The following is a 144,179-nucleotide window of genomic DNA, read 5'->3' as shown; positions in this document are numbered from 1 at the left end:
CAACCACACCAAACACGGAGGCGGATCTGAAACGGAAAAGAAAGTTAGATACCACCACACAAACATTTATGTAAGCGCTAACAACAAGACTCATAACAGATGAGGGCGGACATAAGATCTAAATCTGTTGGACTCCCAACGACCGATGCGCCGCACCCCTTCATCATCCAACCCCCAGCGCCCTGCTTCTGTTGCTGCGCCAATCCTGAAGGAATGAGATGAATACGAGCCCGCCACGACACCGACCGCCGCCAAACATTTCTTAAATACAGCTCCAAATTGAAATCTGGACAAAAACGACCCGTCCTCGTGACGTAGCAATGGCCACTCTGGAGACCCCACATGTGGCTTAAAACCCCGCATGCACGCTACCGGGCACATAGCCGAACCAGGGAGGGCAAACAAAACTATCAGCTTCCCCTTCCCTAATTGGTCAGTTTTTGACCAACGCAACCATACCTCAAGCCGATCTGCATATAGGCTCACCTCCCCCAGTCTCAACCCCCCTGCCTGCTTGGTACTTGGCGACACCAACTCGCCAATTCTAAATGCCCCAAAGAACGCTAAAGAAAAAGCTAACCGAAACAACTCCATCTCTGCCGAAGAACGACAGACCGATGCTAATGAACCGCCCAAAGAGTTAAGCAGAGAAAACGACACAGGCCTTCTACGATCCGCCTCGACCCTACCTCGGCGCAAACCCCTTCAAAGCCTGTCCCACTAAAAATTCCTTAGATACATCCCGAAAGCCTCGCAACTTAAAACCAAACGCCACCGCAGACATGAACCGGTTAACCTTTGCCAATGAAAACCCCGCCTCCCAGGCGTCCCCTAACCAGTACAAAAGTGCTACCAACCTGTCTCTATCCGTGTTGACGTCACCCAACTCTCTTACCCACTCCTCCCACTGCCTCCAACAAGCAGCATAAGCACTCCACGTCGTGCGCGCCAAAGACCTTTCCACCAATCGTTCTACGGGACCGAGACCAGATCCCAAAGATGTTCCGGACAAGCCAAACCGAGACGTTCCGCTCCCGGTGCCAATTGCCGAAACCGGTAACACTGCGAGCGAGAAAGAGCATCAGCGATACAATTCCGTACCCCCGGCACATGCACCGCCACCACCCACGCGTTCAACGACAAGCACACCAACACCAAATGTCGCAACAACTGAACTACCGGAGGAGAGGACGCCGTGATGTTATTAATGGCCAGCACCACCCCCATGTTGTCGCAGTAAAAACGAACCTTCTTATCCCTGAGCCTGTCCCCACAGATGGTCGCCGCAACCACGATGGGGAACAGCTCGAGCAGGGCCAGATTCCGCGTGAGTCCACTGGACACCCAGCTAGCCGGCCATTGACCTGCGCACCACGAACCCCCCCCCCGTAAGCTCCAAAACCGCCCGCCCCAGCTGCATCCGTAAAAATATTTAAATCACTCGTATCCTGCGCTGGAGCCATGCATAGCGAGCGACCGTTATACTGGCCCAAGAAGTCATCCCATACCTGCAGATCAGCCCGATGCTCCTCCTTGAGCCACACAAAATGATGTGGTGCACGCACTCCCGCCGTTGCCGAAGCCAACCGTCTACCAAACACCCTCCCCATTGGCATAATCCGGCAAGCGAAATTCAACTTCCCCAGCAACGACTGAAGCTCACGCAGCGTAATTTTTTTTAACCTACAAGCCCGACGTACCTCCTGACTCAAAGCCCCCAACTTATCCGCAGGAAGCCGACACTCCATTGCCACCGAATCTATCTCAATTCCCAAAAAACAAATCGTCAATACCGGGCCCTCAGTCTTTTCTGGCGCCAAAGGGATCCCAAAATCCCTCGCAACCTTCTGCAGTGCATGAAGCAGATTACCGCAAACCGGCGAACCCCCCGGGCCGACGCACAAGAAATCGTCTAAATAATGTATCAACGAGTCGACCCCGGCTACTCCCTTCGTCACCCACTCCACGAAGCTACTAAATGCCTCGAAGTATGCGCAAGAAAGGGAACACCCCATCGGAAGGCACCGATCCACGTAAAAAGCCCCATTCCAAAAACAACCCAACAGCCGTTGGCTTTCTGGATGAACTGGCAACAACCTGAACGCTGCCTCGATGTCGGTCTTTGCTAGCAGCGCACCTGGACCCACAGCACGAACTAATCCCACCGCCTTATCGAATGAGGTATACACTACGGAGCACAACTCGTGATCAATCCCGTCATTTACAGACGAACCCTTGGGAAACGATAAATGCTGAATCAAACGAAATTTCCGGGGCTTGCGCTTTGGAACAATACCCAATGGGGACACCACTAAATCTTTTATTGGCGGATCAACAAAAGGCCCCGCCATGCGACCCAACGAAACTTCTTTAAACAATTTTTCCGACACAACCTCGGCATGCAAGTAGGCCGATTTAAGGTTCCTCCGCGTAACCGGGACCTCATAAGGAGGCGGAGGAATAATAAAACCAACACAAAACCCCTCGTAAAGTAACTTGGCCGCCGCCCTATCCGGATACTCATTTAGATAAGGGGCCATCCTTTCCACCCTCACCGGTGACAACCCCTTGACCAGCCGAGGAGGACTGGTTCCCTGACCTCTTTTTTCGCATACATTTTGCCGCCCCGTGGGATGCACCATTACACTCTGAACACACGTGCTTGAACTTGCACGTGGCCCCGAACTTACACTGGCCATCGATAAATTGCCAGCCGAATCCCAACTTTGCCCCGCCGCCTTGTCCGACCTGACTGGACTGGCCCCCCTGGCCGACGCTCCCGGGAAAGGACTGCCTAACCGGAGCCGTAACCCTTAACCAGAGAGCAATATCCTTCTGGTCCCACCGAATCGCCGTCCGAACCGCTTTACGCTGACAGAATTGCTCATCGTACCTTAGCCACGCCTGCCCCCCGTACGCCCTATGAGCCTCTCCAATGGCGTCAAAATAGCAAAACAACGCCGAACAATTTTCCGGCGCCTTTTCTCCTATTACACTGGCTAATATGGCGAACGCCTGCGACCAATTAACGAACGTCTGCGGGATAAGCCTATACCGCCGACGTTCCTCCTCGTCCTTCTTACTCTCGTCCCGCTTGCTCTTATCCAAATTGAAATTAGCAAGCGGCAAGAGAGAAAAAATCTCGACGTATTCGTCCTTCCAGATACGCTCACGCACCTCCGGTTTTAAGTGCGCCCCCAACGGGCCTTCGAAGCAAACATACACCTCCCCACGAGCACGATCATCAATACGCACCCGATCGCCTTCTTTTTGTGCCTCGGTCTGTACCGACACCGCGACCGCCTCCATAGCCGCCATCCTGGGCCGCGCCTGTAACGATCCCACTTCCCTGGGGCCTTCCCAAACTACCTCCGGGGACACCTCCGTAACTACCGGCGCCGCCGCCTTATCTAGACGCCCGACCAGCTCCCGCAAGCAACCCACTAAGTCCGCTAGACCCGCGCTGTCGCGCCCGCCCGCACCACTACCGGCCACCGATGCGACGCTAGCAGCCCCCCCACCGACACCCGACATAAAAATCGCTGGATACGACAAAGATGGAGTTATGCACTCACCGGGCTGCACAGGCGGTGTGTTCCCGACAGCCGGACCATCCTGACCTCGCTGATACACGTCCAGTTCACCTTCCTCCAGCTCCTCTCTTGCAGACGACTGGCCATCCCACCGACATCTCCGAAACGGGGATGATGACGCGCTGACAGATGGGCCGGCAACCTGCCGCCCGACCGCCGGGACCCAGACCTCCGACCGGACCTGTTGCCTCGACGTCGCTGCAGGTCTAGGCGTCCGTCTCGACGATCTCGATGAAGCCTGCCCCCCGGCCGGAACATCACCAGGTGGGGCGGCCGTAGCTTGTCCTCCAAATCTTGCATTTGATGGGGGAGGGGTGACAGGGAGCCCGGCCTGCGACTCCCTGATAACCGCCGGACCCCGTCGCGGCTGGGGATTCCTGCCAGGACGCAGGGCCTGGGAAGAGGCGGCCCTCCCAGCTGCCTGGCCTGCAGCGTCCATTGTAGGGCTCCCCCTGCGACGCCGTGTCCGCGGGACCACCTCAGGGCTGAAGCGTTCTGGAGGTCGGGACCGCCGGGAGCGACGGGTGGACCCGGCCTGAGTCACCGTCACCCCTGGCGACGCTCTCTGCCTCCTCTGAGCAGGAGCGGGTGTTGCTGACTCCCCCCCCCCGCCGCCATATTACTGCCAAGAAGGGGGCCGGGGGAGGGGAGCCTGTCCCCGACATCAACAGACCTCGTATGCCGAGCCTGACGTGGCGATTCGGCGTCAGGGATCACGATAAGTGCCACCACGGTCTCCTCCAGCCATCCGGGACCGTGGTGCACAGCAGCGGCGCGCAGCCGCGCAAGTATAACGGCCTCGGACATCACACACAGAGCGGGGCAGCGGGGAGCTTGCTCAAGTGTGTGTTACTCCTCCCGCTGCTTCCGGCTCAGTGCCGAAAACAGCGGGAAGCTCCGTAACGGCCCCTAACTCCTCCCTGTCCCTCCTCCACCTCCTCCTAACTCTCCCTCAATACTTAACCCTTTCCCTCCTAGGTCTGTCATGGAGGCTTCCCTCCTAAGCCCTGCAGGCTGCGTCCAGCCTCTTCTTTCTAAGGGTATGTGCACACGATAACTGTAAATTACGGAGCTGTTTTCTGAAAAACAGCCTCTGAATTTGAGGCGTATTTCAGAGCCTTTTCATGTTGAGGCGTATTTTGGAGCGTTTTTTCACACGTAAATGGGTTGGTATCCAAGCCGTTTAAGGCTGTGTTCACACGGAGTTTTTTGCAGGAGGAAAATTCCTCCTGCAAAAACTGCTCCAGACGGTTTTTGCACAGAGGTTTGACAAAAACTCGTCAAAACACTTGTCGAGGCGTTTTTTTCCACTTTCTGATTGATTGAAATGGGGTTTTGGAGGCGGAAACCGCCTCAAGATGGGTCATGACGCTTCTTTTTACCGCGACGCGTTTTTTTTTACTCGCGGTAAAAGAACTCGTCCAACTACCATTGAAATCAATGGGAGGCATTTTCGGGCGGTTTTTGAGGAGTTTTGCGGCGCGGTTTCCACGTCAAAAAACTCTTCAAAATACTCTGTGTGAACAGGGCCTTACAGACGTTTTTACAGACATTTTTCGAGGCATTAACAGGCGTCATTTGGGGCGTTAAGAGGCGTTTCAAGAACCAGCCCACTAGGGGCTGTCTTTCTGGCCCAGGAGTACAAAAAGCCTGGGCGAAACCTGCAATTTCCCTTTTGGAGATAGCACTAGTTACTGAGGCAATTCTTCATTGGAAATGAGTTCGGACAGTACAGCAGGCCCATCCCAGCAGGAGCAGCATGGACAACATGTGGTGCAAAGGTGCATAAAAGTTCGGCGACGCCACATGGCCGCCCTGATGCAAATCGTCCACAATGTCATTCGACGTAAAAGAATTTGTGAGGTAAGTGGCTACATTTATAGAGTATGTTGTCAATGTTTGTATTTGTTGCCATGATCCTTATAATGGACATTTGCTCCAACTTTATGTTTCACAGGCACATGAACGTGCCCGCGAGTATTGGGTGCACCCCATAAATGTTCTGCGAAATTAAAGGGGTCACATTGGCCACCTTTATCTTAAGATGGTGAGTTTTTGTGTGGATGCTTGAAGCTAATGTACCTTCGTGATATTTCCTCTAGTTTTAATGTGTACTTTAGCAGGTATTGTGGCAATTTCTCCCGCACTGTGTTGCATCTGCCTACAAATGTTGCATCACACAGTGTGTTTTAGTTTCTCCTGTGAAATGTGTAACAAATTAGCGTTAATTTGTTGACTTACAACTGTGTTGATTGTAACCTCTGGTTTTATGTGAGTAACCTAAATTTACACAATGCAACTTTACATTCTGAATACATATTGGCGTTAGAAATTGGGGTTGCATTGTGTTCATTTGGGAAGCATTCATGTATGTATGTTGCACATGCTATGTTTGTCCATGTGGCTTTGTCTCTACAGGTTTCCCCACAAATTTTATGATTTTTGTCGGATGAGAATACCTGCATTTGACGCTTTGGAGGAGATTCTATCGGTCCATCTCAGGAGGCAGGATACGGTTATGCGCATGGCCATTAGTCCTGTGGAGAGGCTGCTGATCACGTTGTGGTGAGTTCGGAATTATTTAAACGCTTTTGTAAAACATTTTCCAGTATGGTGGATGTAAATCTAATGCTAAGTCATTTATGGTTTTCCTATCTGAATGTCCAAGTTATGCTGGTGTTCCATTATGATTACTTGTTCCTAATCCTTGTTTTCTTTTCTTTACAGATTTCTTGCAACAGGGGAGAGTTATTCTTCCCTGCACCTGCAATTCCGGGTTGGGAAATCAACTATTTCTAGAATTGTCAGGTGCACATGCCAGGTGATCTGGCAGTATTTGCAGCCCATCTTGATGCCCAGTCCGACTTGGGAGATTTGGTTGCAGGTGGCAGCAGGCTTTCAATCTGTGGCCAATTTCCCAAATTGCATAGGCGCCGTCGATGGTAAGCACGTACGTGTGCAGCAGCCACCGCGGTCAGGATCACATTACTTCAACTACAAGAAGTATTTTTCTGTGGTCCTGATAGCCGTGGCTGATGCCTCGTACAAGTTTGTTGCTATTGACGTCGGCGCATATGGAAGCACTGGTGACTCCCAGGCGCTACTGACTTCGGTTTTAGGGAAGCAAACCCTGCTAGATCAGGTAACTCTACCTCCACCCCAACCTCTTCCGGGTACCACGCATGCAGTCCCCTTCGTGATGGTATCGGACGAGGCTTTTCCACTGATGCCCAACCTGCTGCGCCCATACCCACGGAGGAGACTAGATGCCCGGAGGAGGGTCTTCAATGAGAGGCTGAGTTGGGCACGACGCTTCGTGGAGTGCACCTTTGGAATCATGGTTAGTAAGTGGAGAGTGTTCACCTGTGCCCTTCAGTTGGATGCCTCCACAGTTGATGGGGTCATTAAAGCTGCCTGTGTTTTCCACAACTATGTTAGGGATCACGAGCGAGGTGAAGTTGAGGTGGAGACACAGACAGCTTTCAGTGACACCCACATCAACTGGGGCTTAGGAAGACCATCCAACCGTGGAGTACAGGTGAGAGATGCCTTCACAGACTACTTCATGAGTCCCGAAGGTGCCGTGCCCCGGCAGGATTCCAGCCACAGTGTTCAGCAGCCGATCCCGGACTAGGCCCAAGTCTAATTTTTGTTTGCCGTATCAAATTGTGGCTATGAAGCCAAATGTACATCCTTCCTCCCTTTGTGTGCACTATGTGTGTTATATACTTTGACATGTCTTGTGTTGGTGTGGAAAAAAAAAGTGTTTTTTCTCGTCACTTTGTACAGTTCGACCACAAACTAAAAATAACATTCACACCCCAAAATGTATGTTTTGTCTCAATTGTTCCTTGGACGTTACTCTCTAGTGTTTCTTCTTGGGTCCCTTTTTTGATAACAAAACACATGTGACATGTTTCATACGGTAAAATAGTTTTACTCTGTACTTCACATAAAGTAAATGCCAAATAAGAAAGGTAACACTTTACCACAGACACCATCTCCTTTTTGAAATGCAGGGATGTTCAGTGTCAATATCAAAAACAGTCTTCAAACACATAGTAACATAACCTCCACCCAGAGAAAAGGACTATCACATGAGGGTAAATCGGGGAGGAGAATCATAGGTTGAGGCAGGGGGAAAAGTTGGGGGGTAACTTTGCTGATAAGCAGTTGTGGTGTATTGGGAGGGTGGGTAAGTGTAGAAGGATTGGGCAAAGTGTGAACCAGCAGAGGAAATGGAAAGGGAGGGCGGGGGGTTTGGGGGCTCGGTCTGGGTGGAGGCATTTTGCCATCTTGGGCTGTGGGGCATATGTGAGCGCCCCTCCCCACGGCCTGCGGACCTATTGAGGTTCCCAATTAATTCCACAACCTGGGGCATGTTGACAGCAAACTCGAAGACTGCCACCGCCGCCTGAAAATAGGTGATTACGTCCTGGGCTACTTCGGGTGGCAGCCGACGGCAACGAGAGGCTATGCCATAGCCCAAAAAAATCAAACTCATCGTCGACCCTCCGGATAAAGGACATGGCGTCTGACTCGACCTCGAGTTGCCTGTCCATTGTCTGGAGGGTTCTTCGAGTTCGCTGTCGGGTGGAAGGTGTCCGGGTGGGGGGAGCCGGACATGTTGCGGTTGCCACTCGCAAAGGGGCAGCAGCAGGTGTTTCCAATGTGTCGTCGGACCCCTCTGCTGCTGTGCCCACCCATGAAGGACCAGCCTCATCCTCTGAGTGCCCCTCCGCTTCTCCAGTTGGCTGATGGGAGGTAGATAGAGTGGGTTCCCTCTCCCTCTACTGCTGTTCCTCGTGTTCAGCAGGGTGCCCTTCCATTGGACCTGCTACGTTTCCAGCGAATCTAGGGTAAAGCAAAAAAAAGTATAATGGCTGTTGTGACCGCAACTAACATGTGTATTTGCGTGGGAACTATTTGCCAACAACATATACAAAAATCACAAATTGGACATGAAACACATTCCTTAAACAAACACCAAGGGGAGAAGTACCTGCTAATTCTACTTTGCTAGCATGACAACTTGCATGACGCATGTAGTGGTCCAAGAAATATTGGCAATGCTTAGCAACCCGAAATCCTCCGCTCCTTCATGACACTGCCAGGGTTGTGGTACAATGTAAAAACAGGGGGAACCGGTGTTTTTTGGAATCACGTCAATGCGTAGGTTACAGTGAGCATGCCATTTAGGGGTTTAGGGGGACATGAACATGTATGCTCTCTAAAATGTAGCAACATATCTGGACATCTCCACACACACCCACATTGCATGTTAGGAAGACGCAGTTCCAACGTCCCCATCATGAAGAAACCATAAAATGACAAACAACAGTTGTCTTTATGATTAGAAAGTCCACATTCCAAAATGGGCTGGGATGAATTAACATGACCAAAATTACAACAATATGTATTCTGTAAAGGCATGCCTACAAATGACCAGCATGCCTTGTTAGTGAATTGTCAGCCCTTCCTAAGGAAATGTACACAAACTTACTGGCGTAGTGCCCTGTTGGGCAGGAGGAACAGCAGCTGCTGATGGTATGGACACTGAGAGCCTTGTGAGGGAGAGGACCCACTCCTCTCAGCCTTGCGAATCTGCCTCTGGAACCGGTCCCGGACACTCTTCCACCGATTCTGAAGGTCTTTTACTGTGAAATAATATAAAAACAAACAGTCAATACCAAAACATGATAGTATACCTTTCTGGAAGTGGCACTTGATTTGGGTATTTGTGTGGAAACACAAATGTGCCTGAAAAACTATACTGCTAAGATGCGTCTGTATGCATGTACATTTTGGTTGCTCCTCAGAGGCGTCCCAGACTGTCATCACTAAAACATTGTTCCGTACATACACACCATATGCCGTTCAAACGCCACAACCTCATTAATGTCTAATAACCTATGTGTAGATATTATGAACACTCACCAATAACCCCCTGCTCGTTGTTTGTGCGAGCCTTCCAGTCCGGGTACAGCGCTCGACAAATTTTCTCCCAGGAATCATGTCGGAGGCCTCTGTTGCTGTACCCGGAAGAGCTTTTGTCCCATATATTGGGTCGCACCTGCACCTTTAAGAAAAAAGCAGAGATAAATTAGCAGAACTATTAGCAAACTAATTTAGTAATCACAAACAAGTGTAAGCAAAGGCCCGTTTTGCCTCCTCAGGTTTTCTTGACTGTACTTACAGAAACCCCAAACACAAACATGCTAAGCTAGTGATTTTGAATCCTTACACCACAAACACTTTAAGAACATGTACCTACTAAGGTTAGTTCGTGTTGTAAAGTGCGTAATGGTATCCGCGAGGGTTGGACATGCAAGGAATGAGCAATTGTGTGGGGTTTACATGATGCTGTGCTCCAAACACAGAACAAACGAATGCACGTCCTCACTTTAAATAATCACAACCAGAGAGTGGACATTTGTGACACACTTTAACACACCATAAAGTAGTCCCAAATATGCAGGCAAAAGTCCATGTACAATTTACATACACAGTTAACAAAAGGCAATACAGGTATAGAGTGTTTAAATACATACAATCACCACATGAAAACACACAGTGTCAGGTTAATAACTGCTGCACATACGCCGTGAACAGTGGCGGATTATCATTAGGGCGGTTCAGGCGGCCGCCCGGGGCCCGAGGCTCCCAGGAGGCCCATAGCCACCCGAACCCCCTCATGCCCAGTGGCGTCGCTAGCACCGGAGGGAGCCCCGGTGCCAGGACTGCACCTGTCATGACTCATGAGACGAGGGGAGCTTCGCTCCTACTTAGCAGCCGTGGTTTCTGCTGCTTTAGAAGCTCCCCCTCCAGCCCCCCTTCCCTGCTCTAAACTTCTCTCCTCCTGTTGCTAGCTGTCGGGACATGGGGGAGGGGAGACTGTCGGCGGGCTTTGTGTCGGGCTGTGAGCAGGAGAAGAGCTGCAGTGAAGACTCACAAATATCCTACATAAAAGGTAAGTGCATGTGTGTTTACAATGTGTACTTTATATGCGTATAATGTGCATACACGTGTGTGTACTTTATATGTGTATAATGTCCATACTTGTGTGTGTCTGTGATGTGTATAATGTGCATACTCGTGTGTGTACTTCATATGTGTATAATGTGCATACTCGTGTGTGTACTTTATATGTGTATAATGTGCATACTCGTGTGTGTACCTTATATGTGTATAATGTGCATACTCGTGTGTGTCTGTGATGTGTATAATGTGCATACTCGTGTGTGTATGTATATAAATATATATATATATATATATATATATGTATATATATATATATATATAGTGTGTATGTATGTGTGTGTATATATATACATAGTGTGTATGTATGTGTATATATATATATATATATATATATATATATATATATATAGTGTGTATGTATGTATGTGTGTATATATATAGTGTGTGTGTGTGTGTGTGTGTATATATAGAGTTCGTGTTTGTATATATAGTGTGTGTGTATGTGTGTATATAGTGTGTGTGTGTGTGTGTGTGTGTGTATATATAGTGTGTGTGTGTGTATGTATATATATATATATATATATATATATATATATATATTTCTGCAGCAATTCCGCAGAAACTAGCAGAAATTTTGCTGCAGAAAAAAAGCACCAATGCCTGCATTTTTGCTGCAGAAAATGGTGCGTATTTTGCTGCGTTTTTCTCAATGTTGGGAGATGGTGACGTCTCCTCTGAAAAAAATGCAGCAATTCTGTCCACTTTCCGCAGCAGGAATTGAAATGCTGCAGTACGAGAAATACGCACCGCAGGACAAAATGTCTGGTCGGAAATTTTACTCAGCGTCTGGATGAGATTTGGTAAATCTCACTCACTTTGCCACTACTGTATTCTGGGTATTTTCCGGGCGGAAAATACGCAGCAATTCCGTTAAGTGTGGACAAGCCCTAATACAGAAGCAGCAGAGTAGATTAGATGTGAACAATTCTCATCTACACGCTGCGTAAATGATAAGTCGGGGAAAAACAAAGTTCAGAAATTGACCTGCGGTGCGTTTTTTTATTCCACAGCATGTCAATTGTATTTGCGTAAACGCTGCTTATTTGTTTCGGGTTTTCCCCATTTAATTCAATAGGGAGGTAAAACCCACAACAAATAGCAGATGTTATGTAAAAATGCAATTTAGAAAAAAATAAAATCTTATATTTGCCCAGAGTTCGGTTTCTTCGTCCGGGCCGGCCTCCTGGGATGACGTTTCACCCCATGTGACTGCTGCAGCCAAACACAGGCCAATCACAGGCTGCAGCAGTTATATGGGATAAAATGTCATCCCAGGGCTGCAGTGTAGCGACGCTGTGTAGCACTATATACAAGGGGGGAGCGCTGAGTGGCACTATATATAAGGGGGAGTGCTGTGTGATGCTATCTACAGGGGGTGTGTGTGTGGCTCTATCTACAGGGGGGTGTGTGTGTGGCTCTATCTACAGGGGGGTGTGTGTCGCACGGACCTATGCAAGTCTATGGGGCAGTGCAGTGTGTCCGTGATTTTTGCGCAGCGTGAGTCCGCTGCGTAAAACTCATGACAGGTTCTATATTTCTGCGTTTTTCACGCATCATGCACCCATTGAAGTCAATGGGTGCGTGAAAATCATGCGCGCCACACGGAAGCACTTCCATGGGACGCGCGTTATTCGCGCAACAACAGTAAAAGAATGAATCTAAACAGAAAAGCACCACATGCTACAAACATCCAAACGGAGTGTCATAATGATGGCGGCTGCGTGAAAAGCACGCAGCCGCGCACCATATGAACATGACACACGGAGCTGTAAAGTGCCTTTTGCGCACGTAAAACACAGCGTTTTTTGCGTGCGCAAAACGCACACGCTCGTTTAAATCCGCCCTTACGGCGCGGCAGGGTAGCGGTGGAGAAGGGGGGCCCAAGTTTGGGTAACAGCCCAGGGCCCATGGTCTTCTTAATTCGCCACTGGCCGTGAGGTGTGAGTGTGCAAAATGGCATCTGTAGATATTGCAAACACCATGCATGCTTCCAAAGCGTAGCAAATATTGGATACATTGCATAGTGGCAGGTAAATTGCAATAACATATGGGAATACACGCACATGTAAGGAACACATTACCTAACATTAATAAAACTGTCTAGACACATGTTTGCTCTGGCATACTGTCTGCAGCTTTACCCAAACCGTTTTAGCCCTAAAAACATGGATACCCAAAAACAAACATCATTTTTGCTTTCATCTGGTCCTTACCTCGCTTATCAGGGCATCCACATCGATGTGCATCCTGTTGTAGGCTCTGGGTGGCATGTTGAACGTCCTGCTTCTTCCTTTTTTAAATACCTTGCTTCAACCATAAACTCGCCTTTCAAAATGGCCGGTTAGGCAACACCCCTTGGGGGAGTGTTGCCCATGTTTCATGCGTATTTCGAAGCGTATTTTGAGGCGTAAACGCCTCAAAATACGCTCCAAATGCGTGTCAAACGCCTGGACACTGTTTTTTCAAACTTCCATTGACTTCAATGGGCTTGCGCTCCGTCAAGTACGCCTGAAGAAGTGCCCTGCACTTCTTTTTACGAGGCGTAATTTTACGTGCCGTAATTGAAGAACGACGCGTAAAATTACGCCTCGTGGGAACAGTACAGCGTAAAACCCATTGAAACTAATGGGCAGATGTTTGCCGACATATTGGAGGCTTTTTTTCAGACGTATTTAGAGGCGTAAAACGCCTCCAATAAGTCTGAAAATAGGTTGTGTGAACCCAGCCTAATGAAAATATTGGAAGTCCCTCCGGTCAAGGGACCAGGATGTTGACCAGGGGGAAGCTCTCGTCTCCACCTCTAGGGGGCCTTGGGCCTTCAAAGTGGATGAAGCTTTGGAAAAAAGATATGGTGGCAGAAGAGTAAATATCCTGAATATGGTCCATGTTTCCTATGGATGAGCTACACTTAAACAGTGAGGTCCTCCTCCAAGATTATATGGCTATTGCCAAGGCTGTCCAGGCTTACTATTGTACCTACTAAGTTCAGGTCAAATCTCCAAGTGTGTGCCTGAAGGGCCTACTCCGCTGAGCAGCGCCAGTGGTGCAATTTATTATGGACCGCAGAAGTGCACAGTAACCTTTGGCACTCCAGCTGTTGTGAAACTACAACTTCCAGCATTTCCTGATAGCCAAGGACTTTATTTTTATTTTTTTAATATAAAATAAAAAAGACCTTATCCTACAGCTAAGCTAAATATGGCAGGCTAGGCTGTAGGTGTCTGCTCTCATCAGATCACAGAAGTTACTCAGCTTGAATCCTCGCAAGTACCAGCGTGGGGGAGCTGGCTTGGAATCTATGCCTAGTTCCATTGACTTCTGGAAATCTCCAAGGCTCACCAAAAATGGATTCTAACAGATCCAAGGTAATAGATGCCGAGTTACATGTGATGATATCATCAATTTGACCCCTGACTACCTGGGTGATACTATCCCAATAGGTAAGACTGCCAGACAGGACTATGGCCCTATCTACCACTGGTAGACACTCTCTGTAGCTTAAACTCTGAGTCACAGATTATGCTTCCAAGTGCAGCCTGTGAGAGTTAAAGTATGAGTTAAAAGACTATTTGGATCCAAGCTGATTAAAAGTATAAAGAGCTTCTCTAACAAGAAGGGATAATCATTACCGTAGTCATTTGAGGTACTTCAACGTGGAAACTTCCTCTGACGTTACAGAAGTCAATACCGAGGCAGACCAAGGTTCCCTAGAAGGGGATTAAGAGGCTCCATAGCCCTTAACAAAGTCAATCAGGATGACCGAGCTGTCTAGGGCTCTGCGCTAAGTCGCAGTTCCCCCTGGAGGCTGTGATTCTGATTCCATTTCTAACACCAGAAGTACTAAACTCTGACACCAGCTCCCTTTCTGTAGGGGGCGCCTCCAATCTGTTTTCTGAAGCTGGCAAAGTATAAACTTTCCTACTGTTGAAGATCATGCAGTACGGCTATTCAATAGATTTTAATTCTATTCCTCTGGAAAGATTTCCGGTACTGCTCCTTTACATCAGGTCATCCTGGATGTCTCCTTTCCACAGTTCCTAGGAAGGAACATCCTAGAGGAGGTCCCTACTTCTGGGAGAGGAACTGGAGTGTATTCTCCTAAGCCTTTGGGCAAATGAAGGAAAGGTACCGACCACCGATTATTCAGGAAGAAGAAAAATCAAATAGCAGACAATCACATACATGGAAATGAGATTTCATGGCCTCCATGGTCCTGAAAGATGCATACCTTTATATTGCCATTTTTTTCTGCCTCTTCAGAAAATATCTAAGAACAGCTGTGTAAATAAGAGGTAGTGTCAAGCACCCTGCAATTCACAGCTCATCTGTCCAGGATTTCTTCGGCTCATCATACCTTTTCTAAGGTAGTGATCACTATAGCTGCCTGTAAGAACACAGGGAATACCTGTGGTACCATACCTGGACGATTCATCTGATACTCCATCTTCAAACTACTGTCCAGTAATTCCAACGCTGTTTGTTAATAAATTGAGAAAGTCACATAGTTCCAGCAAGTACAAACTTGTTCTTAGGCTGTGTCATAAATTCCCTGGAGATATTCTCTCCCTTCCTCCTGCCTAGCAGGTAAGAATCTTGGCAGAAGAAGGTTTTATGTTCATGTCAGTAGCTGCAAAAGCAGTTCTTTGGGCCTTAGGGCACTTGCGACCCCGCCAGAGAGAGATCCAGTACCTAAGATATGCAACCCGGTGTGGTTGAATAATAGGGGCACCCTGTCATTTCAAACTCATGAATCCGTCAGATGTGGAAACATCTTAGAAACGGGAGGTCCCTGATCCAGGATTTGGATCCTGTTGACTACAGATGCATCTCAACTATGTTGGTGGTACACCTGCAGTGGTATAGAGTCCAGGCCTCAGAGTCCCCTCTAGAGCTCTATGTCCTTGATACTAAAGGAACTCAAAGCCATATTATATACTCTGCAAGTCCAGTGGGAAGCAGTCCGTGTAAAGTCGGACATCATAACATGAGGCAGGGTGGCACCCGATCAGAACCCCTTCTCAGGGAGGTGGGAAAGATCTTGAAATTCTGAAAAATGCTATTTTTAATAAATGATCTCTAAATTTTGCATTTTTTAACTAATAAACACTGAATATATCGTCCAAATTTCACCACTAACATAAAGCCCATTATCTCACGAGAGAACAATCTCAGAACCGCTTGGATAGGTTTAAGCATTCCGACGTTATTACTACATAAAGTGTAATGTTAGATTTGAAAAATGGGCTCTGAGCCTTAAGGCCAAAACTAGGCTGCGTCCTTAAGGGGTTAAAGAGGCTCTGTCACCACATTATAAGTGCCCTATATCCTACATAAGGAGATGGGCGCTATAATGTAGGTATTCTATAGGTTAAACAAGATGTTGGGGAGGGTGTAATTTCTGGGGTGTGGATGGGGAATTGAGTGCGATGTTTTGAATGTAGAAATTGTGTCATTAGTCAGAAAAAAGTAGATCAAATCTTTAAGTCCTGGGGCAACCAAGTACCTGTGGGCAATCAGAGCTCTATGGGAAATGGTGGCTCCTGTAGGTGAAAGCAACGGATGTGTGTAAATTACTATATTCAATAGAGCGCAGCATCTGATGGGTTTTAATCTGACCGGCAACCTGAAGCCAAATAATGGCGTCCGAGTCTGCCTTGTACGGAGCCTGCGGCGTGTCCTCATAGGCTTGCTGTCAGTGAATAACTAACAGCGCTAATACACTGCACTACGTATGTAGTGCAGTGTATTAGAATAGCGATCGGGGCATGAGGCCCTCATGTCCCCTAGTGGGACAAGTCAAAAAAGTTAAAAAAAGTTAATAAAAATGTCGTAAAACATAAAAAACACAAGTTTCAAGTTAAAAAAAAAAGCTAAACTGCCTTTTTTCCCATAGTAAGTCTTTTATTATGGGAAAAAAAGTTAAAAATTAAAAAAAAACTACAAGGTGGCGTTTGTAACGACCCAAACTACAAAACTTGTATGTAAATTATCCCGCACGGTGAACGGCGTAAAAAAAAAACCATGAAAAACAACGCCAGAATCTTTGTTTTTAGGTCACATCTCCTCCCAAAAAATGCTATAAAAAATGATCAAAAAGTCACATTTACTCCAAAATAGTACCAATAAAAAAGACAATCCGTGCCGCAAAAAATAATCCCTGACACAACTTTGTCTACGCAAAAATAAAAAAGTTATGGGTCTTAGAATATGGCGACACAGAAAACAAATTATTTTATAAAAAAGGTGATTTTATTGTGCAAAAGCTGCAATACATAAAAAAAACTATATAAATTTGGTATCGCCGTAATCGTATCGACCCGCAGAATAAAGCTAACTTGTAACTTAGGGTGCACTGTGGATGCAAAAAAAAAAAACAATAAAAAACTATTCCAGAATTGCTTGTTTTTGATCATTTCCTTTACCCAAAAATGAAATAAAAAGTGATCAAAAAGTCGTATGTGTTCTAAAATGGTACCAATAAAATCTACAGCCCGTCTCGCAAAAAACAAGCCCGCACACCGCTCAATCAACTGAAAAATAAAAAAGTAATGGCACTAGTAATACGGTGATGAAAAAACATCTCAATGCGCAGGCCATAGGCGAACATTCCTTCAGTTTCAGGGCCCTAGTATTTAGGAACTAGGAAAGGGAAGGGACATAGCACATCCGTTGGAAGCAAGGGCGCCCGTATTATACCAGCGCAAAACTTTCCCAGCAATATTTCCCAAACTACGAAGGAGAAAAAGTCCCCAAAAGGTGCAGAGTGTTATAAAAGGGGGATAAGAAAGAAAACCGTTTATCAGTGTGACACCGGCCTGCGCATAACGGATCGCTTCACATCGTAACACACACTATTATACCCTCTTATTATGCCCCGATGCACTCCGCACAGATTACATATGCCACCACATTATAAAATAAAATACCAGCAAAACTCAAACAAAACTACCACGCAAAATCCATGCTCAAAATGGCGGTCTTTCCCTTCTTAGCCCTACAGTGTGCCCAAACAGCAATTTATGGCCACAAGTAAGGCATTACCGTACCCGGGAGAACCCGCTTAACAATTTATAAGGGTAAGATTCTCTAGGGGCACAAAATATTGTGCGTTGAATAGGCAGATCAGTGAAAAAATTGCACTTTTCACTTTGCACCATCCACTGCGTATTCATTTCTGAAAAACACCTGTGGAGTCTAAATTCTCACTACACCCCTTGATAAATGCCTTTAGGGGTGTAGTTTCTAAAACGGGGTCACTTTTGTTTGGTACCCCAGTGGTTTTGCAAATGCAACATGGCGTCTGCAAACCATTCCAGCAAAATCTACGCTCCAAAAGATAAATACCGCTCCTTTTCTTCTGAATGCTCCCATATATGTAAACAGCTGATTATAACCACATATGGGGTGTTACCGTACTCGGGAGAAATTTCTTTACAAATGTTGGCGTGCTTTTTCTTCTCTATTCCTTGTAAAAATGAAAAATGTTGATCTAAAACTACATCTTGTTGGAAAAAATTTTTTTTTTTCATTTTCATGGCTTAATTCTAATTAATTCAGCAAAAAACCTTTGGGATCCAAATTTTCACTATACCCCTAGATGATTCCTCAGGGGGTGCAGTTTCCCAAATGTAGTCACTTTTGGGGTGTTTACACTGTATTAGTACTAAAGGGGCTTAGCAAATGTGACATGGCGCCCAGAAACCATTCCAAAATCCAAATGGTGCTTCTTCCATTCTGAGCCCTACCGTGTGTCCAAACAGCCATCTATTACCACATGTGGGGTATTGTTTTACTCGGGAGAAAAAAAATAATGAACTTTGTAAATTTCACCTCTACTTTGCCTTAATTCCTGCGCAATGTCTAAAGGGTTAAGAAACGTTCTAAATGCTGTTTTGAATACTTTGAGGGGTTCAGTTTTTAAAATGGGGTGACTTATTGGGGGTTTTTAATATCTAAGGACCTCAAAGCCACTTCACAACTGAACTGCCCCCTGTAAAAATAGCATTTTTAAATTTTCTTGAAAATGTGAGAAATTGCTGCTAAAGTTTTAAGCCTTGTAACCAGGGGTGAACCTAGCCCCTCTGCTGCCTGAGGCGAACTATAAAAAGGCGACACCCCCCCCCCCCCAATCTATCAGAGTTTTCTCATTACTGGCTTTACACATCAAACACGCAATATATACTTTTTTTTAAAATAGGAAAACATTTGTTGTTTATTTGTAAAGTGCTGTTTAATGTATAGAAAAGATTTAAAGAACTCAATTTACTATATTACTTTAGTATCATAGATCAGCAACGCAGCATTAACACTGAAAATGGTTTAACATCTTCTATGCCCCCTTTTTATTACCTAATTGACTTATGATTTTTAACCAAGTTCAGTAGCCCGGCGTGGACGGCATGATGCAGTGACATCATCGTGCCGGGCAGTTGACGTTATAAGCATGCTCCCGATCTCTTGTAGGCCTCAGGCCTAAACCAGGCTGTGGCCTACAAGAGCAAACGGCGGAGCAGGGGTTTCTATTGTGGCAAATTATTATTTTTTTTACATTTTATATTGCTAACTTTTTTTTGGTGGGTTCCGCTGGACCGTTTGGACTACATCGTAGATTCATTGAACTACTTCAATGATCTACTTTAAAAAAAAAAAAATTGTGAAAGAGGATTGCATGGGGGATTTTTGATTTCAATAAAAAAAAATTCTTATGTCTGTTTTTTTTAAATACTTTATTATGACCTTAGTAATGGCAGCTGTCTGATTGACAGCGTTCAATTACTAAGGCTGGGGCTTAGCATTAGCCAGTAAAAAGGCTATCACTAACCCCTATTATTACCCCGGTTCCCACTGCCGCCAGGGATACCGGGAAGAGTCGAGTACGATTCAGTACCTGGCCATCTGAAACAACGGTTAGGCCGCAGGCTGGTATTATCAGGCCTTTCCCACCCTGGGGATGCTAGGCTGCAGCTGCTTTATTGTATCTGGCTGGTTATGAAAAATTGGGGAAACCCTCGTCATTTTTTTTAAAAAAATTGAAAAAAAAATTACGTGAGATCCCCTCCATTTTTCATAGCCAGCCAGATACAATAAAGCAGCAGCAGCAGCCGAGCATCACCTTATGGCCTTATTACTGGCTAACACTAAGCCCCTTCTTAGTAATGGACGCTCTCAATCAGACAGCAGCCATTACTAAGGCGGTAATGAAGTATTAAAAAACAGAGACATAAAGAAATTTATTTTATTGAAATGACAACTCTTCCACACAATCCACTTTAACCATTTTATTTAAAAAAAAAGAAGAAAAAAAGCTTACATCAGCGAAGTAGTCCACCGAATCTACAACGTAGTCCAAATGGTCCAGCGGAACCTGCAAAACAAAAATTAGCAGTATGAAAAAAAAAAATAAAGTTGGCTGCCCCCACAGACATATGAATAAATAGCTACCTTCGGGAACATATTAAAATAATTACAAAAATTAGGCCCATAAAATAAAACATATCAAATAAAAAAAATAAAATTATAAGACCTTTCTTTTAAAGAGAACCTTTCACCTCCCCATACATGTACAGCTGAGTGCAGCATGTAATGGGGAGGGCCGCACAAACTCTGGGGCACTTTACATTTTTTTCCTAGCCTCCTTCGTTATTTAGATATCGGTGCTGTAATATTTGGCGCCCGATATTTAAATAACCCCCTGAACTGTCAATGGGGAGGTAATTGGCAAGGGGGCGTGTAACATCGCTGTGACACTGTGCAATCACTACAGACAGTTTCAGAGCAAGAGCTGGACAGAGAGCGCGTGCGCGCGAGCGTGCAGCTCCGCCACCACTAAGGAACAGAAGAAGAGTGTGAATTCTTCTTCTTCTGTTTCATGGCATCGGAGCTGTGCGAGCACGCATGCTCTCACTCTTTAGCTCTCGGCAGACAAGGACGACAAGACTGATCTCTCACCTGAGATCACAGTCTTGTACTTGCCTGCCGAGAGCTGAAGAGTGAGAGCGTGTGCACGCGCACATGCTCTCCTCTCTCCAGCTCTTGCTGTTGACATTGTCCGTAGCTGATTGGACAGTGTGACAGCGATGTTACACGCCCCCTTGCCAATTACCGCCCCATTGGCAGTTCATGGGATTATTTAAATATCGGTGCCAAACATTACGGCACCGATATCTAAGTAAGGAAAGAGGGTAGGAAAAAAAATGTAAAGTGCCCCAGAGTTTGTGCAGCCCTCCCCATTACATGCTGCACTCAAATGCAAATCTGTGGGCAGGTGAAAGATTCTCTTTAAAGTGTAACAACTTTTTTAAAAACTTTTGACATGTCAGAAGTTTTGATCAGTGGGGTCCGAACACTGAGACCCCCCACTAGTCGCTAAAACGAAGCAGCAGAAGTGCTCGGGTGAGCGGTGTGCCGCTTCAATTCTGTTTGGCTTTCCTTGGAGCAGTGTACGGGCTCAATAGAAAGTCTAGGAGTCCGTACACCTCTCACTCGGCTGAAAGTCGATCATAAATGAAGCGGCACAGCGCTCACCCGAGCACTTCTGCTGCTTCGTTTTAGCGATCTGTGGGGGCCTCAGTGCTCGGTCCCCCACCGATGAAAACTTTGGACATGTCACTATGATATATAAAGATATCTATTAATGCGAATGGTGCAAGTTTTAATTACTTTTTATTGAAAATGATTTGTACTTTTTGAGATACAGCTGCTTTGTATCCTGTATACAGAGCAGCTGTATATAGCGCTGAGACCTGAATGCATTAGGTCGCCTATTACCGATCACATCTAAGTTATGAACTTAGATGTGATTGGTAACAGCTCGATCCTGCAGGACCCGCTGACCTGACGGATACAGGATACAGCGCTACATACATTATATAATATATTTATTTTAATTAGCGGGGGCAGGTTTATGTGGAAGGATTAGGGCCTGTTCACATCAGCGTTGGCTTTCCGTTTCGGGGTTCCATGTGAGGTTTCCGTCATGTGAACCCCGCAACGGAAAGTCAAACTGAAACTACAGCTTCCGTTTCAGTCACCATTGAAATCAATGGTGACGGAAACTTTGATAATGGTTTCCGTTCGTCACCATTCCGGCAGGTTTCCGTTTTTGTGACGGAATCAATAGCGCAGTCGACTGCGCTAATGGTGACGGAAACGGAAGCTGTGGTTTCAGTTTGACTTTCCGTTGCGGGGTTACCTCCGACGGAACCCCAGAACGGAAAGCCAACGCTGATGTGAACAGGCCCTAAGGCTTCTTTCACACTAGCATTAATATACGTTTGCTGCTCTTCCGTCAGAGGAAGAGAGGATCAATACGTTAAACGGAAAGCAACGGCTCCATTAGAATTACCATTGCTTTCAATGGTAATTCTTTTGTATCAGTTGCTTTCCGTTTGTCTCCGTTCGCTAAGTTTCCATTTTTTTTAAAAGAAACAAAAGTGAAGTCTGCAGAACTTTTATTTCCGTTCAAAAGAACGGAAACCTAGCGAACGGAGACAAAAGGAAAGCAACTGATACAAAAGAATTACCATTGAAAGCAATGGTAATTCTAATGGAGCCGTTGCTTTCCGTTTAACGTATCGTTCCTCTCTTCCTCTGACATAAGAGAGGTAAACGTATATTAATGCTAGTGTGAACAAAGCCCAATACAAGTAAGATGTTAATAAATAAAAAATAAAAAAACCCAGCTGGGCTTTGAACCAGCAACCTCCATATGTAAGGCAGACAAGCTAACCACTACACTATAGAAAGCTTCATAGTCAATGCCTGTGAAACTGTACTAGTTGAGGGTTTATTCAACGACAGGCACTATTAGTCTCTCCTGTCTGCTGCGTGTGGGTGGTGACTGGTAAGAGACTCACAGTCAGACTGGCTGCCGCAGCTGCCGCATGCAGTGTGCACTGGGAGTGACTGTGAGGCTCACCAGTCACAGCTCTGCTTGTAGCTTTCCCACGCTAATTAAGCACAGGAAAGCTACAAAGCCAGGAGTATACTGCAAAGGGGGGGGGGGATCTGGGCGTTTTACTGACAGCAGAGGCCTCTATAGGGGGGAATTATCCCCCCACCATAGAGCCCTGACTAGTTACTATACTGAAAGGTTAGGGGGGTCTGAGCATCTGACTGACTGCTCTAAAGGGGGGGGCAGAATCCCCCCCTCTAGAGCTCTCTGCAGTAAGTCAGACGCTCAGACCCTCCCCCACCCACACTAATCCTTCCATTATAGTGATGTGAGGGCTCTATGGGGTGGATTATTCCAGCCCCATAGAGCCCTCTGCTGTCGGTAAAATGCCCAGATTCCCCCTTGCAGTATACTCACGTCACGGGTCCCGGTCCCAGCAAGGCAGGAACTTACCTCGTGCTGCTCGTCGCTCCTCCTGCAGACTTGCTCCTCTCTGGCTGCATACAGCGTCAGAGAGGAGGAGGAGTGTTTCAGACGTTCAGCACGTCTGCTATCTATGTGCGTCTGCATTCCCCCCTCCCCCGGTCCAGTCCGTCCCGGGCTGAAAATGCCGCCCCCCCCCCCGTTTGGGTAGGTGGTGCCGCCTGAGGCCGTTGGCTCACCTGGCCTCATGGCAGGTGCGGCACTGCTTGTAACGTCCTAGAAAAATAAAAGGATGTTCAAAAAACGATGCCAAACTAAAGTAGACATATGGGGGATGTTAATTAGCAACAATTTTGTGTGGTATAACTGCCTGTCTTACAAGCAGATACATTTAATTTGAGAAAAATGCAAATTTTAAAATTTTTCGCTCAATTTTAGTATTTTTCACAATCAAATACTGAATGTATCGGGCAAATTTTGCCAGTAACAAAGTCCAATGTGTCACGAGAAAACAATCTCAGAATCGATTGGATAGGTAAAAGCATTCCGGAGTTATTACCACATGAATTGAAACATGTCAGATTTGAAAAATGAGGCTCTGTCAGGTAAGATCAAAAGTGGCCACAGCGGGAAGGGGTTAATAGAGGAAGAGATATGTAGCATGGGGAGATCATTGTAAGTGCGGATATTTTATAATATAGGAAATGTAGGAATAAATATTATGTTTGATATGACAAAATATTGATTAACAAATATTCTATAGGTTGAACATGATGTTGCGGATGGTGTCGTTTCTAGTGGTATGGATGGGGAATTGTATGTGATGTTTTGAGTGTAAAAATTGTGTCATTAGTCAAAAAAAAGTACATCAAATCTTTAAGTCCTGAGGGCAACCAAGTACCTGTGGGTAATCAGAGCTATATGGAAAATGGTGGCTCCCGTAGGTGAAAACGTTGGTCGTATGTATCTTCCTAGTTTTTTCTGACCACTGACTGTTATTAGGTGGGTTTTTTTTAGTGTTTTTTTTATGAAAGGTTATTAACAGAGGAAGAGATATGTAGCATGGGGAGATCATTGTAAATGGGGATATTTTGTAATATAGGAAATATAAGAATACATATTATGATTGATAGGACAAAATATAAATGAACAGATATTCTACAGGTTAAAATGATATTGGGGAGTGCGTTGCACCTGATTATAGAGATTTTGTTGGCTTATCAGGTAAAGCTGTGAAAAACAGTGAAGATTTAGCAGCCCTATTCAGAGGCTAACAGCTACCTAAAAAGGCAGCCATTATAAAAGTCCAGGCGCATACAATGAAACAGTCACCTGAGGTCGTAGGTAACCGAATGGCAGATGAGGTGGCCAGAAGGCTTCAGATTATCTAGGTTGTAACATGCCATAATCAAAAGACTGTTAGGGCAGGTATGTGCAGCATCCAGTTTGAGATGGGTGCCAAAATTCACGAAAGGAGAAAATACCACCTGTACCCAAAGTAGGCCCTGCCAAATAGTAGGCCCTGCCTGCTGCCATTATATAGAACCCTCTGGACAGTTGGAGGTCAAGTGTGATATCAAGGCGAAGAGGGTTAAGGAAGAGTTCAGGAAAGTTAACTCTCAGGGTGACTGGAATTTCAAATTGCCAGATTGGCTTAGTTGGTTAAAACTAGCTAACTGGTTTTACGGAATATTACATGTAGCTTTGCAGGTATTTATTGTAAGAATACTGATTTATCTGATTGTCAAACACATTTTTATACTGATGACAAAGTCTTGTAATTGTTAGAAAAACCCAACACAGATTACAGTTCTATGTGTAGAAAAAGGAGTAACATTGGGACATGAAATAACTTCTACATCCTTGCTCCCAGTAGCAGTTCCCATGCCTCGATGGATATGCATCTACTGTGATGAATGGAACCCCTCTCAAGTTGACATATGCGTCCATTGTGGTTGTCAGGAAGGAATAAGATAATTAGGGATAGATTTGTGTGGCCAGGAACACCCCACTCTTAGGTAAATGTTTTATAGATGATCTGTGGGAAAGGATCTCAAGGCAAGTTTGATGATCCCACTGTTTATATGGCTACCCGTATAATCCGTGATATACCACAGTTTCGGCTGTAACTCATGATAGGTAGATTCCCCAATCTAATGGCCACTATACTAGTTTAGGAAGGGATAGGAGGATCCAAGTTTTCACCTTCAGAGGATATCGGGTCCCATAGGGATAGAATTTGTTGGATGCTATTAGAGTAATTTGTATAAATTGTATAAAGTATCAAAATAACTACATTATATTGAATTAGATATGTATGAGATATGTATGATATGTTTTAAGAGTTCCATTCCCCATCATTTGAATACATGGAATTAAGATGACGTCACCTGGCAATCCAAACTAATAAACACCTGATGTTTTTGAAAGGATTCTAGGAAGAAAGTCATTACCTTATATAGAAGTATTTTTGAATGCATGCATTTGTATACTTGGCATTGGTTAATGTGTGTTAAGTGAAAGCGTGAACCTATAAATAAAGGCTCCGTTCACAGCCATTTTAGATTTCTGTACATCAAACCATTGTATGTGCAATCTCTCCCGATCTGTCATTTTTGTGAATTTAATTGAATCCTGGACAAATTCTGTTATCTAGAAAAGGAACTTAAGATTGATGGAGATCACTCTAACAACTTCCTATATCTTCTGACCACTGACTGTTTTTAACTGGTTCCCGACCGCTGACTGTGTTTTTACGGCCAGCTGTCAGGGTCCTTAAAACGCGCGCCATAGACTTTTTATGGCCCGGGTTTTATCTTGCTGCCCGAGCGATCGGGCAGCTGTAAGTCGGGTCTCTGTCAGTCAGTGACTGCCGGGGACCCTGAGGAGAGGATAGAAGCAGCTTTCCCTGCTTTTGTCTTCTCTAATCACTTGTACACAGCGCTCAATGAACACTGTGTATTGGAATAGAGGCAGCGGCCGCGCCGCTGTCTCTATTGATCCCGGTGTTTATGTGACTGGTCACATGATTGCCGGTTGCCGTTAGTGGCAGACTACTACTGGGTCTAATTAGACCAATCACAGCTCCATTAGTTACAATAGTTACTATGAGAGGGCTGATTTCCCCTGTAACTAGGGCTACTGTGCAGCCCCAGTTACAGTAGAAAAAGATGGTGTAAAAGAAAGAAAAAAAATATACAAAGTTCCCCAAAGGTCTTTTTTGACCTTTGAGTGACAGACCATAGTAATAAAAAAATAAAAGTAAAGTAAAGTGCAAAAAAATTATAAATAAATAAATACACATAAAATACCCACCCCCAAACAAACGTTCCCCCCGCCAATCATTGTCGTAACGCTAGCCTGGACCCAATTATAGACATGTAATATATTCAAATTTACGGTAGACATTAACGATCACAAATAAGAGGTCTATTTTAGGGTAAAACTATGTTATTACCAAAAAAAAAAAAATTGCTGAAATTTAAAAATGCTTATTTTTTACTATTATTTTCAAACTTTAAGCCTAAAAATTCTAAAATAGCAAAAAGGATGTTTATAAAAATGATTAAAAAAGAAACCTGCATTGTCTACGGAAAAAATATTGCAAAAATCACGTCGCTAGCGCAGCAAATAAAAAAGTTATAGCCATTTAACTACCGCGTGCTAAAAATGGCTAAACAGTGTCTGGTCCTGAAGGCTCAAAATAGCCCGGTCCTGAACTGGTTATTGCTTTCATTTGTATAGGGGTGTTATGTTTAATAGGACAAATTTGGATGTGAGAAATATTCTATAGATTATGAGTAATGATGTGGAGGGTGTAATTTCTGGGGGGATGGGAATTGTGGGTTATGTTTTGAATGTAGAAATTGTGCCATTAGACAGAAGAAAGTAGATAAAATCTTTAAGTCCTGGGGGCAACCAAGTACCTGTGGGCAATCAGAGCTCTATGAGAAATGGTGACTCCTATAGGTGAAAACGACAGACATGTGTATCTTCCTATTTTTCTGACCACTGACTGTTATTATGTTTTTTTAGAGGGCTTCTTTATGAAAGGTTATTAATAGAGGAAGAGATATGTAGCGTGAGGAGATCATGGTAAGAGCAGATATTTTGCAATATAGGAAATATGGGAATAAATACTATGTTTGATAGGACAAAATATGGACTAACAAATATTATATCGGCTAAACATGATGTTATAAAGGGTGTAATTTCTGGGGGGGGGTGGATGGGGAATTGTGTGTGTTGTTTTGAATGTAGAAATTGTGTAGGTAGTCAGAAAAAAGTACCGTATTTTTCGGACTATAAGACGCACCTGACCATAAGACGCACCCAGGTTTTAGACAACAGAAAATACGAAAAAAATAATTTGTTAAAAAATTATTTGTTAAAAAATTATTTATTCTATTTTACCACATTCTGAGAGCCAACATTTTTTTTATATTTGTTTCATCGATTGAGCGGTGGGAGTGCTTATTTTTTGCGGGACGAGCTATCGTTTTATTGGCACCATTTTTTGGTGCATACGATTTTTTTGATCACTTTTTTTCTTCATTTCATGTTTTAAGCACTAAGGTGACAAAAAAACTATTTTGATATTTTACATTTTAAAACTCACCGTGCGAGTTAAATAATGGTATATTGTAATAGATCAGACTTTTACGGACACAGCGATACCAAATTATTTTATTTTTTACATTGTGCTTGGGGAAAATGGGAAAAGGTTTTTTTTTTAACTTTTAATATTTATTTATTTTTAAACTCCTGAAAATGTATGTAATATTTTTTTATTTTTTTTACACATTTTATTAGTTCCCCTAGGGGACTTGAACCAGCGGCTACTTGGTTACATGTGGAGTCACTGACACAGTGTACGCTGTTTCCCTAACTCCCATAGTAGTGAATGGCAGTTACGGAAGCAGCGTAGCATGCGAGCTACGCTGTTTCCGTAACTACTGTTCACTTCTATGGGAGTTACGGAAACAGCGTAGCTCAGCGAGTTACGCTGTTTCAGTAACTCCACATGTAATCAAGTGGCCGGAAGAGCACAGAAAGCTAGAACGGGGTTTAGGGGGTCCGGTTCTAGAGATAGGTGCGGGTCCTGCATCTATCTGACATTTATGACATATCCTGTGAATATGTCATAAATGTCCTTCATAGAAAAACCCCTATAAATGCTGCGGTCGCTATTGACCACGGCATTTAACTATTTAAAGGGGTTTGCCATAAAACACATGTATCCCCTATCCACAGGATAGGGGCTACATGTGAGATCGCTGGGGGTCTGACCGCTGGGACCCCCAGCAATAAGGAGAACAGGGGAGCGAAAGTCACCCAAAGCACTACATGAGAAGCCTGGACTTCCGGATTCTGTGTCCGGCTTATCTGTTCCGCAGCTCCATAGAGATCAATGGAGAGCCGCTCATGCATGCGCAGAAGAATCAAATTGATCTTTATGAAGCTGCCGGACACAGAACGCGGAAGTCACAGCTTCTCGTGCAGCGGTCTTGGTAACTTTCGATCCCCGTTTTACTTATCGATCACACATGTATCCCCTATCCTGTGGATAGGGAGGATACATGTGTTTTATGGCATAAGCCCTTTAAACTGCCAGGAACAGTGAAATTGCTGTTCCTGGCCGTTATAGCAGCATGTCAAAAGCTGACACCTGCAGTGTATGGAGCGGGCTTAGCGCGTGAGCCCGCTCCATACATCACCCCCCTCCAGATCCATGATGTGCCGACACGTCATGGGTGAAGAAGGGGTTAAGCAAGGAAGCGGTCATGGCGCCCGGCGATGCCGGGTCCCTTGACTGCGGACTATAAGACGCAGGGACTTTACGGTATATATTGGGGGGGGGCAAAATATCAAAATATAATTCTTGGGGCTATTGCAGTTTTTGAAATTAAGTAATTTGTTGGGGTTTCTAATATTTACACTGCTCAAGGACACTTCAGACCTGATTTAGGCCCCATGCACACGACCGTAGACTTCGTCCGTAATTTAGGACCCATTCATTTCTATGGCCGATAGAAACCTTCCCATATATTTACGGGAAGGTGTCCGTGCCGTAGAAAGACTCTGCAAAAGATAAGACATGTCCTATTTTTTTCTTTTTACAGACTGTGCTCCCATACATTATATGGGAGCACTGGTGTCTGTCCGTGGCCATCAGCAGCCGGCCGTGTGCATGGGGCATTAGTCTTTAAAAAAAAAAAATGGTTTTGGAAATTGTCTTGAAAATGTGAAAATTGCTGCTAAACTTATAGAATTCTAACGTTCTAAAAAAATAAAAGGATATTTAGAAAATGATGCCAACATAAAGTAGACAAATGAGAAATGATAATTATTAAGTATTTTGGTGGTATCATTATCTGTGTTACAAGCAGAGAAATGCAAATTTTCTTCCACATTTTCAATAGATTTTGGTGTTTTTTTAAATAAAATTAGAATGCATCAACAAAAATTTAGCCCTAACATAAAGTACAAACTGTCATGAAAACACAACCCCAGAATCGCTTGGATAAGTAAAAGCATTACAATGTTATTACCACATAAAGGGACACATGTCAGATTTTAAAAATGTGGGCTGTGTCAGAAAGGTAAAAACTGGCTGCGGTGGTTAGGGGTTAAAATTCCAAGCAGTGATCTGATTGGTTGCTGTGGTTGACTATGACATTTATTGCCTCAATGTTTAAGCCACGCCCCTTTTTAATCAGCAGTTCTACTGTCAGTTCCACAGATTGTCCGACATACATCACATGAAGATGACTGCCACTGTCTGTCACAAGGATGAAAACTGTTTGGACTAGCAGATACATGGAGAGCAAAGCGCTGACAATGTGAAGGTAAGGAGGATCAATGTGACTCTGTTGCCCGAGGGCATAGTTGTAAGGCACCTAGCATCTGGAGCACATAACCTACAAGCCCCCCTAGCTCTGCCCCTTCATAGGGGTACAAGGGTACATATAAATTTAATGCCAGCCTTGCTCCCAAATGGTCTGGATCCAATGGGACAGTCAGAGGGACAGTTTAGGTATTTTTTAGAACAGCGCAGCCACTGTTACACTGATTGCCATGGTAGCAGCAGCCATTTTGCTAGAGTCAGTTAGAGGGAGTGAGCATGCAGCTACTAGACATGAATGTAGACAGAGCGCTAATAACAAGGTCAAGTTCACAACATGGAAAATTATTGCCGCCCCTCGCCCTGGAAAGAGCTTGGAAATAGTAAAATCTAATGGCCCCCTACATACAACTTGTATAGCTACAAAGTGTAAGTCCTACCAATCAGAATACAGTTTTCCTAGTGCTAGTTTAACATTTAAGGTAGTGATCTGTTTGGTTGCTGCGGTCAACATTGACACTTATTAAGGGAGATTTTTTTAAATTGTCTTAAAGAAAAACTGGACTTGTTGACCATAGCAACCAATCAGAGTTCAATGAAAGCTGCACTATGATTGGTTGCTATGGGCAACAAGAACAGCTTTTCTTTTAGGCCTGGATCACACAGAGGATTTTGCAGGCAGAAAAAAATCTGCCTCAAAATGTAATTTTCCCGTGGCCATTGAGCGTCGTGGGGAAAAAACGCAGTGAAAAACGCTTTTTCTGCCACCTATTAATTTCAATAGAAGGTCAGAGGTGGAAGTGCGACAAGAAAGGACATGCCGCTTTATTTTCCCGTGTGAGGCTAAAAGCCACCTCGGAAAGAAAATGCCTCCCATTGAAATCAATGAGAGGCGGTTTTGGACGTTTTTGGGGCTGTTTCCGTGTCAAAATCAGCGCCAAAAAAACTCTGTGAACTGGGCCATAGACAATTTCGATAAATGGGGCCAATTGTATCTAAACATAAGCCCCGCTCACATGTTATATATTAGCAGTTACATAGCATGATATATCATTTCCAACTGACATTTCTTCCAGTCTTTTCCAGAGGAACAGTTTAGGTATTGTTTAGAATAATGGGGCCAGTGTTGCACTGGTTGCCATGGTAGCAGTAGCCATTTTGCAAGAGTCAGAGGAAGTGAACATGCGGCTACTAGACCTAAATGCAGACAGTGCGCTGATAACAGGGTAAGGATCACAATATGGAAAATGAAAGATCTGACAGCGAGAGAGTTTATTTATTTATTTATTTATTTATTTATTTTATTTGAGAAAACAATTACTAAAAATTCAATATGAACTTTCGGAATAAGAATATAAATGTACAGCGGATCATAGAATGATTATTATCCATAAATTATACAGCAACAACATATTATGCAGTGCTGTACATTGTAGGATAGAGAGGTACAAAAACAGACCCCAATGCAAAACATTAGAAGTATAAAGGCATGACCAGACGTGGTGGAATTGCTCTGGAATTCCGCAGCGGACAGTCCGCTGTGGAAATCCGCAGTATACACGTTTCTTTATTGCTTTCCACAGCTTTTTAGTTAGGTTAGTTTACACGCTGCGTAGCATAGGCTGCGGTGCGGAATTTGGTGTCCGCAGCATACTCTGACTGTTGCGGACGTGTAGCGGACTTGTTGCGGACGCATTGCGGAATTTCTCCTTTGACTTCAATGGAGAGTCAAAATTCCGCAATGAAATCCACCGATGTTATGTGTGCTGCGCAGCGTATTGGTTTTACGAACATGATAGTTCTTCATTCGTGGCTGGACCTATGTATTTCTAGGTCTACAGCCAGACTGAGGAAGTCAATGGGGATCCCGTAAATTCGGGTGACTACGTCTGTGCACCCGTAATTACGGGAGCATTGCTAGGCGACGTCAGTAAATAGTCACTGTCCAGGGTGCTGAAAGAGTTAAACGATCGGCAGTAACTGTTTCAGCACCCTGGACAGTGACTTCCGATCACAATATACATCAACCTGTAAAAAAAATAGACGTTCATACTTACCGAGAACTCCCTGCTTCTTCCTCCAGTCCGGCCTCCCGGGATGACGTTTCAGTCCAAGTGACGGCTGCAGCCAATCACAGGCTGCAGCGGTCACATGGACTGTTGCGTCATCCAGGGAGGTCGGGCTGGATGTCAAGAGAGGGACGCGTCACCAAGGCAACGGCCAGGTAAGTGAGAATTTCTTTTACTTTTACTAGGGAAAGTGCTGTCCCAACTCTCTATCCTGCACTGATAGTGAGAAGGGAAATACTTTCACCTCAATACGCAACAGCTTGTCCGCATCAATTTAACCCGTTAGTGACCGGCCCATCGTGTTTCTACGTCGGTCACTAACGGGCCTTATTCCGATGCCATAGACTTTTTACGTCGAGCAGGGAGCTGTCAGATCTCCCTGCTCTCAGCTGCTAGAGGCAGCTGAGGGCTGGGAGCGTCCCTGCTCTGCCGTGTGAGATCGATATTAGTATCGATCTCACATGTTTAACCCCTCAGATGCGGTGCTCAATAGCGAGCACCGCATCTGAGTGGTTTTGGAGAGAAGGAGGGAACTCCCTCTCTCCCCCACCGACACCCGGCGATACGATCGCTGAGTATCTGTGTCTCCCATGGCAGCCGGGGGTCTAATAAAGGCCCCCAGGCTGCCTGGAGTGAATGCCTGCTAGATCATGCCGCAGGTATGACCTAGCAGATGCCTGTCCGTGTTAAACAGACAGGCAGTAATACACTGCAATACAAAAGTATGGCAGTGTATTATAAATGCGATCGCAGAATCGCATATTATAGTCCCCTAATGGGACTAGTAAAAAAGTGAAAAAAAAGTTTAATAAAGTTAATTTAAAAAAAAATGTGAAAAAAAAATGAAAAACCCAGCTTTTCCCCTTACAAAATGCTTTACTATTAAAAAAACAAAATAAAGTTAAAAAGTTACACATATTTGGTATCGCCGCGTCCGTAACGACCCTGACTATAAATCTATTACATTATTTAACCCGCACGGTGAACGCCGTAAAAAAAAATAATAAAAAACTATGGAAAAATTGCTGTTTTCTGTGAATACTGACTTAAAAAAAATTTAATAAAAAGTGATCAAAAAGTCGCATCTACTCCAAAATGGTACCAATAAAAACTACAAGTCGTCCCGCAAAAAAAAAGCCCTCATACAACTGCATCGGCGAAAAAATAAAACCGTTACGGCTCTTCAAATATGGAATCACAAAAACAAATAATTTTGAAAAAAAAGGGTTTTTACTGTGTAAAAGTAGTAAAACATACAAAAACGATACAAATTTGGTATCGTTGCAATCGTAACAACCCGCTGAATAAAGTTATTGTGTTATTTATACCACACGGTAAACGGCGTAGATTTAGGACGCAAAAAAGGGTGGCGAAATTTCAGATTTTTTTCTATTCCCCCCAAAAAAAAGTTAATGAAAGTTAATCAATAAATAATATGTACCTAAAAATGGTGCTATTAAAAAATACAACTTGTCCCGCAAAAAAACAAGACCTTATACAGCTATGTCGACGCAAAAATAAGAAGGTTATAGCTCTTGGAATACGACGATTGAAAAACGTAAAAAATAGCTTGGTCATTAAGGTCCAAAATAGGCTGGTCATTAAGGGGTTAATGCCCATTTTAGGCAGAGCCGCAACAGAATCTGCAACGCAGATTATGTGCGGCATTGATGCGGACAGTGGCGGAAAAAATACGCCACGTCTGGTCATGACCTAAAACAAGAGAAGAGAGCCCTTCCCAAAAGAGGAAAGTAAATCGAAGTTGTGGGTCAGGAGTGGCGGGATTATTATTATTCTCTGAAAAACTAAATGTATATTTTAATAGAGACTTTTTCTCATATTTCTCTTTTGTCTTATAGGACGTCTTACATTTGCTAGAAAATATACAACACTTCAAAGCTACAAAGTATCAGTTGTCACATGGAGCTCTATGGGAGAAGAAATGGCTATAGAAGAGGATGAAGACGTAAGTATCCGACCTCTGTAATCTAGACGTGGGAACGATTCACAAGAAAACCAATTAATATCTAGATTACACACAATATGTCCTAGGAGAATAATTGTAGAATATTTATCGAGTAACAAAAAAAATGGATAATATTTCAGCTGTACTAGAAAAAGCCTCATGGAGGAAAGGGAGGGAATTTATAACAGGGATGGATGTTCAACAAGAGGAGAATGACAGGAAATGTGGGAGCAAATATTATGTGTAATAGAACAAATTCTATAGGTTAAAAGTAATGTTGTAGAGAAAGTGTCATTTCTGGGGGGATAAATGAGGGAATGTGTATAATGTTTTGAATGTGAAAATTGTGTCATTAGTCAGAAAAAAGTATGTCAAGTCCTATGGCAACCAAGTACCTGTGGGCAATCAGAGCTCTATGGGAAATGGTGGCTCCTATAGGTGAAAACCACGGACGTGTGTATCTTCCTATTTTTTCTGACCACTGACTTTTAATAATGTTTACAAACCACGTGTGTATCTTCCTATTTTTTCTGACCACTGACTTTTAATAATGTTTTTATTTGTATAGCAATCTTATGTTTAACCCGTTAGTGACCGCCAATACGCCTTTTAACGGCGGCCACTAACGGGCTTTATTCTGATGCATATGCCTTTTTACGGCACTGCATCAGGATAAAGTAAACAGAGCAGGGAGCGTCAAATCTAGAGGCAGGTGAGGGCTGGGAGCGTCCCTGTTCTGCCGGGTGAGATCGATATTAGTATCGATCTCACCTGTTTAACCCTTCAGATGCGTTGCGCAATAGCGTGCACCGCATCTGAGTGGTTTTGGAGAGAGGGAGGGAGCTCCCTCTCTCCCCACCAACACCCGGCGATAAGATCGCCGAGTGTCTGTGTCTCTAATGGCAGCCGGGGGCCTAATAAAGGCCCCCAGGTCTGCCTGGAGCGAATGCCTGCTAGATCATGCCTCTGGCATGACCTAGCAGATGCTTGCCCGTTTTAAACGGACAGGCAGTAATACACTGCAATACAAAAGTTTTGCAGTGTATTACAATAGCGATCGGAGAATTGCATATTATAGTCCCCTAGTGGGACTAGTAAAAAAGTGAAAAAAAAGTTTAATAAAGTCAATTAAAAAAAAAAATGTGAAAAAAATGAAAAACCCAGCTTTTCCCCATACATAATGCTTTACTATTAAAAATACAAAATAAAGTAAAAAAGTTACACATATTTGGTATCGCCGCGTCCGTAACGACCCCGACTATAAATCTATTACATTATTTAACCCGCACGGTGAACGCCGTAAAAAATTTAATAAAAAACTATGGAAAAATTGCTGTTTTCTGTGAATCCTGACAAAAAAAATTTGATAAAATGAGATCAAAAAGTCGCATCTACTCCAAAATGGTACCAATAAAAACTACAAGTCTTGCCGCAAAAAAAAAGCCCTCATACGACCGCATCGGCGAAAAAATAAAAACGTTACGGCTCTTCAAATATGTGAAAAAGTAGTAAAACATACAAAAACTATACAAATTTGGTATCGTTGCAATCGTAACAACCCGCTGAATAAAGTTATTGTGTTATTTATATCACACGGTAAACGCCGTTGATTTAAGACGCGAAAAAGAGTGGCGAATTTTCAGTCTTTTTCTATTCCCCCCCAAAAAAAAGTTAATAAAAGTTAATCAATAAATAATATGTCCCCCAAAATGGTGCTGTTAAACAGTACAACTTGTCCCGTAAAAAACAAGACCTTATACGGCTATGTCGACGCAAAAATAAAAAGGTTATAGCTCTTGGAATGCGACGATGGAAAAACGTAAAAAATGGCTTGGTCATTAAGGTCTAAAATAGGCTGGTCATTAAGGGGTTAATAGGAAAAATTAGGATGTGACAAATATTCTATAGGTTATGAGTAATAATGAAGAGGGCCTCATTTCTGGGGGGATGGATTGGGAATTGTGGGTTTTGTGTTGAATGTGGTAACTGTGTGTCATTGGTCAGAAAAAAGTCAAAACCTTTAAGTCCTGGGGGCAACCAAGTACCTGTGGGCAATCAGAGCTCTATGGGAAATGTTGGCTCCTATAGGTGAAAACAACGGACAAGTGTATCTTCCTATTTTTTTTGACCACTGACTGTTATTTGTTTTTTTTAGAGGATTTATTCATGAAAGGTTATTAACCCCTTCCCGCATGTACGTGATGGAGATCGTGCGGGCACAGAAGCAGTGCCCGCACTATAGCCGCGGGAGCCCGGCTATGACTGACAGCTAGGCTCCCGCTGCAACTGCCGAGATTGAAGAAACCTTAAATCTCAGCCGTTTAACCCATTAAAAGCCACAGTCAATAGTGACCGCAGCATTTAAAACTATAGACAGAGGGAGGGAGCTCCCTCTGTCACCCATCGGCGGCCCGCAAATGCGATCTCCGGCCGCCAACAGGTTTCCATGGCAGCCGGGTGTCTAACAAAGACCCCCAGGCCTGCCCTGGCTGTATGCCTATTAGGCCATGCCAGAGGCATGGCCTAATAGATTGCCTGTCAATTTTACACTGACAGGCAATAATGCTTTGGTATGTTAAGTATACGAAAGTATTACATCTGTGATCAGTGGGACTTAAAAAAATAATTAAAAACAGTCAAATAAAGTTTTTAACAATATTAAAAAAAAATGTGAACAGTAAAAATAAAATAAAACTATTTTTTCCATAAAAGGTGGTTTTATTTAATAAAAGTGTAAAATCAAACATGAAGAGTACACATATATGGTATTGCTGCGATCGTAACAGCAAAAAGAATAGAGTTAACACATTAATTCAACTGTATAGTAAACGCCGTACAAAAAAAACAGCTAAAAACATCATCAAAATCGCTTTTTTTCGGCATTCCCCCACTAAAAAAATATAATAAAAGTTAATCAATAAGTCCCACGCACCCCAAAATAGTAACACTGAAAACTACACCTTGTCCCACAAAAACCAAGCCCTCATATTGCGATATCAATGGAAAAATAATACAGTTATGGCTCTTGGAATACGGTTATGCAAAAATGTATTATTTTTATTTAGTAGGTTTTTTATTGTGCAAACGTAATAAAACATAAAAAACCTAACATATGTGGTATCATCGTAATCGTACCAACCCATAAAATAAAGGTAACATGGTATTTATGCCGCATGGTGAACGGCATACATTTCAAACGCGAAAAGCAATGCAGGAATAGCGTTCCTTTCAATTCCGTTCCCCCAAAAAAGTTAATAAAAGTTAATCAATATAATATATGCACCAAAAAAATATGCCATTAAAAAAAACAACTCCTCCAACAAAAAACAAGCCCTCATACGCCTATGTTGACGGAAAAATAAAAGAGTTATAACTCTTGGAATGTGAAAATAAAAAAGGATGCTTGGTCATTAAGGCCAAAATAGGCCTGGTCGTTAAGGGGTTAATAGAGGAAGAGATATGTAGCATGGGGAGTTCATTGTAAGTGTGGATATATTGCAATATAGGAAATATGGGAATAAATATTATGTTTGATAGGACAAAATATGGATTAACAGATATTCTATAGCTTAAACATGATGTTGGGGAGGGTGTCATTTCTGGGTGGGGGGGGGTGGATGGGGAATTGTGTGTGATGTTTTGAATGCAGAAATTTTGTCACTGGTCAGAAAAAAGTAGATCAAATCTTTAAGTCCTGTGGACAACCAAGTACCTGTGGGCAATCAGAGCTCTATGGGAAATGGTGGCTCCTATAGGTGAAAACGACGGACGTGAGTATCTTCCTATTTTTTTATGACCACTGACTGTTATTACTTTTTATTATAGTTTTCATTTTTTATGAAAGGTTATTAATAGAGGAAGAGATATGTTTCATGGGGAGATCATTGTGAATGGGAATATTTTGTAATATAGGAAATACGGAATAAATATTTTGTTTGATAGGAAAAAATATGGATTAACATATATTCTATAGGTTAAATTGATTGAAGTTGGTGAGGGCCTCATTTCTGGGGGATGGATGGGGAATTGTGTGTGATAGTTTGAATGTAGAAATTGTTTCATTATTTAGAAAAAAGTAGATCAAATCTTTAAAGGCAATGTGTTGCCATAAAAACATGTTTTGTTTTTTTTAATTAAACATTTAGTGTGTGGGTGATTAAACATTGTTCAAATTTTTTTTATTTTTTTCACGAGATGGGAAATATTATAAATTAATTCTAATTTATAGTATTTCCCATTTCTGGTCACTAGATGGAGCTATTCCCAAAATTGCAGCATTGCAACATTGGGTGAAAAGCCCTCGCTCTAGTGAGCTCTCAGCATCCCCCCCTCCTTTATCCTGGCTAGTGCCGGGATAAATGAGGGGTTTGAACGGTGTAACCTCCTACACTGTGTGTCGCCATTTTTTGAGCTAACACACAGTGTAGTAGGTTTACATACAGTAGTAAACACACACAAACACGGAACATACATTGAAATCTCTTACCTGCTCCTGCCACCGCGGCTCCCTCCGGCCCGTCCGCTCCGTCTGCTGCCGCTGGTCCAAGTGCACAAGTCCGGAAGCCGCGACCGGAAGTAGTAATATTACTGTCCGGCTGCGACTTCCGGTCCACAGGAAAATGGCGCCGGACGGCGCCAATTTCAAATTGGACTGTGTGGGAGCGGCGCATGCGCAGTTCCCACACAGACGCCGTACACACAAGTGAATGGGACGGGAGCCGTTCGCAGTCCCTATGGGACTGTGGCTGCCGTATTCCATGTCTGTATGTGTCGTTAATCGACACATACAGAAATGGAACAAAAAATGGCAGCCCCCATAGGGAAGAAAAAGTGTAAAAATAAGAAAAAGTAAAACACAAACACACAAATAAATATAAACGTTTTTAATAAAGCACTAACATCTTTAACATATAAAAAAATAATTTGTGATGAAACTGTTCCTTTAAGTCCTGGGGGCAACCAAGTATCTGTGGGCAATCAGAGCTCTATGGAAAAAGGTGGCTCCTATAGGTGAAAACAATGGACGTGTGTATCTTCCTATTTTTCCATATTAGAGGAAGAGATATGTTTCATTGGGGGATCATTGTAAATGGGGATATTTTGCAATATAGGAAATATATGAATACATATAATGATTGATAGGACAAAATATAAATTAACAGATAGGTTAAAATGATGTTGGGGAGGGCGTTACACATGATTATGGCCCAATTTGGAGGAGCAGAGATTTTTTTTGGCTTATCAAATAAACCTGTGAAAAATAGTGAAGCTTTAGCAGCCCTATTCAGAGCCTAACAGCTACCTAAAAAGACAGCCATTATAAAAGTCCAGGCATATACAAGGAAACAGTCACCTGAGGTCACAGGTAACATAATGGCAGATGAGGTGGACAGAAGGCTTTAGATTATCTGGGCTGTAACATGCCATAATCAAAAGACTGTTTGGGCCGGTATTTGCATGATCCAGTTGGAGATAGGCGTCAAATTTCACGAAAGGAGAAAATACCACCTGTACCCAAAGGGGAGCAATTCCTAATCTTGGGGATAATTATAATCAAAGTGATCCTTCTATATACAGACAGGAAATATATCATTGCCCCATGGGTAACAAGACTAGTGAACCATGGTGCCTTTTCAATAATTCCCCAAGGTTTGGGGAACTAGCAGATATGATGAAACATCATATGAGTGGCGCCTTTATGCTTCCAAATGATATCTATATATTCTGTGGTCATAATGCCTATCAATGGATACCCATAGGAGTAGAAGGAACCTGTACATTAGCTAGACTCCAGCTACCCACATGGGTATGCGAAAATAATGATTTTCCTTAGAGTAACATACCAAATCATATGTTGTTTAAGAGGGAAGCCAACCCAAGTAAGGCTAAATCCCTAGTACATGTTTCCTGGCAAGAAAAGTTAGGCCGATCACTTACACTAGTAGGCACATAATATTGAAAAGCTTGCTGACATATTGCAGAATATGTTTATGATGTTTTAAATATAACTAGCACACTTACCAGTCAGCTTATCTTAGTAACTAATCAGCATGCTTTGGTCCTGGACTATCGGATAACATCCCTAGGCGGTACGTGTCAGATAGTAGGCCCTGCCTGCTGCCATTATATAGAACCCTCTGGACTGTTGCAAGTCAAGTGTGATATCAAGGCGAAGAGGGTTAAGGAAGAGTTCAGGAAAGTTAACTCTCAGGGTGACTGTAATTTCAAATTGCCAGATTGGCTTAGTTGGCTAACAGCTAACTGGTTTAAGGGAATAGGTGCTTGGTTTTACGGAATATTACATGTAGCTTTGCAGGTATTTATTATAAGAATACTGATTTATCTGACTGTCAATCTAATTTTTATACTGATGACGAAGTCTTGTAATTGTTACAAAAACCCAACACAGATTAAAGTTCCATGTGTAGAAAAAGGAGTAACATTGGGACATGAAATAACTTCTACATCCTTGCTCCCAGTAGCAGTTCCCATGCCTCGATGGATATGCGTCTACTGTGATGAATGGAACCCCTCTCAAGTTGACATATGCGTCCATTGTGGTTGTCAGGAAGGAATAAGATAATTAGGGATCTGTTTTTTTTTGGCAGGAACACCCCACTCTTAGGTAAATGATTTATAGATGATCTGTGGGAAAGGATCTCAAGGCAAGTTTGATGATCCCACTGTTTATATGGCTACCCGTATAATCCGTGATATACCACAGTTTCGGCTGTAACTCATGATAGGTAGATTCCCCAATCTAATGGCCACTATACTAGTTTAGGAAGGGATAGGAGGATCCAAGTTTTCACCTTCAGAGGATATCGGGTCCCATAGGGATAGAATCGTTGGATGCTATTAGAGTAATTTGTATAAATTGTATAAATTATCAAAAAAACGGCATTATATTCAATTAGATATGTATGAGATATGTATAAGATATGTTTTAAGATTTCCATTCCCTTTCCCCATCATTTGAATACATGGAATTAAGATGACGTCATCTAGCAATCCAAACTAATAAATAGTTGATGTGTTTGAAAGGATTCTAGGAAGAAAGTCATTACCTTATATAGAAGTATTTTTGAATGCATGCATTTGTATACATGGCATTGGTTAATGTGTGTTAAGTGAAAGCGTGAACCTATAAATAAAGGCTCCGTTCACAGCCATTTTAGATTTCTGTACATCAAACCATTGTATGTGAAATCTCTGCCGATCTGTCATTTTTGTGAATTTGATTGAATCCTGGACAAATTCTGTTATCAACAAAAGGAACTTAAGGTTGATGGAGATCACTCTAACACTTCCGTTTTCTTCTGTCCACTGACTGTTTTTAATGTTTACAATTGTACAGGGGTGTTATGTTTAATAGGACAAATTAGGATGTGACAAATATTCTATAGATTATGAGTAATGATCTGGATGGTGTAATTTCTGGGGGGATGGGAATTGTGGGCTATGTTTTGAATGTAGAAGCCAGAAGAAAGTAGATCATATCTTTATGTCTTTGGGGCAACCAAGTACCTGTGGGCAATCAGAGCTCTATGGGAAATGGTGGCTGATATAGGTGAAAACGACAGACATGTGTATCTTCCTATTTTTTCTAACCACTGACTGTTTTTAAAGTTTTTATTTGTACAGGGGGTGTTATGTTTAATAGGACAAATTAGGATGAGAAAAATATTCTATAGGTTATGAGTAATGATGTGGAGGGTGTAATTTCTGGGGGGATGGATTGGGAATAGTGGGTTCTGTTAGGAATGTAGAAATTGTGTCATTAGTCAGAAAAAAGTACATCAAATCTTTAAGTCTTGGGGAAACCAAGTACCTGTGGGCAATCAGAGCTCTATGGGAAATGGTGGCTCCTATAGGTGAAAGCAACAGATGTGTGTATCTTCCTACTCTTTCTGACCACTGACTGTCTCTAATGTTTTTATTTGTACAGGGGGTGTTATGTTTCATAGGACAAATTAGGATGAGACAAATATTCTGTAGGTTATGTGTAATGATGTGGAGGGTGTAATTTCTGGGGGGATGGATTGGGAATAGTGGGTTATCTTATGAATTTAGAAATTGTGTCATTAGTCCGAAAAAAGTAGATCAAATCTTTAAGTCCTGGGGGCAACCAGTAGCAGTTCCCATGCCTCGATGGATATGCGTCTACTGTGATGAATGGAACCCCTCTCAAGTTGACATATGCGTCCATTGTGGTTGTCAGGAAGGAATAAGATAATTAGGGATCTGTTTTTTTTTGGCAGGAACACCCCACTCTTAGGTAAATGATTTATAGATGATCTGTGGGAAAGGATCTCAAGGCAAGTTTGATGATCCCACTGTTTATATGGCTACCCGTATAATCCGTGATATACCACAGTTTCGGCTGTAACTCATGATAGGTAGATTCCCCAATCTAATGGCCACTATACTAGTTTAGGAAGGGATAGGAGGATCCAAGTTTTCACCTTCAGAGGATATCGGGTCCCATAGGGCTAGAATCGTTGGATGCTATTAGAGTAATTTGGATAAATTGTATAAATTATCAAAAAAACGGCATTATATTCAATTAGATATGTATGAGATATGTATAAGATATGTTTTAAGATTTCCATTCCCTTTCCCCATCATTTGAATACATGGAATTAAGATGACGTCATCTAGCAATCCAAACTAATAAATAGTTGATGTGTTTGAAAGGATTCTAGGAAGAAAGTCATTACCTTATATAGAAGTATTTTTGAATGCATGCATTTGTATACATGGCATTGGTTAATGTGTGTTAAGTGAAAGCGTGAACCTATAAATAAAGGCTCCGTTCACAGCCATTTTAGATTTCTGTACATCAAAGCATTGTATGTGAAATCTCTGCCGATCTGTCATTTTTGTGAATTTGATTGAATCCTGGACAAATTCTGTTATCAACAAAAGGAACTTAAGGTTGATGGAGATCACTCTAACACTTCCGTTTTCTTCTGTCCACTGACTGTTTTTAATGTTTACAATTGTACAGGGGTGTTATGTTTAATAGGACAAATTAGGATGTGACAAATATTCTATAGATTATGAGTAATGATCTGGATGGTGTAATTTCTGGGGGGATGGGAATTGTGGGCTATGTTTTGAATGTAGAAGCCAGAAGAAAGTAGATCATATCTTTATGTCTTTGGGGCAACCAAGTACCTGTGGGCAATCAGAGCTCTATGGGAAATGGTGGCTGAGATAGGTGAAAACGACAGACATGTGTATCTTCCTATTTTTTCTAACCACTGACTGTTTTTAAAGTTTTTATTTGTACAGGGGGTGTTATGTTTAATAGGACAAATTAGGATGAGAAAAATATTCTATAGGTTATGAGTAATGATGTGGAGGGTGTAATTTCTGGGGGGATGGATTGGGAATAGTGGGTTATGTTAGGAATGTAGAAATTGTGTCATTAGTCAGAAAAAAGTAGATCAAATCTTTAAGTCCTGGGGGCAACCAAGTACTTGTGCACAATCAGAGTTCTATGGAAAATGGTGGCCCCTATAGGTGAAAACAACGGAATTGAGTATACTCCTATTTTTTCTGACCACTGACTGTTGTTATGTTTTTTTAAAGGGCTTCCTTATGAAAGGTTATTAATAGAGGAAGAGATATGTAGCGTTGGGAGATCATTGTAAGTGCGGATATTTTGCAATATAGGAAATATGGGAATAAATACTATGTTTGATAGGACAAAATATGGACTAACAAATATTATATCGGCTAAACATGATGTTATAAAGGGTGTCATTTCTGTGGGGCTTGGATGGGGAATGGTGTGTGTTGTTTTGAATGTAGAAATTGTGTCATTAGTCAGAAAAAAGTACATCAAATCTTTAAGTCTTGGGGAAACCAAGTACCTGTGTGCAATCAGAGCTCTATGGGAAATGGTGGCTCCTATAGGTGAAAGCAACAGATGTGTGTATCTTCCTACTCTTTCTGACCACTGACTGTCTCTAATGTTTTTATTTGTACAGGGGGTGTTATGTTTCATAGGACAAATTAGGATGATACAAATATTCTGTAGGTTATGTGTAATGATGTGGAGGGTGTAATTTCTGGGGGGATGGATTGGGAATAGTGGGTTATCTTATGAATTTAGAAATTGTGTCATTAGTCCGAAAAAAGTAGATCAAATCTTTAAGTCCTGGGGGCAACCAGTAGCAGTTCCCATGCCTCGATGGATATGCGTCTACTGTGATGAATGGAACCCCTCTCAAGTTGACATATGCGTCCATTGTGGTTGTCAGGAAGGAATAAGATAATTAGGGATCTGTTTTTTTTTGGCAGGAACACCCCACTCTTAGGTAAATGATTTATAGATGATCTGTGGGAAAGGATCTCAAGGCAAGTTTGATGATCCCACTGTTTATATGGCTACCCGTATAATCCGTGATATACCACAGTTTCGGCTGTAACTCATGATAGGTAGATTCCCCAATCTAATGGCCACTATACTAGTTTAGGAAGGGATAGGAGGATCCAAGTTTTCACCTTCAGAGGATATCGGGTCCCATAGGGCTAGAATCGTTGGATGCTATTAGAGTAATTTGGAAAAATTGTATAAATTATCAAAAAAACGGCATTATATTCAATTAGATATGTATGAGATATGTATAAGATATGTTTTAAGATTTCCATTCCCTTTCCCTATCATTTGAATACATGGAATTAAGATGACGTCATCTAGCAATCCAAACTAATAAATAGTTGATGTGTTTGAAAGGATTCTAGGAAGAAAGTCATTACCTTATATAGAAGTATTTTTGAATGCATGCATTTGTATACATGGCATTGGTTAATGTGTGTTAAGTGAAAGCGTGAACCTATAAATAAAGGCTCCGTTCACAGCCATTTTAGATTTCTGTACATCAAACCATTGTATGTGAAATCTCTGCCGATCTGTCATTTTTGTGAATTTGATTGAATCCTGGACAAATTCTGTTATCAACAAAAGGAACTTAAGGTTGATGGAGATCACTCTAACACTTCCGTTTTCTTCTGTCCACTGACTGTTTTTAATGTTTACATTTGTACAGGGGTGTTATGTTTAATAGGACAAATTAGGATGTGACAAATATTCTATAGATTGTGAGTAATGATCTGGATGGTGTAATTTCTGGGGGGATGGGAATTGTGGGCTATGTTTTGAATGTAGAAGCCAGAAGAAAGTAGATCATATCTTTATGTCTTTGGGGCAACCAAGTACCTGTGGGCAATCAGAGCTCTATGGGAAATGGTGGCTGATATAGGTGAAAACGACAGACATGTGTATCTTCCTATTTTTTCTAACCACTGACTGTTTTTAAAGTTTTTATTTGTACAGGGGGTGTTATGTTTAATAGGACAAATTAGGATGAGAAAAATATTCTATAGGTTATGAGTAATGATGTGGAGGGTGTAATTTCTGGGGGGATGGATTGGGAATAGTGGGTTATGTTAGGAATGTAGAAATTGTGTCATTAGTCAGAAAAAGTAGATCAAATTTTTAAGTCCTGGGGGCAACCAAGTACTTGTGCACAATCAGAGTTCTATGGAAAATGGTGGCCCCTATAGGTGAAAACAACAGAATTGAGTATACTCCTATTTTTTCTGACCACTGACTGTTATTATGTTTTTTTAAAGGGCTTCCTTATGAAAGGTTATTAATAGAGGAAGAGATATGTAGCGTTGGGAGATCATTGTAAGTGCGGATATTTTGCAATATAGGAAATATGGGAATAAATACTATGTTTGATAGGACAAAATATGGACTAACAAATATTATATCGGCTAAACATGATGTTATAAAGGGTGTCATTTCTGTGGGGCTTGGATGGGGAATGGTGTGTGTTGTTTTGAATGTAGAAATTGTGTCATTAGTCAGAAAAAAGTACATCAAATCTTTAAGTCTTGGGGAAACCAAGTACCTGTGGGCAATCAGAGCTCTATGGGAAATGGTGGCTCCTATAGGTGAAAGCAACAGATGTGTGTATCTTCCTACTCTTTCTGACCACTGACTGTCTCTAATGTTTTTTTTTGTACAGGGGGTGTTATGTTTCATAGGACAAATTAGGATGAGACAAATATTCTATAGGTTATGTGTAATGATGTGGAGGGTGTAATTTCTGGGGGGATGGATTGGGAATAGTGGGTTATTTTAGGAATTTAGAAATTGTGTCATTAGTCAGAAAAAAGTAGATCAAATCTTTAAGTCCTGGGGGCAACCAGTAGCAGTTCCCATGCCTCGATCGATATGCGTCTATTGTGATGAATGGAACCCCTCTCAAGTTGACATATGCGTCCATTGTGGTTGTCAGGAAGGAATAAGATAATTAGGGATCTGGTTTTTTTTTGGCAGGAACACCCCACTCTTAGGTAAATGATTTATAGATGATCTGTGGGAAAGGATCTCAAGGCAAGTTTGATGATCCCACTGTTTATATGGCTACCCGTATAATCCGTGATATACCACAGTTTCGGCTGTAACTCATGATAGGTAGATTCCCCAATCTAATGGCCACTATACTTGTTTAGGAAGGAATAGGAGGATCCAAGTTTTCACCTTCAGAGGATATCGGGTCCCATAGGGCTAGAATCGTTGGATGCTATTAGAGTAATTTGGATAAATTGTATAAATTATCAAAAAAACGGCATTATATTCAATTAGATATGTATGAGATATGTATAAGATATGTTTTAAGATTTCCATTCCCTTTCCCCATCATTTGAATACATGGAATTAAGATGACGTCATCTAGCAATCCAAACTAATAAATAGTTGATGTGTTTGAAAGGATTCTAGGAAGAAAGTCATTACCTTATATAGAAGTATTTTTGAATGCATGCATTTGTATACATGGCATTGGTTAATGTGTGTTAAGTGAAAGCGTGAACCTATAAATAAAGGCTCCGTTCACAGCCATTTTAGATTTCTGTACATCAAACCATTGTATGTGAAATCTCTGCCGATCTGTCATTTTTGTGAATTTGATTGAATCCTGGACAAATTCTGTTATCAACAAAAGGAACTTAACCCCTTCCCGACATTTGACGTACATGTACGTCATGGAAAGTACTGACTTCCCGCATCTTGCCGTACATGTACGTCAAACGTTTGGCACCGGCTCAGAAGCTGAGCCGGTCCCATCATCACCGGATCTCAGCTGTATCTTACAGCTGACATCCGACTGTAACGGCGGGGACCGAAATTAGCTTCGATCCCCGCCATTAACCCCTTAAGTGCAGCGCTCAAACGCGATCGCTGCACTTAAGGTGTTTGCAGCTCATCGGAACCCCAGTAATGAAATTGCCGGGGTTCCGGTGGCTGCAATCGCAACCGGAGGCCTAATACTGGCCTCCCGGTCTGCCTAGCACCGAAGCCGGTCAAGATCCGCCCGGCGGCGGAGCCTGATCGGCTTCCGTAGCTGCCGGCAAGATGGCGCCGGGTCAGGAGCTGATCCGGCGTCATCAGCGGTGGAAGTCAGCTGTACTGTACAGCTGACATCCACCTGTAACGGCAGGAACCGGAGCTAGCTCCGATCCCTGCCATTAACCCCTTCGATGCAGCAATCGAAAGCGATTGCTGCATCGTAGCGGTTACAAGCAGATCGCCAGCCCTGACAGGCAATCGGGACTGGCGACTGCTGTTATGGCAACAGGAGACACAATGGTCTCCTGCTCTGCCATTACGGAAGCCGATTTAGGCCCCGCCGGGAGGCGAAGCCTAAACGGCTTGCTGTCAGTGAATGACTGACAGATCTAATACATTGCACTACATAGGTAGTGCAATGTATTAGAAAAAAAAAAATCTGACCGTTGGACCTTCAAGTCCCCTAGTGGGACTTGAGAAAAAGTGTAAAAAAAGTATAAAAAAGTGTAAAAAAAAGTGCAAAAAATAAAAGTTTGAAAACAATAAAAGTTTCAAGTAATCAAATAACACACAATCCCCCTTTTACTCTTATCAAGTCCTTTATTATTGAAAAATAATAATAAACCATATGTATTTGGTATCGCCACGACCGTAACGACCGGAGGTATCAAAATATTATATTATTTATTGCACGCGGTGAACAGCGTAAAAAAAACCCGTAAAAAACGTTACCAGAGTTTCTGTTTTTTAGTCACTTTGCCCTACAAATATTACAATAAAAAGTGATCAAAAAGTCGCACGTATCCAAAAATGGTACCTATAAAAACTATAGCTCGTCCCGCAAAAAACAAGCCCTCATACAACTCCGTCGACAAAAAAATTAAAACGTTATGGTTCTCACAACTTGGCGACAGAAAAAATACATTCTTTTTACAAAAGTAATTTTATTGTGCAAAAAGTTGTAAAACATAAAAAAGTTCTATAAATGAGGTATCGCCGGAATCGTACTGACCCGCAGAATAAAGGTAACATGTAGTTTATAATGCGTGGTGAACTCTGTATAAAAAAAAACCAAAAAAAGCTGTGCCAGAATTGCGTTTTTTGGTTTACCTGGCATCCCAAAAAATAGGATAAAAGGTGATCAAAAAGTCACATGTACCCCAAAATGGTACCAATAATAACTACAGCTCGTCCCGCAACAAACCAGCCCTCATACCGCTACGTCTATGAAAAATAAAATTAGTTATGGCTCCAATAAGTCAGGAAATAAAAAAATATGCAGTTGTGCCCGAGGAGAACATTTCTTCTGTTTCAAGAGGCGATTTATCAAGGACCTAAAATTAGGGAACCAGGAAGGGAGGGCCCAATCATATCCGATGGAAGCGACGGTGCCCGTATTATACCAGGATAATACTTTCCCAGCAAAATTCCCCAAACTACAAAGGCGCGGAGTGTGGACCAAAAGGGGGATAAGAAATGACACCATTTATCAGTGCGACACCGGCCTGTGCAGAAAGGATTGCTTCACAGCGTAACACACATCTATGGATTATTTTTATTTTTTTATACCACCTGACTATGCCCCTTATATACTCCGCCCCGCTTACATGTACCCCCACATTATAAAACACCAGCAATACTCAAACAAATATAGTACCAAGCAAAATCCGCTCTCCAAAAGCCAAATGGTGCTCCCTCGGCCCTGAACCCTACAGCGTGCCCAAACAGCAGTTTCCTTCAACATATATGGCACCGTCATACCCGTGAGAACCCTTTTAACAATTTTTGTGGTGTGTGTCTCCAGCGTCATAAGCTGGGCATGACATATTTGCCACTGAATGGCATATCTAGGGAAAAATATAAATTTTTAATTTGCACCATCCGCAGCGCATTCATTTATGGAAAAGACCTGTGGGGTGAAAATGCTCACTACACCCCTTAATAAATGCCTTGAGGGGTGCAGTTTCCATAGGGGGGGTCACTTATCAGGGGTTTCTTTTTATTATTTCACATCTGAGCCTCTGCAGTTGTGAACCAATACTTTGTAAATCGCCAAATTAGGCCTCCACTCCGCATGGTACTCTTCACTTCTGAGCCCTGTCATATGTCCAGACAAAAGATTAGGGCCACATGTAGGGTGTTTCTAAAACCGGGAAACACCGCATAATAATTAGAGAGCTGTCTTGTTATGGTGGCACAAGCCGGGCACCACATATTGGCATATCTATGGAAAAAAATCCCATTTTCACTCTGCAACATTGAGCGCACACTAATTTCTACAAAACACCTGCAGGGTTAAAATGCTTACTACACCCCTTGGTAAATGCATTGAGGGGTGTAGTTTACAAAATGGGGTCACTTCTGGGGGGTTTCCACTGTTTTGGGCCCACAGGTGCCCAGAAACCAATCCAGCAACATCTGCACTCCAAATGGCGGTCCTTCCCTTCTGAGCCCTGCCGTTTGCCCAAACAGCAGTTTATGACCACATATGGGGTATTGCCGTACTCGGGAGAAATAGCTTTACAAATGTTGGGTTCTTTTTTTCCTTTATTTGTTGAGAAAATGAAAAAATTTGCGCTAAAGCTACGTCTTATTGAAGAAAAAGGACTGTTTTTATTTTCACTGCCTAATTCTAATAAATTCTATGAAACATCTGTGGGGTCAAAATGCTCACTACACCCCTAGATGCATTCTTCAAGAGGTGTAGTTTCCTAAATGGAGTCCCTTTTTGGGCGTTTTCATTGTTTTGTCCCCTCAGGGGCTTTGCAAATGTGACCTGGCCTCCGCAAATCATTCCTGCTAAATGTGATCTCAAAAAGTCAAATAGTGCTCTTTCCCTTCTAAGCCCTGCCGTGTGTCCAAACAGCCGTTTATTACCACATGTGGGGTATTGTTTTACTCGGGAGAAATTGCTTTACAAATTTTGTGGTGCTTTTTCTCCTTTAGTCCTTCTGGAAATGAGAAAAAATTAGCTAAACCTACATTTTCTTTGAAAAAATGTAGATTATTATTTTCAGGGCCTACTTCCAATAATTTCTGCAAAAAAACTGTGGTGTCAAATCGCTCACTATACCCCTAGATAATTTCCTCAATGGGTGTTGTTTCCAAAATGGGGTCACTTGTGGGGGGTTTCCACTGTTTTGTCCCCTCAGGGGCTTTGTAAATGTAACATGGCCTCCGCAAACCATTCCTGCTAAATTTGAGTTCCAAAAGCCAAATGGCGCTCTTTCCCTTCTCAGCCTCGCCGTGTGTCCAAACAGCCGTTTATTACCACATGTGGGGTACTGTTTTACTCGGGAGAAATTTCTTTACAAATTTTATGGTGATTTTTCTCCTTTAGTCCTTGTGGAAATGAAAAAAAATTAGCTAAACCTACATTTTATTTGAAAAAATGTAGATTTTCATTTTCACAGCCTACTTGCAAAAATTTCTGCAAAAAACCTGTGGGGTCAAAATGCTCACTATACCCCTAGATAATTTCCTCAAGGGGTATAGTTTCCAAAATGGGGTCACTTGTTTGGGGTTTTCACTGTTTTGTCCCCTCAGGGGCTTTGTAAATGTGACATGGCCTCCGCAAACCATTCCTGCTAAATGTGAACTCCAAAAGCCAAATGGCGCTCTTTCCCTTCTCAGCCACGCCGTGTCTCCAAACAACCGTTTATTACCACATGTGAGGTATTGTTTTACTCGGGAGAAATTGCTTTACAAATTTTGCGGTGCTTTTTCTCCTTTAGTCCTTGTGGAAATGAGAAAAAAAATCGCTAAACCTACATTTTCTTTGAAGAAATGTTGATTTTAATTTTCACGGCCTACTTCCAATAATTTCTGTAAAAAACCTGTGCGGTGAAAATGCTCACTACACCCCTAGATAATTTCCTTGAGGTGTCTAGTTTCCCAGATGGGGTCACTTTTGGGGGATTTTGACTGTTTTGGCACCGCAAGAGCCCTTCAAACCTGACATGGTGCCTAAAATATATTCTAACAAAAATAAGGCCCCAAAATCCACTAGGTGCTCCTTTGCTTCTGAGGCCGGTGTTTCAGTCCAGTAGCACGCTACGGCCACATGTGGGATATTTCCTAAAACTGCAAAAACTGGGCAACAAATATTGAGTTGCATTTCTCTGGTAAAACCTTCTGTGTTATAAAAAAAATTGTATTAAAAATGTATTTCTGCAGAAAAATATGAAATTTGTAAATTTCACCTCTACTTTGCTTTAATTCCTGTGAAATGTTTAAAGGGTTAAGACATTTTCTAAATGCTGTTTTGAATACTTTGAGGGGTGAAGTTTTTAAAATGGGGTGACTTTTTTGGGGTTTCTAATATATAAGGCCCACAAAACCACTTCACAACTGAACTGGCCCCTGTAAAAATAGCCTTTTGAAATTTTCTTGAAAATGTGAGAAATTGCTGCTAAAGTTCTAAGCCTTGTGAGGTCATAGAAAAATAAAAGGATGTTCAAAAAACGATGCCAATCTAAAGTAGACATATGGGGGATGTTAATTAGCAACAATTTTGTGTATTATAACTGCCTGTCTTACAAGCAGATACATTTAAATTGAGAAAAATGCTAATTTTTGCAATTTTTCGCTAAATTTTGGTGTTTTTCACAATTAAATACTGAACATATCGAGCAAATTTTGCCAGTAACATAAAGTCCAATGTGTCACGAGAAAACAATCTCAGAATCGCTTGGATAGGTGAAAGCATTCCGGAGTTATTACCACATAAAGTGACACATGTCAGATTTGAAAAATGAGGCTCTGTCAGGAAGGTCAAAAGTGGCTAAAGAGGGAAGGGGTTAAGGTTGATGGAGATCACTCTAACACTTCCGTTTTCTTCTGTCCACTGACTGTTTTTAATGTTTACATTTGTACAGGGGTGTTATGTTTAATAGGACAAATTAGGATGTGACAAATATTCTATAGATTATGAGTAATGATCTGGATGGTGTAATTTCTGGGGGGATGGGAATTGTGGGCTATGTTTTGAATGTAGAAGCCAGAAGAAAGTAGATCATATCTTTATGTCTTTGGGGCAACCAAGTACCTGTGGGCAATCAGAGCTCTATGGAAAATGGTGGCTGATATAGGTGAAAACGACAGACATGTGTATCTTCCTATTTTTTCTAACCACTGACTGTTTTTAAAGTTTTTATTTGTACAGGGGGTGTTATGTTTAATAGGACAAATTAGGATGAGAAAAATATTCTATAGGTTATGAGTAATGATGTGGAGGGTGTAATTTCTGGGGGGATGGATTGGGAATAGTGGGTTATGTTAGGAATGTAGAAATTGTGTCATTAGTCAGAAAAAAAGTAGATCAAATCTTTAAGTCCTGGGGGCAACAAAGTACTTGTGCACAATCAGAGTTCTATGGAAAATGGTGGCCCCTATAGGTGAAAACAACGGAATTGAGTATACTCCTATTTTTTCTGACCACTGACTGTTATGTTTTTTTAAAGGGCTTCCTTATGAAAGGTTATTAATAGAGGAAGAGATATGTAGCGTTGGGAGATCATTGTAAGTGCGGATATTTTGCAATATAGGAAATATGGGAATAAATACTATGTTTGATAGGACAAAATATGGACTAACAAATATTATATCGGCTAAACATGATGTTATAAAGGGTGTCATTTCTGTGGGGCTTGGATGGGGAATGGTGTGTGTTGTTTTGAATGTAGAAATTGTGTCATTAGTCAGAAAAAAGTACATCAAATCTTTAAGTCTTGGGGAAACCAAGTACCTGTGGGCAATCAGAGCTCTATGGGAAATGGTGGCTCCTATAGGTGAAAGCAACAGATGTGTGTATCTTCCTACTCTTTCTGACCACTGACTGTCTCTAATGTTTTTTTTTGTACAGGGGGTGTTATGTTTCATAGGACAAATTAGGATGAGACAAATATTCTATAGGTTATGTGTAATGATGTGGAGGGTGTAATTTCTGGGGGGATGGATTGGGAATAGTGGGTTATTTTAGGAATTTAGAAATTGTGTCATTAGTCAGAAAAAAGTAGATCAAATCTTTAAGTCCTGGGGGCAACCAGTAGCAGTTCCCATGCCTCGATGGATATGCGTCTATTGTGATGAATGGAACCCCTCTCAAGTTGACATATGCGTCCATTGTGGTTGTCAGGAAGGAATAAGATAATTAGGGATCTGGGTTTTTTTGGGCAGGAACACCCCACTCTTAGGTAAATGATTTATAGATGATCTGTGGGAAAGGATCTCAAGGCAAGTTTGATGATCCCACTGTTTATATGGCTACCCGTATAATCCGTGATATACCACAGTTTCGGCTGTAACTCATGATAGGTAGATTCCCCAATCTAATGGCCACTATACTAGTTTAGGAAGGGATAGGAGGATCCAAGTTTTCACCTTCAGAGGATATCGGGTCCCATAGGGCTAGAATCGTTGGATGCTATTAGAGTAATTTGGATAAATTGTATAAATTATCAAAAAAACGGCATTATATTCAATTAGATATGTATGAGATATGTATAAGATATGTTTTAAGATTTCCATTCCCTTTCCCCATCATTTGAATACATGGAATTAAGATGACGTCATCTAGCAATCCAAACTAATAAATAGTTGATGTGTTTGAAAGGATTCTAGGAAGAAAGTCATTACCTTATATAGAAGTATTTTTGAATGCATGCATTTGTATACATGGCATTGGTTAATGTGTGTTAAGTGAAAGCGTGAACCTATAAATAAAGGCTCCGTTCACAGCCATTTTAGATTTCTGTACATCAAACCATTGTATGTGAAATCTCTGCCGATCTGTCATTTTTGTGAATTTGATTGAATCCTGGACAAATTCTGTTATCAACAAAAGGAACTTAAGGTTGATGGAGATCACTCTAACACTTCCGTTTTCTTCTGTCCACTGACTGTTTTTAATGTTTACATTTGTACAGGGGTGTTATGTTTAATAGGACAAATTAGGATGTGACAAATATTCTATAGATTATGAGTAATGATCTGGATGGTGTAATTTCTGGGGGGATGGGAATTGTGGGCTATGTTTTGAATGTAGAAGCCAGAAGAAAGTAGATCATATCTTTATGTCTTTGGGGCAACCAAGTACCTGTGGGCAATCAGAGCTCTATGGGAAATGGTGGCTGATATAGGTGAAAACGACAGACATGTGTATCTTCCTATTTTTTCTAACCACTGACTGTTTTTAAAGTTTTTATTTGTACAGGGGGTGTTATGTTTAATAGGACAAATTAGGATGAGAAAAATATTCTATAGGTTATGAGTAATGATGTGGAGGGTGTAATTTCTGGGGGGATGGATTGGGAATAGTGGGTTATGTTAGGAATGTAGAAATTGTGTCATTAGTCAGAAAAAAGTAGATCAAATCTTTAAGTCCTGGGGGCAACCAAGTACTTGTGCACAATCAGAGTTCTATGGAAAATGGTGGCCCCTATAGGTGAAAACAACGGAATTGAGTATACTCCTATTTTTTCTGACCACTGACTGTTATTATGTTTTTTTAAAGGGCTTCCTTATGAAAGGTTATTAATAGAGGAAGAGATATGTAGCGTTGGGAGATCATTGTAAGTGCGGATATTTTGCAATATAGGAAATATGGGAATAAATACTATGTTTGATAGGACAAAATATGGACTAACAAATATTATATCGGCTAAACATGATGTTATAAAGGGTGTCATTTCTGTGGGGCTTGGATGGGGAATGGTGTGTGTTGTTTTGAATGTAGAAATTGTGTCATTAGTCAGAAAAAAGTACATCAAATCTTTAAGTCTTGGGGAAACCAAGTACCTGTGGGCAATCAGAGCTCTATGGGAAATGGTGGCTCCTATAGGTGAAAGCAACAGATGTGTGTATCTTCCTACTCTTTCTGACCACTGACTGTCTCTAATGTTTTTTTTTGTACAGGGGGTGTTATGTTTCATAGGACAAATTAGGATGAGACAAATATTCTATAGGTTATGTGTAATGATGTGGAGGGTGTAATTTCTGGGGGGATGGATTGGGAATAGTGGGTTATTTTAGGAATTTAGAAATTGTGTCATTAGTCAGAAAAAAGTAGATCAAATCTTTAAGTCCTGGGGGCAACCAGTAGCAGTTCCCATGCCTCGATGGATATGCGTCTATTGTGATGAATGGAACCCCTCTCAAGTTGACATATGCGTCCATTGTGGTTGTCAGGAAGGAATAAGATAATTAGGGATCTGTTTTTTTTTGGCAGGAACACCCCACTCTTAGGTAAATGATTTATAGATGATCTGTGGGAAAGGATCTCAAGGCAAGTTTGATGATCCCACTGTTTATATGGCTACCCGTATAATCCGTGATATACCACAGTTTCGGCTGTAACTCATGATAGGTAGATTCCCCAATCTAATGGCCACTATACTAGTTTAGGAAGGGATAGGAGGATCCAAGTTTTCACCTTCAGAGGATATCGGGTCCCATAGGGCTAGAATCGTTGGATGCTATTAGAGTAATTTGGATAAATTGTATAAATTATCAAAAAAACGGCATAATATTCAATTAGATATGTATGAGATATGTATAAGATATGTTTTAAGATTTCCATTCCCTTTCCCCATCATTTGAATACATGGAATTAAGATGACGTCATCTAGCAATCCAAACTAATAAATAGTTGATGTGTTTGAAAGGATTCTAGGAAGAAAGTCATTACCTTATATAGAAGTATTTTTGAATGCATGCATTTGTATACATGGCATTGGTTAATGTGTGTTAAGTGAAAGCGTGAACCTATAAATAAAGGCTCCGTTCACAGCCATTTTAGATTTCTGTACATCAAACCATTGTATGTGAAATCTCTGCCGATCTGTCATTTTTGTGAATTTGATTGAATCCTGGACAAATTCTGTTATCAACAAAAGGAACTTAAGGTTGATGGAGATCACTCTAACACGTCCGTTTTCTTCTGTCCACTGACTGTTTTTAATGTTTACATTTGTACAGGGGTGTTATGTTTAATAGGACAAATTAGGATGTGACAAATATTCTATAGATTATGAGTAATGATCTGGATGGTGTAATTTCTGGGGGGATGGGAATTGTGGGCTATGTTTTGAATGTAGAAGCCAGAAGAAAGTAGATCATATCTTTATGTCTTTGGGGCAACCAAGTACCTGTGGGCAATCAGAGCTCTATGGGAAATGGTGGCTGATATAGGTGAAAACGACAAACATGTGTATCTTCCTATTTTTTCTAACCACTGACTGTTTTTAAAGTTTTTATTTGTACAGGGGGTGTTATGTTTAATAGGACAAATTAGGATGAGAAAAATATTCTATAGGTTATGAGTAATGATGTGGAGGGTGTAATTTCTGGGGGGATGGATTGGGAATAGTGGGTTATGTTAGGAATGTAGAAATTGTGTCATTAGTCAGAAAAAAGTACATCAAATCTTTAAGTCTTGGGGAAACCAAGTACCTGTGGGCAATCAGAGCTCTATGGGAAATGGTGGCTCCTATAGGTGAAAGCAACAGCTGTGTGTATCTTCCTACTCTTTCTGACCACTGACTGTCTCTAATGTTTTTATTTGTACAGGGGGTGTTATGTTTCATAGGACAAATTAGGATGAGACAAATATTCTGTAGGTTATGTGTAATGATGTGGAGGGTGTAATTTCTGGGGGGATGGATTGGGAATAGTGGGTTATCTTATGAATTTAGAAATTGTGTCATTAGTCCGAAAAAAGTAGATCAAATCTTTAAGTCCTGGGGGCAACCAGTAGCAGTTCCCATGCCTCGATGGATATGCGTCTACTGTGATGAATGGAACCCCTCTCAAGTTGACATATGTGTCCATTGTGGTTGTCAGGAAGGAATAAGATAATTAGGGATCTGTTTTTTTTTGGCAGGAACACCCCACTCTTAGGTAAATGATTTATAGATGATCTGTGGGAAAGGATCTCAAGGCAAGTTTGATGATCCCACTGTTTATATGGCTACCCGTATAATCCGTGATATACCACAGTTTCGGCTGTAACTCATGATAGGTAGATTCCCCAATCTAATGGCCACTATACTAGTTTAGGAAGGGATAGGAGGATCCAAGTTTTCACCTTCAGAGGATATCGGGTCCCATAGGGCTAGAATCGTTGGATGCTATTAGAGTAATTTGGATAAATTGTATAAATTATCAAAAAAACGGCATTATATTCAATTAGATATGTATGAGATATGTATAAGATATGTTTTAAGATTTCCATTCCCTTTCCCCATCATTTGAATACATGGAATTAAGATGACGTCATCTAGCAATCCAAACTAATAAATAGTTGATGTGTTTGAAAGGATTCTAGGAAGAAAGTCATTACCTTATATAGAAGTATTTTTGAATGCATGCATTTGTATACATGGCATTGGTTAATGTGTGTTAAGTGAAAGCGTGAACCTATAAATAAAGGCTCCGTTCACAGCCATTTTAGATTTCTGTACATCAAACCATTGTATGTGAAATCTCTGCCGATCTGTCATTTTTGTGAATTTGATTGAATCCTGGACAAATTCTGTTATCAACAAAAGGAACTTAAGGTTGATGGAGATCACTCTAACACTTCCGTTTTCTTCTGTCCACTGACTGTTTTTAATGTTTACATTTGTACAGGGGTGTTATGTTTAATAGGACAAATTAGGATGTGACAAATATTCTATAGATTGTGAGTAATGATCTGGATGGTGTAATTTCTGGGGGGATGGGAATTGTGGCCTATGTTTTGAATGTAGAAGCCAGAAGAAAGTAGATCATATCTTTATGTCTTTGGGGCAACCAAGTACCTGTGGGCAATCAGAGCTCTATGGGAAATGGTGGCTGATATAGGTGAAAACGACAGACATGTGTATCTTCCTATTTTTTCTAACCACTGACTGTTTTTAAAGTTTTTATTTGTACAGGGGGTGTTATGTTTAATAGGACAAATTAGGATGAGAAAAATATTCTATAGGTTATGAGTAATGATGTGGAGGGTGTAATTTCTGGGGGGATGGATTGGGAATAGTGGGTTATGTTAGGAATGTAGAAATTGTGTCATTAGTCAGAAAAAAGTAGATCAAATCTTTAAGTCCTGGGGGCAACCAAGTACTTGTGCACAATCAGAGTTCTATGGAAAATGGTGGCCCCTATAGGTGAAAACAACGGAATTGAGTATACTCCTATTTTTTCTGACCACTGACTGTTATTATGTTTTTTTAAAGGGCTTCCTTATGAAAGGTTATTAATAGAGGAAGAGATATGTAGCGTTGGGAGATCATTGTAAGTGTGGATATTTTGCAATATAGGAAATATGGGAATAAATACTATGTTTGATAGGACAAAATATGGACTAACAAATATTATATCGGCTAAACATGATGTTATAAAGGGTGTCATTTCTGTGGGGCTTGGATGGGGAATGGTGTGTGTTGTTTTGAATGTAGAAATTGTGTCATTAGTCAGAAAAAAGTACATCAAATCTTTAAGTCTTGGGGAAACCAAGTTCCTGTGGGCAATCAGAGCTCTATGGGAAATGGTGGCTCCTATAGGTGAAAGCAACAGATGTGTGTATCTTCCTACTCTTTCTGACCACTGACTGTCTCGAATGTTTTTTTTTTGTACAGGGGGTGTTATGTTTCATAGGACAAATTAGGATGAGACAAATATTCTATAGGTTATGTGTAATGATGTGGAGGGTGTAATTTCTGGGGGGATGGATTGGGAATAGTGGGTTATTTTAGGAATTTAGAAATTGTGTCATTAGTCAGAAAAAAGTAGATCAAATCTTTAAGTCCTGGGGGCAACCAGTAGCAGTTCCCATGCCTCGATGGATATGCGTCTATTGTGATGAATGGAACCCCTCTCAAGTTGACATATGCGTCCATTGTGGTTGTCAGGAAGGAATAAGATAATTAGGGATCTGTTTTTTTTTTGGCAGGAACACCCCACTCTTAGGTAAATGATTTATAGATGATCTGTGGGAAAGGATCTCAAGGCAAGTTTGATGATCCCACTGTTTATATGGCTACCCGTATAATCCGTGATATACCACAGTTTCGGCTGTAACTCATGATAGGTAGATTCCCCAATCTAATGGCCACTATACTAGTTTAGGAAGGGATAGGAGGATCCAAGTTTTCACCTTCAGAGGATATCGGGTCCCATAGGGCTAGAATCGTTGGATGCTATTAGAGTAATTTGGATAAATTGTATAAATTATCAAAAAAACGGCATTATATTCAATTAGATATGTATGAGATATGTATAAGATATGTTTTAAGATTTCCATTCCCTTTCCCCATCATTTGAATACATGGAATTAAGATGACGTCATCTAACAATCCAAACTAATAAATAGTTGATGTGTTTGAAAGGATTCTAGGAAGAAAGTCATTACCTTATATAGAAGTATTTTTGAATGAATGCATTTGTATACATGGCATTGGTTAATGTGTGTTAAGTGAAAGCGTGAACCTATAAATAAAGGCTCCGTTCACAGCCATTTTAGATTTCTGTACATCAAACCATTGTATGTGAAATCTCTGCCGATCTGTCATTTTTGTGAATTTGATTGAATCCTGGACAAATTCTGTTATCAACAAAAGGAACTTAAGGTTGATGGAGATCACTCTAACACTTCCGTTTTCTTCTGTCCACTGACTGTTTTTAATGTTTACATTTGTACAGGGGTGTTAGGGCAAATTAGGATGTGACAAATATTCTATAGATTGTGAGTAATGATCTGGATGGTGTAATTTCTGGGGGGATGGGAATTGTGGGCTATGTTTTGAATGTAGAAGCCAGAAGAAAGTAGATCATATCTTTATGTCTTTGGGGCAACCAAGTACCTGTGGGCAATCAGAGCTCTATGGGAAATGGTGGCTGATATAGGTGAAAACGACAGACATGTGTATCTTCCTATTTTTTCTAACCACTGACTGTTTTTAAAGTTTTTATTTGTACAGGGGGTGTTATGTTTAATAGGACAAATTAGGATGAGAAAAATATTCTATAGGTTATGAGTAATGATGTGGAGGGTGTAATTTTTGGGGGGATGGATTGGGAATAGTGGGTTATGTTAGGAATGTAGAAATTGTGTCATTAGTCAGAAAAAAGTAGATCAAATCTTTAAGTCCTGGGGGCAACCAAGTACTTGTGCACAATCAGAGTTCTATGGAAAATGGTGGCCCCTATAGGTGAAAACAACGGAATTGAGTATACTCCTATTTTTTCTGACCACTGACTGTTATTATGTTTTTTTAAAGGGCTTCCTTATGAAAGGTTATTAATAGGGGAAGAGATATGTAGCGTTGGGAGATCATTGTAAGTGCGGATATTTTGCAATATAGGAAATATGGGAATAAATACTATGTTTGATAGGACAAAATATGGACTAACAAATATTATATCGGCTAAACATGATGTTATAAAGGGTGTCATTTCTGTGGGGCTTGGATGGGGAATGGTGTGTGTTGTTTTGAATGTAGAAATTGTGTCATTAGTCAGAAAAAAGTACATCAAATCTTTAAGTCTTGGGGAAACCAAGTACCTGTGGGCAATCAGAGCTCTATGGGAAATGGTGGCTCCTATAGGTGAAAGCAACAGATGTGTGTATCTTCCTACTCTTTCTGACCACTGACTGTCTCTAATGTTTTTATTTGTACAGGGGGTGTTATGTTTCATAGGACAAATTAGGATGAGACAAATATTCTATAGGTTATGTGTAATGATGTGGAGGGTGTAATTTCTGGGGGGATGGATTGGGAATAGTGGGTTATGTTAGGAATTTAGAAATTGTGTCATTAGTCAGAAAAAAGTAGATCAAATCTTTAAGTCCTGGGGCAACCAGTAGCAGTTCCCATGCCTCGATGGATATGCGTCTACTGTGATGAATGGAACCCCTCTCAAGTTGACATATGCGTCCATTGTGGTTGTCAGGAAGGAATAAGATAATTAGGGATCTGTTTTTTTTTGGCAGGAACACCCCACTCTTAGGTAAATGATTTATAGATGATCTGTGGGAAAGGATCTCAAGGCAAGTTTGATGATCCCACTGTTTATATGGCTACCCGTATAATCCGTGTTATACCACAGTTTCGGCTGTAACTCATGATAGGTAGATTCCCCAATCTAATGGCCACTATACTAGTTTAGGAAGGGATAGGAGGATCCAAGTTTTCACCTTCAGAGGATATCGGGTCCCATAGGGATAGAATCGTTGGATGCTATTAGAGTAATTTGGATAAATTGTATAAATTATCAAAAAAACGGCATTATATTCAATTAGATATGTATGAGATATGTATAAGATATGTTTTAAGATTTCCATTCCCTTTCCCCATCATTTGAATACATGGAATTAAGATGACGTCATCTAGCAATCCAAACTAATAAATAGTTGATGTGTTTGAAAGGATTCTAGGAAGAAAGTCATTACCTTATATAGAAGTATTTTTGAATGCATGCATTTGTATACATGGCATTGGTTAATGTGTGTTAAGTGAAAGCGTGAACCTATAAATAAAGGCTCCGTTCACAGCCATTTTAGATTTCTGTACATCAAACCATTGTATGTGAAATCTCTGCCGATCTGTCATTTTTGTGAATTTGATTGAATCCTGGACAAATTCTGTTATCAACAAAAGGAACTTAAGGTTGATGGAGATCACTCTAACACTTCCGTTTTCTTCTGTCCACTGACTGTTTTTAATGTTTACATTTGTACAGGGGTGTTATGTTTAATAGGACAAATTAGGATGTGACAAATATTCTATAGATTATGAGTAATGATCTGGATGGCGTAATTTCTGGGGGGATGGGAATTGTGGGCTATATTTTGAATGTAGAAGCCAGAAGAAAGTAGATCATATCTTTATGTCTTTGGGGCAACCAAGTACCTGTGGGCAATCAGAGCTCTATGGGAAATGGTGGCTGATATAGGTGAAAACGACAGACATGTGTATCTTCCTATTTTTTCTAACCACTGACTGTTTTTAAAGTTTTTATTTGTACAGGGGGTGTTATGTTTAATAGGACAAATTAGGATGAGAAAAATATTCTATAGGTTATGAGTAATGATGTGGAGGGTGTAATTTCTGGGGGGATGGATTGGGAATAGTGGGTTATGTTAGGAATGTAGAAATTGTGTCATTAGTCAGAAAAAAGTAGATCAAATCTTTAAGTCCTGGGGGCAACCAAGTACTTGTGCACAATCAGAGTTCTATGGAAAATGGTGGCCCCTATAGGTGAAAACAACGGAATTGAGTATACTCCTATTTTTTCTGACCACTGACTGTTATTATGTTTTTTTAAAGGGCTTCCTTATGAAAGGTTATTAATAGAGGAAGAGATATGTAGCGTTGGGAGATCATTGTAAGTGCGGATATTTTGCAATATAGGAAATATGGGAATAAATACTATGTTTGATAGGACAAAATATGGACTAACAAATATTATATCGGCTAAACATGATGTTATAAAGGGTGTCATTTCTGTGGGGCTTGGATGGGGAATGGTGTGTGTTGTTTTGAATGTAGAAATTGTGTCATTAGTCAGAAAAAAGTACATCAAATCTTTAAGTCTTGGGGAAACCAAGTACCTGTGGGCAATCAGAGCTCTATGGGAAATGGTGGCTGCTATAGGTGAAAGCAACAGATGTGTGTATCTTCCTACTCTTTCTGACCACTGACTGTCTCTAATGTTTTTATTTGTACAGGGGGTGTTATGTTTCATAGGACAAATTAGGATGAGACAAATATTCTATAGGTTATGTGTAATGATGTGGAGGGTGTAATTTCTGGGGGGATGGATTGGGAATAGTGGGTTATCTTAGGAATTTAGAAATTGTGTCATTAGTCCGAAAAAAGTAGATCAAATCTTTAAGTCCTGGGGGCAACCAGTAGCAGTTCGCATGCCTCGATGGATATGCGTCTACTGTGATGAATGGAACCCCTCTCAAGTTGACATATGCGTCCATTGTGGTTGTCAGGAAGGAATAAGATAATTAGGGATCTGTTTTTTTTTTGGCAGGAACACCCCACTCTTAGGTAAATGATTTATAGATGATCTGTGGGAAAGGATCTCAAGGCAAGTTTGATGATCCCACTGTTTATATGGCTACCCGTATAATCCGTGATATACCACAGTTTCGGCTGTAACTCATGATAGGTAGATTCCCCAATCTAATGGCCACTATACTAGTTTAGGAAGGGATAGGAGGATCCAAGTTTTCACCTTCAGAGGATATCGGGTCCCATAGGGCTAGAATCGTTGGATGCTATTAGAGTAATTTGGATAAATTGTATAAATTATCAAAAAAACGGCATTATATTCAATTAGATATGTATGAGATATGTATAAGATATGTTTTAAGATTTCCATTCCCTTTCCCCATCATTTGAATACATGGAATTAAGATGACGTCATCTAGCAATCCAAACTAATAAATAGTTGATGTGTTTGAAAGGATTCTAGGAAGAAAGTCATTACCTTATATAGAAGTATTTTTGAATGCATGCATTTGTATACATGGCATTGGTTAATGTGTGTTAAGTGAAAGCGTGAACCTATAAATAAAGGCTCCGTTCACAGCCATTTTAGATTTCTGTACATCAAACCATTGTATGTGAAATCTCTGCCGATCTGTCATTTTTGTGAATTTGATTGAATCCTGGACAAATTCTGTTATCAACAAAAGGAACTTAAGGTTGATGGAGATCACTCTAACACTTCCGTTTTCTTCTGTCCACTGACTGTTTTTAATGTTTACATTTGTACAGGGGTGTTAGGACAAATTAGGATGTGACAAATATTCTATAGATTGTGAGTAATGATCTGGATGGTGTAATTTCTGGGGGGATGGGAATTGTGGGCTATGTTTTGAATGTAGAAGCCAGAAGAAAGTAGATCATATCTTTATGTCTTTGGGGCAACCAAGTACCTGTGGGCAATCAGAGCTCAATGGGAAATGGTGGCTGATATAGGTGAAAACGACAGACATGTGTATCTTCCTATTTTTTCTAACCACTGACTGTTTTTAAAGTTTTTATTTGTACAGGGGGTGTTATGTTTAATAGGACAAATTAGGATGAGAAAAATATTCTATAGGTTATGAGTAATGATGTGGAGGGTGTAATTTCTGGGGGGATGGATTGGGAATAGTGGGTTATGTTAGGAATGTAGAAATTGTGTCATTAGTCAGAAAAAAGTAGATCAAATCTTTAAGTCCTGGGGGCAACCAAGTACTTGTGCACAATCAGAGTTCTATGGAAAATGGTGGCCCCTATAGGTGAAAACAACGGAATTGAGTATACTCCTATTTTTTCTGACCACTGACTGTTATTATGTTTTTTTAAAGGGCTTCCTTATGAAAGGTTATTAATAGAGGAAGAGATATGTAGCGTTGGGAGATCATTGTAAGTGCGGATATTTTGCAATATAGGAAATATGGGAATAAATACTATGTTTGATAGGACAAAATATGGACTAACAAATATTATATCGGCTAAACATGATGTTATAAAGGGTGTCATTTCTGTGGGGCTTGGATGGGGAATGGTGTGTGTTGTTTTGAATGTAGAAATTGTGTCATTAGTCAGAAAAAAGTACATCAAATCTTTAAGTCTTGGGGAAACCAAGTACCTGTGGGCAATCAGAGCTCTATGGGAAATGGTGGCTCCTATAGGTGAAAGCAACAGATGTGTGTATCTTCCTACTCTTTCTGACCACTGACTGTCTCTAATGTTTTTATTTGTACAGGGGGTGTTATGTTTCATAGGACAAATTAGGATGAGACAAATATTCTATAGGTTATGTGTAATGATGTGGAGGGTGTAATTTCTGGGGGGATGGATTGGGAATAGTGGGTTATGTTAGGAATTTAGAAATTGTGTCATTAGTCAGAAAAAAGTAGATCAAATCTTTAAGTCCTGGGGGCAACCAGTAGCAGTTCCCATGCCTCGATGGATATGCGTCTACTGTGATGAATGGAACCCCTCTCAAGTTGACATATGCGTCCATTGTGGTTGTCAGGAAGGAATAAGATAATTAGGGATCTGTTTTTTTTTTGGCAGGAACACCCCACTCTTAGGTAAATGATTTATAGATGATCTGTGGGAAAGGATCTCAAGGCAAGTTTGATGATCCCACTGTTTATATGGCTACACGTATAATCCGTGATATACCACAGTTTCGGCTGTAACTCATGATAGGTAGATTCCCCAATCTAATGGCCACTATACTAGTTTAGGAAGGGATAGGAGGATCCAAGTTTTCACCTTCAGAGGATATCGGGTCCCATAGGGATAGAATCGTTGGATGCTATTAGAGTAATTTGGATAAATTGTATAAATTATCAAAAAAACGGCATTATATTCAATTAGATATGTATGAGATATGTATAAGATATGTTTTAAGATTTCCATTCCCTTTCCCCATCATTTGAATACATGGAATTAAGATGACGTCATCTAGCAATCCAAACTAATAAATAGTTGATGTGTTTGAAAGGATTCTAGGAAGAAAGTCATTACCTTATATAGAAGTATTTTTGAATGCATGCATTTGTATACATGGCATTGGTTAATGTGTGTTAAGTGAAAGCGTGAACCTATAAATAAAGGCTCCGTTCACAGCCATTTTAGATTTCTGTACATCAAACCATTGTATGTGAAATCTCTGCCGATCTGTCATTTTTGTGAATTTGATTGAATCCTGGACAAATTCTGTTATCAACAAAAGGAACTTAAGGTTGATGGAGATCACTCTAACACTTCCGTTTTCTTCTGTCCACTGACTGTTTTTAATGTTTACATTTGTACAGGGGTGTTATGTTTAATAGGACAAATTAGGATGTGACAAATATTCTATAGATTGTGAGTAATGATCTGGATGGTGTAATTTCTGGGGGGATGGGAATTGTGGGCTATGTTTTGAATGTAGAAGCCAGAAGAAAGTAGATCATATCTTTATGTCTTTGGGGCAACCAAGTACCTGTGGGCAATCAGAGCTCTATGGGAAATGGTGGCTGATATAGGTGAAAACGACAGACATGTGTATCTTCCTATTTTTTCTAACCACTGACTGTTTTTAAAGTTTTTATTTGTACAGGGGGTGTTATGTTTAATAGGACAAATTAGGATGAGAAAAATATTCTATAGGTTATGAGTAATGATGTGGAGGGTGTAATTTCTGGGGGGATGGATTGGGAATAGTGGGTTATGTTAGGAATGTAGAAATTGTGTCATTAGTCAGAAAAAAGTAGATCAAATCTTTAAGTCCTGGGGGCAACCAAGTACTTGTGCACAATCAGAGTTCTATGGAAAATGGTGGCCCCTATAGGTGAAAACAACGGAATTGAGTATACTCCTATTTTTTCTGACCACTGACTGTTATTATGTTTTTTTAAAGGGCTTCCTTATGAAAGGTTATTAATAGAGGAAGAGATATGTAGCGTTGGGAGATCATTGTAAGTGCGGATATTTTGCAATATAGGAAATATGGGAATAAATACTATGTTTGATAGGACAAAATATGGACTAACAAATATTATATCGGCTAAACATGATGTTATAAAGGGTGTCATTTCTGTGGGGCTTGGATGGGGAATGGTGTGTGTTGTTTTGAATGTAGAAATTGTGTCATTAGTCAGAAAAAAGTACATCAAATCTTTAAGTCTTGGGGAAACCAAGTACCTGTGGGCAATCAGAGCTCTATGGGAAATGGTGGCTCCTATAGGTGAAAGCAACAGATGTGTGTATCTTCCTACTCTTTCTGACCACTGACTGTCTCTAATGTTTTTTTTTTGTACAGGGGGTGTTATGTTTCATAGGACAAATTAGGATGAGACAAATATTCTATAGGTTATGTGTAATGATGTGGAGGGTGTAATTTCTGGGGGGATGGATTGGGAATAGTGGGTTATTTTAGGAACTTAGAAATTGTGTCATTAGTCAGAAAAAAGTAGATCAAATCTTTAAGTCCTGGGGGCAACCAGTAGCAGTTCCCATGCCTCGATGGATATGCGTCTATTGTGATGAATGGAACCCCTCTCAAGTTGACATATGCGTCCATTGTGGTTGTCAGGAAGGAATAAGATAATTAGGGATCTGTTTTTTTTTGGCAGGAACACCCCACTCTTAGGTAAATGATTTATAGATGATCTGTGGGAAAGGATCTCAAGGCAAGTTTGATGATCCCACTGTTTATATGGCTACCCGTATAATCCGTGATATACCACAGTTTCGGCTGTAACTCATGATAGGTAGATTCCCCAATCTAATGGCCACTATACTAGTTTAGGAAGGGATAGGAGGATCCAAGTTTTCTCCTTCAGAGGATATCGGGTCCCATAGGGCTAGAATCGTTGGATGCTATTAGAGTAATTTGGATAAATTGTATAAATTATCAAAAAAACGGCATTATATTCAATTAGATATGTATGAGATATGTATAAGATATGTTTTAAGATTTCCATTCCCTTTCCCCATCATTTGAATACATGGAATTAAGATGACGTCATCTAGCAATCCAAACTAATAAATAGTTGATGTGTTTGAAAGGATTCTAGGAAGAAAGTCATTACCTTATATAGAAGTATTTTTGAATGCATGCATTTGTATACATGGCATTGGTTAATGTGTGTTAAGTGAAAGCGTGAACCTATAAATAAAGGCTCCGTTCACAGCCATTTTAGATTTCTGTACATCAAACCATTGTATGTGAAATCTCTGCCGATCTGTCATTTTTGTGAATTTGATTGAATCCTGGACAAATTCTGTTATCAACAAAAGGAACTTAAGGTTGATGGAGATCACTCTAACACTTCCGTTTTCTTCTGTCCACTGACTGTTTTTAATGTTTACATTTGTACAGGGGTGTTAGGACAAATTAGGATGTGACAAATATTCTATAGATTGTGAGTAATGATCTGGATGGTGTAATTTCTGGGGGGATGGGAATTGTGGGCTATGTTTTGAATGTAGAAGCCAGAAGAAAGTAGATCATATCTTTATGTCTTTGGGGCAACCAAGTACCTGTGGGCAATCAGAGCTCTATGGGAAATGGTGGCTGATATAGGTGAAAACGACAGACATGTGTATCTTCCTATTTTTTCTAACCACTGACTGTTTTTAAAGTTTTTATTTGTACAGGGGGTGTTATGTTTAATAGGACAAATTAGGATGAGAAAAATATTCTATAGGTTATGAGTAATGATGTGGAGGGTGTAATTTCTGGGGGGATGGATTGGGAATAGTGGGTTATGTTAGGAATGTAGAAATTGTGTCATTAGTCAGAAAAAAGTAGATCAAATCTTTAAGTCCTGGGGGCAACCAAGTACTTGTGCACAATCAGAGTTCTATGGAAAATGGTGGCCCCTATAGGTGAAAACAACGGAATTGAGTATACTCCTATTTTTTCTGACCACTGACTGTTATTATGTTTTTTTAAAGGGCTTCCTTATGAAAGGTTATTAATAGAGGAAGAGATATGTAGCGTTGGGAGATCATTGTAAGTGCGGATATTTTGCAATATAGGAAATATGGGAATAAATACTATGTTTGATAGGACAAAATATGGACTAACAAATATTATATCGGCTAAACATGATGTTATAAAGGGTGTGATTTCTGTGGGGCTTGGATGGGGAATGGTGTGTGTTGTTTTGAATGTAGAAATTGTGTCATTAGTCAGAAAAAAGTACATCAAATCTTTAAGTCTTGGGGAAACCAAGTACCTGTGGGCAATCAGAGCTCTATGGGAAATGGTGGCTCCTATAGGTGAAAGCAACAGATGTGTGTATCTTCCTACTCTTTCTGACCACTGACTGTCTCTAATGTTTTTTTTTTGTACAGGGGGAGTTATGTTTCATAGGACAAATTAGGATGAGACAAATATTCTATAGGTTATGTGTAATGATGTGGAGGGTGTAATTTCTGGGGGGATGGATTGGGAATAGTGGGTTATTTTAGGAACTTAGAAATTGTGTCATTAGTCAGAAAAAAGTAGATCAAATCTTTAAGTCCTGGGGGCAACCAGTAGCAGTTCCCATGCCTCGATGGATATGCGTCTATTGTGATGAATGGAACCCCTCTCAAGTTGACATATGCGTCCATTGTGGTTGTCAGGAAGGAATAAGATAATTAGGGATCTGTTTTTTTTTGGCAGGAACACCCCACTCTTAGGTAAATGATTTATAGATGATCTGTGGGAAAGGATCTCAAGGCAAGTTTGATGATCCCACTGTTTATATGGCTACCCGTATAATCCGTGATATACCACAGTTTCGGCTGTAACTCATGATAGGTAGATTCCCCAATCTAATGGCCACTATACTAGTTTAGGAAGGGATAGGAGGATCCAAGTTTTCTCCTTCAGAGGATATCGGGTCCCATAGGGCTAGAATCGTTGGATGCTATTAGAGTAATTTGGATAAATTGTATAAATTATCAAAAAAACGGCATTATATTCAATTAGATATGTATGAGATATGTATAAGATATGTTTTAAGATTTCCATTCCCTTTCCCCATCATTTGAATACATGGAATTAAGATGACGTCATCTAGCAATCCAAACTAATAAATAGTTGATGTGTTTGAAAGGATTCTAGGAAGAAAGTCATTACCTTATATAGAAGTATTTTTGAATGCATGCATTTGTATACATGGCATTGGTTAATGTGTGTTAAGTGAAAGCGTGAACCTATAAATAAAGGCTCCGTTCACAGCCATTTTAGATTTCTGTACATCAAACCATTGTATGTGAAATCTCTGCCGATCTGTCATTTTTGTGAATTTGATTGAATCCTGGACAAATTCTGTTATCAACAAAAGGAACTTAAGGTTGATGGAGATCACTCTAACACTTCCGTTTTCTTCTGTCCACTGACTGTTTTTAATGTTTACATTTGTACAGGGGTGTTAGGACAAATTAGGATGTGACAAATATTCTATAGATTGTGAGTAATGATCTGGATGGTGTAATTTCTGGGGGGATGGGAATTGTGGGCTATGTTTTGAATGTAGAAGCCAGAAGAAAGTAGATCATATCTTTATGTCTTTGGGGCAACCAAGTACCTGTGGGCAATCAGAGCTCTATGGGAAATGGTGGCTGATATAGGTGAAAACGACAGACATGTGTATCTTCCTATTTTTTCTAACCACTGACTGTTTTTAAAGTTTTTATTTGTACAGGGGGTGTTATGTTTAATAGGACAAATTAGGATGAGAAAAATATTCTATAGGTTATGAGTAATGATGTGGAGGGTGTAATTTCTGGGGGGATGGATTGGGAATAGTGGGTTATGTTAGGAATGTAGAAATTGTGTCATTAGTCAGAAAAAAGTAGATCAAATCTTTAAGTCCTGGGGGCAACCAAGTACTTGTGCACAATCAGAGTTCTATGGAAAATGGTGGCCCCTATAGGTGAAAACAACGGAATTGAGTATACTCCTATTTTTTCTGACCACTGACTGTTATTATGTTTTTTTAAAGGGCTTCCTTATGAAAGGTTATTAATAGAGGAAGAGATATGTAGCGTTGGGAGATCATTGTAAGTGCGGATATTTTGCAATATAGGAAATATGGGAATAAATACTATGTTTGATAGGACAAAATATGGACTAACAAATATTATATCGGCTAAACATGATGTTATAAAGGGTGTCATTTCTGTGGGGCTTGGATGGGGAATGGTGTGTGTTGTTTTGAATGTAGAAATTGTGTCATTAGTCAGAAAAAAGTACATCAAATCTTTAAGTCTTGGGGAAACCAAGTACCTGTGGGCAATCAGAGCTCTATGGGAAATGGTGGCTCCTATAGGTGAAAGCAACAGATGTGTGTATCTTCCTACTCTTTCTGACCACTGACTGTCTATAATGTTTTTTTTTTGTACAGGGGGTGTTATGTTTCATAGGACAAATTAGGATGAGACAAATATTCTATAGGTTATGTGTAATGATGTGGAGGGTGTAATTTCTGGGGGGATGGATTGGGAATAGTGGGTTATTTTAGGAACTTAGAAATTGTGTCATTAGTCAGAAAAAAGTAGATCAAATCTTTAAGTCCTGGGGGCAACCAGTAGCAGTTCCCATGCCTCGATGGATATGCGTCTATTGTGATGAATGGAACCCCTCTCAAGTTGACATATGCGTCCATTGTGGTTGTCAGGAAGGAATAAGATAATTAGGGATCTGTTTTTTTTTGGCAGGAACACCCCACTCTTAGGTAAATGATTTATAGATGATCTGTGGGAAAGGATCTCAAGGCAAGTTTGATGATCCCACTGTTTATATGGCTACCCGTATAATCCGTGATATACCACAGTTTCGGCTGTAACTCATGATAGGTAGATTCCCCAATCTAATGGCCACTATACTAGTTTAGGAAGGGATAGGAGGATCCAAGTTTTCTCCTTCAGAGGATATCGGGTCCCATAGGGCTAGAATCGTTGGATGCTATTAGAGTAATTTGGATAAATTGTATAAATTATCAAAAAAACGGCATTATATTCAATTAGATATGTATGAGATATGTATAAGATATGTTTTAAGATTTCCATTCCCTTTCCCCATCATTTGAATACATGGAATTAAGATGACGTCATCTAGCAATCCAAACTAATAAATAGTTGATGTGTTTGAAAGGATTCTAGGAAGAAAGTCATTACCTTATATAGAAGTATTTTTGAATGCATGCATTTGTATACATGGCATTGGTTAATGTGTGTTAAGTGAAAGCGTGAACCTATAAATAAAGGCTCCGTTCACAGCCATTTTAGATTTCTGTACATCAAACCATTGTATGTGAAATCTCTGCCGATCTGTCATTTTTGTGAATTTGATTGAATCCTGGACAAATTCTGTTATCAACAAAAGGAACTTAAGGTTGATGGAGATCACTCTAACACTTCCGTTTTCTTCTGTCCACTGACTGTTTTTAATGTTTACATTTGTACAGGGGTGTTAGGACAAATTAGGATGTGACAAATATTCTATAGATTGTGAGTAATGATCTGGATGGTGTAATTTCTGGGGGGATGGGAATTGTGGGCTATGTTTTGAATGTAGAAGCCAGAAGAAAGTAGATCATATCTTTATGTCTTTGGGGCAACCAAGTACCTGTGGGCAATCAGAGCTCTATGGGAAATGGTGGCTGATATAGGTGAAAACGACAGACATGTGTATCTTCCTATTTTTTCTAACCACTGACTGTTTTTAAAGTTTTTATTTGTACAGGGGGTGTTATGTTTAATAGGACAAATTAGGATGAGAAAAATATTCTATAGGTTATGAGTAATGATGTGGAGGGTGTAATTTCTGGGGGGATGGATTGGGAATAGTGGGTTATGTTAGGAATGTAGAAATGTGTCATTAGTCAGAAAAAAGTAGATCAAATCTTTAAGTCCTGGGGGCAACCAAGTACTTGTGCACAATCAGAGTTCTATGGAAAATGGTGGCCCCTATAGGTGAAAACAACGGAATTGAGTATACTCCTATTTTTTCTGACCACTGACTGTTATTATGTTTTTTTAAAGGGCTTCCTTATGAAAGGTTATTAATAGAGGAAGAGATATGTAGCGTTGGGAGATCATTGTAAGTGCGGATATTTTGCAATATAGGAAATATGGGAATAAATACTATGTTTGATAGGACAAAATATGGACTAACAAATATTATATCGGCTAAACATGATGTTATAAAGGGTGTCATTTCTGTGGGGCTTGGATGGGGAATGGTGTGTGTTGTTTTGAATGTAGAAATTGTGTCATTAGTCAGAAAAAAGTACATCAAATCTTTAAGTCTTGGGGAAACCAAGTACCTGTGGGCAATCAGAGCTCTATGGGAAATGGTGGCTCCTATAGGTGAAAGCAACAGATGTGTGTATCTTCCTACTCTTTCTGACCACTGACTGTCTCTAATGTTTTTTTTTGTACAGGGGGTGTTATGTTTCATAGGACAAATTAGGATGAGACAAATATTCTATAGGTTATGTGTAATGATGTGGAGGGTGTAATTTCTGGGGGGATGGATTGGGAATATTGGGTTATTTTAGGAACTTAGAAATTGTGTCATTAGTCAGAAAAAAGTAGATCAAATCTTTAAGTCCTGGGGGCAACCAGTAGCAGTTCCCATGCCTCGATGGATATGCGTCTATTGTGATGAATGGAACCCCTCTCAAGTTGACATATGCGTCCATTGTGGTTGTCAGGAAGGAATAAGATAATTAGGGATCTATTTTTTTTTGGCAGGAACACCCCACTCTTAGGTAAATGATTTATAGATGATCTGTGGGAAAGGATCTCAAGGCAAGTTTGATGATCCCACTGTTTATATGGCTACCCGTATAATCCGTGATATACCACAGTTTCGGCTGTAACTCATGATAGGTAGATTCCCCAATCTAATGGCCACTATACTAGTTTAGGAAGGGATAGGAGGATCCAAGTTTTCTCCTTCAGAGGATATCGGGTCCCATAGGGCTAGAATCGTTGGATGCTATTAGAGTAATTTGGATAAATTGTATAAATTATCAAAAAAACGGCATTATATTCAATTAGATATGTATGAGATATGTATAAGATATGTTTTAAGATTTCCATTCCCTTTCCCCATCATTTGAATACATGGAATTAAGATGACGTCATCTAGCAATCCAAACTAATAAATAGTTGATGTGTTTGAAAGGATTCTAGGAAGAAAGTCATTACCTTATATAGAAGTATTTTTGAATGCATGCATTTGTATACAAGGCATTGGTTAACCCCTTCCCTCTTTAGCCACTTTTGACCTTCCTGACCGAGCCTCATTTTTCAAATCTGACATGTGTCACTTTATGTGGTAATAACTCTGGAATGCTTTTACCTATCCAAGCGATTCTGAGATTGTTTTCTCGTGACACATTGGACTTTATGTTACTGGCAAAATTTGCTCGATATGTTCAGTATTTAATTGTGAAAAACACCAAAATTTAGCGAAAAATTGCAAAAATTACCATTTTTCTCAATTTAAATGTATCTGCTTGTAAGACAGGCAGTTATACCACCCAAACTTGTTGCTAATTAACATCACCCATATGTCTACTTTAGATTGGCATCGTTTTTTGAACATCCTTTTATTTTTCTATGACCTCACAAGGCTTAGAACTTTAGCAGCAATTTCTCACATTTTCAAGAAAATTTCAAAAGGCCATTTTTACAGGGGCCAGTTCAGTTGTGAAGTGGCTTTGAGGGCCTTATATATTAGAAACCCCAAAAAAGTCACCCCATTTTAAAAACTTCACCCCTCAAAGTATTCAAAACAGCATTTAGAAAATGTCTTAACCCTTTACACATTTCACAGGAATTAAAGCAAAGTAGAGGTGAAATTTACAAATTTCATATTTTTTTTCAGAAATAAATTTTTAGTACAATTTTTTTTATAACACAGAAGGTTTTACCAGAGAAATGCAACTCAATATTTGTTGCCCAGTTTCTGCAGTTTTAGGAAATATCCCACATGTGGCCGTAGCGTGCTACTGGACTGAAGCACCGGCCTCAGAAGCAAAGGAGCACCTGGTGGATTTTCGGGCCTTATTTTTGTTAGAATAAATTTTAGGCACCATGTCAGGTTTGAAGGGCTCTTGCGGTGCCAAAACAGTCAAAATCCCCCAAAAGTGACCCCATCTGGGAAACTACACACCTCAAGGAAATTATCTAGGGGTACAGTGAGCATTTTGACCGCACAGCTTTTTTACAGAAATTATTAGAAGTAGGCCGTGAAAATTAAAATCAACATTTCTTCAAAGAAAATGTAGGTTTAGCGATTTTTTTTCTCATTTTCACAAAGACTAAAGGAGAAAAAGCACCGTAAAATTTGTAAAGCAATTTCTCCCGAGTAAAACAATACCCCACATGTGGTAATAAACGGTTGTTTGGAGACACGGCGAGGCTGAGAAGGGAAAGAGCGCTATTTGGCTTTTGGAGCTCAAGTTTAGCAGGAATGGTTTGCGGAGGCCATGTCACATTTACAAAGCCCCTGAGGGGACAAAACAGTGGAAACCCCCCACAGGTGACCCCATTTTGGAAACTACGCCCATTGAGGAAATTATCTAGGGGTATAGTGAGCGTTTTGACCCAACAGGTTTTTTGCATAAATTATTGGAAATAGGCCCTGAAAATGACAATCTAAATTTTTTCAAAGAAAATGTAGGTTTAGCTAATTTTTTCTCATTTCCACAAGGACTGAAGGAGAAAAAGCACCGTAAAATTTGTAAACCAATCTCTCCCGAGTAAAACACTACCCCACATGTGGTAATAAACGGCTGTTTGGAGACATGGCAGGGCTGAGAAGGGAAAAGAGCGCTATTTGGCTTTTGGGGCTCAAGTTTAGCAGGAATGGTTTGCGGAGGCCATGTCACATTTACGAAGTCCCTGTGGAGACAAAACAGTGGAAACCCCCCACAAGTGACCCCATTTTGGAGACTACACCCATTGAGGAAATTATCTAGGGGTATAGTGAGCTCTTTGACCCCACAGGTTTTTTGCAGAAATTATTGGAAGTAGGCCCTGAAAATAAAAATCAACATTTTTTCAAAGAAAATGTAGGTTTAGCTTATTTTTACTCATTTCCACAAGGACTGAAGGAGAAAAAGCACCACAAAATTTGTAAAGCAATTTCTCCCGAGTAAAACAATGCCCCACATGTGGTAATAAACGGCTGTTTGGAGACACGGCTTGGCTTAGAAGGCAAAGAGCGCTATTTGGCTTTTGGAGATCACATTGAGCAGGAATGGTTTGCGGCGGCCATGTCACATTTGCAAAGCCCCTGAGGGGAAAAAACAATGAAAACGCCCAAAAAGTGACACCATTTAGGAAACTACACCTCTTGAGGAATTCATCTAGGGGCGTAGTGAGCATTTTGACCCCACAGATGTTTCATAGAATTTATTAGAATTGGGCAGTGAAAATAAAAACAATCCTTTTTCTTCAATAAGACGTAGCTTTAGCGCAAATTTTTTCATTTTCGCAACAAATAAAGGAAAAAAAGAACCCAACATTTGTAAAGCAATTTCTCCCGAGTACGGCAATACCCCATATGTGGTCATAAACTGCTGTTTGGGCACACGGCAGGGCTCAGAAGGGAAGGACCGCCATTTGGAGTGCAGATGTTGCTGGATTGGTTTCTGGGCACCTGTGGGCCCAAAACAGTGGAAACCCCCCAGAAGTGACCCCATTTTGGAAACTACACCCCTCAATGCATTTACCTACGGGTGTAGTGAGCATGTTAACCCTGCAGGTGTTTTGTAGAAATTAGTGTGAACTCGATGTTGCAGAGTGAAAATGGGATTTTTTCCACAGATATGTGGACAATATGTGGTGCCCAGCTTGTGCCACCATAACGAGACAGCTCTCTAATTATTATGCTGGGTTTCCTGGTTTTAGAAACACCCTACATGTGGCCCTAATCTCTTGCCTGGACAGTCGACCAGGCTCAGGAGTGAAAGGGTACCATGTAAAATTGAGGCCTAATTTGTCGATTTACAAAGTATTGGTTCACAACTGCAGAGGCTCAGATGTGAAATAATAAAAATAAACCCCTGGGAAGTGACCCCACTATGGAAACTGCACCCCTCAAGGCATTTATTAAGGGGTGTAGTGAGCATTTTCACCCCACAGGTCTTTTCCATTAATAAATGCGCTGTGGATGGTGCAAATTAAAAATTTATATTTTTCCCTAGATATGCCATTCAGTGGCAAATATGTCGTGCCCAGCTTATGCCACTGGAGACACACACCCCAAAAATTGCTAAAAGGGTTCTCCCGGGTATGACGATGCCATATATGTGGAAGGAAACTGCTGTTTGGGCACGCTGTAGGGTTCAGATGGGAGGAAATGCCATTTGGCTTTTGGAGCGTGGATTTTGCTTGGTAGTAGTTTTGTTTGGAGTCTTACTGGTGTTTCCGTTTATAATGTAGGGCATATGTAAGCCGGGCGGAGTATATAAGGGGCATAGTCAGGTGGTATAATAACGGGGTAAAAAAAACCAATAAAATGATCCATAGATGTGTGTTACGCTGTGAAGCAATCCTTTCCGCACAGGCCGGTGTCGCACTGATAAATGGTGTCATTTCTTATCCCCCTTTTGGTCCACACTCCGCGCCTTTGTAGTTTGGGGAATTTTGCTGTGAAGTGTTGTCCTGGTATAATACGGGCACCCTCGCTTCCAGCGGATATGTTTGGGCCCTCCCTTTCCTGGTTCCCTAATTTTAAGTCCTTGATAAATCGCCTCTTCAAACAGAAGAAATGTTCCCCTCGGGCACAACTGCATATTTTTTTATTTCCTGACTTATTGGAGTCATAACTAATTTTATATTTCATATACGTAGCGGTTTGAGGGCTGGTTTGTTGCGGGACTAGCTGTAGTTATTATTGGTACCATTTTGGGGTACATGCAACTTTTTGATCACCTTTTATCCTATTTTTTGGGATGCCAGGTAAACAAAAAAACGCAATTCTGGCACAGCTTTTTTCGTTTTTTTTTTATACAGCGTTCACCATGCGTTATAAATTACATGTTAACTTTATTCTGTGGGTCAGTACGATTCCGGCGATACCTAATTTATAGAACTTTTTTATGTTTTACAACTTTTTGCACAATAAAATTACTTTTGTAAAAAGAATGTATTTTTTCTGTCGCCAAGTTGTGAGAACCATAACTTTTTAATTTTTTTGTCGACGGAGGTGTATGAGGGCTTGTTTTTTGCGGGACGAGCTATAGTTTTTATAGGTACCATTTTTGGATACGTGCGACTTTTTGATCACTTTTTATTCTAATATTTGTAGGGCAAAGTGACCAAAAAACAGAAACTGGTAACGTTTTTTACGGTTTTTTTTACGCTGTTCACCACGTGCAATAAATAATATAATATTTTGATACTTCCGGTCGTTACGGTCGTGGCTATACCAAATACATATTATTTATTATTATTTTTCAATAATAAAGGACTTGATAAGAGTAAAAGGGGGATTGTGTTTTATTTGATTACTTGAAACTTTTATTGTTTTCAAACTTTTATTTTTTGCACTTTTTTATACTTTTTTTACACTTTTTCTCAAGTCCCACTAGGGGACTTGAAGTTACAACGGTCAGATTTTTTTTTTTCTAATACATTGCACTACCTATGTAGTGCAATGTATTAGATCTGTCAGTCATTCACTGACAGCAAGCCGATTAGGCTTCGCCTCCCGGCGGGGCCTAAATCGGCCGTTTCCGTAATGGCAGAGCAGGAGACCATTGTGTCTCCTGTTGCCATAACAGCAGTCGCCAGTCCTGATTGCCTGTCAGGGCTCGCGATCTGCTAGTAACCGCTTCGATGCAGCAATCGCTTTCGATTGCTGCATCGAAGGGGTTAATGGCAGGGATCGGAGCTAGCTCCGGTTCCTGCCGTTACAGGTGGATGTCAGCTGTACAGTACAGCTGACTTCCACCACTGATGACGCCGGATCAGCTCCTGACCCGGCGCCATCTTGCCGGCAGCTACGGAAGCCGATCAGGCTCCGCCGCCGGGCGGATCTTGACCGGCTTCGGTGCTAGGCAGATCGGGAGGCCAGTATTAGGCCTCCGGTTGCCATTGCAGCCACCGGAACCCCGGCAATTTCATTACTGGGGTTCCGATGAGCTGCAAACACCTTAAGTGCAGTGATCGCGTTTGAGCGCTGCACTTAAGGGGTTAATGGCGGGGATCGAAGCTAATTTCGGTCCCCGCCGTTACAGCCGGATGTCAGCTATAAGATACAGCTGAGATCCGGTGATGATGGCACCGGCTCAGCTTCTGAGCCGGTCCCAAACATTTGGCGTACATGTACGGCAAGATGCGGGAAGTCAGTACTTTCCATGACGTACATGTACGGCAAATGTCGGGAAGGGGTTAATGTGTGTTAAGTGAAAGCGTGAACCTATAAATAAAGGCTCCGTTCACAGCCATTTTAGATTTCTGTACATCAAACCATTGTATGTGAAATCTCTGCCGATCTGTAATTTTTGTGAATTTGATTAAATCCTGGACAAATTCTGTTATCAACAAAAGGAACTTAAGGTTGATGGAGATCACTCTAAGGGCGGGTTCACACATAGCGGAATTTCACTTAAATTCCGCTGCGGACACTCCGCAGCGTTAATCCGCAGCGGAGCCGTTTCTCCATTGACTTTCACTTTAATTTAGCAGTGTTCGTTTACACGATGCGTACAATTCCGCTGCGGAGCATAGGCTGCGGAGCGGAATTTGGTGTCCGCAGCATGCTCTGTCTGTTGCGGAGCAGTGGCGGACTGGTTGCGGACTCATGGCGGAATTTCTCCATTGACTTCAATGGAGAGTCAAAATTCCGCAATGAAGTCCGCAGATCTTATGTGTGCTGCGGAGCGTATTGTTTTTACTACCATGACATTTCTTCATTCTGGCTGGACCTATGTATTTCTAGGTCTACAGCCAGACTGAGGAAGTCAATGGGGCTCCCGTAATGACGGGAGCGTTGCTAGGAGACATAGTTACATAGTTACATAGTTACATAGTTAGTACGGCTGAAAAAAGACACATGTCCATCAAGTTCAACCAAGGGAAGGGAAAAGGGAAGGAAAAATTTCTACACATAGGAGCTAATATTTTTTTGTTCTAGGAAATTATCTAACCCTTTTTTAAAGCCATCTACTGTCCCTGCTGTGACCAGCTCCTGCGGTAGGCTATTCCATAAATTCACAGTTCTCACTGTAAAGAAGCCTTGTCGCCTCTGCAGCTTGAACCTTTTTTTCTCCAGACGGAGGGAGTGCCCCCTTGTTTTTTGAGGGGGTTTTACAAGGAACAGGATTTCACCATATTTTTTGTATGTGCCATTAATATATTTATATAAGTTAATCATGTCCCCCCTTAGTCTTCTTTTTTCAAGGCTAAATAGGTTTAATTCTTTCAATCTTTCCTCATAACTTAAATTCTCCATGCCCCTTATTAGCTTCGTTGCTCTTCTTTGTATTTTTTCCAACTCCAGGGCATCCTTTCTATGAACTGGAGCCCAGAACTGAACTGCATATTCTAGATGAGGCCTCACTAATGCTTTGTAAAGTGGCATTATTACATCCCTGTCCCGCGAGTCCATGCCTCTTTTAATACACGACAATATCCTGCTGGCCTTTGAAGCAGCTGATTGACACTGCATGCTGTTATTGAGTTTATGATTTACAAGTACACCCAGATCCTTCTCAACAAGTGAATCCGCCAGTGTAGCGCCCCCTAGGACATATGATGCATGCAGGTTGTTGGTACCAAGATGCATAACTTTACATTTATCTACATTAAACTTCATTTGCCAAGTGGACGCCCAAACACTTAGTTTGTTTAAATCTGCCTGTAATTCATGAACATCTTCCATAGTCTGAACTATATTACATAGCTTGGTGTCATCTGCAAAAATAGAAATAGTGCTATTAATCCCTTCCTCTATATCATTAATAAATAAGTTGAATAATAGTGGTCCCAGCACTGAACCCTGGGGTACACCACTTATAACCGGGGACCATTCAGAGAAGGAATCATTGACCACAACCCTCTGGATACGGTCCTTGAGCCAATTCTCAATCCAATTACAAACTATATTTTCTAAACCTATAGTCCTTAATTTACCCATTAGGCGTCTATGGGGGACAGTGTCAAATGCCTTTGCAAAGTCTAAAAACACTAAATCCACAGAGGCCCCTCTGTCTAGACTTCTGCTCACCTCTTCATAAAAACAGATTAGGTTAGTTTGACAACTTCTGTCCTTAGTAAAACCGTGCTGGCTGTCACTTATAATGCTATTTATTGTCACATAATCCTGTATATAGTCCCTCAATAGCCCCTCAAACATTTTCCCCACGATGGATGTTAAGCTTACTGGTCTATAATTACCCGGGGAAGACCTAGAGCCCTTTTTGAAAATAGGCACCACATTTGCCCTGCGCCAGTCCCTTGGCACTATACCAGTCACTAGAGATTCTCTGAATATTATGAAAAGGGGGACAGAAATAACTGAACTAAGCTCTTTAAGAATTCTAGGGTGTAACCCATCTGGTCCCGGAGCCTTGTGCACATTTATTTTATTTAATTTAGCTTGGACCATCTCTACATTCATCCAATTCAGTATATCAACTGATATATTAACAGCACTGGCACCGGCTACATCAGCTGCTCTTTCTTCTGTTGTATATACAGAGCTAAAGAACCCATTTAGTAACTCTGCCTTCTCTTGATCCCCTGTGATCAACTCCCCATTACCATTATCTAGGGGTCCTACATGTTCAGACCTTGGCTTTTTTGCATTTATATGCTTGAAGAATTTTTTAGGATTTGTTTTACTATCCTTGGCCACCTGCCTTTCATTTTGTATTTTTGCTAATTTTATTACATTTTTACAGATTTTATTAAGCTCTTTATATTTTACAAAGGCTACAGCTGTACCCTCAGATTTGTATTTTTTAAATGCCCTTTTTTTGTCATGTATTGCCCCTTTCACAGAAGGTGTAAGCCATGTGGGGTTTAATTTGAGTCGTTTATACTTATTACCTGTAGGAATAAATTTTGCACTATAATAACTCAAAGTAGATTTGAAAATCTCCCATTTATCATTTGTTCCATTATTTGACATTAGTTCTTCCCAGTCTATATCCTGAATTGCAGCCCTCATCCTGGGGAAATTGGCTTTCTTAAAATTAAATGTTTTTGCCCTCCCAGCCTGCGTTTGTTTTTTACAGTATAGGTAAAATGTAACTATATTATGATCACTGTTACCGAGGTTTTCACGAACATTGACATTCCCAACAAGATCTGCATTATTAGAAATGACCAGATCCAACAGAGCTTCACCTCTAGTCGGGTCTTCCACAAACTGGCCCATAAAATTTTCCTGCAACAGGTTGAGGAAATGTCTCCCCTTTGCAGTTGAAGCCGAACCATGACACCAATTAATATCCCGGAAATTAAAATCTCCCATTATCACTACAGTACCCGCCTGTGCAGCCCGCTCCATCTGTTTATATATCTGACCTTCCATCTCCTCAGTTATATTGGGGGGTCTATAGATTACACCAAAAGTAATTTTTTCAGTGTTTACCTCCCTTTCTAGTTCCACCCACAAGGTTTCAACCTCCTCACAGTCTTCACCCACTATTGTCTCTTTCACACTCGCCTTCATATCACTTCTCACATACAGACATACACCACCACCTTTCCTATTTGTCCTGTCTTTACGAAAAAGTGTAAAACCCTGTAGATTTACAGCCCAGTCATGTGAAGAGTCCAGCCATGTTTCAGCAACACCAACTATATCTATATTTTCTTCCAGTATCAAGGCCTCCAGCTCCCCCATTTTGCTTGCTAGACTTCTGGCATTTGTGAACATACACTTTAACTTGCCTGTCAGTTTTTCACTTTTATTATCAGAAATGTGATTTGACATTAATCGGTCCTTTTTATTTACACTGATGTTTTGTAACGAAAGGATCTCCTTATCTTGTTGTCTAGTCCTCTCCCCACATTCTGTTTCTCCCCCCACCAATATAGTCTGACCCCTCTCTAACCTGGCTACCCCTTTTTTTTCTACATTGACCTCCCTCCTCAGCCCTAGTTTAAAAACTCCGCCACCCCAGCTAGAATTCTCTCCCCCAGCACAGCGGACCCCCTTCCATTTAGGTGCAAATCATCTGCAGAATACAGTTTGTACCCCAATGAAAAGTCAGCCCAGTGCTCTAGGAACCCAAATCCTTCTCCTCTACACCAAGACTTCAGCCATGCATTTAACTCCCTAAGCTCCCGCTGTCTTTCCTGTGATGCGCATGGCACAGGCAGTATTCCTGAGAATACAACCTTGGAGGTCCTTCCCTTCAGCTTGTAGCCTAGTTCTTTAAAATTATTCTTAAGGCTCCTCCACCTACCATTTATTCTGTCGTTGGTACCGACATGGACCACGACAGCTGGATCATCACCAGCCCCTCCCAGCAATTTGTCCACCCGTTCCACCACATGCCGAACCCTGGCACCAGGGAGACAGCAAACCATTCGGTTGAGGCGGTCTTGGCGACAAATTATTCTATCCGTCTTCCTGATTATAGAATCCCCTACGACTATCAATTGTCTTGGCTTGCCTGCATTACCATCCCGCCGACTACTAGCTGGGCTGTTCTCCCGGCTGTTAGGGAGATCAGTATCCACTAGGGCTGCCTTTTCTGAGACTGACACCCTCGCATCATCACCCAACCTGGCAATTTTGCTTGGAATACCAGAAACCGGATCGGCCTTCCTTGTCTTTGACCCCTTTCTACTGCCCCTAACTACATTAACCCAGCTACTTACCTGATCCTGCTCACCCATGTCTTCACCCTCCAGTTCTAACCCACTAACTGCATGCTCTGTGAGCAGCAAGCTCCGCTCAAAATTGTCTATCCTCCTCAGTGTTGCATTCTGCTCCTCCAGATCTCTAATACGAGCTTCCAGGTGAACAACATGCTCACATCTGCCACAGAGATATTCACCCTGGAACTCCGGCTCCAGTCGTGTATACATATGACAAACTGTGCACTGAAGAAAACCTCCAATCTTGCTATCCATTATCCAAGTTACACCAAAACAGCGAATAATTGTCAAAGAAAAAGAAGAGTACTTACTGGGGCTTCAACTCCTCTTTTCAACTCCGGTTTTAGAACTCCACTTAGTTCACAAGCCACTTAAACCACCAAGCTCAGAAAGAGCAAGCTCAAAATGAGGTCTGCTGACTAATTTATACCACCTGTGTCCAGTTAACCCCTTCCCCCTCGTCAGCTGTTCAGCTGGAACGAATCTGCAAGGGAAAAAAAAAAAAAAAAAAAAATTTACAAATTTTTTTTTTAAATTGTGTGAGTTTTTGCTATCTTCTATTTGCTAGCAATCAAAACAGATTCACAAACACAGAAATACAGCAACACAATACAGAAGTACAGCAACACAATCCGGTTTTAGAACTCCACTTAGTTCACAAGCCACTTAAACCACCAAGCTCAGAAAGAGCAAGCTCAAAATGAGGTCTGCTGACTAATTTATACCACCTGTGTCCAGTTAACCCCTTCCCCCTCGTCAGCTGTTCAGCTGGAACGAATCTGCAAGGGAAAAAAAAAAAAAAAAAAAAAAATTTACAAATTTTTTTTTTAAATTGTGTGAGTTTTTGCTATCTTCTATTTGCTAGCAATCAAAACAGATTCACAAACACAGAAATACAGCAACACAATACAGAAGTACAGCAACACAATCCGGTTTTAGAACTCCACTTAGTTCACAAGCCACTTAAACCACCAAGCTCAGAAAGAGCAAGCTCAAAATGAGGTCTGCTGACTAATTTATACCACCTGTGTCCAGTTAACCCCTTCCCCCTCGTCAGCTGTTCAGCTGGAACGAATCTGCAAGGGAAAAAAAAAAAAAAAAAAAAAAAAATTTACAAATTTTTTTTTTAAATTGTGTGAGTTTTTGCTATCTTCTATTTGCTAGCAATCAAAACAGATTCACAAACACAGAAATACAGCAACACAATACAGAAGTACAGCAACACAATCCGGTTTTAGAACTCCACTTAGTTCACAAGCCACTTAAACCACCAAGCTCAGAAAGAGCAAGCTCAAAATGAGGTCTGCTGACTAATTTATACCACCTGTGTCCAGTTAACCCCTTCCCCCTCGTCAGCTGTTCAGCTGGAACGAATCTGCAAGGGAAAAAAAAAAAAAAAAAAAAAAAAATTTACAAATTTTTTTTTTAAATTGTGTGAGTTTTTGCTATCTTCTATTTGCTAGCAATCAAAACAGATTCACAAACACAGAAATACAGCAACACAATACAGAAGTACAGCAACACAATCCGGTTTTAGAACTCCACTTAGTTCACAAGCCACTTAAACCACCAAGCTCAGAAAGAGCAAGCTCAAAATGAGGTCTGCTGACTAATTTATACCACCTGTGTCCAGTTAACCCCTTCCCCCTCGTCAGCTGTTCAGCTGGAACGAATCTGCAAGGGAAAAAAAAAAAAAAAAAAAAAAAAATTTACAAATTTTTTTTTTAAATTGTGTGAGTTTTTGCTATCTTCTATTTGCTAGCAATCAAAACAGATTCACAAACACAGAAATACAGCAACACAATACAGAAGTACAGCAACACAATCCGGTTTTAGAACTCCACTTAGTTCACAAGCCACTTAAACCACCAAGCTCAGAAAGAGCAAGCTCAAAATGAGGTCTGCTGACTAATTTATACCACCTGTGTCCAGTTAACCCCTTCCCCCTCGTCAGCTGTTCAGCTGGAACGAATCTGCAAGGGAAAAAAAAAAAAAAAAAAAAAAAATTTACAAATTTTTTTTTTAAATTGTGTGAGTTTTTGCTATCTTCTATTTGCTAGCAATCAAAACAGATTCACAAACACAGAAATACAGCAACACAATACAGAAGTACAGCAACACAATCCGGTTTTAGAACTCCACTTAGTTCACAAGCCACTTAAACCACCAAGCTCAGAAAGAGACGTCTGTAAATAGTCACTGTCCAGGGTGCTGAAAGAGTTACGCGATCGGCAGTAACTGTTTCTGCACCCGGGACAGTGACTACCGATCTCAATATACATGTATCTGTAAAAAAAAATATAAGTTCATACTTACCGAGAACTCCCTGCGTCTGTCTCCAGTCCGGCCTCCCAGGATGACGTTTCAGTGTAAGTGACGGCTGCAGCCAATCACAGGCCAAGCACAGGCTGCAGCGGTCACATGGACTGGAGCGTCATCCAGGGAGGTCGGGCCGGATGCCGAAAGAGGGACGCGTCACCAAGACAACGGCCGGTAAGTATGAATTTCTTTGACTTTCACTAGGGAAAGTGCTGTCCCTTCTCTCTATCCTGCACTGAATAGGGAGAAGAGAAGCACTTTTCCTGCAGTCCGCAGCGGCCAGTCCGCATCAATTTTCTGCACATTTTGTGCAGATCCGCTGCAGAATCTGCAACGCAGATTCTGTGCGGCATTGATGCGGACAGTTGCGGAGGAATTCCGCCATGTGTGGTCATGCCCTAACACTTCCGTTTTCTTCTTTCCACTGACTGTTTTTAATGTTTACATTTGTACAGGGGTGTTATGTTTAATAGGACAAATTAGGATGTGACAAATATTCTATAGATTGTGAGTAATGATCTGGATTGTGTAATTTCTGTTGGGATGGGAATTGTGGGCTATGTTTTGAATGTAGAAGCCAGAAGAAAGTAGATCATATCTTTATGTCTTTGGGGCAACCAAGTACCTGTGGGCAATCAGAGCTCTATGGGAAATGGTGGCTGATATAGGTGAAAACGACAGACATGTGTATCTTACTATTTTTTCTAACCACTGACTGTTTTTAAAGTTTTTATTTGTACAGGGGGTGTTATGTTTAATAGGACAAATTAGGATGAGACAAATATTCTATAGGTTATGAGTAATGATGTGGAGGGTGTAATTTCTGGGGGGATGGATTGGGAATAGTGGGTTATGTTAGGAATGTAGAAATTGTGTCATTAGTCAGAAAAAAGTAGATCAAATCTTTAAGTCCTGGGGGCAACCAAGTACTTGTGCACAATCAGAGTTCTATGGGAAATGGTGGCTCCTATAGGTGAAAACAACGGAATTGAGTATATTCTTTTTTTTTTCTGACCACTGACTCTTCTTATTTGTTTGTTTTTTTAGATTTTATTTTATGAAAGGTTAATAATAGAGGAAGAGATATGTAGCATGGGGAGTTCATTGTAAAAGGGAATATTTTGTTATATAGGAAATATGGAAATAAATATTATGTTTGATAGGACAAAATATAAATTCACAGATATTTCATAGGTTAAACATGATGTTGGGGAGGGCGGAATTTCTGGGGGATGGATGAGGTATTGAGTGAGATGTTTTGAATGTAGAATTGTGTCATTGGTCAGAAAAATATAGATCAAATCTTTATGTCCTGGGGGCAACCAAGTACCTGTGGGCAATCAGAGCTCTATGGGAAATGCTGGCTTCTATAGATGAAAACGACAGATGTGTGTATCTTCCTATTTTTCTGACCACTGACAGTGTTTAATGTTTTTATTTCTATAGGACAAATTAGGATGTGACAAATATTCTATAGGTTATGAGTAATTTCTGGGGGGATGGATGAGGAATTGAGTGTAATTTTTAAAAATGTAGAAATTGTGTCACTCAGAAAAAAGTAGATCAAATCTTTAAGTCCTGAGCGCAACCAAGTACCTGTGGGCAATCAGCGCTATATGGAAAATGGTGGCTGCTATAGGTGAAAACGGCGAAAGTGTGTATTAGAGTATGGTTTTTTTTAAATGAAAGGTTATTAATAGAGGAAGAGATATGTAGCATGGGGATATCATTGTAAGTGCGTATATTTTTCAATATAGGAAATATGGGAATAAATACTATGTTTGATATCACAAAACATGGATTAACAAATATTCTATAGGTTAAACATGACGTTGCGGAGGGTGTCATTTGTGGTGGGATGGATGGGGAATTGTATGTGATGTTTTGAATGTGGAAATTGTGTCATTAGTCAGAAAAAAGTAGATCAAATCTTTAAGTCCTGGGGGGAACCAAGTACCTGTGGGCAATTAGAGCTCTATGGGAAATGGAGGCCCCTATAGGTGAAAACGACAGACGTGTGTATCTTCCTATTTTTTCTGACCACTGACTGTTTTTAATGTTTTTATTTGTACAGGGGGTGTTATGTTTAATAGGACAAATTAGGATGTGTCAAATATTCTATAGGTTATGAGTAATGATATGGGGGTGTAATTTCTGGGGGGATGGATTGGGAATAGTGGGTTATGTTAGGAATGTAGAAATTGTGTCATTAATCAGAAATAAAAGTAGATAAAATCTTTAAGTCCTGAGGGCAACGAAGTACCTGTGCACATTTAGAGCTCTATGGGAAAAGGTGGCTCCTATAGGTGAAAAAGATGGACATGTGTATTTTCCTTTTTTTTATGACCACTGATAGTTATTATGGGTTTTTTTTAGTTTGTTTTTTTATGACAGGAAATTAATAGAGGAAGAGATATGTAGCATGGGGAGTATATTATAAGTGCGGATATTTAGCAATATAGGAAATGTAGGAATAAATACTATGTTTAATATGACAAAATATGGATTAACAAATATTCTATAGGTTGAACATGATGTTGCGGATGGTGTCGTTTCTAGTGGTATGGATGGGGAATTGTATGTGATGTTTTGAGTGTAAAAATTGTGTCATTAGTCAAAAAAAAGTACATCAAATCTTTAAGTCCTAAAGGGCAACCAAGTACCTGTGGGTAATCAGAGCTATATGGAAAATGGTGGCTCCTGTAGGTGAAAACATTGGTCGTATGTATCTTCCTAGTTTTTTCTGACCACTGACTGTTATTAGGTGTTTTTTTTGGAGTGTTTTTTTTATAAAAGGTTATTAACAGAGAAAGAGATAATTAGCATGGGGAAATATTTGTAAATGGGAATATTTTGTATTATAGGAAATATAAGAATACATATTATGATTAATAGGACAAATAAGACAGATGCTATAAGTTAAAATGATATTGGGGAGGGCGTTGCACATGATTATAGCCCAATTTGGAAGAGCAGAGATTTTGTTGGCTTATCAGGTAAAGCTGTGAAAAACAGTGAAGATTTAGCAGCCCTATTCAGAGCCTAACAGCTACCTAAAAAGACAGCCATTATAAAAGTCCAGGCGCACACAATGAAACAGTCACCTGAGGTTGTAGGTAACCGAATGGCAGATGAGGTTGCCAGAAGGCTTCAGATTATCTAGATTGTAACATGCCATAATCAAAAGACTGTTTGGGCCGGTATGTGCATGATCCAGTTGGAGATGGGCGTCAAATTTCACGAAAGGAGAAAATACCACCTGTACCCAAAGGGGAGCTATTCCTAATCTTGGGGATAATTATAATCAAAGTGATCCTTCTATATACAGACAGGAAATATATCATTGCCCCATGGGTAACAAGACTAGTGAACCATGGTGCCTTTTCAATAATTCCCTAAGGTTTGGGGAACTAGCAGATATGATGAAACATCATATGAGTGGCGCCTATATGCTTCCAAATGATATCTATATATTCTGTGGTCATAATGCCTATCAATGGATACCCATAGGAGCAGAAGGAACCTGTACATTAGCTAGACTCCAGCTACCCACATGGCTATGCGAAAAATACTGATTTTCCTTAGAGTAACATACCAAATCATATGTTGTTTAAGAGGGAAGCCAACCCAGGTAAGGCTAAATCCCTAGTACATGTTTCCTGGCAAGAAAAGTTAGGCCTATCACTTACACTAGTAGGCACATAATATTGAAAAGCTTGCTGACATATTGCAGAATATGTTTATGATGCTTTAAATATAACTAGCACACTTACCAGTCAGCTTATCTTAGTAACTAATCAGCATGCTTTGGTCCTGGAATATCGGATAACATCCCTAGGCGGTACGTGTCAGATAGTAGGCCCTGCCTGCTGCCATTATATAGAACCCTCTGGACTGTTGCAAGTCTAGTGTGATATCAAGGCGAAGAGGGTTAAGGAAGAGTTCAGGAAAGTTAACTCAGGGTGACTGGAATTTCAAATTGCCAGATTGGCTTAGTTGGCTAACAGCTATATGGTTTAAGGGAATAGGTGCTTGGTTTTACGGAATATTACATGTAGCTTTGCAGGTATTTATTATAAGAATACTGATTTACCTGACTGTCAATCAAATTTTTATACTGATGACGAAGTCTTGTAATTGTTAGAAAAACCCAACACAGATTAAAGTTCCATGTGTAGAAAAAGGAGTAACATTGGGACATGAAATAACTTCTACATCCTTGCTCCCAGTAGCAGTTCCCATGCCTCGATGGATATGCGTCTACTGTGATGAATGGAACCCCTCTCAAGTTGACATATGCGTCCATTGTGGTTGTCAGGAAGGAATAAGATAATTAGGGATAGATTTGTGTGGCCAGGAACACCCCACTCTTAGGTAAATGATTTATAGATGATCTGTGGGAAAGGATCTCAAGGCAAGTTTGATGATCCCACTGTTTATATGGCTACCCGTATAATCCGTGATATACCACAGTTTCGGCTGTAACTCATGATAGGTAGATTCCCCAATCTAATGGCCCCTATACTAGTTTAGGAAGGGATAGGAGGGTCCAAGTTTTCACCTTCAGAGGATATTGGGTCCCATAGGGATAAAATCGTTGGATGCTATTAGAGTAATTTGTATAAATTGTATAAATTATCAAAAAAACTTCATTATATTCAATTAGATATGTATGAGATATGTATAAGATATGTTTTAAGATTTCCATTCCCTTTCCCCATCATTTGAATACATGGAATTAAGATGACGTCATCTAGCAATCCAAACTAATAAATAGTTGATGTGTTTGAAAGGATTCTAGGAAGAAAGTCATTACCTTATATAGAAGTATTTTTGAATGCATGCATTTGTATACATGGCATTGGTTAATGTGTGTTAAGTGAAAGCGTGAACCTATAAATAAAGGCTCCGTTCACAGCCATTTTAGATTTCTGTACATCAAACCATTGTATGTGAAATCTCTGCCGATCTGTCATTTTTGTGAATTTGATTGAATCCTGGACAAATTCTGTTATCAACAAAAGGAACTTAAGGTTGATGGAGATCACTCTAACACTTCCGTTTTCTTCTGTCCACTGACTGTTTTTAATGTTTACATTTGTACAGGGGTGTTATGTTTAATAGGACAAATTAGGATGTGACAAATATTCTATAGATTATGATAATGATCTGGATGGTGTAATTTCTGGGGGGATGGGAATTGTGGGCTATGTTTTGAATATAGAAGCCAGAAGAAAGTAGATCATATCTATATGTCTTTGGGGCAACCAAGTACCTGTGGGCAATCAGAGCTCTATGGGAAATGGTGGCTGATATAGGTGAAAACGACAGACGTGTATCTTCCTATTTTTTCTAACCACTGACTGTTTTTGAAGTTTTTATTTGTACAGGGGGTGTTATGTTTAATAGGACAAATTAGGATGAGACAAATATTCTATAGGTTATGAGTAATGATGTGGAGGGTGTAATTTCTGGGGGGATGGATTGGGAATAGTGGGTTATGTTAGGAATGTAGAAATTGTGTCATTAGTCAGAAAAAAGTAGATCAAATCTTTAAGTCCTGGGGGCAACCGAGTACTTGTGCACAATCAGAGCTCTATGGGAAATGGTGGCCCCTATAGGTGAAAAAAACGGAATTGAGTATACTCCTATTTTTTCTGACTCTTCTTATTTGTTTGTTTTTTTAGATTTTATTTTATGAAAGGTTAATAATAGAGGAAGAGATATGTAGCGTTGGGAGATCATTGTAAGTGCGGATATTTTGCAATATAGGAAATATGGGAATAAATACTATGTTTGATAGGACAAAATATGGACTAACAAATATTATATCGGCTAAACATGATGTTATAAAGGGTGTCATTTCTGTGGGGCTTGGATGGGGAATGGTGTGTGTTGTTTTGAATGTAGAAATTGTGTCATTAGTCAGAAAAAAGTAGATCAAATCTTTAAGTCCTGGGGCAACCAAGTACCTGTGGGCAATCAGAGCTCTATGGGAAAGGGTGGCTCCTATAGGTGAAAGCAACAGATGTGTGTATCTTTCTACTTTTTCTGACCACTGACTGTCTCTAATGTTTTTATTTGTACAGGGGGTGTTATGTTTAATAGGACAAATTAGGATGAGACAAATATTCTATAGGTTATGAGTAATGATGTGGAGGGTGTAATATCTGGGGGGATGGATTGGGAATAGTGGGCTATGTTAGGAGTATAGAAATTGTGTCATTAGTCAGAAAAAAGTAGATCAAATCTTTAAGTCCTGGGGGCAACCAAGTACTTGTGCACAATCAGAGCTCTATGAGAAATGGTGGCTCCTATAGGTGAAAACAACGGAATTGAGTATACTCCTATTTTTTCTGACCACTGACTCTTCTTATTTGTTTTTTTTTTAGAGTTTATTTTATGAAAGGTTAATAATAGAGGAAGAGATATGTAGCATGGGGAGTTCATTGTAAAAGGGAATATTTTGTTATATAGGAAATATGGAAAATAAATATTATGTTTGATAGGACAAAATATAAATTCACAGATATTCTATAGGTTAAGCATGATGTTGGGGATGGCGGAATTTCTGGGGGATGGATGAGGTATTGAGTGTGATGTTTTAAATGTAGAAATTGTGTCATTAGTCAGAAAAAAGTAGATCAAATCTTTAAGTCCTGGGGCAACCAAGTACCTGTGGGCAATCAGAGCTCTATGGGAAATGGTGGCTCCTGTAGGTGAAAGCAACGGATGTGTGTAAATTACTATTTTTTCTGACCACTGACTGTTTTTAATGTTTTTATTTGTACAGGGGGTGTTATGTTTCATAGGACAAATTAGGATGAGACAAATATTCTATAGATTATGTGTAATAATGATGTGGAGGGTGTAATTTCTGGGGGGATGGATTGGGAATAGTGGGTTATGTTAGGAATTTAGAAATTGTGTCATTAGTCAGAAAAAAGTAGATCAAATCTTTAAGTCCTGGGGCAACCAAGTACCTGTGGGCAATCAGAGCTCTATGGGAAATGGTGGCTCCTGTAGGTGAAAGCAACGGATGTGTGTAAATTACTATTTTTTCTGACCACTGACTGTTTTTAATGTTTTTATTTGTACAGGGGGTGTTATGTTTCATAGGACAAATTAGGATGAGACAAATATTCTATAGATTATGTGTAATAATGATGTGGAGGGTGTAATTTCTGGGGGGATGGATTGGGAATAGTGGGTTATGTTAGGAATTTAGAAATTGTGTCATTAGTCAGAAAAAAGTAGATCAAATCTTTAAGTCCTGGGGGCAACCAAGTACTTGTGCACTATCAGAGCTCTATGAGAAATGGTGGCTCCTATAGGTGAAAACAACGGAAATGAGTATACTCCTATTTTTTCTGACCACTGACTCTTCTTATTTGTTTTTTTTTTAGAGTTTATTTTATGAAAGGTTAATAATAGAGGAAGAGATATGTAGCATGGGGAGTTCATTGTAAAAGGGAATATTTTGTTATATAGGAAATATGGAAAATAAATATTATGTTTGATAGGACAAAATATAAATTCACAGATATTCTATAGGTTAAGCATGATGTTGGGGATGGTGGAATTTCTGGGGGATGGATGAGGTATTGAGTGTGATGTTTTAAATGTAGAAATTGTGTCATTAGTCAGAAAAAGTAAATCAAATCTTTAAGTCCTGGGGGCAATCAAGTACTTGTGCACAATCAGAGCTCTATGGGAAATAGTAGCGCCTATAGGTGAAAACAACGGAATTGAGTATACTCCTATTTTTTCTGACCACTGACTGTTATGTTTTTTGAGGGCTTCCTTATGAAAGGTTATTAATAGAGGAAGAGATATGTAGCGTTGGGAGATCATTGTAAGTGCAGATATTTTGCAATATAGGAAACATGGGAATAACTACTATGTTTGATAGGACAAAATATGGACTAACAAATATTATATCAGCTAAACATGATGTTGTAAAGGGTATAATTTCTGGGGGGCTTGGATGGGGAATGGTGTGTGTTGTTTTGAATGTAGAAATTGTGTCATTAGTCAGAAAAAAGTAGATCAAATCTTTAAGTCCTGGGGCAACCAAGTACCTGTGGGCAATCAGAGCTCTATGGGAAATGGTGGCTCCTATAGGTGAAAGCAACAGATGTGTGTATCTTTCTACTTTTTCTGACCACTGACTGTCTCTAATGTTTTTATTTGTACAGGGGGTGTTATGTTTAATAGGACAAATTAGGATGAGACAAATATTCTATAGGTTATGAGTAATGATGTGGAGGGTGTAATATCTGGGGGGATGGATTGGGAATAGTGGGCTATGTTAGGAGTATAGAAATTGTGTCATTAGTCAGAAAAAAGTAGATCAAATCTTTAAGTCCTGGGGGCAACCGAGTACTTGTGCACAATCAGAGCTCTATGAGAAATGGTGGCTCCTATAGGTGAAAACAACGGAAATGAGTATACTCCTATTTTTTCTGACCACTGACTCTTCTTATTTGTTTTTTTTTTAGAGTTTATTTTATGAAAGGTTAATAATAGAGGAAGAGATATGTAGCATGGGGAGTTCATTGTAAGGGTATGTGCACACACACTAATTACGTCCGTAATTTACGGACGTATTTCGGCCGCAAGTAGTGGACCGAACTCAGTGCAGGGAGCCGGGCTCCTAGCATCATACATATGTACGATGCTAGGAGTCCCTGCCTCTCCGTGGAACTACTGTCCCGTACTGAAAACATGATTACAGTACGAGACAGTTGTCCTGCAGAGAGGCAGGGACTCCTAGCATCGTATATAACTTAGATGCTAGGAGCCCGGCTCCCTGCACTGTGTTCGGTCCGGTACTTGCGGCCGAAATACGTCCGTCAATTACGGACGTAATTAGTGTGTGTGCACATACCCTAAAAGGGAATATTTTGTTATATAGGAAATATGGAAAATAAATATTATGTTTGATAGGACAAAATATAAATTCACAGATATTCTATAGGTTAAGCATGATGTTGGGGATGGCGGAATTTCTGGGGGATGGATGAGGTATTGAGTGTGATGTTTTAAATTTAGAAATTGTGTCATTAGTCAGAAAAAAGTAAATCAAATCTTTAAGTCCTGGGGGCAATCAAGTACTTGTGCGCAATCAGAGCTCTATGGGAAATGGTGGCGCCTATAGGTGAAAACAACGGAATTGAGTATACTCCTATTTTTTCTGACCACTGACTGTTATGTTTTTTTAGAGGGCTTCTTTATGAAAGGTTATTAATAGAGGAAGAGATATGTAGCGTTGGGAGATCATTTTTGTAAGTGCAGATATTTTGCAATATAGGAAATATGGGAATAAATACTATGTTTGATAGAACAAAATATGGACTAACAAATATTATATCAGCTAAACATGATGTTGTAAAGGGTGTAATTTCTGAGGGGTGGATGGGGAATGGTTTGTGTTGTTTTGAATGTAGAAATTGTGTCATTAGTCAGAAAAAAGTAGATCAAATCTTTAAGTCCTGGGGCAACCAAGTACCTGTGGGCAATCAGAGCTCTATGGGAAATGGTGGCTCCTGTAGGTGAAAGCAACGGATGTGTGTAAATTACTATTTTTTCTGACCACTGACTGTTTTTAATGTTTTTATTTGTACAGAGGGTGTTATGTTTCATAGGACAAATTAGGATGAGACAAATATTCTATAGATTATGTGTAATAATGATGTGGAGGGTGTAATTTCTGGGGGGATCGATTGGGAATAGTGGGTTATGTTAGGAATTTAGAAATTGTGTCATTAGTCAGAAAAAAGTAGATCAAATCTTTAAGTCCTGGGGCAACCAAGTACTTGTGCACAATCAGAGTTCTATGGAAAATGGTGGCCCCTATAGGTGAAAACAACGGAATTGAGTATACTCCTATTTTTTCTGACCACTGACTGTTATTATGTTTTTTTAAAGGGCTTCCTTATGAAAGGTTATTAATAGAGGAAGAGATATGTAGCGTTGGGAGATCATTGTAAGTGCAGATATTTTGCAATATAGGAAATATGGGAATAAATACTATGTTTGATAGGACAAAATATGGACTAACAAATATTATATCGGCTAAACATGATGTTATAAAGGGTGTCATTTCTGTGGGGCTTGGATGGGGAATGGTGTGTGTTGTTTTGAATGTAGAAATTGTGTCATTAGTCAGAAAAAAGTAGATCAAATCTTTAAGTCCTGGGGGCAACCAAGTACTTGTGCACAATCAGAGCTCTATGAGAAATGGTGGCTCCTATAGGTGAAAACAACGGAATTGAGTATACTCCTATTTTTTCTGACCACTGACTCTTCTTATTTGTTTTTTTTTTAGAGTTTATTTTATGAAAGTTTAATAATAGAGGAAGAGATATGTAGCATGGGGAGTTCATTGTAAAAGGCAATATTTTGTTATATAGGAAATATGGAAAATAAATATTATGTTTGATAGGACAAAATATAAATTCACAGATATTCTATAGGTTAAGCATGACGTTGGGGAGGGCGGAATTTCTGGGGGATGGATGAGGTATTGAGTGTGATGTTTTAAATGTAGAAATTTTGTCATTAGTCAGAAAAAAGTAGATCAAATCTTTAAGTCCTGGGGGAATCAAGTACCTGTGGGCAATCAGAGCTCTATGGGAAATGGTGGCTCCTGTAGGTGAAAGCAACGGATGTGTGTATCTTACTATTTTTTCTGACCACTGACTGTTTTTAATGTTTATATTTCTACAGGGGGTGTTATGTTTCATAGGACAAATTAGGATGAGACAAATATTCTATAGGTTATGTGTAATAATGTGGAGGGTGTAATTTCTGGGGGGATGGATTGGGAATAGTGGGTTATGTTAGGAATTTAGAAATTGTGTCATTAGTCAGAAAAAAGTAGATCAAATCTTTAAGTCCTGGGGGCAACCAAGTACTTGTGGGCAATCAGAGCTCTATGGTAAATGTTGGCCCCTATAGGTGAAAACAACGGAATTGAGTATACTCCTATTTTTTCTGACCACTGACTGGTATGTTTTTTTTAGAGGGCTTCCTTATGAAAGGTTATTAATAGAGGAAGAGATATGTAGCGTTGGGAGATCATTGTAAGTGCAGATATTTTGCAATATAGGAAATATGGGAATAAATACTATGTTTGATAGGACAAAATATGGACTAACAAATATTATATCAGCTAACAATGATGTTGTAAAGGGTGTAATTTCTGGGGGGTGGATGGGGAATGGTGTGTGTTGTTTTGAATGTAGAAATTGTGTCATTAGTGAGAAAAAAGTAGATCAAATCTTTAAGTCCTGGGGCAACCATGTACCTGTGGGCAATCAGAGCTCTATGGGAAATGGTGGCTCCTTTAGGTAAGCAACAGATGTGTGTATCTTCCTACTTTTTCTGAACACTGACTGTCTTTATTGTTTTTATTTGTACAGGAGGTGTTATGTTTAATAGGACAAATTAGGATGCGACAAATATTCTATAGGTTATGAGTAATGATGTGGAGTGTGTAATTTCTGGGGGGATGGATTGGGAATAGTGGGTTATGTTAGGAATTTAGGAATTGTGTCATTGGTCAGAAAAATGTAGATCAAATCTTTATGTCCTGCGGCAACCAAGTACCTGTGGGCAATCAGAGCTCTATGGGAAATGTTGGCTTCTATAGGTGAAAACGACGGATGTGTGTATCTTCCTATTTTTCTGACCACTGACTGTTTTTAATGTTTTTATTTCGATAGGGGTGTAATGTTTAATAGGACAAATTAAGATGTGACAAATATTCTATAGGTTATGAGTAATGATGTGGAGGGTGTCATTTCTGGTGGAATGAATGGAGAATTGAGTGTGATGTTTTAAATGTAGAAATTGTGTCAGTCAGAAAAAAGTAGATCAAATCTTTAAGTCCTGGGGGCAATCAGGTGAAAACGGCAATCGTGTGTATCTTCCTATTTTTTCTGACCACTGACACTCATTAGGTGTTTTTTTTAAATAAAAGGTTATTAATAGAGGAAGAGATAATTAGCATGGGGAGATCATTGTAAATGGGGATATTTTGTATTATAGGAAATATAAGAATACATATTATGATTTATAGGACAAATATAAATTAACAGATATTCTATAGGTTAAAATAATGTTGGTGAGGGTATTGCACATGATTATGGCCCAATTTGGAGGAGCAGAGATTTTGTTGGCTTATCAGGTAAACCTGTGAAAAATAGTGAAGATTTAGCATCCCTATTCAGAGCCTAAAAGCTACCTAAAAAGGCAGCCATTATAAAAGTCCAGGCGCACACAATGAAACAGTCACCTGAGGTCGTAGGTAACCGAATGGCAGATGAGGTTGCCAGAAGGCTTCAGATTATCTAGATTGTAACATGCCATAATCAAAAGACTGTTTGGGCCGGTATGTGCCTGATCCAGTTGGAGATGGGCGTCAAATTTCACGAAAGGAGAAAATACCACCTGTACCCAAAGGGGAGCTATTCCTAATCTTGGAGATAATTATAATCAAAGTGATCCTTCTATATACAGACAGGAAAGATATCATTGCCCCATGGGTAACAAGACTAGTAAACCATGGTGCCTTTTCAATAATTCCCTAAGGTTTGGAGAACTAGCAGATATGATGAAACATCATATGAGTGGCGCCTTTATGTTTCCAAATGATATCTATATATTCTGTGGTCAAATTGCTTATAAATGGATACCCATAGGAGTAGAAGGAACCTGTACATTAGCTAGACTCCAGCTACCCACATGGTTATGCGAAAATAATGATTTTCCTTACAGTAACATACCAAATCATATGTTGTTAAAGAGGGAAGCCAACCCAAGTAAGGCTAAGTCCCTAGTACATGTTTCCTGGCAAGAAAAGTTAGGCCTATCACTTACACTAGTAGGCACATAATATTGAAAATCTTGCTGACATATTACAAAATATGTTTATGATGCTTTAAATATAACTAGCACACTTATAGGTGAAAACGACAGACATGTGTATCTTCCTATTTTTTCTGACCACTGACTGTTTTTAATGTTTTTATTTGTACAGGGGTGTTATGTTTAATAGGACAAATAAGGATGAGACAAATATTCTATAGGTTATGAGTAATGATGTGGAGGGTGTAATTTCTGGGGGGATGGATTGGAAAATGGTAGCTCCTGTAGGTGAAAACGTTGGTCGTATGTATCTTCCTATTTTTTCTGACCACTGACAGTTTGAAAGGTTATTAATAGAGGAAGAGATATGTAGCATGGGGATATCATTGTAAGTGCGTATATTTTTCAATATAGGAAATATGGGAATAAATACTATGTTTGATATCACAAAAGATGGATTAACAAATATTCTATAGGTTAAACATGATTTTGCGGAGGGTGTCATTTCTGGTGGGATAGATGAGGAATTGTATGTGATATTTTGAATGTGGAAATTGTGTCATTAGTCAGAAAAAAGTAGATCAAATCTTTACGTCCTGGGGGAATCAAGTACCTGTGGGCAATTAGAGCTCTATGGGAAATTGTGGCTCCTATAGGTGAAAACGACGGACGTGTGTATCTTCCTATTTTTTCTGACCACTGACACTTAGTGAAACATTAGCAAACCTATTCAGAGCCTAACAGCTACCTAAAAAGGCAGCCATTATAAAAGTCCAGGCGCACACAATGAAACAGTCACCTGAGGTCGTAGGTAACCGAATGGCAGATGAGGTGGCCAGAAGGCTTCAGACTATCTAGGCTGTAACATGCCATATTCAAAAAAATGTTTGGGCCGGTATGTGCATGATCCAGTTGGAGATGTGCGTTAAATTTCACGAAAGGAGAAAATACCACCTATACCCAAAAGGGAGCTATTCCTAATCTTGGGGATAATTATAATCAAAATGATCCTTCTATATACAGACAGGAAAGATACCATTGCCCCATGGGTAACAAGACTAGTGAACCATGGTGCCTTTTCCATAATTCCCTAAGGTTTGGGGAACTGGCAGATTTGATGATACATCATATAAGTGGCATCTATATGCTTCCAAATTATATCTATGTATTATGTGGTCATATTGCCTATAAATGGATACCTATGGGAGCAAAACGAACCTGTACAATTGCTAGACTCCAGCTTCCCACATGGGTATGCGAAAATAATGATTTTCCTTACAGTGACATACCAAATCATATGTTGTTTATGAGGGAAGCCAACCCAAGTAAGGCTAAATCCCTAGTACATGTTTCCTGGCAAGAAAAGTTAGGCCTATCACTCATAATATTGAAAAGCTTGCTGACATATTGCAGAATATGTTTATGATGCTTTAAATATAACTAGCACACTTACCAGTCAGCTTATCTTAGTAACTAATCAGCATGCTTTGGTCCTGGACTATCGGATAACATCCCAAGGCGGTACGTGTCAGATAGTAGGCCCTGCCTGCTGCCATTATATAGAACCCTCTGGACTGTTGCAAGTCAAATGTGATATCAAGGCGAAGAGGGTTAAGGAAGAGTTCAAGAAAGTTAACTCTCAGGGTGACTGGAATTTCATATTGCCCGATTGGCTTAGTTGGCTAACAGCTAACTGGTTTAAGGGAATAGGTGCTTGGTTTTACGGAATATTACATGTAGCTTTGCAGCTATTTATTATAAGAATACCGATTTATCTTATTGTCAAACAAATTTTTATACTGATGACGAAGTCTTGTAATTGTTAGAAAAACCCAACACAGATTAAAGTTCCATGTGTAGAAAAAGGAGTAACATTGGGACATAAAATAACTTCTACATCCTTTCTCCCAGTAGCAGTTCTCATGCCTCGATGGATATGCGTCTACTGTGATGGATAGATCCCCTCTCAAGTTGACATATGTGTCCATTGTGGTGTTGTGAGGAAGGAATCAGATCATTAGGGATAAATTTGTGTGGCCAGGAACACTCCACTCTTAGGTAAATGATTTATAGATGATCTGTGGGAAAGGATCTCAAGGCAAGTTTGACGATCCCACTGTTTATATGGCTACCCGTATAATCCGTGATATACCACAGTTTCGACTATAACTCATGATAGGTAGATTCCCCAACTTAATGGCCACTATACTAGTTTAGGAAGGGATAGGAGGATCCAAGTTTTCACCTTCAGAGAATATCGGGTCCCATAGGGATAGAGTAGTTGGATGCAGTAAATTATTAAAATGATTTGTATAAATTGTTTAAATGATCAAAATAACTGCATTATATTCAATTAGATATGTATGAGATATGTATAAGATATGTTTGAACATTTCCATTCCTTTTCCCCATCATTTGAATACATGGAATTAAGATGATGTCATCTAGCAATCAAAACTAATGAATAGTTGATGTGTTTGAAAGGATTCTAGGAAGGAAGTCATTACCTTATATAGAAGTATTTTTGAATGTATGCATTTGTATACATGGCATTGGTTAATGTGTGTTAAGTGAAAGCGTGAACCTATAAATAAAGGATCCGTTCACAGCCATTTCAGATTTCTGTACATCAAACCATTGTATGTGAAATCTCTCTCGATCTGTCATTTTTGTGAATTTGAATTAATCCTGGACAAATTCTGTTATCTAGAAAAGATCACTCTAACACTTCCTATTTTTTCTGACCACTGACTGTCTCTAATGTTTTTATTTGTACAGGGGGTGTTATGTTTAATAGGACAAATTAGGATGTGACAAATATTCTATAGGTTATGAGTAATGATGTGGAGGGTGTAATTTCTGGGAGGATGGATTGGGAATTGTGGGCTATGTTTTGAATGTAGAAATTGTGTCATTAGCTAGAAGATAAGTAGATCAAATCTTTAAGTCCTGGGGGCATCCAAGTACCTGTGGGCAATTAGAGCTATATGGAAAATGGTTGCTCCTATAGGTAAAAACGACGGACATGTGTATCTTCCTATTTTTTCTGACCACTGACTGTTATTATGGTTTTTTTTAGAGGTTTTTTCGTTATGAAAGGTTATTTATTAATAGAGGAAGAGATATGTAGCATGGGGAGATCATTGTAAGTGCGGATATTTCGCAATATGGGAAATATGGGAATAAGTACTATGTTTGATATGACAAAATATGGATTAACAATTATTCTATAGGTTAAACATGATGTTGGGGAGGGTGTCATTTGTGGTGGGATGGATGGGGAATTGTATGTAATGTTTTGAATGTTGAAATTGTGTCATTAGTCAGAAAAAGTAGTTCAAACTGGCGGCAACCAAGTACATATGACAAAATATGGTTTAACAAATATTCTATAGGTTAAACATGATGTTTCGGAGGGTGTCATTTCTGGTGGGATGGATGGGGAATTATATGTGATGTTTTGAATGTAGAAATTGTGTCATTACTCAGAAAAAAGTAGATCAAATCTTTAAGTCCTGGGGGGAACCAAGTACCTGTGGGCAATGAGAGCTCTATGGGAAATGGCGGCTCCTATATGTGAAAACGACGGACGTGAGTATCTTCCTATTTTTTCTGACCACTGACTGTTTTTAATGTTTTTATTTGTACAGGGGTGTTATGTTTAATAGGACAAATTAGGATGAGACAAATATTCTATAGATTATGAGTAATGATGTGGAGGGTGTAATTTCTGGTGGAATGGATTGGGAATCGTGGGTTATGTTTTGAATGTAGAAATTGTTTCATTAGTCAGAAAAAAGTAGATCAAATTTTTAAGTTCTGGGCAACCAAGTACCTGTGGGCAATCAGAGCTCTATGGGAAATGGTGGCTCCTGTAGGTGAAAAAGATGGACATGTGTATCTTCCTATTTTTTATGACCACTGATTGTTATTATGGGTTTTTTTTAGTTTGTTTTTTTTATGACAGGAAATTAATAGAGGAAGAGATATGTAGCATGGGGAGTACATTGTAAGTGCGGATATTTAGCAATATAGGAAATGTAGGAATAAATACTTTGTTTAATATGACAAAATATTCTATAGGTTGAACATGTTGTTGCGGATGGTGTCGTTTCTAGTGGTATGGATGGGGAATTGTATGTGATGTTTTGAGTGTAAAAATTGTGTCATTAGTCAAAAAAAAGTACATCAAATCTTTAAGTCCTGAGGGCAACCAAGTACCTGTGGGTATTCAGAGCTATATGGAAAATGGTGGCTCCTGTAGGTGAAAACGTTGGTCGTTTGTTATCTTCCTATTTTTTCTCACCACTGACTGTTAATAGGTGTTTATTTAGAGGTTTTTTTTAATGAAAGGTTATTAAAGGAGAAAGAGATATGTAGCATGTGGAGATCATTGTAAGTGCGGATATTTAGCAATATAGGAAATATGAGAATAAATATTATGTTTGCATAAATATTATGGAAATTGTGTCATTAGTCAGAAAAAGTAAATTAAATCTTTAAGTCCTGGGGCAACTAAGTACCTGTGGGCAATCAGAGATCTATGTGAAATTGTGGATCCTATAGGTGAAAACTACGGACATGTGTATCTTCCTATTTTTCTGACCACTAACTGTTAATAGTTGTATTTTTGAGAGTCTATTTTATGAAAGGTTATTAATAGAGGAAGAGATATTTACAATATAGGAAATATGGGAATAAATATTATGTTTGATATGACAAAATATGGAATAACAGTGTTATAATGTTGTTGGGGAGGGTGTCATTTTTGGGGGGATGGATGGGAAATTGTGTGTGATGTTTTGAATGTGAAAATTGTGTCATTAGAAAAAAATCGACCAAATCTTTACGTCCTGCGGGTAACCGAGTACCTGTCGAAAAACAGAGCACTATGGGAAATGGTGACCCCTATAGGTGAAAACGACGGTTGTGTGTATCTGCTTATTTTTTCTGACCACTGACTCTTATTATTATTATTATATATTGTTTTTTATATGTGTGTTTTCTTTAATAAGAGATTCTTAATGGATAGTGTCATTTCTGTCAGTGAATGGGGAATTGTGTGTAAGCTTAAAATTTGGGAATTGCATCTTTGGTCAGAAAACATAGGTTAAATTTTTTAAGCCTAGGGGACGAAAAAGTACCTGCAAATATAGTTTTACAATGAAGTGTGCTCCTATAAAGTAAAACAATAGCCTTGTTTTTCTGCTAATGTCCTCTGACAACAGATTGCTATTGTCTTTTATTTAAGTGATGTTGTCCATGTTTTAATCTTGTGTTTGTCTCTAAAAACATCTTATTTTGTTACGCTGTTATGTTTATATGATTATGTATGTTTGAACAATATTTTTTGTATCTCTTTTTTTGCGAGCTCTTCCTACGTATGATAGAAGCTGCCACTTGAATCATCTGTTGTTTCAATGAGAGCTGTCATTTGAATTTGAGAGGAGGATAGCGTGGAACAGATCTAAATTCGGATAGTCAAGCAACTGAATGTACATTCAGAAGTATTCGCCGTGTCAAGTTTGCAACCCTTCATAAATACTTTTAGCCAGAGTCGCTATAAAAATATTCCTCAACATGTGCTGTCTACTGGAATAAAGATGATCATAATTTTAAATCTAGAAATGCATATGGCTTACTCTTGTATAACTGGTTAGTATTGCCTTTATTGGCATTAATTGCTATGGTACAATCTTCATATTTTGTAAGTACAATAAAGAAGAAGAAGTGGGGTTTGGTATTTTTAATCTGGTCTTTTTTTCCGTGGTTCTTTACCTGAAGGTTGCACCAAATTCAGAGATGGGATTTTCTGAAAGGATTATGACTTCCAAGGAATTTCGTTCACTGTGGGCAGTCGTAGCTATGAGTGTGAGGAGAACAAGTGCCTTTGAGAAGGACGCCAAGACGGAGCAATGGAGCACTGTGTACTAAGTGTGGAGGAGACCCTGGATATACTAGTCCTTCTCAATGAATTATAATATAATCAAAAAGTTAATTTATTTCAGTAATTCAATTCAAAAAGTGAAACTCATATATTATATAGATTTATTACACACAGAGTGATCTTTTTCCAGCAATTTTTTTATTTTAATGTTGAAGGTTATGGCTAACAGTTAGGGTATGTTCACACAGCTTATTTTCTGACGTTTTTCGGGCCGTAAATGGCCGAAAAACAGCAGAGAGATCGGAAGCAGAACGCCTCCAAACATCCGCCCATTGATTTCAATGGGAAATACAGCGTTCTGTTCCGACGGGGCGTATTTTTACGCTACTGTTTTTAAAAATGGCCGCGTAAAAAAACGCCCACGAAAAAGAAGTGCTTGTCACTTTTTGAGCCGTTTTTAGAGCATTTTTCACTGACTCTATAGAAAAACAGCTCCAAAAACGTCCGTAAAAAACGCAGCAAAAAACGCGAGTTGCTAAAAAAAGTCTGAAAATCAGGAGCTGTTTTCCCCTGAAAACAGCGCCGTATTTTCAGATGTTTTTTTTACTAAACGTGTGCACATACCCTTAATGAAAACCTAAAATGTAGTGTCTCAGAAAATTAGAATATTATATAAGCCCAATTTAAAAATGATTTTAATACCGAAATGTTGGCCTACTGAAAAGACGAGCTGAAGGCCGCTATCAAAGCAACCTGGGCTTCCATAACACCTCAGCAGTGCAACAGGCTGATCGCCTCCATGCCACGCCGCATTGATGCAGTAATTCATGCAAAAGGAGCCCCGACCAAGTATTGAGTGCATATACTGTGCATAGTTTTCAGTAGGCCAACATTTCGGTCTTAAAAATAATTTTTGAAATTGGGCTTATATAATATTCAAATTTTCTGAGACACAAAATTTTTGGTTTTCATTAACTGTTAGCCATAATCATCAACATTAAAAGAAAAAAAAATGCTGGAAATAGATCACTCTGTGTGTTATGAATCTATATAATATATGAGTTTCACTTTTTTAATTGAATTACTGAAATAAATTAACTTTTTGATGATATTCTAATTAATTGAGAAGGACTAGTATATGACTAGGATCTAATGCAGGGGCTGTTCCAAGTTGCCCGGATATCCACCTGTGACTAGGACTGGAAGGCCCTTACATACTAGTGGTGTCATTAGCACTGAGCATTGGCCTGATGGCCCGGGTGACTGCCACATTCATTTGTATCTGTGTCCTCAGGAAGCAGATACAATAAAATACTATGGCAGAGCTGGGAGCTCCCTGCTCTGCCATTCACTAGGCTACAGGCCACGTTAGTCCTGCAGCCTATAAGACAATGGTAGAGGATACCTGTGAATGCCGGCTAGATGAAGTTACTGACGGTCTTCGCAAGGCTCCCGTCTCAGTGCCTCATAGGCTGTGGAGCTCCTTTCTGCACGGAACGGGGCTAGGTGGATATACATTTTTTTATTTGTTTTGGGGGCACCCAGGCACTATCTACAGCGGGACTGTGTGGCACTATCTATATAGGGGGGGTGTGGCACTATCTACAAGGGTGGGCTGTTTGGTGCTATCAACAAGGGGGCTGTGGCTGACACTATCTACAAGGCGCTGTGTGGCACTCTCTACAGGGATTTGTGCAGTCGTGTAACTATAGGGGTCGCAGCAGTCGCAATTCCGACCGGGCCCCGAAGCCAGAAGAGCCCGCGGCCCCCCACACCGTATTAATAAAAAGTTACTATAGTAACTGGGGCCTATGTAATATACTAAACCTGTTACTATAGTAACTGACAGTACTTACCCTCCTCGTTCCGATGCGCAGCAAATGTCCTGACGTTACAACGCTGTACGCAGTGCATGACATCACAACGCTATGCGCCGCTCACAACATCCCGACCCTGGATGGAGTCAGGACCTCCGCTGCAGCCGGAGAGGTGGGTAAGTTTAATATCATTGTCTGCTGGAGCTGATAGATCGGAGTCCGACTCCCGGGACCCCCGCCGATCAGCTGTTTTGAAGGGGCCGCAGCGCTCGTACGAGCGCTACTTCCCCTTCGTTTCGGTCACTTGCCCACAATGTGAATCCCCGACACGGACCTGTTGGCGATTCACAGTGAGCAAGTAAGGGAAATGAAGGGGAAGTACGAGCGCTGCACCCCGTTCAAAACAGCCAATTGGCGGGGGTCCCAGGAGTCGGACCCCAACCCATCAGCTATTAATGGCCTATCCTGAGGATAGACCATCAATGTTTAAGGACTGGACAACCCCTTTAAGCCTACTATGTGGTAGGCTTAGATACAGGGCCCATGAGACAGGATCACACAGTGTCTGATCCTGTCTGCTGAGCCCTGTATCTAAGACAACCACATGGTAGGCTTAGATACAGGGCCCATGTGTGATCCTGTCTGATGAGCCCTGTATTTAAGCCTACCACATGGGAGTGGCCCTTCCCATCCTGGTAATGCTAGCCTGCTGCTATGTTGTATCTGGCTGGTTATAAAAAATCGGGGGAGCCCACGTCAGTATTTTAAAAAGAAAAAAATTATTGGAAAGAACGATGTGGGGTTCCCCCATTTTTCATAACCAGCCAGATACAACACAGCTACAGCAGGCTAGCATTACCAGGGTGGGAAGGGCCACTGTTTCTGGCCTTTCCCAGCCTAATAATATTAGCATGCGCCACCCCAGGGCCTGAACATCCCTACAGATGGTCGGGTACTGGGTCCTACCCGGCACTTTCCCACACCCCTGTGGCGGTGGGTACCGGGGTAATAATGGGGGTTAGTGTTAGCCTCTTCACCGGCTAACATTAAGCCCCGCCTTAGTCATGGACGATGTCAATCAGCCAGCGGCCATTACTAAGGAGGTAGTAATAAAGTTTAAAAAAACAATACAACGACATAGAAATTTTTTTTTATTGAAATTAAAAAAAACACAACCATTTTATTGAGAATAAAAAAACACTGTCATCGAAGTAGTCCCCGAATCTGATGTAGTCCAACAACTGAGCCTATAAAAAAATACAAACACACAAAAATAATTAGTAACACATAAAAAAGCAAAACAATTATTATTCTTACCTGTCCCGGTCCAGCGCTGGACCCGCAATGTCAGCGAGCTGGAACCTATATCTAAACACATCATATGTGATACTGTCTGCTGAGCCACTGTATCTAATCCTATCCATAGCTATGGGGTCGTAGATCTATAGATATGCTGTCTCATATATATTCACACTCACACGTATACATACACATATACAAACATGCACACACTTTTTTGGGGGGGACGTATGTTTTGGGGCTATTTCCCCTGACGTTTTAAGACCTTAGTGACGCTCCTGGCTGCTAGTGCTGCATTGTTGGGTTACTTAGGAGACCCAGTGATGCAGCTGAAAGATGCGGGCCATCGACCAGGAGAACATTGGGGGGGGGGCCCAAGAAGAACTTTTGTATCGGGGCCCATGAGCCTTTAGCTACGTCCCTGGTTGTGTGGCACTATCTACAAAGGCGGGAGTGTGGCGCTATCTACAAATGGGGAGTTTAGCAATATCTACAAAGCGGGAAGTGTGGCACTATCTATAAAGGGGGTTTGTGAAACTACATTTATATTGCTGATGATACAAATTGGCACATGTGATAACCCTGTGGACATGTTATATTCAGGTTTTTGCACTTAATGATTAATCATTAATTGGTTATAGAACATGGTCTCAAACTCGGCCGGGTAAGTGGGCCACATATAACATATAGAAAAAATTTGAAGTTGACGGACCACATTACTTCACAAATTTGATACAAAATTATCTTTAATCAATTAGTTATTTGAACTATAATAACAATACTACATTACTATAATAATAATAATAATAATACCGCTATGTTTAAACTGCCCGGTTTAATTTGCCCGGTTTCTCCATGTGCTTATTTTAATATTCCAGTTTTGCCGTTTAAGTGTCCCTAAATGCAGTCCGACGGCTCAGTTGGCAGACACATGAATGTCAAGATTGGGCAGCCCTCTGTAGATAATGTCACAGTGCCCTCTGTAGGTAATGCCACCCCCTAAATAATGCCACAGTGCCATCTGTGGATGCCACCCCCCAAGGTAATGCCACAGTGCCCTCTGTAGATAATGCCACAGTGCCCTCTGTAGATACTGCCACACTGCTCTCTGTATATACTGCCACAGTGACCTCTGTAGATAATGCCACACACAATCCTTGTAGATAGTGCCACACACGCCAATAGATAGCTCCATTGGGGCTCCCTCTAGGAGGGGAATCCCCAGTCAGAACGTTGCCGAAGCATTGACGGAGGATTCCTCTGCTGCTGGAGCCCCTGACGTCACTGTCCATAGACAGATAGATAGACTGTCCTCCTGGACTGGATTGTGATGTCTGGGGCAACCCCAGAGCCGGTGTCCCAGAGCAGAGCAGGCTCTGCTCTGGAACTCTGGAGAAGTCACTGACATCAGTGTCCATATATGGACAGTGATATCAGGGGCTTGCCCAGAGCTGGAGTCCCAGAGCAGAGCCACTTCGAGCACTTTGCCTGGGATTCCAGCTCTGTTCCTGACATCACTGTTCATATATGGACAGAGATGTCAGGAGCAACCCCAGAGCTGGAGTTCCGGGTAGAGCACTAGTAGCGCTCTTCCTGGGTCTCCAGCTCTGCTCCTGACATCACTGTCCAAATATGGACAGTTATGTCAGGGCAACCCCAGAGCCGGAGTTCCAGGCAGAGCGCTACTAGCGCTACTCCAGCTCTGCTCTTGACAACACTGTCCATATGTGAACAGCCCAAACAAGAAGGCTGTTTACTGCACTGATGGGAGAATAAATCCACTTTTCTGACGACATCTGTTTGGAGTGCTACCTCTCCTATGAACTTAGATGTGATCGGCAACAGCTTGATCCTGCGTTTTACATGCGTTGGGGGCCCACTGGGTTGTGGCCCACTCAGATATGTTTTGCCCCGCCCCCCCCCCTGTGCTAAACCCCTAGCTACACCTCTGTGCTGCAGATTTGTTTTTAATTTGCTTCGGAACGTGTGGACTTTAACACGAATTTGGATAGGCAAATCTGTTAGTCTGAATAAAAGGTCTATTGACATCTCCCAGTCATAAAATAGCTAGGCCTAATGCACATGACCATAGTGATTTTGCGGTCCGCAAACCCCGGATCCGTTGTAGTCCATTTATCTTCAAAAAACCTTCAGTAGTGCAACCTTCAAAAAATGCAGGGATGTCATGAACGATGAGCGAGTCCATGCCACAAATACGGATAGTAAAATTACCTGAGTTTTCGCGGCCCATATTTGCAGTCCCCATATCAGTTCTGTGAACATCACGGTCGTGTGCATGGGGCCTGGCCATATAAATGAACAGTCGTGTGCATTATGCTTTAAGCAAAAAATAAATTTGGTTGAAGCACTCTGATATTCTGGTGGTATCCTTTTCAAGGTGACATAAAAAGCAGACAGCTTGTAGTCATGTTTTGGGTTACGATGCCCCCATTTAAAATATATTGTTACTGCTCTAGGCATTTCATTACCATGAATCTGTGAATTTGTGCAGACACACCATATGTTCTACTGTGCAGTTCAACAGGCCCAGTAGGTAAGGGTGCACACTGCCCCCTTAGGGTATGTTCACACGTGCACGTCTGTTACGGCAGAAATTACGGAGCTGTTTTCAGGCGAAAACAGCTCCTGAATTTCAGACGTAATGGCATGTGCAGGCGTTTTTCGCAGCGTCCATTACGGACGTAATTGGAGCGGTTTTTCTATGGAGTCAATGGAAAACGGCTCCAATTATGTCCCAAGAAGTGATATGCACTTCTCTGATGCGGGCGTCTTTTTTACGCGCCGTCTTTTGACAGCGGCGCGTAAATAAAATGACCGTCTGCACAGTACATCGTAAAACCCATTCAAATGAATGGGCAGATGTTTGCAGACGCTTTCAAGCCGTATTTTTGGGCGTAATTCCAGGCGTAAAACGCCTGAATTACGTCCGTAAATAGTGCGTGTGAACATACCCTAAAGGGTATGTTCACACGCAGTGACCAGAAACGTCTAAAAATACGGAGCTGGATTCAGGCGAAAACAACTCCTGATTTTCAGAAGTTTTTTTAACAACTCACGTTTTTCGCGGAGTTGTTTACGACCGTTTTTGGAGCTGTTTTTCAATGGAGTCAATGAAAAACGCCTCCAAAAACGTCCCAAGAAGTGTCCTGCACTTCTTTTGATGAGCCGTCATTTTACGCGCTGTATTTTGACAGCAATGCGTAAAATAAAGGCTCGTGGGAACAGAACATCGTAATTCCCATTGAAAGCAATGGGCAGATGTTTGTAGGAGTATTAGGAGCGTTTTTTCAGACGTAATTCGAGGTGTAAAACGCCTGAATTACGTCTGAAACCACTGCGTGTGAACATACCCTAAGGCTATGTTCACACGGAGTATTTTGGGGGAGGAATATCTGCCTCAAAATTCCGTTTGGAACTTTGAGGTAGATTTTCCTCTCCCTGCACGCCGATTTTCGCGGTGATTTTCGCGCCGTTTTTCGCCCGCGGCCATTGAGCGCCACGGGCATAAAACAGCGCGAAATACGCTTTCTCTGCCTCCCATTGAAGTCAATGGGAGGTCAGAGGCGGAAGCGCCCGAAGATAGGGCATGTCGCTTCTTTTTCCCGCGAGGCAGTTTTACTGCTCGCGGGAAAAAGACGCCGACGCCTCCCATTGAAATCAATGGGAGGCGTTCTCGGGCCGTTCTTGTCGAGTTTTGCGACGCGGTTTCCGCGTCAAAAAACTCGGCAAAATACCCCGTGTGAACATAGCCTAAGGCTGATTTCCCATGTAGCGAAACCGATGCAAAAAATCTGTGCGGAAAATTAGCAGCATTTACAGTAGCAACAAAGTGGATGAGATTTTAACAAATTTCATTTGCACTCTCCAGAAAAAATCTGCTGCAAAAATGTTCATAAATTGACCTGCGGTGTATTTTTTTTTTAATGTCAATATATGCTGCGGAATCATTGCTCTTTTGTTGCGGGTTTTCCCCATTTAATTCATTGAGAGGTAAAACCTACAACAAAAAGCAAATGTTGCGATTTGCAGCAGAAACGCTGTGATTCCGCCGCAAGAATCGCAAATATGAAAAAAACTTTTTAGTTTTGAATTAATGAAAAAAGTCCATATATACGCTGCTGGCGTTTTCATAGTGACACGTAGTTTTTTTTCCCAGGTGTTTTTTATACAACCTGATGACGTTACATCCCATGTGACTGCTGCAACCAATCACAGGCTGTAGTGCTTACATGGACTGCAACGTCATCACAGGATGTTGTAATGCACCTAGAACACAGGGACTCATTGCTATGGTAACGCCCGTGGGTAAATATTGGCTTTTTTTTCAAACTCTAAGAATGTGTTCACACACTTAGCAAAAAATGACTGAAAATACGGAACTGTTTTCAAGGAAAAACAGCTCATGATTTTCAGCTGTTTTTTAATTAACTAGCCTTTTTCATGGCATCTTTTACGCCGTTTTTGGAGCTGTTTTTCTATAGCGTCAATGAAAAACGACTCCAAAAACAGGTCAAGAAGTGACATTCACTTCTTTTTCTCGGGCGTTGTTTTACGCGGCCATTTTTAAAAACAGTAGCGTAAAAATACGCCCCATCGGAACAGAACGCTGTAGATATCTGCCATACAGCCCCCTGTAGATAACGTCTTACAGCCCCCTGTAGATAACGACTTACAGCCCCAAATCCCCCTGTAGATAACGCCATACAGCCCCCCTGTAGATAACGCCATACAGCCCCCCTGTAGATAATGGCATACAGCCCCCCTGTAGATAACGTCTTACAGCCCCAAATCCCCCTGTAGATAACACCATACAGCCCCCCCGTAGATAACGCATATACAGCCCCCCTGTAGATAACGCCATACAGACCCCCCTGTAGATAATGCCATACAGCCCCCCTGTAGATAACGCCATACAGCCCCCCTGTAGATAACGCCATACAGCCCCCCCTGTAGATAACGCCATACAGACACCCCCCTCTAGATAACACCATACAGACCCCCTGTAGATAACGCCATACAGACACCCCCCTATAGATAACACAATAGAGACCCCACCTGTAGATAATGCCATACAGAGTCCCCCTGTAGATAACACAATACAGACCCCCTTGTAGATAACGCCATATAGACCCCCCTGTAGATAACGCCATACAGACCCCCCTGTAGATAGTGCAATACAGACCCCCTGTAGATAACGCCATACAGACCCCCTGTAGATAACGCCATACAGACCCCCTGTAGATAACGCCATACAGAGTCCCCCCCAGTAGATAACGCCATACAGACCCCCCTGTAGATAACGCCATATAGCCCCCCACAAAAAAAAACGGCCTATAGTTTGTCCTACAAAAGACATGCATCCCTTATCCACAGGACAGGGGATACATGTGTGATCGCTGGGACGCCCAGCGATAAGGAGAACGGGGAACCGAAAGTCCCCCGAAGTTCTCCATGACAAACCTCGGACTTCCGGCGTCTGCGCAGTTCAATAAAAATGAAAGGAGCACTGGTCACGCATGCGCATAAGCGCGACCGGTGCACAAGTCATTTCTATGGAGCTGCAGACAGACCCCGTTCTCCTTATCGCTGGGCGTCCCAGCGATCACACATGTATCCCCTGTACTGTGGATAGGGGATGCATGTCTTTTGTAGGAACAACCCCTTCAGTGGCGTCGCACTGTAGCAGCCATAGGACCTGCTAGCGGAGCCTCCGGCCATGGAGGGAGCCCGTGCCGGCGGGTTGCATGCGGGCCCCATAGCAGCCGGTAGGGCTGCTATAGCGGTAGTTATACCAATGCATAGTGTTATACTGGGGTGATACTCCCCCCTATTCTGGAATTGCGAGAAAAAGCTAAATTCCCTGAAGGGGGTGTGGAAACTTCTGGAGAAACTGCCTTTCCAAAAGTTGATTTGTTGACAGAAATGCATGCTATTGATAACAATTTTCCATTCCAGGTCTTAGCTGGAGAGGAGGATGAACCTCCTGCTGATCAAAAAGTACTTGATCTAGAGGTGTCCCGAGATAATTTTGGAACTGCAAAATTGAGAGACACTGTTCTTATAAATGCTCGGCAAGATATTACAATCATAAATCGTTTGTCACAGGAACCGGATGCTGACTTCACCATTTTGCAACGAACAATGATCTCTTGTATAGAGTTACCAGTAAAATCTTTGAACAGCTTCTGGAACCTAAGGCCCCATGCACATGAACGTGCTTTTGCGGCCGCAATTCCCCCGAAAATACACGGGAGCATTTCGGCCCCATTCATTCCTATGGGGCCATGCACATGACCAAGGTTTTCACGGTCCGTGCATGGCCCTGGAGCCAACACCACAGAAAGAACGGACATGTCTTATTACAGCCGTGTTCTGCGGTCTGGGCTCATTGAAAATAATGGCCGCGGCCATGTGCACAGCCCGCGATTTGCGTGCGGCTCGCGGCTGTCACTCCGTGGCCAGCCGACCCGGAAATCACGGCCGTGCACATGGCTACGGTCGTGTGCATGAGGCCTTAGTCATACAGATGTATGGTATTTGACATGACTCATAATCATGTACTTGGGGAACATTTGGGGACTTACAAAACACAGGAGAGAATTCTCCAGAAGGTTTTTCTGGCCAGGGGTATATAACGAAGTAAAGAAATCCTGTGAGTCGTGAACCCCATGTCAAATAAGTGCCCCAACGTCACACTTTTGGAACTCTTTGGTTCCGCTGTCAATTATTGAGGTACCATTTGAGAGGATTGCTCTAGATTTGGTGGGTCCCATTGTCAAGTAAGTCGGAGGACACCAATATATTTTGGTCATGGTGGCTTGTGCAACTTACTATCCTGAAGCCGTGCCCTTAAAAACACCACCTCTAAAAGTATTGCACAGGAATTGTTTTACATATTTTCTCAGACTGGGATCTCTAAAGAAATCCTCACTGACCAGGGCACCTTCTCTAAGGCAGACAACACCTGTAAAGAGGATGGCAGCACTGTGATAAAGAAGGAACGATCATGGATGAAGGAGTTTCCTTACTAGAAACTCCAAATTAAATCAAGGTAAGGCTGTATTCACACGAGCACATTACGTCCGTAATGGACGGACGTATTTCGGCCGGAAGTCCCGGACTGGACACACTGCAGGGAGCCGGGCTCCTAGCATCATAGTTATGTACGATGCTAGGAGTCCCTGCCTCTCCGTGGAACTACTGTCCCGTACTGAAAACATGATTACAGTACGGGACAGTTGTCTGGCAGCGAGGCAGGGACTCCTAGCATCGTACATAACTATGATGCTAGGAGCCCGGCTCCCTGCAGTGTGTTCGGTCCGGGACTTCCGGCCGAAATACGTCCGTCCATACGTGTGAATCCAGCCTTAGCATTTTGTGGCGTAGTCAAACTCCTCCAATGCATCAAAAGTCCTCTGCCGCATGAAAGGTCCTCTGGCGCATCAAATATGGCACTGAACATGGAAGTATACTCTTGTTTTATGGAATCTTCTTTTATGGATTCTTAATGTCATAAACAGATGTATTTATGACATCTGCACCTTTGTCATTACTACAGGAGTTTATTATCGATGCATACCATTACTGATTCATTCATTCATTATGAAGTCATCCACAGTGTTCTGAGGAAGCCAACTTATCTAGATACCTTAAAGTAACACTTCAGGCAAGGCTGATACAGTGGGGGAAATTGACTAAACAAAATACAGCAGAATTCTGGCATAATGTGTGCCAAAAAAAAGTGCAATGCATGACGTGCACAAAATGTGTTTTAAACTCTTTCTTGCACTTTCATAGACATTTTTTAAAACTGTCTAAAAAAAAGTGATGTGGCTGAAGGAAGTTGTAAAATGCACCAAATATATTAACGGCGCACAAAATATTGGTGTAAAGTATGCCATCCATGAGATGGTTTAAGGAAGAGGAAACTATCTAGCATGCCTAATAAGTTTTGACAAATCATCATATCATTCCGTCTGCACCATTATCATACATTTGGCGCAATTTGTGCAATTTTCACCGTTAAAGTGATGAATTGTACACCACTATTGATAATGATCACCCATCATACTTTGCTAGTTCAGTGCCTGACTTTTCTCTTTTGAATCCCTGTGTCATGCACCGCCTCGTAAGGCCGTGCAATAGCCATAACACATTTGGGCAGATGTACTAAAACTATCTAAGGGTCTGTTCACACAGAGTTTTTTGGAGCTCATTGTGACGCAGAATTGGCATCCGAATCAGAGTCAATAAATGGTTGAAATCGCCCCGCATTGATTACAATGGGAGGCAGAGGCGTTTCTTGGGCAGCTTTTGGACGCTTGTGGGAAAAAAAAGTGGAATGTTTTTTCTTGCCAAGGTTGCTGCCTCTGATCTGCCAATAAAATCAATGAGAGGTAGAAAATACCTGCGGCACTTGTTTCTGAGCGTTTTTCGCTGTGTTTTTTGTCCGCAGTCCTTGCATTATATTCAATGGCCGCAGGCAAAATAAGCAGAAACAATGCAGGCAATTCCTGAAGGAATTTTGAGGCAGATTTTTTCTCCCTACAAAAACACTCTGTGTGAACAGAGCCTAAGTTTTAGATAGTGATAAATTTGGCGCATTTTCTGCCTGGTCTAAGTTTACAAAGTGGTACATGCTGTTTGATAAATTTGGTGCATCCTGCTAGACCTGTTAGACATTTTTCTCTTCTTATACCACCTCTTGGTTGGCTTAGTTTACACCTATATTTTGCCCCCAAATTTTTAACACACTGTTTCACATTTTAAGTCATGTACCTTTCTGCTAGACCATGCCCCTTTTCCACTAAGTCATACCCCCTTATAGAGCGTGTTGAAAAATGCTAATAAATGTGGCGCACAGAAATTCATTTTGAATCGTAAATCTGCCCCAGCACATCAGTTCTGCATGGAGTGTTTATTTATCCCATTAGTGACCACTGATATGCCTTTTCACGGCGGTCACTAATGGACCGTAGGCTAGGTAGCCGTCTTGTCATGGCTTGCTATTTTATGACCTGCACGGGTGTCCCGAGCAGGCTGGAGAGGATGCTCGGCTGTCTCATGACAGCCGGGCTCCTGCTCTAATAGTTGCGATCAAAGTTTCCTTTGATTGCGACTGTGTAACTGCGGTCAATAGCGACCACGGCATCTAAAGGATTTACAGGGGGAGGGGGCGCCCTCTGTCACCGATCGGCAGTTCGCAAATGCGACCGCGAGACACCAATGGGTTGCTATGGCTGCCGGGGACCTAACAAAGGCTCCCAGGCCTGCCTCGCTATATGCCTATTAGTTCATGCCAGAGGCATGGCCTAATAGATGCCTGTCAGTTTTACTAAGTATACCAAACCATTATATAAGTGATCAAAAGATCGCTTAGTGAAGTCGCTAGTGGGACAAAAAAAGAATTAATTAATGTGAAATAAAAATTAATAAAGGTGCAGAGAAAAAAAACAAAAAAACATTTTTTTCCATAAAAAGTGGTTTTATTTATTAAAAAAAATAAAAATACACATATATGATATAGTTGCGGTAATGACTCAAAAAATAAAGTTCCCTTATGTCCTACAGCAGCTCAATAATGGGGTATTTTTGCCCCTGTGAACTAGTAGGACAGATGGAATTTTTAATTTAATCAAACTAATTAACTAGAGCCCCTCCCTACATAACTAGCGCCTCCTACCATGTTGTTTTTTTCTGTCCTGTGGACTTGGACAAGAGGGGTTTGCACTGCTTGTTTGCATTGCATTACTGTTTTTATTTGTTATGCTAAACTTCCTAAATTCCTGGGAGGTGTTCTTAGGGTGTTTTTACCCTATACAATCTGGGGATTGCTGCTGCTGCAGCCTGCTATTAATGTTTTACCAGTTTTCAAGGTGGAATGGGTCAAAAGAAGAGAATGCCCCATTTTTGTTGAGATCAGGGCAGCCTTTCTTGACAGAGGAAAAAAAAGAATGGTTGGAATCACCAATCTCCTTGGAGGATTTGGAAAAGGCCTTGGCTGCATCTGGAGTTTGGACTCACTCCCATTTGAGATTTATAAAAAATATCGGGAAATCTTGTTGCCGGAACTATTAGTTATATATGAGGAAGTATTTGAGGTTGGTCTTTTACCTGAGTCCATGAAGTAAGCGATGAAAATACTCATTCTAAAAGAGAGAAAGGATCCATTATCTTTGGACGCATATAGACCAATCTCGTTAATGAATACAGATGCTAAGATCTCGGCTACGGTTCTGGCAACAAGGTTAAAAGAAGTAGTGGGTATCTAATCCACAGTGATCAGGTTGTTTTTTTAATGGCTAGATCTACAATAGATAACCTATCCAGACTATACTGGAATATTCAGCTAATGCCGGACAATCCAGGGGAAAAAGTAATATTGTCGCTGGAGGCAGCCAAGGCCTTTGATTCTATTGAGTGGGATTTTATGTGGGATGTGTTGAGGTATATGGGAATAGGTCCAAAATTCTTAAAGTGGATACAATTTTCATATACTGGAACAATGGTAAGGATATCTATGAATGGGACAATATAGGATCCATTTAAGGTTGACAGAGGAACTAGACCTCGCTGTCCCCTATCCCCCTTGCTCTTTGACCTAGTAATTGAGCCATTGGCAAGTTATATAAGAAAAAGCCCAGAAATGGTGGGTTATAGGTATGTAAGGGAGAAAGAGAAAATAGCATTGTTCACGGGCAATGTTTTATTGTTTTTGGGTACACATGATTCCATTGGAATTATCTTTAATTTATTTGATGAATTTGATAGAATTTCAGGTGTGTGTATTAACTGGGGAAAATCTTCTATCTTACCGATTGATGAAAAGGAACATATTCTGTGAGGGCAGTTCAAAAGAATAGCAAAAAAAGATTACTTTGAATATCTGGAGATTAATGTCTCTAGTGATATAAAGGAGTACGAAAAGTTAAATATAGCCCCACACTTGAAATATATAAGAGAGGAGGTTCAGATATGGAAAAAACGGGATATAGGGTTGGCTGCAAAGGTGGCGCTGATTAAATTGATATTATTATACAAAAATGTTATATGTTTTGATGAATAGTCCAATTTGGTTGGCAGAAGCGATATTCAAAACTTTTGATAGTTTGTATTCAGAGTTGCTTTGGAGGGGGAAACGTCCTAGAAACTTTAACAGCTGAGAAAACCGGTCGATAGGGGTGGTTGGCAATTCCAGCAATGAGAGACTATTTGTTAGCTGCGCAAGTTAATAAGATTATTAATACAAAAATTTATAGTGTTTGGGTTAGGGCCCTATGATCTAGATTCCCAATCTGGCAGAATTATAACATGCTTGAAATTATGGAATCTGGAATGGGGAGAAGATACAGGATTGAGTTTCCCTCTTTGTATATGTACACTATGGTGTGGAAAGTAGTAGCTAAGAGACTGGAAGCGGATGGTTGCTATAGTAGCACTCCTACAGTATATGGGGGAATACAAATATGGGAGATGATTATTTTATTGATGAGTATACATTTATTTTGTAAGCAGAAGGGAATGTATTAATTAAAACAGATCCTTAACCCCTTAAGGACGCAGCCTAGTTTGGGCCTTAAGGCTCAGAGCCCGTTTTTGAAATCTGACATATTTCACTTTATGTGGTAATAACGTCGGAATGCTTAAACCTATCCAAGCGATTCTGAGATTGTTTTCTCATGACACATTGGGCTTTATGTTAGTGGTAAAATTTGGACGATATATTCAGTGTTTAGTGGTGAAAAATTGCAAAATTTAGAGAAAATGCATAAAAAAATTGAATTTTTCTGAATTTAAATGCATCTGCTTGTAAAACAGATGGTTATACCACCCAAAATAGTTACTAGTTCACATTTCCCATATGTCTACTTTAGATTGGCATTGTTTTTTGAATTTTTTTTTATTTTTCTTGGACATTACAAGGCTTAGAACAGAAACAGCAATTTCTCCGATTTATAAGAAAATTTCAAAAGCCTTTTTTTAAGGTACCTGTTTGTTTCCAAAGTGGCTTTGAGGGTCCTATGTATTAGAAACCCCCATAAAACACCCCATTTTGAAAACTAGACCCCTCAAAGTATTCAAAGGAGCATTTGGAAAGATTATTTAACCCTCACAGGAATTAAAGCAAAGTGGAGGTGAAATTTGCAAATTTCATTTTTCTTGCTGAATTTCAATTGTATTAATTTTTTTTTCTGTAACACAGAAGGTTTTACCAGAGAAACACTACTAAATATGTATTGTCCAGATTCTGCAGTTTTTATAAATGTCCCACATGTGTCTCTAGTGTGCTCGAGGACTAAAACACAAGCCTCAGGGGGGCGTGGCCAGGCACGGATGTGAGCGGTCGCACTGAACCTTAGCTCCGTCTGCTGAACCCTGTATTTCATCCTGTGGAGAAAGTATTTCAGCCAAAATTCCTTACCTGTTGAGAAAGAAGGGTAGGAAACCCACTCGGCACAATATGGGACCCTCCAAGACATCGGGAGCGGTGGAAAAACTGAAAGAGTTCGCCAGGAACTCGGGACAAGATCGCGCCCGGGGGGAGCAGTCCTCGTCGGCACATGTTCAGGAGAGACGGCCTGCTGCACTCGCTGAGGCAGGGGAAGCGGTGCCCCCCGAGTTAACGCTGAAGCAGGTGACGGAGACGCTCCTGGCGGTGATTCTGGAGACACGTACCTCGGTAACAACGAAGGTGGAGGAGGTGAAGGTGGATGTCGGTCTGATGCGGCAGGACCTCCATAATCTGAGAGACTGGGTAACTCAGGTTGAGACAAGGGTTTCGGACCTGGAAGATGTAACGGCAGCAGTACCGCGCACGCTGAGAGACCTGTCGGGGAAAGTGGAGTTGTGGCGCCAAAAAGCAGCTGATCTCGAGAATCGACCTAGAACAAATAATCTGAGGATAATAGGCCTCCCTGAAAGGTCGGAGGGGCCCAGACCAGATGAATTTGTGGAGAAGTGGCTGAAAGACCTATTTCCGGATACAGTATTTTCAATGGCCTTTGCAGTTGAAAGGGCGCACAGAGTGCCAGCGAAACCACCACCACCCGGGGCGAATCCCAGACCATTGCTGGCGAGATTGCTAAATTGCAAGGACCGAGATTTGGTGCTGCAGGCGGCAAGGCGCAAAGGAGAGATCAGAGTGGAGAACACGACGGTGTCCATTTTCCCGGATTTTTCCCCGGAGCTACAACGACAGAGGGCCTCGTACATGCACGTCAAGAGACGACTTCGGGAGCGTCAGATCCCATATTCTATGGCGTACCCTGCGCGACTGAGAGTTGTGGATGGAGAGAGATCCGTGTTTTTCACTGCCCCTGAGATGAGTGGCTCACCAGACATGGACGATCTTCTCGACGCTGACTTGAGGACCATGTGTTATATGAAGGGGACAGTGAGTTTACATGATTGCAATATGCATTTTATGAGGGGTCCCTATGCAGTGGATGTTTGATCTCGCACACACATGGGTTATATACATGGAAGTGTTCTTGATGTACTGAGTATATGTATGTACTAAACCTTGAAGAAGAGAAGGGGAGAGGGGCAGATATATTGAGGCGGCATAGGAGTAAAATGTTATAGTTTAAATAACTGGATTAATTACCCTCATGTTTATTTAAGTTATAAGGAAGGAAACATGGAATCTTATATGGCTGAAATACAGCTTAACAAAGGGTGAAGCCATTGAAAAGGTACTATTGCTTATCTTGATTCCTCTGTGTTACTAACCTAAGCAGTGGAAACTTCCCCCGTTTTTATGCACTTTGCATTTTTTATGCCTTGTAGGCTTAAGCAGCTCCTGATGAGCTTAATTGTTCAAAGTTATTGGTTTAAGGTTCAAATCGGTTTTGCATGCCTGCTACATGATGACATGGGAACAGGGTCCCATTATCACTGCTCGCTGATTGTGGGGGGATGGTGCCTTCACATAGAGATATGGTATAGAGTGGAATATGGCGACACTTAAATTTATGTCCTGGAATGTGAGGGGGATGGGAACGCCGGGTAAGAGAAATGTGATCTTTTCTATACTACGGAGGCACATGCCACATATTATATGCCTTCAGGAAACGCATCTTACGGCAGATAAGGTGCATATGCTGAGTAAATCTTGGATTCAATGGGGGCGGCATGCTACTAGATCCTCAGCATCACGGGGAGTATCACTGCTAGTACATAGGAATTTACGCTGGGAAGCGTTACATACAAGAATAGATACTGATGGTAGATATGTGCTGGTTCATGCTAATGTAAACTCTGTCCCTTATGTCATAATTGGTATATACAACCCACCACAGGGCTCAATGAGTATACTCAGAGAGGCCATCACATTCGCATCCACTTATCAGGAGGCACGAGTTATACTAATGGGGGACCTGAACCTCACCATAGACCCTCTGTTGGATCGCTTTACTGTTAGGTTGGGCCCCCGGGACCCCACGAGCCCCACTCCGCTAGCATCTATGATAGAGGAGATAGGATGGTTGGATCTATGGAGAGTGAGCCACCCGGGAATAAGGGAATACACGTGCCATACTCCGCAGTTTAACGCTCTGTCTCGCATTGACTACGTGTTGGGATCTCCCGCCATTTTCTCAAGCATGGCTTCTATAGAGCACTTGCCCAGAGGGGTGTCGGATCATAGCCCGATTCTTTTACAGTTACATCAACGGGCAGAGGGAAGGAGGGGAGCTCTTAAGATACACCCATTTTGGTTGCAATTGTTTACGGGAACTGACAGAATACCTGACCAACTAGATGTCTTTTTAGAAGCGCATTCACAAGAACAAAATAGTGCACTGGTGTGGGATACATTAAAAGCGTATTTGAGAGGGTGCTTGAGATCCTCTATTTCCTATGTTAAACGCTCCTCAGCCAGACAAGAAATGGATTTAGCACAACAATGCAGAGGTTTAGAGGATACTTTCGTACGGGACCCATCCCAGGGTAACAGAGAAGCGTGGCTGGCAGCGGGCAGACAATACTTGCTTCTAGTCAAGGAAAAGGCAGCAAGAAGGATATTCTTCTCTAAACAATCCTTTTTTGAGCACGGTAATCAGTCGAGTAAGCTGCTTGCACAAATAGCGAAACAGAATACCATGTCCCCTCCAGTGCTACGTATATCCCAACCAAACCAGGGTACGGCTACTACGCCATTAGACATACTGAATAGATTTGCAGATTTTTATGGGGAACTCTACACTTCGCAGGCACAGTATTCGATGGAGGAATTGAACTCCTATTTAGATAGGGCAAACTTCCCAGGGTTGTCAGAGGAGAATAGAATCAAGTTAGAGGCCCCTTTCTCGGTACAGGAGATAGAAGAATGCTTATCCTCCATGACAAAAGGGAAGGCGTCAGGTCCGGATGGTCTCCCTCTAGAGGTGTATATTAAATATGCAGATACTCTAAATCCCCAGTTATTAACTGTATTTGAGGACGCCTTTCAGAAGGGTGAATTACCAGTCTCGATGAAAGATGCCACTATAGTTGTCATTTTAAAACCAGGAAAAAATTCAGAGGAATGTGAGTCGTACCGCCCGATATCCCTACTCAATGTGGATTATAAAATCCTAACCAAACTTTTAGCTAATAGACTTAGTGGCGCTATCACAGATATTATTCATCCGGACCAATCCGGTTTTATCCCAGGCAAATCAACATCGGATAATATCCGTAGAGCTCAGGTGGTGACCCAGATAGGGTGGTGGGAGCAGCAGGACTGGGCATTGGCCTCGTTGGACGCGGCTAAGGCCTTTGATTCAGTAGAGTGGTCTTATTTGTTTGGGGTCCTTCGCAGATTTGGTTTTGGAGAGAGATTCCTTAAATGGATTAACATCCTATACAAAGATCCGAAAGCATCGGTGTTGGTCAATGGGATTTTGTCTCCCTCCTTTTGTCTCCATAGAGGCACGAGGCAGGGATGCCCCCTGTCCCCTCTTCTGTTTGCAGTGGCCATTGAGCCCCTGGCTATCCGCATCCGTCTAGATGCGGCTTTTCAGGGTATCCGCATAGGACCACGGGAGGATCGGATCGGACTTTATGCCGATGACATGATTTTGTATATGGCTAATCCAAACGCCTCCTTACCAAGAGCAATGACAATACTGGAAGAGTTTGGACGGTTCTCAGGCCTATATATCAATTGGAGTAAGTCATTTCTTATGCCCCTTAGACCCGATAACTGTGGGTGGGATATGGAATTCCAGGGCCTGCAGGTGGTTTCCTGTTTTAAATACTTAGGGGTCTATATAGTTAGGGATAGTGGCGCTTCATATGATCTAAATATATATCCCCTGTTGACATATCTGAGAGATAAATTTGCTGTCTGGAAGGCGCTCCCTATATCGACAGCAGGAAGAATAAATTTAATTAAGATGATAGTGCTGCCCAAAATGTTATACCTCCTAGAACACGCGGACACCCTGGTCCCTAAGCGATTTTTCAACCTGGTAAGCTCCTTATTTTCCTCATTTTTATGGGGGGAGAGTCGCCCCAAGCTTAAACTTAGCACGCTACAACGCCCCAAGGAACAGGCGGGGGCTGCTCTTCCTGACGTGTTCTTGTATTACTTGGCAGGCCAATTAAGATATATTAAGGCATGGGTGGCTGAGGAACCAATGCCTAATGCAGATCTCCACTTGGCCCATTTTCTTAGGATCCCCTCTTTGTGGCCCATACTTGAGCCGCATGGATATAGCCCTAGGCATTCCTTGCCAATAATTAAACTAGCCAGGCAGGTCTGGTCACATGTTAAGAAAGTTCTGGAATGGGAGGACATAGTTGCAGAGCTGCCACTTTGGTCTCATCAGGGTCTTTCTCATTTTAGGGGGATGCAGGATTCTGATTTTTGGATTGAAGTAGGTATAACGCAGGTGCAAAACCTGGTAGATGACGAGGGACATATGATATCAGCCAGAGAGATACAGGATACATTCCGGGTCCCTGAGAGAGATGCATTCCGCTGTGTACAGATTAGGCATGCTTTACAATCCCAGTTCAGGGAAGATCAGAGATCCATTTCTTCACTTCCACTCATTGGTATTCTGAGAACACAGGGACAAGGGGGATGGTATCTGCCCTTTATACTTACCTCCTGTCGCAGAGGGTCGCTCACGCTGAGATGTCGGTTGAGGTTGGATGGAGGGGTCTTATTCCCACACTATCCAGTGAGGACTGGGGGGAGGCCATGGGATCACGTCTCTTGGTCTCGCCTGCAGCGAACAATAAATTGACGCAATTGTACATCATACACAGATGTTATATTACCCCCATCAGATTATATCGGATGGGAAGGGCACCTCGCACACGATGTCCTAGATGCTCTCAAGATCAGGCTGGCTTTGATCACATGATGTGGTTATGCCCAGTCATAGCCAATTTCTGGAAAGAAGTGACGCAAATACTGTCCTCAATTATGACCAACCCGATTCCATGTGAACCAGGTCTATGCTTATTGGGGCTGTTGGGAGAGAGGACCCGGACACACTATGAGGGTATCTTCCTGCGAGAAGCCCTGTTCTTAGCCAGAAAAGCGATAGCCATCCGATGGATGGGGGACACTTTTCCGGATACATCACAATGGAAAAGCTTGGTCAATGCCATTCTCCCATATGAAAATATAGTATATAAACATAGAGGATGTCAATATAAATTCTTGAAAATCTGGGGAGAGTGGTGCTCCTCACCTCTTGCCTCCTTCAGCGTGGGCGACCTTAGAGAATCCTTACCACTTCAAGTAGGAGGGATCTGAGATCTATTTGACCAGGTATTTAATGCCCTAGGTGTGAGAATGGAGCTTGGATCTGGTAAATAACTGCGACCTGTATGTCTACAGAATCACAAATAAGTGAGACACTGACCTGCCTGCGTGCAGTGAATATTTGGAGTCTCCTGTGACTCGCCTTCATGTATAAATGTAAATTGCAATCTCTTGTTTCTAATGTGTATTCATGGTATGCAGGAACGTTAATGTTAATGTCATTATTTTGTTTCCATTTGATGATGATTTTTGTATGTACTTTTACAATAAACCGAGTTTAAAAAAAACAAAACACAAGCCTCAGAAGCAAAGAAGGACCTAGTACATTTTGAGGCCTCTTTTTTATTAGAATATATTTTAGGCAGCATGCCAGGTTTGAAGAGGTGTTGAAGTGCCAAAACAGTAGGAATCCCCCAAAAGTGACCCCATTTTGGAAACTACACCCCTCAAGGAATTCATTTATGGTTGTTGTTTCCATTTTGACCCCACAGTTTTTACACAGCACGTATTTGAATTGAGCTGTGAAATTAAAAAAATTAAATTTTTTCCAATAAGATGTCATTTTTCATCAAAATTTCTAATTTTCACAGAGAAGAAAATTTGTTGCCCAATTTCTCCTGAGTGCGGCAATACCCCATTTGTGGCGATAAACTGCCGTTTGGGTCCATGGGAGGCCTCAGAAGGGAAGGAGCGCTGTGTGTTCTTTGGAGTGCAGATTTTGCTGGATTGGTTTTCGGGTGCCATGTCGCATTTGCAGAGCCCCAGAGGTATCAAAGCAATGGAAACCTACAAGAAGTGACCCCATTTTGGAAACTACACCCCTCAAGGAATTCATTTATTGGTAATGTGATCATTTAGACCCCATAGTTTCTTCACAGAATTTATTTGAATTGGGCTGGGAATTAAAAAAAAAAATAATTTCTTCCAATAATATGTAGTTTTAGCTCAAAATTTCTTATTTTAACAAGAAATAAAATACTCCCTTTTGTTGCCCAATTTGTCCTGAGTGCAGCAATACCCCATTTGTGGTGATAAACTGCCGTTTGGGCCCATGAGAGGGCTCAGAAGAAAGTGAGCGCTGTGTGTTCTTTGGAGTGCAGATTTTGCTGGATTGGTTTTCGGGTGCCATGTCGCATTTGCAGAGCCCCAGAGGTATCAAAGCAATGGATACCCACCAGAAATTACCCCATTTTGGAAATACACCCCTCAAGGAATTCATTTTTGGTTAATGTGATCATTTAGACCCCATAGTTTCTTCACAGAATGTATTTGAATTGGGCTGGGAATTAATAAAATAATTATTTCTTCCAATAATATGTAGTTTTAGCTCAAAATTTCTTATTTTCACAAGAAATAAAATACTCCATTTTGTTGCCTAATTTGTCCTGAGTGCAGCCATACCCCATTTGTAGTGATAAACTGCCGTTTGGGCCCATGAGAGGGCTCAGAAGGAAAGGAGCGCTATTTGTTCTTTGGAGTCCAGATTTTGCTGGATTGGTTTTCGGGTGCCATGTCGCATGTGCTGAGCCCCAGAGGTATGAAAGCAATGGAAACCCACCAGAAGTGACCTCATTTTGGAAACTACATCCCTCAAGGAATTCATTTATGGGTGTTGTGACCATTTTGACCCCATAGTTTTTTCACAGAACTTATTTGAATTGGGCTGGGAATTAAAACAAAATAAATATTTTCCAATAATATGTAGTTTTGGCTGAAAATTTCTTATTTTCACAAGAAATAAAATACCCCATTTTGTTGCCCAATTTGTCCTGAGTGTGCCAATACCCCATTTGTGGGGATAAACTGCCGTTTGGGCCCATGGGAGGGCTCAGAAGGAAAGGACCACCATTTGGCCTACTGGGGATTTTCTGGTGCGGTCATGTATACAGAAGCCCCTCATGTACCAGTACAGTTGAAACCCCCGAGAAGTGACCCCGTTTTAAAACTGTACCCCTTAAGACATTCATCTAGAGGTGTAGTGAGCATTTTGACCAGAGACATACACCCCATAAACTGTAATGTGGGTTCTCTCGGGTATGGCGATACCCTACATGTGGCTGTTAACAGCTGCCTGGGCACGCATCAGGGCTCAGCTTTGCGGAGTGCATCAAGGGATGTATGATAAATTTTAAAATACTCTTTCATACAGAGCCTTCATTTTTCGGGACACGTGTCACATTGATATATTGTGTCCTTCCTTATCCCCCTCTTATAGCAGACTTTGCACCTCTTTTGACTATTGCACTTCTTGCCAGTTTTGGAAACTTCTCCTGGAAAGTGTTGCCCTAGTAGGATGCATGTGGCCTTGCTTCCAGAAGTACTGGGTGCCCCCCCCCCCCTCCTTGGTCCCTAAAAATTAGTTTCTTGATAACCACCTCTTGAAATTCCAGGAAAGTTCCCGTCTGGCTTGCACATCGACGTAGCACGTACGCATTGTACAATGCCATCTGTATGATGTACACGGCGAGCTTCTTATACCACACCGCATGGCGATGTAGGGCTTCAGGACTTGATCTGACAAGTCCACCCCTCACATGTACCTATTGTAGTCCAGGCTGCAGTCTTGTTTGGGGGTCTCTGTACTGGTACCTCGTACAGGTACATGGGTACTGGTGTGGGCATGTATTGTTGTCAATACAAGCATATCTCTCTTGTCTTGTACTTGACACACAATATATTGCTGCTAGATTGTGCCCTGCTCTCACCCCTTCTGAGTGTTTGCCCAAGCAGAGTCTTATGGAGGCCTCTCAGATTTCTTCTAGCAGTGCCGCATGCCGCAGTACTTCTGGAAGCGAGGCACTTGAAGAATGGGACGCTGGTATAAAAATTATCCAGGTAGAGGTGGTAACCCTGGTCCAGCAGTGGGTGCACCAAATCCCGCACAATTTTTGCATTAGCTCCCAGTAAAGGGGGCATTCTGGAGGCTGAATACTGGTGTCCTTTGCTTCATATATCCTAAATTTGCAGGTTTACCCTGATGCACTCTCGCACAGCTTATACATGTTGAAATTTACATTTTTATTTTTTTTGGTCAGAAAATCCTTTTTAGACCATTTTTTTCTATAACACAAAAGGTTTTACCAGAGAAACGCAACTCAATATTTATTGCCCAGATTCTGCAGTTTTGAGAAATATCCCACATGTGGCCCTAGTACGGTTATGGACTGAAGCAACGGCCTCCGAAGCAAAGGAGCACCTAGTGGATTTTGAGGCCGCCTTTTTATTTGTCACCATGTCCAGTTTGAAGAGGGCTTGTGGTGCCGAAACAGTGGAAACCCTCAAAAAGTGACCCCTTGCCTAACCTGATGGCGGAGCTGGGTGAATACTCGAAACTGTCCAGTTTCAAGATCAACTATTCGAAGTCAGAGGCGCTTAACATATCGTTGCCGTAGACTCTTGTGGCCGATCTGTCGGAGTCATTTTCCTTTAAATGAGCTAGGGATTCGCTTAAGTATCTGGGGGTCAGGCTTCCGAGTGCCCTGTCTCTCCTTTATGTGGTGAACTACACTTCACTCCTTCAACGGGTAAAGAGCGATTTGGACTCTTGTACGTCGGATACCTTTACCTGGTTTGGTAGATGTGCTATATTTAAAATGAACATTTTACCATGGATCTTATACGTTTTTCAGGCGCTGCCGATACATATCCCACGCCCCTTCTTTCAGTCTCTGTTGTCCATGCTTCATAAGTTCATATGGGCGGGGAAACCTGCGCGTATTGCCCGATCTATGCTCTTTCGTGCGAAGTGTGAAGGCGGTGTTGGTCTTCCGGATTTTGTGTCTTATCATCAGGCCTCCCACTTGGCACAAATTTTGGATTGGTTCAGACACACTGAGAATAAAGAATGGGTGTCCATGGAACAGGTCTTTATGGAAGTTCCTCTGCAGGCCTTACCATGGTTGGGCAATCACGTCCCTCCGACGATTGGGCCCACTCTGGCGACTGCGGCACGGATCTTTCCTCGGAAAGAGATCTCTCCCTCCCCGATGTTCCCGGTTTTGGGCAATCCTGCATTTCCACCGGGGCGGGAAGGAGGTCCCTTCGACCACTGGTTGAAGGCAGGTAAAGGACGGGCGGCCCATTTTTTACAGGATGAGGTGTGGATGAGTAGCACTCAGCTGGAGTCCGTGTCGGATCCGGTCTCTTTTTCTTTTTGGCAGGTTACCTAATTGAGACACTTCCTCGCGTCCTTAGCTGATCCAGCAGCGTACTCGCGAGATAACTCCCCTTTTGAACGCTTATGCACGGGCACGGGCACAATTCGTCACGCATTGTCTAGACTCTATGCTCTTCTGATCTCTCCCTCCACCCTGTCCACACCTTCATACTTGCTTAGTTGGGAACGGGACTTAGGTCTAACATTTACCTTGGAGCATAAGGATCGCCTGTTCCACATGACACATAAATCATCTCTGGCTAGCAGATCTCAAGAGGCAGGGTATAAGATTTTGTCTCGTTGGTATAGGGTGCCTTCCAGATTGCATGTGATGTTACCGGCGGTTTTGCCGTTGTGTTGGAGATGTGGCGACCATGTGGGTACTCTCTTACATATTTTTTGCAACTGCCCCATACTGACAGACTTTTAGTCTGAGGTGTGGCGCATTTCCTCGAAATTTACGGATTTCCCCCTCCCAAGATCACCGGGCCTCTTCCTGCTCCATCTGTGTGAGGTGCCTTTATCTACTTACCGAAGGTCAGTGGTGCGCCATTTAGTGAATGCAGCCAGGGCATGTGTTCCCACGTTGTGGAGACAATCCTGTCCCCCGACTGTGGGAATGTGGTTTGGTAAAATCCAGGAGATCATGAGAATGGAGGACCTCACGGCATCAATGAAAGGCTCCCATGCCGCCTTCCTCAAAACGTGGCGTGAATGGATTCGCTTTCAATCCTCAGAGGAATACAAGACCGTCATGGCTTCTTGAATTTACCCGGTGGGTCCTTCGGGTCAGGTCAGTTCTTTCCCCCCTTTTCTCTCTTTCTTCTGCCTTCTGCCCTCTTTCGTTGCTCTGCAACGATTTACTGCTCTTCCTTATGGGTATATATGCATGGCTGCGGGTTCAGGGTGCATACCAGAGCTTCTCTAGCCTCAATGTTCTCAGCGTTTTTTGTTCTCTTTCTCTGTGATTATGATGCCCCTGTATTACCAATTGTTGGCCTGCGAGCCGATGTTGGTGCAGCTTTGATCTACACCGTAACACAATTGTTCTTATGAAAACGGAAAATAAAAGAATTAAAAAAAAAAAAAAGTGACCCCATTTTGGAAACTAGACACCTTGAGGAATTCATTGTAGTTTTCATTGGGTGCATGCGATTTTTTGATCAGTTTTTATTCTATTTTTAACCCCTTAATGACCGGGCTATTTTGCACGTTAATGACCAAGGATTATTTTTTGTTTTTTCACGGTCGCATTCCAAGAGTCGTAACTCTTTTTTTATTCCGTCGACATAGCCGTATAAGGGCTTGTTTTTTGCGGGACGAGTTGTATTTTGTAATTGTACCATTTTTAGATGCTTATAACATATTGATTAACTTTTATTAACTTTATTTTAGGAGAGAATTGAAAATAAGCAGCTATTCCAGCATTGATTTTCACGTTATAAATTTACGCCGTTTACTATGCAGCGTAAATAACATGTTCAGTTTATTCTATGGGTCGGCACGATTAAGGGGATACCAAATATGTAAAGGTTTTATATGTTTTTCCTACGTTTGCACAATAAAAACCCTTTTAGAAAAAAATTACTTGTTTTTGCATTGCCGCATTCCAAGAGCCGTAACGTTTTTATTTTTCCGTCGATGTGGCCGTATGTGGGCTTGATTTTTGCGGGCCAATGTGTAGTTTTTATTAGTACTATTTTGGGGTACATAGGACTTATAGATTAACTTTTATTTTATTTTTTATGGAGGGAATGGGAGAAAAGAGAGAATTTTGACGTTGTTTTTTGCGTTTTCTTTGGACGCCGTTCATCCGGCGGTTTAATTAATATGTTCATTTTATTGGTCAAGTTGTTACGAACGCGGGGATACCATATATGTGTATGTGTGATTTGTTTTGACCGTTTTACTAAATAAAACCACTTTTTGGGCCAAAAAAGTAGTTTTATTTGACTTTGACTGTAATTATTTTAATTTTTTTTTCACAAACTTTATTTAACTGTTTTACATTTTTTTTTTAGTCCCACCAGGGGACTTCACTATACGATGTGCCGATCGCATATATAATGCTTTGGTATACTTCGTATACCAAAGCATTATTGCCTGTCAGTGTAAAACTGACAGGCAACCTGTTAGGTCATGCCTCTGGCATCGCCTAACAGGCAGATGCTGAAGGCAGACCTGGGGGTCTTTGTTAGACCCCCGGCTGTCATGGAAACCCGACGGCGACCCGCGATTTGTTTGCGGGGGCGCCGATCGGGTGACAGAGGGAGCTCCCCCCTCTGTCAAACACATTAAATGCCGCTGTCACTATTGACAGTGGCATTTAATGGGTTAAACTGCCGGAATCGGCGCGCGCTTCGATTCCAGCAGTTGCAGCAGGAGCCCGGCTGTGTATAACAGCCGTGCTCCTGCCACTGATCGCGTGGGTACAGTGTCAGTACCCGCGCCATCACAGGACGGATATATCCGTCCTCCTGCGCGAACTAGCAGCTGCTGAGGACGGATATATCCGTCCTTCGGCGTTAAGGAGTTAAGGGGCGTGGTGACTAAAAAACAGCAATTCTACTATAGTTTTTTATTCTATTTTTTTTACAGCGTAAATGACATATTCGCTTTATTCTGCGTGGCGATACGATTACGGCGATACCATATGTTTATAGTTTTTTTTAATGTCTTCTGGCGTTTGCACAATAAAATACTTTTTGTAAAAAATAATTTACTTTTTGTGTTGCCTTATTCTAAGAGCCATAACTTTTTTATTTTTCCATCAAGAAAGCCGTGCGAGGACTTGTTTTTTGCGTAACGAACTGTAGTTTTGATCAGAACCATTTTTAGGTAGATGCGAGTTTTTGATCTCTTTTTATTCCATTTTTATGATTCTGGTACGGTTTATTATTATTTTCTTTTACGGCGTTCACCGCGCGGGATAAATAACAAAATAGTTTTGTAGTTCAGGCCGTTACGGACGTGGCGATACCATTTATGTATAGTTTATTTGTTTGTTTATATATTTTTATTAATAATAAAGGACTGATTAGGGAAAAAGGCGGATTTTTACTTTTATTAATTTTAACCTGTTAACGCCGAAGGACGGATATATCCGTCCTCTGCAGCTGGTACCTTAGGGTTTTGCAAATACAACATGGCACCCAAACCAAGCCAGCAAAATCTGCATGCCAAATAGCGCTCCTGCCTTTCTGAGCCCAGCTGTGTGTCCAAACAGCAATTTCTTACCACATATGGGGTATTGCCGTGCTCGGGAGAAATTGCTTTATAAATGTTGGGGTGCTTTTTCCTCTTTATCCCTTGTGAAAATGAAAAAAAACAACTTTTTAGTGGAAAAAACGCTGATATTCATTTTTACAGACTAATTCCAATAAATTTAGCAAAAGACCAGTGGGGTCTAAATGCTTACTATACCCGTAGATAGATTGCTTAAGGAGTGTAGTTTCCAAAATGGGGTCACTATTTGGGGGTTCCTACTATTTTGGTCCCGCAGGCACTTAGCAAATGTGACATGGCACCCGAAAACCATTCCAGCTAAATTTTAGCTCCAAATGGTTCTCCTTCCCTTTTGACCCCTGCCGTGTGTCCAAGCAGCAATTTATGACCACTTATGGGGTATTGCCATAATTGGGAATAATTGCCTTTCTAATGTTGGGGGCTTTTTCTACTTTATGCCTTGTAAAAATAAAAAATTTCAACATTTTATTAGAAAAAATGTAGATTTTAATTTTCACGGCCTAATTCCACTAAAGTCAGCAAAAAACTTGTAGGGTCAAAATGCTCACTATACCCCTAGGAAAATTCCTTGAGGAGTGTAGCTAACAAAATGGGGTCACTTTTTGGTGGTTTGCACTGTTTTGGTCCCTCCAGGATGTTGCAAACGCGACATGGCATTCCAGCAAAATCTGTGCTCCAAAATCCAAATGATGTTAGTAAATTTCACATCTATATTGCTTTAATTCCTGTGAAACGCCTAAAGGGTTAAGAAACTTTTTGAATGCTGTTTTGAATACCTTGAGGGTGTATTTTTTAAAATGGTGTGATTTATGGGGATTTTCTAATATATAAGACCCTCAAAGCCCCTTCAAAACTGAACTGGACCTGTAAAAATCGCCTTTTGAAATTTTCTTGAAAATGTGAGAAATTGTGGCTAAAGTTCTAAGCCTTGTAACGTCCTAAAAAAATAAAAGGATGTTAAAGAAAACGATGCCAATCTAAAGTAGCCATATGGGGGATGTTAACTAGTAAGTATTTTGTGTGGTATTACTATCTGTCTTACAAGCAAATACATTTAAATTAAGAAAAATGCAAATTTTTACAAATTTTCTCAAAATTTTGGTGTTTTTCACAAATAAATACTGAATTTATCGACCATATATTTTTACTAACATCAAGTACAATATGTGTATAGGTTCAGACAGCACCAGATATGTGGAAGGGTGAGGTTTTGCACAGATAGGGGCCCAACCCAAACATAAATATAAAAGAGTATCCGGCACACCAATTTTGAAATAAAGGTATTTTTTATTTTGTTTTTAATGCCAGTGGCAGAGTGCGACGTTTCGGTCTAAGTGACCTTCATCAGGCACTGAGCCGTGCTGGGAAACTGAATAGACGAGCGCTAGTGGTGCTGATAGCGGCTGGCCGCTGTATCATGGCGCTTTATTTAAAAATTGGTGTGCCGGATACTCTTTTATATCAAGTACAATATGTCACGAGAAAACAATCTCAGAATCGCCTGGCTAGGTGAAAGCATTCCCATGTTATTACCACATAAAGTAACACATGTCAGATTTGAAAAAATTGGCTGCGTCCTGAAGGCCAAAACAGGTTGTGTCCTTAAGGGATTAATATCATGCTAATAAAGAAAAACTATATTTAAAAAAAAAAAATGTTTTAGCTGTTTGTTGCAAAAATGCACCTAATTAAAATTAAAATTAACATTTTTGAGAAGAAGAGTATGAAGAGGAAGCCTCTTCTTATGTTCATGCATGCATTTAGTCTGAACATATTGCTGCACTGCCTCATTGATCACAGCTATCAATTGGTTTTATATTTATTGTTTTCTTGGTATAGATTTGTAATTAATCTATTTCTTAGATGTCTTCAGCAGGTCTGGCGACAGAGATTGGAGGAAGCTCCTCAGCAGAAACAGTTGCCTGCTAGAGAAGGAACAATATACTCTAGACATATTGGAGGATGTCTGCTGTGTAACAAGGGCCTGTGTGCAGCCTCAGCTGTGGGTTTTAAAAGGAAAACAACCTCCAATTGAGAGCAGAGTACCTGCAGGGACTGTGATATCCCCCTACCTGTAGCTAGGAACTTTTAGGTGCCAAGATTGTCACCCTTGCATCCTTTCTGGTGAATCGTCTCTATGAGTTGATGTACATGGCTATTTTAAACTACTGTGCCTGCCCTTGTCAGATTGCAGAAGCTATACAGCTTAGGGCCTGACAAGCACCTATATGGGAGACTGTTGATTTAAGGACTGTTTAAAGATCCATGATGAGAAGGAAGAATTATCATGACCTGCCTAAGTAGAGTCGTGTGTTAGTGAACCTTCCCTTATCTCTTCCTCCCCCTCACCCCCCCTTTAGAAAAGACACGTGACACCGAGGTTGGATGTGAAATGGCCACAGCAGCCGTTTATTAATTTCACAGTTTTATAAAAACAATTTAAATCCGAAACGTTCGGATAACTAATTAGGAATCCACCAGAGAATTCCTCCTAATAATTCACATGACCCAACATGGGTCAGAATCATAGATAACAATTTAACGTTAACATTAATCCGAGCAGGGGAAGTCCTTGAAGCCATTTTAGATATTCCTTTTTGACACACCCCGAGTTAGCCATCTGCAACCACCACCAACCAATTACCTCCAGCCGTAAACCAGCTCAGAGGCACCGCTCACCTCTGCAGATGGCTCCAACCACCAGAAGACCACTTCAAAGGGATAACACCCGATGAAGCCTTCAAGTGATATACCTTCCACCAGAAGACCACTTCAAAGGGATAAGACCCGATGAAGTCTTCAACCATGTACCTTTTTTGGGGGACGCATACCCCCGATGCGACCCCCCCACCATTTTGTACTGACTGACCTCAAGGACTCCCCCCGCCACAGCGAAACAGGCCTTGACCACCTTAAGCCTGTGAGTTCCGCCACACCAACACCGCCCTTTCAATTCCCTCTGCTATTGCAAAGCTCCACAGATCAATACCAACCTCGGTCAAATGAACCCCATCACTCCTCCAGTAGTTCCCCTCCCCTGACTCCAAATCCCTGTGCCGCACGCAAATGCCCCCGTTCTTGGCTACAAAACGGGACACCGCACGATTAACTTTAATGCGAGCCTTATTGACTCTTTCCACTGACCTGGCCAGCCGCCAATGTTTCCTTGGGACAATGTCCGACCACACTATCACCAGCCTGGGATAAGAAACCCACAAACACAACATATCGTGTTTAATATCCCGCACCAACTCTCGAAAGGGGCGGACTCCCAAGTCATTTCCACCCACGTGCAATACCAAGACCTCTGGGACCCTATCAAGCCGGGCATATGTCTGGAATTCTGCTAACACCCTGCTCCATGACATACCTCTAAATCCCAGCCAATGCAAAACCGCATCCTGTCGCGGAATGCGCAACTGGAGACCGTCCGGGCGGACATCCGCCCTCAAAGCCCCCCAATGCACGTAAGAGTGGCCCAGCAACCACACCAAACACGGAGGCGGATCTGAAACGGAAAAGAAAGTTAGATACCACCACACAAACATTTATGTAAGCGCTAACAACAAGACTCATAACAGATGAGGGCGGACATAAGATCTAAATCTGTTGGACTCCCAACGACCGATGCGCCGCACCCCTTCAACATCCAACCCCCAGCGCCCTGCTTCTGTTGCTGCGCCAATCCTGAAGGAATGAGATGAATACGAGCCCGCCGCGACACCGACCGCCGCCAAACATTTCTTAAATACAGCTCCAAATTGAAATCTGGACAAAAACGACCCGTCCTCGTGACGTAGCAATGGCCACTCTGGAGACCCCACATGTGGCTTAAAACCCCGCATGCACGCTACCGGGCACATAGCCGAACCAGGGAGGGCGAACAAAACTATCAGCTTCCCCTTCCCTAATTGGTCAGTTTTTGACCAACGCAACCATACCTCAAGCCGATCTGCATATAGGCTCACCTCCCCCAGTCTCAACCCCCCTGCCTGCTGGGTACTTGGCGACACCAATTCTAAATGCCCCAAAGAACGCTAAAGAAAAAGCTAACCGAAACAACTCCATCTCTGCCGAAGAACGACAGACCGATGCTAATGAACCGCCCAAAGAGTTAAGCAGAGAAAACGACACAGGCCTTCTACGATCCGCCTCGACCCTACCTCGGCGCAAACCCCTTCAAAGCCTGTCCCACTAAAAATTCCTTAGATACATCCCGAAAGCCTCGCAACTTAAAACCAAACGCCACCGCAGACATGAACCGGTTAACCTTTGCCAATGAAAACCCCGCCTCCCAGGCGTCCCCTAACCAGTACAAAAGTGCTACCAACCTGTCTCTCCGTGTTGACGTCACCCAACTCTCTTACCCACTCCTCCCACTGCCTCCAACAAGCAGCATAAGCACTCCACGTCGTGCGCGCCAAAGACCTTTCCACCAATCGTTCTACGGGACCGAGACCAGATCCCAAAGATGTTCCGGACAAGCCAAACCGAGACGTTCTGCTCCCGGTACCAATTGCCGAAACCGGTCCCACTGCGAGCGAGAAAGAGCATCAGCGATACAATTCCGTACCCCCGGCACATGCACCGCCACCACCCACGCGTTCAACGACAAGCACACCAACACCAAATGTCGCAACAACTGAACTACCGGAGGAGAGGACGCCGTGATGTTATTAATGGCCAGCACCACCCCCATGTTGTCGCAGTAAAAACGAACCTTCTTATCCCTGAGCCTGTCCCCCCAGATGGTCGCCGCAACCACGATAGGGAACAGCTCGAGCAGGGCCAGATTCCGCGTGAGTCCACTGGACACCCAGCTAGCCGGCCATTGACCTGCGCACCACGAACCCCCCCCGTAAGCTCCAAAACCGCCCGCCCCAGCTGCATCCGTAAAAATATTTAAATCACTCGTATCCTGCGCTGGAGCCATGCATAGCGAGCGACCGTTATACTGGCCCAAGAAGTCATCCCATACCTGCAGATCAGCCCGATGCTCCTCCTTGAGCCGCACAAAATGATGTGGTGCACGCACTCCCGCCGTTGCCGCCGCCAACCGTCTACCAAACACCCTCCCCATTGGCATAATCCGGCAAGCGAAATTCAACTTCCCCAGCAACGACTGAAGCTCACGCAGCGTAATTTTTTTTAACCTACAAGCCCGACGTACCTCCTGACTCAAAGCCCACAACTTATCCGCAGGAAGCCGACACTCCATTGCCACCGAATCTATCTCAATTCCCAAAAAACAAATCGTCGATACCGGGCCCTCAGTCTTTTATGGCGCCAAAGGGATCCCAAAATCCCTCGCAACCTTCTGCAGTGCATGAAGCAGATTACCGCAAACCGGCGAACCCCCCGGGCCGACGCACAAGAAATCGTCTAAATAATGTATCAACGAGTCGACCCCGGCTACTCCCTTCGTCACCCACTCCACGAAGCTACTAAACGCCTCGAAGTATGCGTAAGAAAGGGAACACCCCATCGGAAGGCACCAATCCACGTAAAAAGCCCCATTCCAAAAACAACCCAACAGCCGTTGGCTTTCTGGATGAACTGGCAACAACCTGAACGCTGCCTCGATGTCGGTCTTTGCTAGCAGCGCACCTGGACCCACAGCACGAACTAACCCCACCGCCTTATCGAATGAGGTATACACTACGGAGCACAACTCGTGATCAATCCCGTCATTTACCGACGAACCCTTGGGAAACGATAAATGCTGAATCAAACGAAATTTCCGGGGCTCGCGCTTTGGAACAATACCCAATGGGGACACCACTAAATCTTTTATTGGCGGATCAACAAAAGGCCCCGCCATGCGACCCAACAAAACTTCTTTAAACAATTTTTCCGACACGACCTCGGCATGCAAGTAGGCCGATTTAAGGTTCCTCCGCGTAACCGGGACCTCATAAGGAGGCGGAGGAATAATAAAACCAACACAAAACCCCTCGTAAAGTAACTTGGCCGCCGCCCTATCCGGATACTCATTTAGATAAGGGGCCATCCTTTCCACCCTCACCGGTGACAACCCCTTGACCAGCCGAGGAGGACTGGTTCCCTGACCTCTTTTTTCGCATACATTTTGCCGCCCCGTGGGATGCAACCATTACACTCTGAACACACGTGCTTGAACTTGCACGTGGCCCCGAACTTACACTGGCCATCGATAAATTGCCAGCAGAATCCCAACTTTGCCCCGCCGCCTTGTCCGACCTGACTGGACTGGCCCCCCTGGCCGACGCTCCCAGGAATGGACTGCCTAACCGGAGCCGTAACCCTTAACCAGAGAGCAATATCCTTCTGGTCCCACCGAATCGCCGGCCGAACCGCTTTACGCTGACGGAATTGCTCATCGTACCTTAGCCACGCCTGCCCCCCGTACGCCCTATGAGCCTCCCCAATGGCGTCAAAATAGCAAAACAACGCCGAACAATTTTCCGGCGCCTTTTCTCCTATTACACTGGCTAATATGGCGAACGCCTGCGACCAATTAACGAACGTCTGCGGGATAAGCCTATACCGCCGACGTTCCTCCTCGTCCTTCTTACTCTCGTCCCGCTTGCTCTTATCCAAATTGAAATTAGCAAGCGGCAAGAGAGAAAAAATCTCGACGTATTCGTCCTTCCAGATACGCTCACGCACCTCCGGTTTTAAGTGCGCCCCCAACGGGCCTTCGAAGCAAACATACACCTCCCCACGAGCACGATCATCAATACGCACCCGATCGCCTTCTTTTTGTGCCTCGGTCTGTACCGACACCGCGACCGCCTCCATAGCCGCCATCCCGGGCCGCGCCTGTAACGATCCCACTTCCCTGGGGCCTTCCCAAACTACCGCCGGGGACACCTCCGTAACTACCGGCGCCGCCGCCCTATCTAGACGCCCGACCAGCTCCCGCAAGCAACCCACTAAGTCCGCTAGACCCGCGCCGTCGCGCCCGCTCGCACCATTACCGGCCGCCGATGCGACGCTAGCAGCCCCCCCACCGACACCCGACATAAAAATCGCTGGATACGACAAAGATGGAGTTATGCACTCACCGGGCTGCCGACAGCCGGACCATCCTGACCTCGCTGATACATGTCCAGTTCACCTTCCTCCACCTCCTCTCTCGCAGACGACTGGCCATCCCACCGACATCTCCGAAACGGGGATGATGACGCGCTGACAGATGGGCCGGCAACCTGCCGCCCGACCGCCGGGACCCAGACCTCCGACCGGACCTGTTGCCTCGACATCGCTGCAGGTCTAGGCATCCGTCTCGACGATCTCGATGAAGCCTGCCCCCCGGCCGGAACATCACCAGGTGGGGCGGCCGTAACTTGTCCTCCAAATCTTGCATCTGATGGGGGAGGGGTGACAGGGAGCCCGGCCTGCGACTCCCTGATAACCGCCGGACCCCGTCGCGGCTGGGGATTCCTGCCAGGACGCAGGGCCTGGGAAGAGGCGGCCCTCCCAGCTGCCTGGCCTGCAGCGTCCATTGTAGGGCTCCCCCTGCGACGCCGTATCCGCGGGACCACCTCAGGGCTGAAGCGTTCTGGAGGTCGGGACCGCCGGGAGCGACGGGTGGACCCGGCCTGAGTCACCGTCACCCCTGGAGACGCTCTCTGCCTCCTCTGAGCAGGAGCGGGTGTTGCTGACTCCCCCCCCCCGCCGCCATATTACTGCCAAGAAGGGGGCCGGGGGAGGGGAGCCTGTCCCCGACATCAACAGACCTTGTATGCCGAGCCTGACGTGGCGATTCGGCGTCAGGGATCACGGTAAGTGCCGCCACGGTCTCCTCCAGCCATCCGGGACCGTGGTGCACAGCAGCGGCGCGCAGCCGCGCAAGTATAACGGCCTCGGACATCACACACAGAGCGGGGCAGCGGGGAGCTTGCTCAAGTGTGTGTTACTCCTCCCGCTGCTTCCGGCTCAGTGCCGAAAACAGCGGGAAGCTCCGTAACGGCCCCTAACTCCTCCCTGTCCCTCCTCCACCTCCTCCTAACTCTCCCTCAATACTTAACCCTTTCCCTCCTAGGTCTGTCATGGAGGCTTCCCTCCTAAGCCCTGCAGGCTGCGTCCAGCCTCTTCTTTCTAAGGGTATGTGCACACGATAACTGTAAATTACGGAGCTGTTTTCTGAAAAACAGCCTCTGAATTTGAGGCGTATTTCAGAGCCTTTTCATGTTGAGGCGTATTTTGGAGCGTTTTTTCACACGTAAATGGGTTGGTATCCAAGCCGTTTAAGGCTGTGTTCACACGCAGTTTTTTGCAGGAGGAAAATTCCTCCTGCAAAAACTGCTCCAGACGGTTTTTGCACAGTGGTTTGACAAAAACTCGTCAAAACACTTGTCGAGGCGTTTTTTTCCACTTTCTGACTGATTGAAATGGGGTTTTGGAGGCGGAAACCGCCTCAAGATGGGTCATGACGCTTCTTTTTACCGCGACGCGTTTTTTTTACTCGCGGTAAAAGAACACGTCCAACTACCATTGAAATCAATGGGAGGCATTTTCGGGCGGTTTTTGAGGAGTTTTGCGGCGCGGTTTCCACGTCAAAAAACTCTTCAAAATACTCTGTGTGAACAGGGCCTTACAGACGTTTTTACAGACGTTTTTCGAGGCATTAACAGGCGTCATTTGGGGCGTTAAGAGGCGTTTCAAGAACCAGCCCACTAGGGGCTGTCTTTCTGGCCCAGGAGTACAAAAAGCCTGGGCGAAACCTGCAATTTCCCTTTTGGAGATAGCACTAGTTACTGAGGCAATTCTTCATTGGAAATGAGTTCGGACAGTACAGCAGGCCCATCCCAGCAGGAGCAGCATGGACAACATGTGGTGCAAAGGTGCATAAAAGTTCGGCGACGCCACATGGCCGCCCTGATGCAAATCGTCCACAATGTCATTCGACGTAAAAGAATTTGTGAGGTAAGTGGCTACATTTATAGAGTATGTTGTCAATGTTTGTATTTGTTGCCATAGTTACATAGTTACATAGTTACATAGTTAGTACGGCTGAAAAAAGACACATGTCCATCAAGTTCAACCAAGGGAAGGGAAAAGGGAAGGAAAAATTTCTACACATAGGAGCTAATATTTTTTTGTTCTAGGAAATTATCTAACCCTTTTTTAAAGCCATCTACTGTCCCTGCTGTGACCAGCTCCTGCGGTAGGCTATTCCATAAATTCACAGTTCTCACTGTAAAGAAGCCTTGTCGCCTCTGCAGCTTGAACCTTTTTTTCTCCAGACGGAGGGAGTGCCCCCTTGTTTTTTGAGGGGGTTTTACAAGGAACAGGATTTCACCATATTTTTTGTATGTGCCATTAATATATTTATATAAGTTAATCATGTCCCCCCTTAGTCTTCTTTTTTTCAAGGCTAAATAGGTTTAATTCTTTCAATCTTTCCTCATAACTTAAATTCTCCATGCCCCTTATTAGCTTCGTTGCTCTTCTTTGTATTTTTTCCAACTCCAGGGCATCCTTTCTATGAACTGGAGCCCAGAACTGAACTGCATATTCTAGATGAGGCCTCACTAATGCTTTGTAAAGTGGCAATATTACATCTCTGTCCCGCGAGTCCATGCCTCTTTTAATACACGACAATATCTTGCTGGCCTTTGAAGCAGCTGATTGACACTGCATGCTGTTATTGAGTTTATGATTTACAAGTACACCCAGATCCTTCTCAACAAGTGAATCCGCCAGTGTAGCGCCCCCTAGGACATATGATGCATGCAGGTTGTTGGTACCAAGATGCATAACTTTACATTTATCTACATTAAACTTCATTTGCCAAGTGGACGCCCAAACACTTAGTTTGTTTAAATCTGCCTGTAATTCATGAACATCTTCCATAGTCTGAACTATATTACATAGCTTGGTGTCATCTGCAAAAATAGAAATAGTGCTATTAATCCCTTCCTCTATATCATTAATAAATAAGTTGAATAATAGTGGTCCCAGCACTGAACCCTGGGGTACACCACTTATAACCGGGGACCATTCAGAGAAGGAATCATTGACCACAACCCTCTGGATACGGTCCTTGAGCCAATTCTCAATCCAATTACAAACTATATTTTCTAAACCTATAGTCCTTAATTTACCCATTAGGCGTCTATGGGGGACAGTGTCAAATGCCTTTGCAAAGTCCAAAAACACTAAATCCACAGCGGCCCCTCTGTCTAGACTTCTGCTCACCTCTTCATAAAAACAGATTAGGTTAGTTTGACAACTTCTGTCCTTAGTAAAACCGTGCTGGCTGTCACTTATAATGCTATTTATTGTCACATAATCCTGTATATAGTCCCTCAATAGCCCCTCAAACATTTTCCCCACAATTGATGTTAATGGACAATTGATCCTTATAATGGACATTTGCTCCAACTTTATGTTTCACAGGCACATGAACGTGCCCGCGAGTATTGGGTGCACCCCATAAATGTTCTGCGAAATTAAAGGGGTCACATTGGCCACCTTTATCTTAAGATGGTGAGTTTTTGTGTGGATGCTTGAAGCTAATGTACCTTCGTGATATTTCCTCTAGTTTTAATGTGTACTTTAGCAGGTATTGTGGCAATTTCTCCCGCACTGTGTTGCATCTGCCTACAAATGTTGCATCACACAGTGTGTTTTAGTTTCTCCTGTGAAATGTGTAACAGATTAGCGTTAATTTGTTGACTTACAACTGTGTTGATTGTAACCTCTGGTTTTATGTGTGTAACCTAAATTTACACAATGCAACTTTACATTCTGAATACATATTGACGTTAGAAATTGGGGTTGCATTGTGTTCATTTGGGAAGCATTCATGTATGTATGTTGCACATGCTATGTTTGTCCATGTGGCTTTGTCTCTACAGGTTTCCCCACAAATTTTATGATTTTTGTCGGATGACAATACCTGCATTTGACGCTTTGGAGGAGATTTTATCGGTCCATCTCAGGAGGCAGGATACGGTTATGCGCATGGCCATTAGTCCTGTGGAGAGGCTGCTGATCACGTTGCGGTGAGTTCGGAATTATTTAAACGCTTTTGTAAAACATTTTCCAGTATGGTGGATGTAAATCTAATGCTAAGTCATTTATGGTTTTCCTATCTGAATGTCCAAGTTATGCTGGTGTTCCATTATGATTACTTGTTCCTAATCCCGGAGGAGGGTCTTCAATGAGAGGCTGAGTTGGGCACGACGCTTCGTGGAGTGCACCTTTGGAATCATGGTTAGTAAGTGGAGAATGTTCACCTGTGCCCTTCAGTTGGATGCCTC

At 41.7% G+C, this 144,179-nt stretch overlaps 1 long non-coding RNA gene across 1 annotated transcript; it reads left to right on the top strand.

Annotated features, from left to right (window-relative positions):
• The first annotated feature begins 29,692 nt into the window (after positions 1 to 29,692).
• On the top strand, positions 29,693 to 104,487 carry LOC142761251 (uncharacterized). The gene is made up of 4 exons (XR_012883583.1): positions 29,693 to 29,798; positions 30,871 to 31,020; positions 33,723 to 33,829; positions 104,109 to 104,487. It is a non-coding gene; the product is annotated as an uncharacterized LOC142761251 (long non-coding RNA).
• Positions 104,488 to 144,179: the final 39,692 nt, after the last annotated feature.

The sequence above is a fragment of the Rhinoderma darwinii genome, chromosome 4 (assembly GCF_050947455.1).
Source record: "Rhinoderma darwinii isolate aRhiDar2 chromosome 4, aRhiDar2.hap1, whole genome shotgun sequence".
Taxonomy (NCBI): domain Eukaryota; kingdom Metazoa; phylum Chordata; class Amphibia; order Anura; family Rhinodermatidae; genus Rhinoderma; species Rhinoderma darwinii.
The sequence above is the reverse complement of the archived record's forward strand: the minus strand, read 5'-3'. Positions and strand labels throughout refer to the sequence as shown.